Source organism: Equus przewalskii, chromosome 13 (genome assembly GCF_037783145.1).
Source record: "Equus przewalskii isolate Varuska chromosome 13, EquPr2, whole genome shotgun sequence".
Lineage (NCBI taxonomy): Eukaryota > Metazoa > Chordata > Mammalia > Perissodactyla > Equidae > Equus > Equus przewalskii.
The window spans coordinates 20,537,192-20,681,370 of record NC_091843.1 but is presented as its reverse complement, the minus strand read 5'-3'; the positions used below and the strand labels follow the sequence as shown (position 1 = coordinate 20,681,370).

At 38.3% G+C, this 144,179-nt stretch overlaps 3 protein-coding genes, 2 long non-coding RNA genes and 1 other non-coding gene across 12 annotated transcripts; 3 read left to right on the top strand and 3 right to left on the bottom strand.

Annotated features, from left to right (window-relative positions):
* The first annotated feature begins 31,528 nt into the window (after positions 1-31,528).
* Positions 31,529-38,526, top strand: THG1L (tRNA-histidine guanylyltransferase 1 like). Of its 6 annotated transcripts, none has more exons than XM_070570383.1 (6): positions 31,529-31,863; positions 32,644-32,820; positions 33,590-33,759; positions 34,528-34,616; positions 35,840-35,947; positions 36,989-38,526. In XM_070570383.1, exons 2-6 carry the CDS (start codon positions 32,699-32,701, stop codon positions 37,148-37,150), a joined length of 651 nt encoding a protein of 216 aa, XP_070426484.1. In that variant the 5' UTR covers positions 31,529-31,863; positions 32,644-32,698; the 3' UTR covers positions 37,151-38,526. The 6 variants fall into 6 exon arrangements, with proteins under 6 accessions (XP_070426484.1, XP_008513294.1, XP_070426485.1 ...); XM_008515072.2 differs by having other exon boundaries at positions 31,538-31,770; XM_070570384.1 differs by having other exon boundaries at positions 31,575-31,770; positions 33,594-33,759.
* LOC139075261 (uncharacterized) lies at positions 35,813-37,716 on the bottom strand. Its single transcript, XR_011525468.1, has 2 exons — positions 37,579-37,716; positions 35,813-36,176 (listed from the first exon to the last, which is right to left on the bottom strand). It is a non-coding gene; the product is annotated as an uncharacterized lncRNA (long non-coding RNA).
* Positions 38,527-38,616: 90 nt separating the features above from the next.
* On the bottom strand, positions 38,617-39,561 carry LOC139075262 (uncharacterized). Its single transcript, XR_011525469.1, has 3 exons — positions 39,417-39,561; positions 39,122-39,278; positions 38,617-38,776 (listed from the first exon to the last, which is right to left on the bottom strand). It is a non-coding gene; the product is annotated as an uncharacterized lncRNA (long non-coding RNA).
* A 688-nt stretch (positions 39,562-40,249) lies between these two features.
* LSM11 (LSM11, U7 small nuclear RNA associated) lies at positions 40,250-55,348 on the top strand. The gene is made up of 4 exons (XM_008515216.2): positions 40,250-40,730; positions 47,422-47,561; positions 49,455-49,538; positions 50,005-55,348. Exons 1-4 carry the CDS (start codon positions 40,271-40,273, stop codon positions 50,413-50,415), a joined length of 1,095 nt encoding a protein of 364 aa, XP_008513438.2. The 5' UTR covers positions 40,250-40,270; the 3' UTR covers positions 50,416-55,348.
* Positions 55,349-80,583: 25,235 nt separating this feature from the next.
* On the bottom strand, positions 80,584-143,067 carry CLINT1 (clathrin interactor 1). Of its 2 annotated transcripts, none has more exons than XM_008515084.2 (12): positions 142,779-143,067; positions 110,236-110,340; positions 109,589-109,685; positions 107,887-107,995; positions 106,766-106,930; positions 103,737-103,914; positions 99,464-99,710; positions 97,334-97,403; positions 89,981-90,055; positions 85,312-85,604; positions 83,287-83,491; positions 80,584-82,303 (listed from the first exon to the last, which is right to left on the bottom strand). In XM_008515084.2, exons 1-12 carry the CDS (start codon positions 142,817-142,819, stop codon positions 81,957-81,959), a joined length of 1,932 nt encoding a protein of 643 aa, XP_008513306.1. In that variant the 5' UTR covers positions 142,820-143,067; the 3' UTR covers positions 80,584-81,956. The 2 variants fall into 2 exon arrangements, with proteins under 2 accessions (XP_008513306.1, XP_008513317.1); XM_008515095.2 differs by having other exon boundaries at positions 83,287-83,437; positions 142,779-143,066.
* LOC139075438 (U6 spliceosomal RNA) lies at positions 103,227-103,328 on the top strand. Its single transcript, XR_011525800.1, has one exon. It is a non-coding gene; the product is annotated as a U6 spliceosomal RNA (small nuclear RNA).
* Positions 143,068-144,179: the final 1,112 nt, after the last annotated feature.

Below are 144,179 nucleotides of genomic sequence, written 5' to 3'. Positions count from 1 at the left end.
GGCAGTGGTTCTCAAACGTTTTTTTAACTCAGGAGCCGTTTATGCCCACAAAAATGATTGAAGAGTCTCAAGAGTTTTTATTGATGTGGTTTTATCTATTAATAAATTCCACATAAATAAAAACTGAGGACATCAAAAAATATTTAGCTATCCATTCATTGAAAATGTCAATAATAAATCCATTACATGTTAACATAAGACATTTTCATGATAAAACTATGTTTTTCCCAAAATTAGAAGTGTGGCATTGTGAATCTAATATCTAGCTTAGTAAAGAAATCAGTTAGATTCTCATGTCTGCTTCTGCGTCCAATCTGTTGTGATTCGCATGCCACATAGGCTCTGGAAAGCTTCGCTCATGAAAGAATGAAGTGGAAAAGGCAAATATTGCCTTAGAATTATTATGAAAATAGCTGTGAACCTAGCAGACTCTCTGAAAGGAGTCAGTCCCTGAGCCACACTTTGAGAACCACTGAACTAGAGTTTAAACAAAAGAGCCAAATATGTGCATGAACAAAGGCTGGTAAAAGAAGCAGACATATCAAGTTAGTATTGATTTGTTCAAGACTGGTTCATATTCCAATCTGAGTTAGTAATTCAATAAAAGTGATGTGACAGTCCTTTGTAATAGCAATGCAAATAGTATGCGGGAGTGTATTGTATGCAGAAAGCAACCTTTTTTTCTGTAAAAAACAGCTTTATTGAGGTTTGGTTTATATATCCTAAGTTTAAGTTAAATGTACAATTTGATTTGTTTTAATAAATTATAAAGTATTGTAAGCATAACTGCAATCCAGTTTCAGAACAATGCCATTAACCCTCCAAAATTGGGAAAGGGAACCCATTTGCAGTCAATCTCTGCCCCCACCTCCAACTCCAGACAGTCACTTGTATGCTTTCTGTCTCTATAATTTTGCCTTTTCTAGAAATTTCACATAAATACGATAATATAATATGGAGGCTTATATGTCGGGCTTCTTAGCATAAGGTTTTGAGGTTCATCCAGTTTGAATTTATCAGTACTTCATTCCTTTTTTATTGCAGAGTAGTATTCCATTGTGTGGAAATACCAAATTGTACATGGATATTTTATTGTGTCTCCCACTCATTTTGCTATCCATTCACTAGTTGGTGGACATTTGGGTTATGCCTAGGTTTTGGCTACTATGAATATGACATCCATTTGTATACAAATATTTTGGGGAACATAGTTTTGTATCTCTCTTGGGTAGACAACTAGGAGCAAAATTCTACGTTATATGGTTAAGTGTATGTATAACATTTTACAGAAGTGTCAAATTGCTTTGCAAAATGTCTGTACCATTTTGTGTTTCCACCTGCAACATGTGAGAGCTACAGTTTCTCTACCTCTTCTCCAACATTTAGTATCTTCAGTCTTTTAAATTTTAGCCATTCTGGTGGATGGATAGCAGTAAATAATCGTGGTTTAAAATTGTGCTTTCACAACGAATAGTGACGTTGAGTGTCTTTTTATGAGCTTTGTTGCTATTCATATATCTTCATTGCCTGGTGTCTATTGAAGTCTTTTTGCCCATTTTTTAGATTGGGTTGTTGGTTTTCTTATTGTTGATTTTTAAGAATTTTTAACATATTCTGGATAGAAGTCCTTTATTAGATATATGTTATCAAATATTTTCTTCCAGTCTATGTCTTGTCTTTTCATTCTTTTTATTTCATTCTTAATGGTATCTTTTGAAGAGCAAAAGTTTTTAACTTTGAGGAAGTCTAATTTATCAATATGCCTTGGATCATATCTAAGAAATCTTTGCCTAACCTAAGGTTACAAAGGTTTTGCTCTCACGTTTTTCTCTAGCAGTGCTAAAGATTTAGCTCTTAGATTTAGCACTATGATTCAATTCAAGTTAATTTTTATGCAAAGAACCTAGATCCTTACATCACACCATAATGTTGTTCCGATACCGTTTGTTGAAAAGACTATCCTTTGCCCGTTGAATTACCTTAGCACTTTTGTCCAAAATTATTTGACATTGTATGTGTGGGTTTACTTCTGAACTCTATTCTGTTTCTGTCTTATTCTTTGATCTATATGTCTATCTTTATGCCTGTACCACACTGTCTTGATTAGTATGGCTTTATGGTAAATTTTGGAATTAGGTCATATAAGTTCTCAAACTTAGTTCTTTTTCAAAAGCATATTAACTGTTCTTGGTCCTTTGGATTTCCATATAAATTTTAGCATCAGCTTATCAATTTTCACCAAAAAAAAGCCAGCTAGTATTTATATAAGAATTACGCTGAATCTGTGGATCAATTTTGGAAAAACTGACATTTTAACAATATTGAGTCTTCCAATTTGCAGACATGGAACATATCTCCATTTATTTCATTCTTTAATTCTCTTGACAATGTGTTGTAATTTTCAGTTTACAGTTCTGCACTTCTTTTGTTAAATTTATCCCTGAATACTTTTTTTTTGATGCTGTTGTGAATGTGATTGTTAATTTCATTTCTGGTTGATTGTATATTGATTTTATATTTATATTTTCTTGTCTTATTTGCACTGGCTAGAAGCTCCAGTCCAGTGTTGAATGGAAGTGGTGAGAGTGGACATCCTTGCTTTGTAACCAATGTCAGGAGGAAAGCATTACCTTTCATTTTCAAGTGTGATGTTAGTTGTAGGTTTTATGTAGCTGCCTTTTATCAAATTAAAGAAATTTCTTTCTATTCCTAGTTTGTTGAGAGCTTTATCATGAATGTTGAATTTTATCAAATGCTTTTTCTACACCTATTAAGATGATCATCTGACTTTCTCTTTATTCCGGGGATCAGTAACATTTTCCAGAAAGGACCATATAGTAAGTATTTTTTGTTTTGTGAGCTATATGATCTCTGTGGCAACCAATCAATTGTGCTATTGTAGCATGAAAGTAATTATAGACAACATGTAACTGAATAGACATGGTTGTGTTCCAATAAAACTTTATTTACAAAAACAAAAGGCATGGCAGATTTGGCCTAAGGGCTGTAATTTGCTGACCCCGTTTTACTCTGTTGATAGATGCATTACATTAATTGGTATTCAGATGTTAAGCTAACCTGCATTCCTGGATAAACCCACTCGGTCATAATGTATAATCCTTTTTATACATTACTGGATCCAACTGCTATTCTTTTAAGAATTTGAGCATTTATATTCATGAAGGATATTGGTCTACAATTTTCTTGTCTTTGTCTGCAGCCTTGGTATAAGGGTAAAATGAGCTGGAAAGTGTTCCCTTCTCTTCTATTTTTGAAAAGATTTGTGTTGGATTGGAATTATTAATTTAATAAATGTCAATAGAATTCATTGACTTCTATAGACTGGACTTTTCTTTGTAGGAAGTTTTTTAATAACTCAAATAATTTAATGTCTTTACTTGATATAGATCTATTCAGATTTTATATTTCTTCTTAAGTCAACTTTGATTATTTCTGTCTGCGTATTTGCCCATTTCAACTAAGTTGTCAAATTGTTGGCATAAGGTTGTTCATAATATTCCTTTATAATCCTTTTAATTTCTGTAGAGTTCAGAATGTTTCTTCTTTCATTCCTAATTTTGGTATTTTGTGTCTTTACTTTTTTCTTGGTCATTTTACCAAAATTTTATCAACTTCATAGGTCTTTTCAAAGAAACAACCATCAGTTTCACTGAGATTCTCTACTGTTTTGCTAGCTTTTTTAAAGAAATGTCTTCTGGTGTGGTCTTTATTATTTTTTTACTTATTCTACTTACTTTGGGTTTGATTTGCTCTTCTGTTTCTAATATCTTAAGGTGGGAAGCTAAGTTAATTGAATTTTATAGGTTATTGATTTTAAATCTTGTTTCCTTTCTAATATAAGCATTTAAAGCTATAAATTTCCCTTTATTCCCTGCTTTACCATTGTTCCATTAATTTTGATATGTCATGATTTTATGTTCATTCAGTAGAAAATATATTCTAATTTCCTTAGTGATTTCTTCTTTGACCCATAAGTTATTTAGAAGCACGTTGTTTAATTTCCAACTATATGGAAATTTTCCAGATTGCTTTCTGCTATTGATTTCTAATTTAATTCCACATGGTCAGAGAACATACTTTGTATTATTTCAGTCCTTGTAAATGTTTTGTGACTTGTTCTATTACCTTGCATATGGTCTATTCTTGAGAATCTTTTGTATATGCTTGAAAAGAATGTAGATTCTACTGTCATTGGGTGGAGTGTTCTAGTTGTTAAGTAGCATTGCTCAAGTATTCTATATTCTTTCTGATTTGCTGTCTAGTTGTAGTATCAATAATGAGCGAGAAATATTGAAATATGTAACTATAATTACTGAATAGTCTATTTCTCCTTTCAATTTTGTCAACTTTTGCTTCACTTATTTTGGGGCTCTCTTTTTAGGTGCAAGTATATTTGTAATTGCTGTATCTTTTTGGTAAATTGACCCTTTTATCATTATGAAATGTTTCTCTCTGTCCTAGTGATATTTCTTGGATTAAAGTCTATTTTAATATACCCTCTCCAGCTTTCTTATGGTTACTGCTTACTATGTATACCTTTTCCCATCCTATTACTGTCAATTCATTGTATTTTAAATATAAAGAGTTTCTCCTGTAGGTAGAATGTGCTTTTTAATCTCGACTGTTCTACCTATTGATTGGAGTTTTTAGTCCAGTAAAATTTAATGCAATTATTGATGTGCTTAGAATTGTGGCTGTCACTTTGGAATTTGTTTTCTATATGCTTTTTGTTCCTCTTGTTTCTCCCATACTGCTTTCCTTTGGTTGTACAAATATCTTTAGTATACCATTTTAATTCCTCTGTTGATTTTTTTAGATGAGTTTATGAATTGTAGTGTGTGTGAGTATGAGTGTGTGTGTGTGCATGCTTTTTGGTTTACAATATTCATCTTTAACTTATCACAGTCTTTTTCAGGTTAATACTGACTTAATTCTGGTAAAATATAACAACATTTCACCAGTAGAATTCCATTTCCTCTTCATTCCTTTATGCTATTATTGTCATATATTTTACACTTATGTATGTTACAAACCAAGTAATCTAGTAATATATTTATTGCCTTAAACAATATTGAGTTTTTAAAAGAAATTAAGAAAAGAAAGAAAAATTATAGTCTTTTATATTTCCCCACATATTTACTATTTTGCATGCTCTTTTTTCCTTCCTGTAGATCCAAGTTATTGTCTAATGTCATTTCCTTTAGTATTTCTTGGAAGGCAGGTCTGCTAGCAACATATTCTCTCAATTTTTGCTTATCTGCAAATATCTTTATTTCACCTTCATCTTTGAAGGCTAGTTTCACTGGATATAGAATTCATGGTTGACCTGCTTTTCTTTTTTCTTTCAGCACCTCAAATGTGTCATTCCACTACCCTCTTTTGTTTCTGAGGAGAAATCAGTCAGTAATTATACTTTTATTTCCCCTATGCATGATGAGACGTCTTTCTTTTGGCAGCTGTCAAAGTTTTCTCTTTCCTTTTTGACTTTCGAGAATTTGGCTATTGTTAGTCTAGGTGTGATTCTCTTTGTGTTTATCCTACTTGGGATTTGTTGAGATTCTTGTATCTGTAAGTTTTGTTTTAAGTCAAATTTGAGAAGGTTTAAGTCATTATTTCTTCAAGTGTTTTTTCTACCCATTCTCTTTCTCTTGTCCTTTAAGGACTTCCATCAACATGTGCTGGACTCCTTACCATTACCCTGCAAACCTCTGATGCTCAGTTCATTTTTCTTCAGTCCTTTTTATCTCTATTCTCTGGATTGGGTAGTTTGTATTGATCTATCTTCAAGCTTGCTGATTCTTTCTTCTACCATCTCGATTCTACTGTTGAGCTTATCTAGTGAAGTTTTCATTTCAATTGTACTTTTCAACTCTAGAATTTCAATTTTTAATAATTTTCTATTTGTTAAGTTTCCTATTTGTTATTTTCATACTTTTATTTAATTCTTTGAACATATTTATAATAGCTTCTTTGAAGTTTTTGTTTGTTAAACCTAACATCTGGACCCCACTCAGAGTAAGTTTCTTTTTACAGAAAGCTATCTTTTGATTTGCTAATGAGTCTGATAGATTTTTTGCTCTTATGTCTCATGTAAGGGCACCAATAATGATTGTCAAATAACATAAGATATCAATTTCAGTAGTTGCTTCCTTTATGATTTATGTAGGGCATAGCCGGTGTTACTTATTTATTTACTTAATGATGGAAATCTATCTGTAGTGACCTTTTCTTTCAGATTCCTTGTAATGGGTTGAATAGTGCCCCCCTCAAAATTCATATTCAGAACCTCAGAATGTGACCTTATTTGGAAATAGGGTCTTTGGAGATGTAATTACTTAACGATTGAGAGGAAATAATACTGGATTTGGGTGAACCTTAAATCCAATGACTGGTGTTCTTATAAGAGAAGAAGACAGATGCACAGAGAAGGTGACATAAAGATGGAGGCAGAGTTGGAGGGATGCATCTGCAAGCCAAGGAATGCCAAGGATTGCTGGAAGCCACCAGAAGCTAGGAAGAGGCATTAAACAGATTTTCCCTCAGAACCTCCAGGAGGGCTCAATCTGCCTACACCTTGATTTCAGAGTGCTGGTGTCCAGAACTGAGAGCCAACATGTTTCTGTTGTTTTAGGTCCCAAGTTTGTGGTACTTTGTTACAGTAGCCTTTGTAAACTAACACATTCCCTTTTCTTCTCTCTCTTTTCTTAACAGAGAATGTGCAGCAGAAAGTTCTGGGTTTAGTTCTTTTTTATGACTGCTACCATCCATTGACTAAGGTCTAGAGGAGAGTTTCCATTCACTGATTGATTTATTTATTCATTCAACAAATATTTACTGAACCCCTGGAATGTGCCAAGCTCTGTGCTAGACCCTAGGAATACAACAAGAAATAAGACAAGTGATTCTTCTTTCCTTACACAACTTATCTTTTTAAAAGGAAATGTTAAATTCATACCAGAACTGTCCAAGGTCAAAAAAATGTCCCCAAAGAAGGTTACTTAAAGTGAATCCACTAAAACAATGTTATGGACTAAATGTTTGTGACCCACAAAATTTGTATGCTGAAACCCTAACCCCCAGTGTCTGTATTTGGAGATGAGGCCTCTAAGGAAGTAATTAAGGTTAAATGAGGTCATAAGGGCGGGGCCCTGATCCAATACGATTAGTGTTTATGTGAGAAGAGACACCAGAGAGCTCTGTCCACTTCCACTTCCCTCAAGAACACACTGAGGAAAGGCCATGCATGTGAGGACATAGTGAGAAGGTGGCCATCTAAAAGCCAAGAAGAGAGTTCTCACCAGGAACTGACCCTGCTGGAGATCGATCTGGGACTTCCAGCCTCCAGAAGTGTGAGAAAATAAATTTCTGTTGTTTAAGCCATCCAGCCTGTGGTATTTTGTTATGCCAGCCCAAGCAGATTAATACAAACAGGAAAAATATCCATACTAGTAGTATGTAGTAGTATATAGTAGTAGGAAAAGGGTACTTTTTATCCTTAAAAGATTATGAAATGAGTTTAATTAAACTTATATTTTAGAAATTTTAGATTATAATTGCCAATACATGCTACTTCTTAGAACAAACATAGAATGAACCAAGTACTAATTTTTTTTTTTTTTGGGGGGAAGATTAGCGCTGAGCTAACATCTGCTGCCAATCCTCCTCCTTTTGCTGAGGAAGACTGGCCCTGACCTAACATCCATGCCCATCTTCCTCTACTTTATACATGGGACGCCTGCCAAAGCATGGCTTTTGCCAAGTGGTGCCATGTCCACACCCGGGATCCAAACTGTCGAGCCCGGGACCACCGAGAAGCAGAACGTGTGAACTTAACCACTGCGCCACCGGGCTGGCCCCCAAGTGCTAATTATTGATGGAGGAAGTTGGACATTTCTTTTTGGACCTTTAATGCAGAGAGCTGACTTAATTATTCTTCACAGTTCCAGCAGAGTATTATCTTTGGTCTGTGCAAGTACCCGTATTAGTTTCCTATTGCTATTGTAGCAAATCCCCACAAATTTACTGGCTTTAAACAACACAAATTTATTATCTTACAGTTCTGAAGGTAGAAGTCTTAAATGGGTCACGTGGGACTAAAACGAAGGTGTCAGTAAAGCTGCTTTCCTTCTGGCAGCTCAGGGGAAGAATCCATTCCTTAGCTTTTCCAGTTTCTAGAGGCTGCCCACATTTCTTGACTCATGGACCTTTTCCATCTTCAAACCAACAATTGCATCACTCTGACCCCAAGTTCCTCAAAGAAATTCTCTTTTATTTTCTTCCATGAGTTCTGTAATTTTACCTTTTATATTTAGGTCTTTAGCGTATATGGGATTTTCCTTCATATATGATGTATAATAGAGATCCACGTTCATTTCATATGGTAATCTAGTTATCCTAACAGCATCTAACGATCCATGTTTTTTCTCCTACTTTAGCCTGTCTCCATGTATCAAGTGGCCCTATATAAGCAGTCACATGGAGAGAACTGCAGCTTCCTGCCAACAGCCATGTAAGTGAATATCGTGTTGGCTGCAGATCCTCTATCCCCATTCAAGCCTTCGGATGATGACAGACACAGCTGACATCTTAATTATAACCTCATGAAAGACTCTGAGCCAAAACCACCCTGCTAGTCTACTCCTGAATTCTTGACTTAAAGAAACTACGTGAGACAATAAATGTTTATTGTTGTTTTAAACCATTAAATTTTGGGATAATTTGTTATACAACTGAGAATAATTAATACAATTTTTTAATTGAAGTATATTTGACATACAATATCATATTAGTTTCAGATGTACATCATAGTGATTCAATATTTATATACATTACAAAATGATCACCACAATAATGTAGTTACCATCTGTCATCATACAATGTTATTACAATATTGTTGATTCTATTCCCTCTGCTGTACATTACATTCGCATGAGACTTATTTTATAATGAAGTTTGTACCTCTTAATCTCATTCACCTATTTTGCCTGCTCCCCAACCCCTTCCTGCTCTTGTAATCATCAGTTTATTTCCTATATCTGTGAGTCTGTTTCTGTTTTGTTTTGTTTGTTCGTTTGTTTTGGTTTTTAGATTTCACATATAAGTGAAATCATACGGTATTTGTCTTTCTCTGTCTAACTTATTTCACTTAGCATAATACCTTCTAGGTCTATTCATGTTGTTGCAAATGGCAAGATTTCATTCTTTTTTATGGCTAAGTAATATTCCATTGTGTATATATATATATATATATACCACATGCTCCTTATCCATTCATCTGTTGATGGGTACTTAGGTTGCTTCCATATCTTGGCTATTGTAAATAATGCTGCAGTGAACATAAGGATTCATGTGCCTTTGTTTTCATCACATACATACCCAGAAGTGGAATTGCTGGATCAAATGGTAGTTCTATTTTTAATTCTTCGAAGAACATCCATTGCTGGCTTTTCCATAGTGGCTGCACTAACTTACATTCCCACTAACAGTGTATGAGGGTTCCCTTTTCTCCACATCTTTGCCAATTCTTGTTATTTTTTGTCTTTTTGATAATAGTCATTTTGACAGGTGTGAGATGATATCTCATTGCGGTTTTGATTTGCATTTCCCTCATGATTAGTGATGTTGAGTATCTTTTCTTATGCCCATTGACCATCTGTATGTCTTCTTTGGAAAAATGTCTATTCAAGTCATCTGCCCATTTGTGTGCGTGGGTGAGGAAGATTGGCCCTGAGCTAACATCTGTTGCCAATCTTCCTCTTTTTGCTTGAGGAAGATTGTTGCTGAGCTAACATCTGTGCCAATCTTCCCCTATTTTATATGGCATGCCACTGCAGCGTGGCTTGATGAGCAGTGCTAGGTCTATGCCTGGGATCTGAACCTGCGAACCCCAGGCCACCAAAACAGAGCACTCAAACTTAACCACTACGCCACTGGGCCAGCCCTTCTGCCTATTTTTCAATCAGCTTGTTTGGTTTTTTGATATCACCTTGTGTAAGTTCTTTATATTTATTTTGGATATTAACCCCTTATCAAATGTATGATTTTCAAATATCTTCTCCCATTCAGTAGGTTGCCTTTTCATTTTGTTGATGGTTTCCTTTCTGTGCAAAAGCTTTTTAGTTTAATGTAATCCCATTTGTTTATTTTCTCTCTTGTTTCCCTTGCCTGAGGAGACTGGTTCCAAAAAATATTGCTAAGACCGATGTCAAAGAGCTGACTGCTAATGTTTTCTTCTAGGAGTTTTATGTTTTCAGGTCTTACATTCAAGTCTTTAATACACTTTGAAATTATTTTTATATATAGTGTAAGATAGTAGTCCAGTTTCATTCTTTAGCATATGGCTGTCCAGTTTTCCCAACATCATTTATTGAAGAGACTGTTTTTTCCTCGTATATTCTTGCCTCCTTTGTCATAGATTAATTAACCATAAATGCATGTGTTTATTTCTGGGCTCTCTATTCTATTCCATTGACCTATGTGTCTGTTTTCATGCCAGTACCATACTGTTTTGATTATTATCACTTTTTAGTATAGTTTGGAATCAGGGAGTGTGATACCTCCAACTTTGTTCTTCTTTCTCGAGATTGCCTTGGGTATTCAGAGTCTTTTGTGACTCCATACAAATTTTAGGATTCTTTGCCCTAGTTTTGTGAAAAATACTATTGGTGTTTTGATGTGATTGCACTGAATCTGCAGACTGCTTTTGGTAGTGTGGCCATTTTAACAATATTATTTCTTCCAATCCACAAGCATGGTATATCTTTCCATTTATTTGTGTCATCTTCAAGGTCCTTCATCAAAGTCTTATAGTTTTCAGAGTACAGGTCTTTCACCTCCTTGGTTAAATTTATTCCTAGGTATTTTATTTGTTTTGATGCAATTGTAACTGGGATTGTTTTCTTAATTTGTCTTTCTGAAAGCTTGTTATTAGTGTATAGAAACACAACTGATTTTTGTATATTAATTTTGTATCCTGCAACTTTACTAAATTCATTTATTAGTTCTAATAGTTTTTCTTGGAGTCTTTAGGGTTTTCTATATATGGTGTCATGTCATCTGCAAATAGGACCGTTTCTTCTTTCTTTCCAATTTGGATGCCTTTTATTTCTTTTTCTTACCTAATTGCTGTGGCTTGGACTTTGAATACTATGTTGAATACAAGTGGCAAGAGTGGGCATCCCTGTCTTGTTCCTAATCTTAGAGGGGAAACTTTTAGCTTTTAACCACTGAGTATGATGAACTCAATGGTGGGGCTTGTCATATAGGGCCTTTATTATGTTGAGGTGCATTCCTTCTATACTAACTTTGTTGAGAGTTTTTATCACAAATGGATGTTGAATTTTGTCAATGCTTTTTCTCCACCTATTGAAATGGTCATATGATTTTTATCCTTTCTTTTGTTAGCATGGTGTATCATGTTGATTGACTTGTAGATATTTAACCATCCTTGTGTCCCTGGAATAAATCCCACTTGATCATGGTTTATGATCCCTTCAATGTATTGTTTAATTCTGTTTGCTAATATTGTGTTGAGGATTTTTGCAGCTATGTTCATCAGGGATATTGGCCTGTGATTTTCTTTTTTTGTGGTGTCTTGGGTTTTGGTATCAGGGTAATCTTGGCTTCATAAAGTGAGTTTTGAAACATTCCTTCCTCTTCAATTTTTTTGGACTAAATTGAGAAGGATAGGTATTAACTCTTCTTTAAACGTTTGGTAGAATTCATCTGTGAAGCCATCTGGCCTCGGACTTTTGTTTTTTTGGGAGGTTTTAAATTACTGATTCAATTCTACTACTTGTAATTGATCTATTTGGATTTTCTATTTATTCCTTATTCAGTCTTGGAAAATTTTGTGTCTCTAGATATTTATCCATTTGTTCTAGGTTTTCCAATATGTTGATGTATAATTGTTGGTAGTAGTCTCTTATGATCCTTTGTATTTCTGTGGTGTCAGTTGTAACTTCTCCTCTTTCAGTCTGACTTTATTTGGGCCCTCTACTTTTTTAAAATTTTGTTTTGTTTTATTTATTTATTTATATATTTATTTGGTGAGGAAGATTGTTGCTGAGCTAACATCTGTGCCAATCTTCCTCTATTTTGTGTGTTGGATGCCACTACAGCTTGGTTTGATGAGCAGTGTGTAGGTCCATGCCCAGGATGTGAACCCACGAACCCCAGGATGCTGAAACAGAGTGTGCAAACTTAAACACTGTGCAACTAGGCTGGCCCCTCCACTTTTTTTTAATGAGTCTATCTAAAGGTTTATCTATTTTGTTTACCTTTTCAAAGAACCAGCTTTTAGTTTCACTGATCTTTCTATTGTTTTTTAGGTTCTATTTCATTTATTTCTGCTCTGATCTTTATTATTTCCTTCCTTCTACTAACTTTGGGCTTTGGTATTCTTTTTCTAATTCTTTTAGATGTAAAGTTAGATGGTTTATTTGAGATTTTTCTGGTTTCTTAAAGTAGGCTTTTATTGCTATGAACTTCCCTCTTAGAACTATTTTTGCTGCATCCCATAGATTTTGGAACATTGTGTTTCCATTTTCACTTGGCTCAAGGCATTTTTTGATTTCCTCTTTGATTTGTTCATTCACTCATTGGTGGTTTAGTAGCGTGTTGTTTAGTCTCCACGTGTTTGTCTTGTTTCCAGGGGTTTTTTTTTTTTTTTTTTTTGTAATTGATTTCTAGTTTCAGACCATTATGATTGGAAAAGATGCTTGATATGATTTCAGTTTCCATAAATTTATTGAGACTTGGTTTGTGGCCTAATACATGATCTATCATGGAGAATGTTCCATGTGCACTTGAAAAGAATGTGTTTTCTTCCCTTTGTAAATGGAATGATCTGTATACATCTATTAAGTCCATCTGGCCTAATGTGTCATTTAAGGCCAATGTTTCCTTATTGATTTTCTGTCTAGATAACCTGTCCATTGATGTAAGTGAGGTGCTAAAGTCCCTTACTATTATTGTGTTTGTCACTTCATCTCTTATGTTTGTTAATATTTTATTTGTGTCTTTAGCTGCTTCTATGTTGGGTGCATAAATATTTATTAATGTCATATCCTCTTCTTAGATTGACCCCTTGATCATTTTGCAATGCCCTTCTTTATCTTTTGGCACAGTCTTTGTTTTAAAGTCTATTTTGTCTGATATGAATATTACTATAACAGTTTTCCTTGCATTTCTGTTTACATGGGATAACTTTTTTTTTTTTGCAGTTGATTTGAAGGTGATAGTCACTTAAGTTCTAATGCATTCTGAAAGCACTACATTTTTACTCTCCCCCATGTTTTATGCTTTTGATGTTATATTTTACATCTTTTATTTTGTGTATTTCTTAAATACTTATTGTAGTTATGGCTGATTTTACTACTTTTGTCTTTTAACCTTTATGCTAGCTTTTTTTTTTTTTTGAGGAAGATTAGCCCTGAGCTAACATCTGCTGCTAATCCTACCCTTTTTTGCTGAGGAAGACTGACTGTGAGCTAACATCTGTGCCCATCTTCCTCTACTTTATATCTGGGATGCCTACCACAGCATGGCTTGCCAAGTGGTGCCATGTCCGCACCTGGGATCCGAACCAGTGAACCCTGGGCCGCCAAAGTGGAATGTGAAAACTTAACCAGTATGCCACCAGGCTGGCCCCTATACTAGCTTTTTAAGTCACTGATCCACTGCCTTTACTAAATATTTGCCTCTACCAGTGACATTTTTTTCTTTCATATATATTCTTGTTTCTAGTTATAGCCTTTTCTTTTCTACTTAAATTGCAACTCTCTATCAGAGCAGGTTAGCAAATACATAATTATAACATTAAAGACAAAGGGAAGGAAAACATCAAAAATAATTATAATCATTCCTTTTAACCACAAATTCACAACACAAAACAGAATAAGTTGTGACAACAATAACTTAGATGTGGAAGGGAAAGGTATGGAACCTGCTTAGACAAAGGAAATAAAAAGTTATCAGAAAATGCTATCTCATCTACAAGATCTTTTATACAAACCTCATGGTAACCACTAAAACACTCAGAACAGAGATGTAAATGATAAAGAGAAAACTGAGAAAACCATCATAGAGAACCACCAAACTGAATTGGCAGACCAAAATACATGGGATGAGAAACAAGGGAAATGCAGAACAACTGGAAAACAAGTGATAAAATGGCAGCATTAAGCCCTCATATGTCAATACTGACTTCAAATGTAAATGGGTTGAATTCTCCAATAAAAAGACACAGAGTGGCTGGAAGGATTGAAAAACAAGACCCAACAATATGCTGCCTCCAGGAAACACATCTCAGCTCTAAAGACCAACACAGGCTCAGAGTGAAGGGATGGAAGATGATACTACAAGCTAATAAATGAAAGCAGATGTTGCTATACTTATATCAGACAAAGTAGACTTCAAGATAAAAGAGGCAATGAGAAACAAAGAGGGGCAGTATATTGATAAAAGGGACACTCCACCAAGAGGACATAACATTTATAAACATATATGCATCTAATACAGGATCACCAAAGTATAAAAAGCAACTATTAACAGACCTAGAAGGAGATATTAACAGCAACATGATAATACTACAGGACCTTAACCCCCCGTTTACATGAATGGATAGATAATCCAGACAGAAAGTCAACAAGGAAATAGTGAAATTAAGTGAAAAACTAGACCAGATGGACTTAATAGATATATATAGAACAATCCATACAAAAACAGCAGAATACACTTTCTTCTCAAGTGCACATGGGACATTCTCAAAGATAGACCATATGTTGGGAAACAAGGCAAGCCTCAATAAATTTGAGAAGATTTAAATCATATCAAGCGTCTTTTCTGACCACAATGCTATGAAACTATAAAACAACTACAAGAAAAAAGCTGAGAAAGTGACAAATATGTGGAGACTAAACAACATGCTACTAAACAACCAATGGATCGTTGAAGAAATTAAAGGAGAAATAAAAAAATCTGGACACAAATGAAAATGAAAATAGACCATACTGCCTCATACGGGATGCAGCCAAAGCAGTCCTAAGAGGGAAATTCATAGCAATACAGGTCGCCCTTAACAAACAAGAAAAATCTCAAATAAGCAATCTTAAACTACACCTAACAGAACTAGAAAAAGACGAACAAACAAAACCCAAAGTCAGAAGAAAGCGGGAAATAGTAAAAATTGGAGCAGAAATAAATGAAATTGAAACCACAAGAAACAGTAGAAAGGATCAATGAAACTAAGAGCTGCTTCTTCGAGAAGGTAAACAAAATTTACAAACCGTTAGCCAGACTCATCAAGAAAAAAAGAGAGAAGGCTCAAATAAAATGAGAAATGACAGAGAAGAAATTACAACAGATAACATAGAAATACAAAGGATTATAAGAGATTACTATGAAAAACTATTTGCCAACAAATTGGACAAACTAGATGAAATGGATAAATTCCTAGACTCATACAACATCCCAAAACTGAATTAAGAAGTATTAGAAAATCTGAATAGACAAATCACAAGTAAAGAGATTGAAACAGTAATCAAAAACCTCCCCCAAATAAAAGTCTGGGACCAGATGGCTTCTCTGGAGAATTCTCCCAAACATTCAAAGAAGACTTAATACCTATCTTTCTCAAACTATTCCAAAAAATTGAAGAAGATGGAACAATTCCTAACACATTTTACAAAGCCAACATCACCCTGATCCCAAAGCCAGACAAGAACAACACAAAGAAGGTTAATTACAGGCCAATATCTTTGATTAACATAGATGCAAAAATCCTCAACAAAATATTGGCAAACTGAATACAGCAATACATTAAAAGGATCAAATACCATGATCAAGTGGTATTTATACCAGGCATGAAGTGATGGTTCAACATCTGCAAATCAATCAATGTGATACATCACATTGAGAAAATGAAGAATAAAAACCACATGATCATCTAAATAGATGCGGAGAAAGCATTTGAAAGATCCACAATCCATTTATGACAAAAACTCTCAATAAAATGGGTATAGAAGGAAAATACCTCAACATAATAAAGGCCATATAAGGTAGACCCACAGCCAGCATCATATTCAACAGGGAATAACTGAAAGCCATCCCTCTGAGAACAGGAACAAGATAAGTGTGCCCACTCTCACCACTCTTATTCAACATAGTCCTGAAGGTTTTGGCCAGAGAAATTAGGCAAGAAAAATAAGTAAAAGGTATCCAAGTTGGCAGAGAAGAAGTGAAACTCTCACTGTTCACAGAAGACATGATTTTATATATACAAAACCCTAAAGAATCCATCAGAAAACTATTAGAAATAACCAACCACTACACCAAGGTTATAGCATACAAAATCAACTTATAAAAATTGGTTGCATTTCTATACTCTAATAACAAACTAACAGAAAGAGAACTCAAGAATGCAATCCCATTTACAATCACAACAAAAATAATGAAATATCTAGGAATAAATTTAACCAAGGAAGTGAAAGACGTATACAATGAAAACTATAAGACATTATTGAAAGAAATTGATGATGACATAAAGAAATGGAAAGATATTCCATGCACATGGATTGGAAGAATAAACATAGTTAAAATGTCCATACCACCTAAAGCAATCTACAGATTCAGTACAATCCCAATCAGAATCCCAGTGACATTCCTCACAGAAATAGAACAAAGAATCCTGAAATTCATGTGGGGCAACAAAAGACCCCAAATAGCTAGAGCAATCCTGTGAAAAAAGAACAAAGCTGGAGGCATCACAATCCCTGACTTCAAAATATACTACAAAGTTATAATAATCAAAACAGCATGGTACTGGTACAAAAATAGACACAGGGGTCAATGGAAAAGAATTGAAAGCCCAGAAATAAAATCACACACCTACAGACAGCTAATCTTTGACAAAGAAGCTAAGAACATACAATGGAGAAGGGACAGTCTCTTCAATAAATGGTGTTGGGAAAACTGGACAGTCACATGCAAAACGATGAAAGTAAATCATCTTTCACCATACACAAAAGTTAACTCAAAATGGATCAAAGACTTGAAGGTAACATGTGAAACCATAAAACTCCTAGAAGAAAATATAGGCGGTACACTCTTTGACATCAGTCTTGAAGGATTTTTTCGAATACCATGTCTACTTGGGCAAGGGAAACAAAAGAAAAAATAAACAAGTGGGATTTCATCTGACTAAAGAGCTTCTGCAAGGCAAATGAAACCGGGAACAAAACAAAAAGACAATCCACCAACTGGAAGGAAATATTTGCAAATCATATATCCAACAAGGAGCTAATCTCCAAAATATATAAAGAACTCACACAACTCAGCAAAAAAGAAACCAAACAACCTGATGAAAAAATGGGCAGAGGATATGACTAGACATTTTTCCAAGGAAGATACACAGATGGCCAATAGGCACATGAAAAGATGTTGAACATCACTAATCTTCAGGGAAATGCAAATCAAAACTACACTTAGATGTCATCTTACAACCATTAGAATGGCTATAACCACCAACACAAAAAATAAAAAATGTTGGAGAGGATGTGGAGAAAAGGGAACCCTCATACGCTACTGGTGGGAATGCAAATTGGTGCAGCTGCTATGGGAAACAGTATGGATATTTTGCAAAAATTAAAAATAGAAATACCATATGATCCAGCTATCCCGCTACTGGGTGTTTATCCAAAGAACTTGAAATCAACAATTCAAAGAGACTTATGCACTCCTATGTTTGTAGCATTATTCACAATAGCCAAGATATAGAAGCAACCCAAGTGCCCATCAACTGATGAGTGGATAAAAAAGATGTGATGTGTATATATATATATATGTGTGTGTGTGTGTGTGTGTGTGTGTGTATACAATGGAACACTGCTCAGCTATAAAAAACACAAAATTGTCCCATTTGCAGCAACATGGTGGACCTTGAGGGTATTATGTTAAGCGAAATAAGCCAGACCGAGAACGACAAACACCATATGATTTCACTCATATGTGGGAGATAAACAAACACATGGACAAAGAGAACAAAGCCCTGTGGCTGAGTGGTTAAGTTCATGCGCTCTGCTTTGGCGGCCCAGGGTCTCACTGGTTCAGATCCTGGGCGTGAACCTGGCATCACTCACAAAGCCATGCTGAGGTGGTGTCCCACATGCCACAACTAGAAGGACCCACAACTAAAAATATACAACTATGTGCCAGGGGGCTTTGTGGAGAAGAAGGACAAACAAAACCTTTGAAAAAAAAAAAAAGAGAACAGATTAGTGGTTACCAGAGGGGAAGGGGGTTGGGAATGGGCATAAAGGGTAAAGGGACACATGCATATGGTGACTGAAAAATAATAGTGTACAACTGAAATTTCACAATGTTATAAACTATTATGACCTCAATAAAAAAAATTCTCAGCACAAGAAACAAAATTTCTAACTACGTATAGTGACGGATGTTAACTAGACTTGTTGTGGTGATCATTTCATAATATATACAAATATCTAATCATTATGTTTTGCACTTGAAACTCATATAATGTTATATGTTAATTATACCTCAATAAAAAAAAGTATGAAAAAAAGATTCTCCCTTTGTCTTTAACTTTTGCCATGTTAATTATAATGTCTCTTGGTGTGGGCCCCTTTAGTTCATCTTGTTTGGGACTCTCTATGCTTTCTCAACCTGGATGTCTGTTTCTTTCTCCAGGTTAGGCGAGTTTTCAGCCATTATTTCTTCAAACAAGTTTTCTGCCCGTTTCTCTCTCTCTCTTCTCCTTCTGGGACCCCTATAATGTGAATGTTAGTATACTTGATGTTGTACCAGATGTCTCTTTAACTACCTTCATTTTTAAAAGTTCTTTTTTCTTTATGCTGTTCTGATTGGGTCATTTCCACTGTTTTGTCTTCCAGATTGCTGATCCATTCTTCTGTATCATCTAATATGCTGTTGATTCTCTATAGTTTTTCATTTCATTTCAGTTATTGTGTTCTTCAGCTCTGATTGGTTCTTTCTTATATTTTCTAACTCTTTGTTGAATTTCTCATTGTGTTCCTCCATTCTTTTCTGGAGTTCTGTGAGCATCTTTATGACCATTACTTTGAACTTTTTATCAGGTAAATTACTTATCTCCATTTCATTAGAGTTTTTTATGGGGTTTTATATTGTTCTTTTGTTGAAACATATTCCTTTATCTCCTCATGTTGTTTGACTTTCTGTGTTTGTTTCTATAAATTAGGTGAAACAGCTACCTCTCCCAGTCTTGAAGGAGTGGCCAAGTGTAAGATTATCCACTGTGTAGACTCTGTGTGCTGGACAGCTTTGGCAGGCTAGCTAGAGCTGGAGTAGGCACAGGCCTGGGAAGTCCTGAGGTGCACTGCATCCAGGCTGCCTTGTTAGGCCAGCTGGAGCTGAAGTGGGCATGGGCTGGGAGTCCCAGGGTGCACCACACCAGGCCACCCTGGCTAGATGGCTGGAGCTGATGTGGGCCAGGCACCCAGAGTACACTCGGGCTGCTTTAGCAGCCTTGCTAGAGTGTTTTGACCAGTGCTCCCACCCATGCTTTGAAAGTGGAAGGGGAATGCAAAAAATGGTGCCCACTGGTGCCTCCAACCCCAGAAAGAATTCCAGCAGTTCCCTGCTTGTATGGAAGATGCTCTAGGGTTAGTAAATGGATTTCCTTCTCATGTGGTCTAGGTTCCCTTTAAACTGCTGTATTTTTGCTGTGCCCCAGGTTGGGCAAGGCAGCCCATGGGTCCCTCAGTGATATCCCTGCCTGCTGCAGGTTGCGGGATTGGTGGTGGGGTTCCCATCAATACCGTGTCTTGGTCTCTCCTACTCATCTCTATCTGGTCACTCTATTGTTTTTGTGCAGAAGCTGTTCTTCTTCTTCAAGAGGATTGCTCTGTGTGTAGGTGTAGATTTGATATGTGGTGTGTCTGTGGGAGGAGGTGAGTTCATGGTCTTCCTGTGTTGCCATCTTGGACCACTAATAGAACTTTAATACTGAATCAAGAGCAAGTGGAACTCTTTGGTCTCCATCACACAGTGCTCTGCAGTTTCTATTTCATGGTTATCAGAACCAAAAGCATCCAAATTGATAGAAAGGGAAACGAAAATAACATTTGTTAAATACTTGTAATATGCTTGAATTTTTTGTTAACGTGTTTTTCTCCCTAAATTGGTAGGGTAGGGGTCTTGTCTTAATCAATCCCCAGCACCTTCTATAGTCTCTGATTTAGAATGGTTGCTTAAGAAATGTTTGTGCAATGAATAAATAAATTAATAAATAGTGAGTAAATCCATAAATCAACACGATGATGTTATTGGCAGGCAGTGTAGAAAAATTGGCTAAGAGCCTAAGTTCTGGCCTTGCTTTTGTGGCTTCCAGTCCTGGCTACACCATTTACTAGCTATGTGACCTTGGGTAAGTCACTTGATCTCTACAAGGCTGTTTCCTCAGCTACAAGATGGGGATGACAACAGTATATAGCCAAGAGACTGTTGTGAGGACATTAAATGTTCTGTGTAATGGTCTCAATACAGATTTTGGCACCTAATAAACACTAAACATGTTAGCCATTATTATTGGAAAAGGATAGAGGAGAGCCAACAGTGATCCCAAATTTCCAAGCCTGGTGAGTGGGAAAAGGAAAATAAATCTGGCCAAAATTCAGTGTGGAAATGGAAAAGCTGAGGTTCATCTTCAGACACGCGTGAAACAAAGCCTAGCTATAGTTCGAGAGTGAGAGTATTTTGGTTATATTTATATAGAGAGAGTTACTCTACTTAGATTCTGATTTATATTGCAGTTACTCATCCTGAAATTCTACAATTACAGAATTGTACTTTTAACTATAGTAATTTAAAGAGGAGGGTAACTTTAAGATTGCATCTATCAGGAATGAAATCCAGGTGGATGGTAGTTTCTGAGATTCTGCATAAGAATGTGTTCCCAAGTAGTGATCATTAAAAAGAAAATATCACAGAGAGAACAGATCTCCTTAAATGGTGTAAATATGTGCAGTGTCAGTGATGTGCTGTGACTCGGTCTCTGAAATCCTTTGAATTCTCTTTGCAATTTGATGTTTCTTCAGAGAAACAGAGGAAAACTATGCCGGAAATATTTACAGGCAAAAATCTATGTATTAGTGTTTCCCAGCTAGCCAGAACAAGTAATAAAAATCAAGCATGGGTATTTGTTAGCATGAGCATGTAGTATTTGTTATGCAGGTTTGTTTTTTTTTTTAGTTTTTAAAATGAAAAAGAAGATCTCACTAAACTCAGATTAAGAAATAATTCTTCCCAAGCAAATTACTTAAAAATTACGTACTGGATTTTCTTTTACCCTTAATTTCCATTGCTTAGGAATGAGTAACAGTATAAGCCAAGTAGAACGTCAGTTCACATTCTAGATTCCACTTTTAGATGGGCATGCAGATTTCAATTTCTTTTATCCAGTAAACCAGCCCAGCCTCTGGAAAAAAAATTAAATTTAAATATATCTTTCTGTATCAATGTCACTACCAACTGATGGCCCATTTAGGGCCAATATTATGGGCCACTCAATATGCAGCCCTATAAATAACTCCTAGTTATGTGGTGGAATTTATGCTTCATTGAACATGACTCTGCCTCTCTATCAGTAATAATATCTATATTATTTCAAGATGTCTTAATACCTTGCCTTTTCTAAAAAGAATTAAAGCTCTTTGTAATTTAGGATCTCAAAACATTGTATGGACACCAAATTCTTTGTTTTTCTTTTTCCATCCATCTCTTCCATTTAATCAGCACTATTTCAAATATTGAAATAGATTCTCATTAGCCTAGCTGCCTCTGGGTTTTCTTCACTCTCATTACCCTTCATACAATAGCCAGATTAATTTTCCTAAAACACTATTAGATAGATCAAGGCCAGAGTCCTTAGCTTGTACTTAATAGTCTCAAGTCTGATTTTGTCTCTCATAGCTTTTCTCCCACTCCCTACTTTCCATCTCTTGGTGGGTCTCCACATGTCGCTCAATCTACCCTGCATATATTACTCACACTCCTGAATTTATCCAGAATGTTATCCTATTCTCTTTCAATCTATATAAATTGCTTTTGATCCAACTCAAACCCGGTAAACAGAATGTTAAGTGGAATTTTTCCTCTTGTTCTGAAATTATACCAAAGGCCCAAAGCTGAGAACATAAGATGTGAATTAGCCCGCCTCTAAGTTCAAAGAACCCCTCCTAAGCCACTAGTAGTTTGGGACCAGCTATCACCCTGAAGGGATTGCTGAAAGAAGCCAGCACCAGATCTGCTATATCGACCACCTCCCCACCCTCCATTGATAGAGGAATAAGACTGAGCAGGAGAGGGGCTGGCTCCGTGGCTGAGTGGTTAAGTTCGCGTGCTCTGCTGTGGCGGCCCAGGGTTCGGATCCTGGGCGCGGAGATGGCACCGCTCGTCAGGCCAAGTTGAGGCGGCATTCCACATCCCACAACTGGAAGGACATGCAACTAGGATATACAACTGTGTACAGGGAGGGTTTGGGGAGATAAAGCAGAAAAAAGAAAAAGAAAGAAAGATTGGCAACAGTTGTTAGCCCAGGTACCAATCTTTAAAAAAAAAAAAAAAGAAGACTGAGCGGGAGAAAGTTACCTGCGTTGAGGGAGCACAGAGCTCTTGACCAATCTTGAATACCAACACTAACACATTTTACTAACTGGGAAGTTATGGGATCTGGTCACAATTCTCTAAGGGAATTGCTAACCAGCAAGAAAGGAGAACATGAGAAAGCAGTCATTGGGAGAAAAATGAAGTTAGTATTTATTTATACCCCAATGAATTGAGACTTTTAAAAACTCAATTTCATATACAAAAAAGGAACTTACAGCTTAATCTGTCAACAAATATATATTGATTTCTTCCCATGTACCAGGCATTCTTCCAGGCATGGGGGATAGAGCTTTGAAAAATATTAAGCAAGGTCCCTACCCTCTTGGAACTTGTAAGAGTCTAGGAGTTGTGCTGGCTCCAGGCATGATGTTCCAACAATGTCATCAGAAATTTTTTCTCTATCTCTCTGATTTTTTTTTCCCTTTGTATAGGCCTAATTCATGGGCAAGCTCTTCCTTCTTGAAGGCAACATGGCCACCAGTGTAGCAATTCTAATGGGAAGAGAGTCTATTTTTCCCAGTCCTTCTGGCAGACTGCCAGACTGTCTCATTGACATGGCTTGGGTTAGGTGCACATCTCTGAATCTGAATGGCCAGGTCGTGGTCATTGGTAGTGCCACCAGGAATATTTGTGCTAGTTGTTCACTGCAAAGAGGACAAACAGTGGCTGAAATCCAGGGTGGGACATACTTACCATACCTTTGCCTGGTGCATGACTATGTCTGCCCAGAGAGGGGTGTCTTTTTATAATTCACACTGAGACACTACAGGGGTCTTGGTCGCGTGTTCACCCTGGAGCAAAGGTGAGATGGGATTATCCTCACCTGAACCACACGATCTGAGGATGGAGAAAGGACAGTTAGGGTGCCGTTGCCAGAAGACAACGAATACATACAAATGAATGTTGGAGAGGCAAAAACAACAGCTGTCCATTTCATTCCTTAAAGGCATGGAAAGGCAAGGTGATAGAGTGGAGAGGACTCTGGACTTGGCATCAAAAGGACTGGGTTCTAATTCTAGTTCTGGAAGGTGTGGAACATTGGGAAAATCACTTGGTTAGGTTTGGCTCCCACAAAGTTTGTTTTCTTTCTTATAAAATGGAGAAAATTATTGTTCTACCTCCCCACAGTCTCATTGAAAGGAAAAAAATAATGTGTGATAATAAGGTACGAAAATATGGTTTGGAAACTCTGTTTCTTTCACCTGGAAGATATTATTATTATTGTTGTTATTATTATTATTATAATTTATATTCTCCCAGTCAGTACCTTGCCCAGTACTCTAACATATTGAAGGTACTCAATAGATGTTTATTAGTTGGCTGATCCATGATGGAAACTCACATTACCCTGGGTACTTTTTTCCAAAATCGTATACAAGCAAAATACTTTGGCAAAACGTTCATTCAGCATTAAAATTCAACAATTCCAGGGATATATGAATAAAGCTGTGTTTTGGTCTCATCATTCAGGTCTCAATTTAAATATTACTTCCTCAGGGAAAACTTCATGGACCATCCCCAGCCCCGCAATCAGGGCAGGGCCTCCAACTTGTTTCACACTACTTAACACAATTCTAGTCCAAGACTTACTTGTGAAACTCTTTGTTTAATGTCTGTCTTCCCCAACCGACCATGAACTCTACTGTGCAGGCACCATGGCTGTCTTGTTTGCTGTTGCATCCTATTATGCATGGCATGTAGTGGTAAATTAATAAATATTTGTTCAATGAATGAGTAAATTCATGGGATTAAGTGGAACAAGGTCAAGTGGGCTAGGAAACATACATCTAATTTTCCCTTTGTGTTCTCCTAACATCTTTTTCCAAGCCCTCCAGTGACAACATCCTCACAACTTCTGGAACCTCTGCTAAGTAAAGAAAGAATGGGTGGTTGACTAAACATGTCCCTTTAATAACAATCAATGACTATTTAGAAATAAAATCCGTTCACTGACCTATGCAAACTACATCTCAAAAATGCAGGACAAATATAGCAATTTCAAGGCCCTGTAGTCATTAATTTATTCTGGAATAATAGTTCTAAATTTTATACCCGTGTATATCCTGGTATGTCCTAATGCTCCTTTCTGCCTCAAAACCATGGCAGAACTAGGCAGTCCCTTCCCGGAAGCATTTACGTTACTCCCAGCCAGAAATTTGATTAGAGTGATTCAGAGGAGGAAGGAGTCTTTAGAGACAAATTATTCCTTCTTCTTACCCTGCTCCACCCTCAATTTCATTTACATAATGCAGCTCTTAGTGCAAATGAAATGAGTCAGCACTGGGGAAGACAAACTGAAATATGACTTTCATACCAGAGACAATTACTTTTCTTTCTGTCAGCCTCAGTGAGTAAGTGATCTTCTAAGTAATAGAAATTTTTAAAAAATAAAAGTCAGTGTCCATTTAGGTCATAAATATCTGTTATGCAGAATGTTTTTATCTTTAACTATGATAAAATACACATAACATAAAATTTACCATCTCAACCATTTTTAAGTGTACAATTTAGTAGTATTAAGTACATTCACATTGTCATACAACTAATCTCCAGAACTCTTTTCATCTTGCAAAAGTGAAATTCTATACCCATTACACAAAAACTCTCCTTTCCCCTCTCCCCTTATTCCCCAGCAACCATCATTCTACTTTCTGTCTATGAGTTTGACTACTGTAAGCACCTCATTGAGTTTCTGGAATCATACAGTATTTGTCTTTTTGTGACAAATGCTCCCTGCTTCCCGTCCCCAGCATGGGCCAGACCTATTAGTGAAGGGGCTTGGAACGGGAGGCCCTGGGACTGCTCTATCTCTCTGCTCCTACTCCAAACACCTGGAGTGGAAGTGGGAGGCATGGTCTGATTCTGAGATCCTCTGCACCACTCCCCTCTTTTCAAGGCTTAATTCCCATTGCGGCCTGGTCTGGGGTATAGGCAAAGCAGAGGCCTCCTTATGCAATTGGCCTTTGACCTGGTGGTGGGAAGTCTTCTCTCTTCCTGCTTTGGCATGGTGCATGATTGTCCTGGGGCCATTTTTAGTACCAGCCTGATCCTCCAAGGATCCCTTGGAGAGGAGCAGCCATCGCTCTGCTTGGCCCTTTCAGGTCTCTCCAGGAGGGGTGACTTTACTTGCCCAGTGACCTCAGAGGCAACTTCCAGCTCCTGCCTCCACCTCTAACCTCCAAGCTCCTTCTTATGGGACCAATGATAGATGATGAGCTTTTCCAGCCTCCAAAGGCTGAGGAGGACTGCAGGGAGGTATCCCATACTTTCCTCAGGCACATCAAATGGTTGTTCCTTCTTAGCTACTGGCCCAGACGGCTCCAGAAACCTCTAAGGATGATGCAGTCACTGGTCTCTACATTCACGTACACACCCAGACTTGGGGGGAGCATGAGAGATGACACCTATCAGGATCTCCCACTGACTCTCCTAGTGCCCTCCTACAGTAGCAGCACCAGGAAAACTCTGCAGGGCCCCAGCCATGAAGTGAGGAAGCAGTCTTCCCTTCTTACCTGTCCTTGGAGCCTCCTCTACCTGCCATTATTGTCCTTGCCCCTGAGGGAGGGGGAGGGCAGGTGGTGGAGGATGGAAGTATGGGGAGGGAAGGAAGTAACATCTCACCTGGAATTCCCACCTAATCCTCCTGTCCCTTCTTTTCTTTCTCTGACTTCTGCTTTTATAGACTAACTGAGAGGGTGATGAGGGGGAGGAAAGAGAGCAGCCTAGAGGAGTTGGGGTGATGGTTCAGGGTAAGAGGGCCTGTTAGACTGCCCCTTTATAATCCCTGTTGGCTTCTGTGGCAGAAACTTCCAGCTGTCCATGCAATATCTTTCTCCCTTCTTCCTTTCTAAAAAATTCTATGTTGTTGGAGACAGCCAACTGTCCAGCTAAAAGGACTACATTTCCCAGGCTCCCTTGCAGATAAAGAAGTCCCAAAACACATTAGCAGAAGCTGTGTAGCTTTAGTAAAAGCACTATAACGAGAAATGATTCAACTGGGAGATGTGACCTTTTGCTCTCGTCCCCTTTCTCCTTCTTCCCTCCTGGAACACAGATACAATGGCTGGAGCTCCAGCTATCAAGGATAGAAGCCACATACCAAAATTGGAGGACCCAACCACAATGGGCAGTTGTGCCAAATAAATGAGATAGCCTATGTAATGTGACTAGTATAGGGCCTGGCACAGAGTAGATGCTTAACGAATGGTCCCTGGTATTAACTGCTAAACCTAAGGCAGATCTCAGGAGAGTTCTGTTTTGGCTTTTGACCTGCCCTTTCTCATCCACATTTTCATAAGTCGTAGAAGGGAAAGGGAATTCTGAGCTGGATCTAGTTCTGCTGCTGACTTCTTGCATGACTTTGAGCATGTCTGGTAATGTTCAGTGCTTGTTTTCCTTGTTGGCAAAATGACAAAGAAAACCAAAAAATATCCTATCACAAAGCATGAGCATTATATATTGGAATCGCATTTATCTTAATAGTCACCCTCTATTTTTGGCATGTGATACAGATTTTCCATTAATGATAATGACATCATTTCCCTTTCAAATGAATTCACTGAAATATTAAACAGTGAGTTTTTTAAAAAGGGGCAAGTGATTTGAACACATACTTCACAGTAAAGGATATCCAAGTGGCCAATAAGTATAAGAAAAGATGTTCAATATTGTTAATCATCATGGAAATGTATACCACAAAAGGTCTACTACATATAAGCCAAAATGATGCAGCATAATTTTTTTAAAAATTAACAATATCAAGTGTTGGTAAGGACGTGGAGCAATGCACACACTGTTGTTAGTAATGTAAATTGGTACAAACATTTTGGGAAAAGTACGACATTATCTACTTAAAGTGAACAACTGCATTCTCCATAACACAGAAATTCCAGTCTTACGTATATACCCAACATAAACTCAGGTGCATGTACACTAAGAGACATGTACAAAAATGTTCATAGTGTTACCACACAAAACTGGGGTTCTCCGCCTGATGTGTGTTAAGCAAGCCAATTAATTATGGCATCAGCCTTCATTGGGGAGAAATCAAATTTTATTCTGTGAGATCAATCTTCAGGGAAGACAGGGGCCGTGTGCCCTCAGATCTGTATCCTGATTCAGGATTTGGGGCAAAATTTAAGAGGTTAGGGAGAACAGGCTGGCATGCGGAAACACTGGTGGGACAGGTTTTGATTGGTGGGGTTTCAGCATTAAGGTTTTAAACATTTATGTCAGGGTTCTAAACATTTTTGATGAGGTGGGGAAGGAATTTTAACACTGGATCTTCGTGAATGAGGGACCCCTCACTTCTGATAAGAGTCTGACTTTCAAGTTCCAGTCATGTCCTGGTCCTTGGGTTCCTTGAGGAGGAAGATCTTTGGTTCCAAGGTCATTTCAGGTCACAATTTCTTCTTTTGCGCATGCCCTGTCTATGTGACTTTGCAGTTCTTCTGAAAATAATAGGGTCAGTTGAACTGGTCCTGAAGGGCCTGTGTTGCAAATAGTAGCATTTTTCATAGTACCCCCAAACTGGAAACAACCCAAATGTCTATTCAACAATACAATGGATAAACTGGTCCAGTCATACAGTGGGATACTATAGAAGAATGAAGACTAATGAACTACAGTTACACTGTGCAACTTGGTTGAATCTCTCAAACATATTAGTCTAAAGAAACCAGATGTCAAAGAATACATACTGGAAGATTCCACTTATATAAAGTGCAGAAATGAGCATAAGTTACTGATGCGAATGAAGGTCATTACTTTTGGAAAGAAGGGGTGGTAATAATTTTGAAGGACTCCTGGGGACTGGCAATGTTCTCTTTCTTGACTGAGTGCTGGTTATATCATGTTTTGTGTACTTTTCTACAAGTACGTTCATTTTTGAGAAAAAAGATTTTAAAAGAAGAGAGTTGACAAAGAAAAATATTAATAAAATAAGGTAGTACATGGATATGACAAAATTCAGAGTGACTATATTTGAATAAATTATGTTTGAGGATTAAGGGATTGGACGACCCATGTACCTCTATAATTTAAGGATTCATTGAGGTGCTAAGTGATTGGCACAGGCAAAAACTACTGTACAGCTTGTGAATGAAAGCAGAGAGAGAAAAAGGGAGATGGTACTGAGAAGTGGCTAAGAGCTTGAGCTCTGTGGTTAAAATAACTAAATTGGAATCTTTCACCTGCCACCTGCTGACTCTGTAATGTTAGGCAAGTTACTTAACCTCTCTCCACTCAATTCCTACATCCATAAAAATAGGAATAATAATAGCAGCTATTTCCATTCCTCTCTCCTAGCTTCTGGTGACAGCTGGCAATCTTTGGCCTTCCTTGGCTTGTAGAGGCGTCACTCTACTCTCTGCCTCCTTCTCCACATGGCACTCTCCTTCTGTGGCTCTGTTTTCTCTTATAAGCCATATTGGATTAAGGGCCCATATTGGATTAATGACATCTGCAAAGACCCTATTTCCAAAGAGTTACATTCACAGGTACCTCAGGTTAGGCCTATAACATATCTTGTGGGAGGACACAATCAACCCAAAACATGGAAAAGTTGAAAAAAATAGTATAATAAATACCCATGTAACCACGACTAGATTCAATAATTGTTAACATTTTGCCACTTTTTCTTCACGTATCTCCTAAGGTTAAAGTTATCCTTCTATAAGACCACATTCTCATCATTATCATGCTGGCAAAATTAACAATAATTCCCTAATATCAACTAATAAATAGTTGCAGTAGATTGCATTATTGTTCAAAATTATTCATTTCTCCCTTCCTTGTAGGAGGGTTACACATCCCTGCCCTATCATCTTTGCACTTGACTATATTGTTACATTGCTTTAGCAGACATAATACGAACAGCAAGATGTATTCTATGGTGCAGAAGCTTTTTGAACCATTGCCTGGGTTTTGGAATGAGAAGACACATGGATCAGAGCAGCTGCCTGAAGGATTGCCACAGCCAACTAGGAGCCTGCAAGCGACCTGAGCAAGAAATCAATCTTTGTTTTGTAAGCCACTAAAACTTAGGGCTGTTTATAATTGCCAGTTTCCCCAGTAAATTTAGAGCTACAGGCATACCTCATTTTATTGTGCCTTGCAGATACTATGTTTTTTACAAGACCCTCCACCAGCAAAAAATATTATGACTCACTGAAGACTCAGATGATGGTTAGTATTTTTTAGCAATAAAGTATTTCTTAATTAAGATATGTACATTGTTTTTTTAGACATAATGCTAACGCACACAATATACTACAGTATAGTGTAAACATAACTTTTCTATGCACTGGGAAACCAAAAAATTCATGTGACTTGCTTTATTGCAATAGTCACTTTATTGCCGTGGTCTGGAACCAAACCTGCAGAATCTCTGAGGTATGCCTGTATTTTTAATATTTTTCATGCCAGTATGCAGTCCAGATTTTCACATTGCACTTGGTTCTTATGTCTCTTAAATCTCTTTGATTCTGGAGCAGTCCCCCACATTTTCCTCCTTTCTTTATTTCCTTCCCTCCTTTTTTTTTTTTTCCTTTTCCTTTTTCTTCTTCACGAAATTTACTTTTTGAAGTTGTCAATAATTTTATATAATATCCCCAATTGTGAATTTGTCCCATTATTTTCTCTTGTGTGTTTTAACTTTTTACTCTAAGTACTTGATTTTGGTTGCACATTGACATCACCTTTGGATATTATACCAGTATCTTTGTATGTCCCCATCACATTACTACAAATGCTATCCATCTTCTCCCTTGATGCTCACAATAGCTGACAGGGAAGCAAGGGAGAATTAGTGTCTCCACTTGACAAAGGGGAAATCTAAGCCTCAAAGACAAAAAGCAACTTATGTAAGGTCACATAACCAAAAAGTAGCAGAGTCAGGACATAAATCTATGACATCCCCATCCTTCCTGTTGCTTTGAAGTATATATATATATATATATATAGGCGCATTACTTCAGCTCTTCACCCAATTGCCAGCAATTTTGTTAGATATCTTTGAGAGTAATATATATATATATATATATTCTATCTCTCCTTGCATGGATGTACAAGAAACTGGTAACAGTAATTGCATGAAGTAGGGAGTTAGGAGCCAGTGACTTACTTGTCACTGTACATCCCTTTATATCATTTGAATAATTTTGTTGAGGATAAAAAACTAATGTAAGCACGTAATGAATTCAAAAGAGCTTTATAAATCATAAAACATCATATAAATATTAGAGTTTTATTGTTGCTATTATCTACCAGCAAGAGGAAATCAAACACTGGGTCTTTGTTCAGCGGTGAAAAAGTTGCATAGGTTAATTTAGTACATCTATACGTTAGAATGAGTTCATTTTTCTTTTTAAAATGATGCTTTGGAATATTTAATGACATTGGAAAATAAGCTGAGTGGGAAAAATATAAAAATTGTATTGGTGTCTGATTCCAATTTTGTGTGTTCTGTGTGAAAACAGACGTATATAAAAAGAAAAGACACAGGAAGGAACCATCCACAATGCTTGCACCGGGACAAGGGAGATAATGAGGTGTTAATTTTGTCAATTATATTTTTCAGTATATTCCACATTTTATGCAACAAATTAATAAATGCTATTTAGAAAGAAAAAGATCACAACTAAACCTTCGAACTTGGTCAGAAAGGAATTTTTAAAAGCTTCCTCAGAGTGATCTATTCCAAGACCAGAGGAGAAAGGCGAGGAAGCCGAGGAAGCCAGAAAGGTAACCTCCTCCCTGGTCCGGGCGTTGGGTTAAGGACTACAAGGAGAGGCGAGAGAGCTGGGGACCTCCACTGCGGCTAGAGCGGCCACGAAGGGAAAGAGGAACTTCCGGGGCGGGGCTTCCGGCTGCTTTCCCTTCCGCGGGGTGGGGGATGTGGGCTACTTGCAACGTGAAGGTTCGCGATTGCTTAGCCGCCGCTTCCGTCACTCTGAGACGGTGCCTGAAACTGGGGGTGGCCATGGCAAAGAGCAAGTTCGAGTACGTGCGGGACTTCGAGGCTGACGACACGTGCCTGGCCCACTGCTGGGTGGTGGTGCGGCTGGACGGCAGGAATTTTCATCGGTGAGCAGGTTCAGCTTGTGGCCGAGTAGTGTGCGCCAGCGCTTCCGGGGAATCCAACGTCTCCTGTCGCAGTTGCAGCTCGTGGTTACCGGGGTAACGCAGCAGCCAATGAGCGCGCGGTGTTGAGCATCTCCCTACGGGCTGGCCGCGACGTGCTTGAACGCGAGCTGGTCAGGGTAGTTAAATGGGGCAGGATGCTGCCCTGTTGAGAAAGTGGCCTCGGATGACCGTGCTAAGTGAGCAGAGACCTGCTAGCAAGGAACTGGTGGAAAAAGTCACTCTTGAGCGCATTACTTCAGCTCTTCAGCCAATTGCCCAGCTATTTTGTTAGATATCTTTGAGGGCAGACTATTCAGAGGCCTGTTTAGGCCTTGCTGTGGGCAACACTTTAAAGTATGGTCTTGTTTCATTGTCAGTAACAGGCCACATGGATTGGATTCAGGAGTAAATATGGGTCAGAAAAAAGGGAGAAAGAAGTGTAAAAGAAAGATGGGAATTTATTTTTTTTAAAGTGCTACTTTAACAATAATGATTATTGTAACTAACATTTATTTATTGAACACTTCAAAGAAGCCAAGGAAAATTATATTTATCTCCTTCGAATCTTCAGGACAATCCTAGGAAGTAAAAACACGTTTTCTCCATTTCACAGAAAAGGGAATCTAGGCTTAGCCGTTTGCTCCTTTTTCTTATTTGATCAGGACAAGAAAAAACTAGAGTTCTTAAGGAAATAGATTCAGTTGTGGCTAGTGCAATGTTTGGACTCAACACTATTACAGTATCTTCCTCTTTGAATATCTTCTTTGATCTGTATTGTTAATGACAAGCTCTCTTCCATCCCGGCCCTTTTCCCCTCTTCTTTCCCCTATGAAGGTTTGCTGAGAAGCACAACTTTGCAAAACCTAATGACAGCCGTGCTCTCCACCTAATGACCAAATGTGCCCAGACTGTAATGCAAGAACTGGAGGATATTGTGATTGCATATGGACAGAGTGACGAGTATAGCTTTGTGTTCAAGCGAAAAACCAATTGGTTTAAAAGAAGAGCCAGGTAATTCCATGGCCTAGCTCCTAAATATTTCCTACTAGCATGTGGTTTCTGCTTATCTTAATCTCAGACTTGCAGACTATAGATGGTGTTTTCAGTATTTACAACTGCAGAATGTATGTATATTTCCTGTTTAGAGTATTGTACTTCCATCTGATATCTGAACATTCCATATGCCTCTTTATCTGATGCTTTCCCCTCCTTTCCCCATCAGCTTAGCCTCTAGACTGATCAGGCATTAAACATTGAGACGAGAACTAGAGACCATAGAGTATAATATCAATGATTCATAGGTTGGCTTCAGTCATTGACAGTCTATACATGCATTGCGGTATTGCTTAAACTTTTAATTAAGGAGCATCTCAGTGCAAAATAGACAAACCCGAGATTTGATTTGGCAGTATTTTGAAACTCTCACAGGAAACAAATCATATAATAAATTGGTAATGTTTTTACAACAATGGTTCCCCTCCCTCCAAGACTTAAAAAAAAACAAACTCTTGAGCCATAAATTCATGTCATGTCCTACAGAGAAAAATTTGGTATTAGTAAATTACTTATAGGACCGGAGGGAGAGGCAAACTGCATTTCAAATATATAGCTGAAATATTAAAATAGTTTTTCTTGGCCCAACGCATTTTATCTCTGGGCTACAGGGCAGTTTGTGTTATCTGTTGCACCCACAGATGCGTGTGGTTCCGCTGTCATGGTGTGGCGTTAATATCATGTCTTTTTTCTCTTCTTGCTCCACCCAATGTGCCTTACTTGCAAGTAAGTTCATGACTCACGTGGCCTCCCAGTTCGCCTCCAGCTATGTGTTTTATTGGCGGGATTACTTTGAGGAGCAGCCCCTTCTCTATCCCCCAGGCTTTGATGGAAGAGTAGTGGTGTATCCTAGCAACCAGACCTTAAAGGACTACCTCAGCTGGCGGCAAGCAGATTGTAAGTGAAACCAAATAAACAGATGTAAATACCAATTCCATACATTGGAGGTGGTGATCTGGTACAGATGTGGCTCGTGTGTATTTTGTTTGAAATGAAATATTTCAAATTTTTTAAATTAGTTGAAAATAATTTAAAAATTTGGAAATTTTATATTAATATTTGCTGTTTCTAGCTTTTTTGAAAAATCAGATCTGGCATTACGGGGTCTACATTCCCACTTAGTGTTGGACAGAAGCTGTGCAGTGACTGCTGCATTTATACACACACGCCCCCACACAGGAGCCAGTGTGCCGTAGGCTCTACCTTTCCCTGTTGTTCCCCTGGGGTCACCTACTCTGCTTTACATGTTTATGTTCGTGCTGGCCTCAGTGGGTATTTGAGTTGTGACCTCTGCCTTATATGACTATGATGAAATGTTCACAAGACTTTTACTCATTTGGTGTATCTTGACTTTGCCAGAACTGGAAAAGAGGTGGGAATAATGTAAATCAAATAACTTTGAAAGTATTCCTAAGCTTAATGGACAGGTTAACAGATTTGTGTGTAAAGCATAACTGAAATGACAGAATAAAACTGTTAGGAAATGAGGTTTTTTTCTGTTTTACCACCTCCCCTCATGTTCCTGTGTATGGCTTTGGGCAAGTCACTAAACGTTTCTGAGATCTCTTTATAGAGGAGAGAGGCGGGGCTCTAGGATTCTTGGACACTTGAATATTGAATAAAGATTCTGTATGTATAAACAGTGCCACTTTGTTCTCTTCACAGGTCACATCAATAATCTTTATAATACAGTTTTCTGGGCACTTGTACAACAGTCTGGACTAACACCAGCGCAAGCCCAAGAGAGATTACAGGTAGAAAGATCTTCCCGTATTAATACTTGGCTGGGACAGTTTTCTGTACACTCTCCCATAACAGTTTGCATTCTTTTGTAGCTCTCTTTATAGCTTTGTTTTGAAAGGATATAAAAATCATATTAGTGGCAGCTCGCTTGCTTGCTCTGTGACCCTAGCAGAGTTACTACTCCTCCCTGATCCACGTGTCCTCAGCTGGAAAATGGAATCAGTGCCACTGGCTCTGCGTTCCCACATGGTGACAGTTGGCTGGAGCTGCGGATTGGCTGCCCTCTGTAGACAGGGCATGTGCTCTTCTTTTTGATGTCAGTCCCATCTGGCCTCTTCCCTTGTTGCCATTCCCTGCTAGGCACCTAGAGTTTCTTGGGTTTATGACCCCTGTGTATTGTTAAGAGTCTAGGCTCTGGGGACCAAGTAATCATACTCAGATCATGCTTCTGTTTAATTTTATCCTCTCTGCCTTCATTCTTTATAGGTAAAATGTGGAAAATAATAGTTCTTACCTCATAGGTATATGGTGAGAATTAAATGGCATGATGCCTGTAAAACACATAGGATAGTACAAAGCATACTGTGAGTACTTAATAAATCCTGGCTTTTGTTATTAGATGACAGTGCTACTTATAGGATGACTAACTCTAAAATGAGGTGCTCTGTTGTAACAGCTCCTAGTACAATGCCTGGTACATTATAATTACTCAGTAAATGGTTGTCATTATTAACAATAGTGATGAAGATTTATATATGGCAATAATAGGAAGGCTGGTAGATCTGTATACAGAGTTTGGAAGAGCCAAGTTTAGACTTTGATTCTTCTTATAAGAATAAGAGCAACCTTCAGCCTAGGGAATTTATGTAATCTTTCTAAGCTTGAGTTCTCATCTCTGAAATGGAGATGGTCATGAGGGTCAAATAGGAAGATAAACATAGTGTATCTTTTACAGAATAGGTACACAGTTACTGTTCATTCCTCTCACCCCATCACGGTCATTTCTTGTGAAGCCAGTTGTTTGCTACAGAAGAGAATCTTAGGAATTTAAACACTGAAATGAGATTGAACTACTGTTAAAATGAAAATTCATTAGTATCTATAAGACGTTTGATAAAACCCTTCCACTTCTTGATTTCTTTGTGGAAGTTTAGACAGAGGGTGGAAAGGATAGGTGGCGTTAGGGGAGAGAGAAGACTTATAAAGCTTTTTATATCTGTTTTTATTTCCCCAGGGAACTCTTGCAGCAGACAAAAATGAAATTTTGTTTTCTGAATTCAACATCAACTACAACGATGAGCCACTGATGTACAGGAAAGGGACTGTGTTGATATGGCAGAAGGTAATGCAGTTATGTCCAAAGAAAAATGGAGGTCAGGGAAGAAGAGAGCCTGTGCCCAGCCCATCTTGCCTGCCACCTGTATGCTGATGTGACTCCAGTCACTAGCATGAATTAGATCCTCTCCAAAACAAAATGTCACCGATGATTATTTTGGATGCTTATTTTGTCAGTCAGTGCTCATTTTGTCAGTTTCTTTGTCATTGAACTTCGTGATCAGGAATCTTCCCTCCTATAAGTAGAATCACAGAATTTTAGAACCAGTACACTTATTTTTCTGTCATAAGCTCTCCCCAAATCAAATAAATCCCCTTTAAAAGGGTACAGTGCAGATATGAGGATTTTTGCATTCATAGAACATTTAAAAAGTACTTTCTGCCACACTAGATAATACCATTGAATGGTCTGTCCATCCCAGGACACCTGTGATATGAGGCACTAAAAGATGTTGGATATGAGCAATCTCTCACTTGCAGAATGTTCATGAGAGTCCCCAGGCATTCATACTTACCTTAATATTCTGTAATAAGTCTGTATATTTACCTAAATCCTTAATTCTACCAATGTTTTCTCTCTGTACCAGCTCCTGGGCATAATGATTTCTCTAAATTTATTTCCTTCCGTGTAAAGTAGTTTTTTCTGAAATGAATGTTTTCAAGTATTAATGGGTACCTTGAGAGCTAGTCATTCCACTGGTAACTTCGTTGCCTTTATTAGTATTTTTAAAATACATTTGTTACTTGGCACAGACTTACATAATGCAAGTGGGAGAGCAGAAATACTCTTAATTTCTATAGTTATTGCTAACAAGGATCCTTGAATCCTTCCTTTGTTCCTAAGATCTCCTTTCAGAATATAGCAACATAACTTTGAAAAGTATTTTTAATTGTAAATAAGTTCATGTTGAGATATGTGTGTGCATCTACCTGATAAATATGTATTAATCAGAAGTATATGAAGTAAAAATGTGAACTTCCCGCACATCTCCTTCTCTCCCAAACCGACTCTAGTTAACAGTGTCAATATTTTAACTTTTTCTCGTAGGTGGGTGAAGTCACAACAAAAGAAGTTAAGCTGCCAGCAGAAATGGAAGGAAAAAAGATGGCAGTGATCCGGACCAGGACTAAGCCAGTGCCCTTATATTGTGATATCATCGGGGATGCTTTCTGGAAGGAACATCCAGAGATCCTACATGAAGACAGCTGACCCTTTGCTTTTCAGTCCTGGCGTGCTTAACCCTGCACGGCCCCCCAAGTCTCCTGGCCTTAGGTGGCCCTGGCATCTCTACCACCCAGAAGAGTGTGCCGGGAGTGACTTGACTCTGGTTGGGAGGGGAACGGGAGAGGAAAAGATGGACGGGGGGAGTGTATCTTGTTCTGCTTTAAGTGGAACACCTCTTTTGCAGTGTTGGAACATGTTTCCTTTGGTAGAAGTGCAGTTTTTTTAAAATCATGATACTATTTTTATAAAGCAAGAACTATTTTATGCCTTCCAGAATGAATCATTTTTAGATTGTGACATCAGTCTTATAAAAACCTGTCAAGCTCTTTCCACCTGTGATAGAAGACGAGCCCAAACTTTACTCTCACTCACCTATTCTTAACTACAGAATCCAGTGACCTGGAAAATCTCACCTTTCCCACACATCTACTTGCATTCATCTTTGGCAGACCTGGCATCAGTATGGGTTGATGGCTTCACGATGCTTCTGAATTCAGGAATTCCTGGGAAAACTCAGGCTTTGTGCCAGTCTCCAATTTGGCAACTTTGGCTGAAGAAATGAGTAGTAGTTTGCATGTCCTTGTGTAAACATTCCATAGATTGATTTTGTGGAGTTGTCAGCATGATCATCATCATTTTCTTGCCAGGACCATTGTTTCCAAGGCCACTTAACCTCTTTCTAAGAAGAAAGAATTATGTGTATATATGAGAGAAAGAAAACGTGAGTGAGGATGAATGAACAAGGAGGGAGAAACATTTACTCCATGTCCTCTAGATACTGCAGTTTTAAAAGTCACCTTCCTGTTGGACTTCCTGGAAAGGATTCTCAGGTAGCCTCCGTATAATCAAAACAATGACATTTGCATTGCAGAGCTGAGGGGTCAGCATGCCCCTTGGGGGTCAGAGGTGCAGGTGTTAAGGGAGTCTTCAGAGACCCACCTGCCGAAGGGCCAGCGGAGGTGAGTGAGGAGCAGCAGACAGCAGCTGCAGTCTGCGTATGGCCAAGCTGCTGGCCTCTGAAGGGGGCAGGTGGTGGGGGTAGGTGGTGAGACAACTCACAGTACCTCTTGTCCTCATTTCATATTTTAGAGGAAAAAGATGATTTGGCTCTATTAAGAATTAATTAAGAGATAGCCCACGTCCCAGTGCCTGGTCTTGCATTGCAGAATTTACAGCCAAGAAGAAGATGTATTTTTGAAAGTGTGACAGCTGGGCTCATCCCTCATTAGTTGACACCGCATCTGTCAATGCCATTTTTCCCCTCCTGTTCTCACTCCCCGGGAATAAGAGAGAGGGCTCATGTTTGGTAATTGATAAAATTTCTTTGAAGAAAAATAAAGGTTGCAACTCCCTTGGCCTAATTTTTCATTTCATTTTTTCATACAAATGCAGTATATGAATTCAACTTCTGTGTCTGTGTGTGTGTTTTACATAAGCCAGGATACACATACCTTCATCAGAGGAGTGGTTCACAGACTTCTGGATACAAAAATTACTTGGGACGCTTGTTTTAAATGCTGACTCCAGGCTCCCTCTCCCATGAAGATTTGGGGTTCAGATTTTCAACCCCAAAGGCTTCTGATGCCTATCTTTGGGTGTCCATCTACTGCACTTTGGACAACAAGATACACTGTGGTAGGCCAAGTGAAGCAGTAAGATAATGTAGCTCTTGACTGGCAAATGTAACTTAGTGGTAAGTCAATTTATAGCATTTTATATCAAAATAAATATAGATACACATAGGCATTAGAGTACAAACTTCCGAGACAAAGCCATTTAAAGAAATAGGCTTTCTGTGGATGCTATATGATACTACAAAAGCTATCACAATTTGTCATAAGATATGGGAACAAGCCCTTATTCATTGAATTGTCAGCAGTTTGCAACTTTGAGTTTCTTGGGCAGGGAGTTTGAGCAAAGGAATATCCTGGGCTTAATACTCATGCCATAACTTACCCTGTAGTGCCATTACTTAGAAGCTCGACGCTCAGTGGTTTTCACATTATCCTTGTTGCAGTATGTATATATTGCACATTTGTATATTAATTTTCATCTTGTTCTCTTAAGGTAAAGAATAGTATTCTCTCAGGCTTCCTTTCCAAATCTAAGGAAACTTTAAAATACACACAAAAGCAGCTAGTATAGAATTAATACTAGTTAATAGTTTGGGGGAGTGGTGGTAGTTAAAATTATTTGTGTGGCGTATAGGTGACTGGAAACATCTTAGGTCTGTTAGATGCGGGGGTAATACCTGGGCCTTTGCTGTCGATACTTTAATATCCAAAAACAAATGGCTTCCTGAACGGTGTCTATAAAGTGCAACCAGGTCTGGTAAGTCCTCCATCATCCTGTCTTCCAAGAGCTGGATCCTCACTTCCTCCAGTTGCTTAACAATGCTGAGAAAATCAGTGATAGAATGAATTTTCTTGAATACCAAGGTCTCTGGTGTTAGTGCCAATTACTTTTTCCATAGGGTGTAGGAAATGGAGCAATGGGATCCACCCATCCTTCATAGTTTCACTGTCCTTTTAACCAAAAATTACCTAACGTTCACAGAGCATTTATTATGCACTCTACATCCACACTCTCTTCATTCTTAGGACAATTCTATGAGGTAGGTACTATTTCTATCATATTTCAGATGAGATTGTAAAGACGCAGAGAAGCTAAGTAATTTGAGTCCAGATGGGCTACCCCCAGTGGAACTCAGCAGGAAAGCAAACGGGGACCTTGGTTGCCCTCTTCCCGCCAGCTCCAGCTGCGGGTAGCCTGCACTTCCAGAGAGCAAAGGCTTGGGGAGCTTGTTAAAACGCCGGTCTCGGCTTCATCCCCAGGGAATCTGGACTGTTAACAAACACCCAAGTGATAATATAGATGGAGAAATACTGCTTTAAAGCAGATTAACCTGTCACCGGGCGCTGAGCCGCTGGGGGCCCGGCGGGTCGCAGTGTCCCGCCACGCCCCCGGCGGGGCAGAGCGCGGACAGATGCTGCCCCCCGGCGGCCGCTCGGGCGCAGTGAGGCCCCGCGCCGCGGCTGCGCAGTGCCGCCCTCTGGCGGCTCCGCTCCTTCTTCCCATCGGCCTCGGCTTGCGGGCCTTTCAAACATGGAGGAGCGGGAGCGGGGGGCGAGGCCGGCTGGCGCCGGGAGCCCCGCGCGCCCGCCCAGCCCGCGCCTGGACGTCAGCTCTGACAGCTTCGACCCGCTGCTGGCCCTGTACGCGCCGCGCCTGCCTCCCATCCCCTACCCCAACGCGCCCTGCTTCAACAACCTGGCCGAGTATGAGAGCTTCCTCCGGACCGGCAGCCGGGGCGGCGGGCGCGGGCGGGCGCGGGGCGCGGCCGCGGGCTCGGGGGGCCCCGCCGCCGCCGGGCCCTCGGGCAGGACCCGCCGCCGCCCGGACGCCCCCGCCCCGGACTCCGACCGCATCCAGCGCCTCCGCCGCCTCATGGTGGCCAAGGAGGAAGGGGATGGGGCCGCCGGGGCCGCCGGGGCCGCCGGGGCGCGCCGCCGGGGTCCGGCTCGGAGCAGGAAGGCGCCGCGCAACGTGCTCACGCGGATGCCCTGTGAGTTCGGCCCGCGGTCCGGAAGCGGGCGGCCGAGGGGGCTCTGCGGGCTGCACGGGGCTGGGCGCAGGGCTGCACGTCCGAGGGGCAGGGTCTGGGTGAAGGTTTGCAGAGATAATCGGGGACCGTGGGGAGGTTCTGCTTGAGTCCTGTGGGTAACGGGGGCGTGGGGAGTGTCGTCTTGGCTGCAGAAGGGTCTGCAAGAGCGGTGGGGGAAGAGTGGAGGCTGTAGAGGGCATAAGGAGCCCTGGGGAGGGGCCGCCTGGGTAACAGGTGGAGGAGGTCTGCAGAGATGATGGGGTCCGTGGTCGTGGTTACAGGGGTGATGTGGAGGCTGTGGAGAGGAGCTGCAGCAGTGATGGGGTGTGGAGAGGGCGGGGGGCCTGGAAACAGGACGTCATAGGGAGGCTCTGCAGAGGTGGTGGGAGGTCTTGGAGACCACAGACGGAGGAGGTGGTGACAGCCTGTATCGGGGGAAGGAGAGTGTTTGGTCAGTGGGGTTTGAGGATGATGGGATGGAGTGTGGAGAGATCTGTTCAGATAGCAAAGGGGACAAAATGTGATAACCCCTGCACGTTGACAGCTCATTCTCGGTTTCTGTAAACGGGAGAAGGGCCCCAGGGTCTTGATACACTTGTGTTCACGTTACCAAATCACGAATGTTGGAATGCAGCGACCACAAAGTGCCCCTAAGACAGAGAGTGTTTTACAGCCGCTCTGCCAGGCTGGGTGCAGGACTGTGTCTGTCAGGCTCCTATTACCACCATATGCGCGGGTTATTTTCAGTTCTGAAGGTGTAAATGGCACACGGGGATTTCTTGGAGCCTCCTAAGAGTTCCTTGGAGTAAAGCTGTAAATAGCAGAGGTTGCTAATGTGTGAGTTAGGTCTTGTATAAATGGAATAAAAACAACCCAGAGTTATATCTTTTGTCATCTGGCAAGCAGTTCTGACATCTGCCGGGTGAACACCATGACCTACTTAGCCATTCAGAGCATCTGTATCCTGATAGCTAAATTGTGACATTATTAAATCACTGCCTTTGGAATGGAAGGTTGTGCTAAGCAAGGGGATATTTTGTTTCATTCCTAGAAATGTGTTTATTGAGAAAGAAACATCCTGAAAAGCTGTGTGCTGTGGAGGGTGCCTTTGTCAGGTGATTTCTTGTGCCTGAGCATCCCCACCCAAGCCAGAGTTTACCCCAGCTCGCTTGCCCAGCAGTAACACAGATAGAGTATGCATGTTCTTAAAGTGGGAGCAGCCTGGGGGGCCTTATTCTGCCTATGCTTTGTGCAGCTGTACATGGTTGAAATGCACTTCAAGTCTCAGATGGTAACATTTCTTTCCATTTGGCCAGTTATTGCTTTGCTACCGAGATTACCAAGGAAAAGAAATATTTCTATGTAGTCTGCTATGACAGAGCTTCGTAAAGGCCAGCTTTGTCGACTTCCCACGACTAAATATATGTCTGAAATCAAGGTCTCAGAGAATGTGTCCAACACACTGAAAATTTTAGTCACGCCTCTGGAAACAGTTGGCCGTACATGATAGAGATGAGTAGCCATCACAGAGTCGATGACCTTCAGAAAGAAAAAGAAAGGACAAAAGCATAGGTGAGGATTAGATTTATTTAAGAAAGTTCCTTTAAGAGGTCAGCTTTAGGTCTTGAAGTTAAGGAAGGCCATAGTTGAGGATGACAGTAATTATTTGAAAATCAGGCTATTGAGGTGTAATTTATATGTAGAAAATTCACCTCTTTTTTTTTATGGTTAGCAATTTTTTTATTGAAGGTGGTAGTTTATAACATTGTGAAATTTCAGTTGTACTTTATTATTATTTGTCAGTCACCGTATAAATGTGCCCCTTCACCCCTCGTGCCCACCCCCAGTCCCCTTACCCTCTGGTAACCACTAAACTGTTCTCCTTGTCCGTGTGTTCGTTTATCTTCCACATGTGAGTGAAATCATATGGTGTTTATCTCTCTCTGTCTGGCTTATTTCCTTTAACATCACACCATCAAGGTCCGTCCATGCTGTTGCAAATGGGAGGATTTTGTCTTTATGCCTGAGTAGTATTCCATTATATATATGTATATACACACCACATCTTCTTTATCCACTCATCAGTCGATGGGCATTTGGGTTGCTTCCACATCTTGGCTATTGTGAATAATACTGCAATGAACATAGGGGTGCATAAACCTCTGAATTGTTGATTTCAAGTCCTTTGGATAAATACCCAGTAGTGGGATAGGTGGGTCATATGGTATTTCTATTTTTAATATTTTGAGAAATCGCCTTACTGTTTTCCAGAGTGGCTGTACCAGTTTGCATTCCCACCAGCAGTGTATGAGGGTTCCCTTTTTTCTACAACCTTTCCAACATTTGTTATTTTTTTGTCTTGGTGGTTACAGCCGTTCTATTGGAAATAAGGCGATATCTTAGTGTAGTTTTGACTTGCATTTCCCTGAAGATTAGTGGTGTTGAACATCTTTTCATGTGCCTATTAGCCATCTGTATATCTCCTTTGGAAAAATGTCTGTTCATATCCTCTGCCCATTTTTTGATCGGGTTATTTGTTTTTTTGTTGTTCAGTTGTGTGAGTTCTTTATATGTTTTGGAGATTAACCCCTTGTTGGATATATGATTTGCAAGTATTTTCTCCTACTTGGTGGGTGGTCCTTTCACTTTGATCCTGGTTTCCTTTGCCTTGCAGAAGCTCTTTAGTCTGATGAAGTTCCGCTTGTTTATTTTTCTTTTGTTTCCCTTGTCTGAGTAGACCTGGTATTCGAAGAGATCTTTCTGAGACCAATGTCAAAGAGTGTACTGCCTATATTTTCTTATAGTTTTATGGTTTCAGGTCTTACTTTCAAGATTTTGATCCATTTTGAGTTACTTTTTGTGTACGGCAAAAAGGTAATGATCTCCTTTCATTCTTTTGCATGTGGCTGTCCAGTTTTCCCAACACCATTTATTGAAGAGACTTTCCTTTCTCCGTTGTTTGTTCTATGTCTGTGAAGAGTGTCATTGGGATTCTTATTGGGATTGCATTGAGTCTGTAGACTGCTTTAGTTAGTATGAACATTTTAACTATGTTTATTCTTCCAGTCCATGTGCATGGAATATCCTTCCATTTCTTTATGTCATCATCAATTTCTTTCAATAACGCCTTATAGTTTTCATTATATAAGTCTTTCACCTCCTTGGTTAAATTTATTCCTAGATAGAAAATTCACCTTTTTTAAAGTGAGTTTTGGCAAATTTTGGTATAGTCGTGAAACTGACCACCACGATCAAGACAGAACATGTCTATCACCTCAGAAAGTTTCCCCCTGCCCCTTTGTAAGTCAGGTGATCATTTTATTGTTGCTAATAATAGCTACTGTTATTGAGCACATCTGTGCTTTACACTTTGCTAAGCCCTTTAGATACATTATATCTCATTTTTCCCCTGGATACTACTTTATCGATGAGGAAACTGAGGCTCCTTGAGCTTAACTACTTGCCTAGGGTCACATAGCTAGTGAGTTTGCAGGTGATACTTAAACCTGAGTCTGTCCAACTCCGGGGCCCATGTGCTTAACCAGTATGTTCATCTCAGGAGAGCGAAGAGAGTACATTCTCGTATTTCCTTGCTTGTTTTGGTGAGTGGAGGATGCTGCATATGTGATGCGAGGGTTCCTGTCCAGAGCAATGAGAACTGAATTTGGGTCCAGAGAGGGATTTGTTGCTAGAATGCTTTGAAGACCCAAACCAAAGAGTTTCTGTTTGAGTTTGTTATGCTAGAGAGTGGGAACCATGCTGTATATTCTTAAGCAAAAGCACTTTTGGGCCGATGTTTCTAGGAGCTGAGTTTCCAGTAGTAAAATGTTTTGGTGGGTAGAGCACAGCTCAGGCTCAGGGGTTTGACTGCCTGCGTCTGAACACTGGCCTCTCCACTTTCCAGCTGTTTTCCTTTAGACAAGTTATTTAAACTCTTTGGGGCCTCAGTTTCCTCATCTATAAAATGAGTTGTGAGGTTTAGGTTACTTAACACATTTAAAGCATTTACAGTAGTGATGTTCCCTACCACGTAGGGAAGTTCTCAATGAATGTTAAATGTCACTGTTATTGTTGTAGGTTGTTGTTGTGGTTATTATTATTTTTAGACTGTCATGATTAAAAGCCCCCGGTCAGGATGCATATAACCTGCCTCTATTCAGTGTTGGCTGAGCTGTTTGCTAGGTCAGTAACCTTGAGCCAATTATTTAAACCTTTCTGGGCCTCAGTTTGCTCATCTATAAAATGGGGTGGAATAACAGTACCCATGTGTTAGAGTTGTGAGGATTAAATAAGATAATGTATGTAAAGTTAAACTTCCCTCAGGGCCTGGCTCGTACCAAGGGCTCAGTAATTGATGATCATGATGGTGACAGTGATGACAATGATGTTGTTGATGTGATTGATGGGAGCTAGGAGGCTGTTGCAGTAAACCAGTCATCTGCTGAGGCTCTGGACTGTATTTTTGGTTGTGGAAAGAGAAAGGAAAGGGCAGGTCTGACTTATTGAGAATCTATTGACCTGTATTTGGAAGGGTGTAGCCCAAAGTAGTGGCAGTGGAGAAGGGGATTTGGAAGAATAACTTTCTTAAAAATAAAGGGTGTGTGTGTGTGTGTGTTTGTCTTAAGTTTTAGAAGCCTGTGTGTATTTATTTATTTATTTATTTATTGTCATATTAAGTTTCAGAAGCCTGACTTGAGCTCCATATGGAGTCTGTCACAGAGCCTCCTGGAGGAGATTCAGAGGGTGCATTCTCATTCAGAATGTGGAGCTCGTTTTCGCCTTGGCAGTTTGCTCTGATAGGTGGTGCTAGTATATTTTTGATGACACAAGGACAGAAGTGCTCCCTGAAATTACACCTTATTAAATCTTTGGAAGAAAAAGAAAATCAAGAGAAAGGTAGAGATGTGAGAGTTGAAAGACTTGAGTTTGCCATTTGTTTAGTTAGAATAAGAAATTGTTGTTAAGATATATGCTTGTCCTTTCTCTCTGTCTTGGGGGTTTGGGGGGGAAGTTGTGCCCCTGTTTTTCTCCAAGTTAGAAGAGGAATAGTCTTTCCACTCTTCATGGAAACACCTGTGTGTGTAGTGGTGGTGGTTGGTGGGGTGGAGAGGGGCGCGTGCAGTGAATGTGTGTAAGTAATGGGAGTAATCCAGGCATTGTAATCAGTTTCTAAGGAATTGAATTATAGAGACTTATTCCTAAAATGAATCTGGAAGTTAACTATTCTAACCTCAACTTATGAATGAGGAAATTCAGACTGGTAGAGAAAGTTACTCACCAAGGTCACACAACTAGTTAAAATGAAAAGTTGTTTACAATGCTTGACGTAACACAGTCTGTAACACATACAGATATGTGTACATGCACACACACGCACACACACATACCCATATAAATCAAAAGTTCAAAGAATTTTAAAATCTTGCCTCTACAGAGGAAGGGTAGATGATGAAGGTCAGACCAAGGTTCTCATGTTCCTTTCCAAGGCCGCTGTTTCTGCCACTCTGCCTCCAACTGTGCCTTCTTGCTGAATCTTCAATCTGGCATAAGCTCCTACCTCTCACCTGCTATGTCACTTTCTTCCAAGAGTATTTTCTTTTGTAATTTCATCCCTGCCATCATTTATAAGCCAGTCCATGAGTGGGGGATAAGGAGAGCATGAGTAATCAACCTAGTTATCCACACTAAGTGCAGGACTCTTCTTCCCCTTTTGCCACTGAGAACAAAACAAAGGGAGCTTTTTTGTTTGTTTACTATTAATGGCAATAATTGCCAAAGAATTTTCCTTGCAAGCTTGGGAGGGAAAAATTGAGACTGTGTATGTGTGAGTGTAAGAATGTGTGTCTGTATGTGTGTGGTTTTCTTTTGGGAGGTTTTATATAGTATAGCCAGCATACTGTGAAGGCTAAGTTAACATGAAGTAATAAAAATAAAATTCATTCCTGCTCCCAAGCTCTGAAAAAAAGAATCCATCATAGTAAAAGCTGCAATTGATAGTCCCAATATTTTTGCCATAAATTGTTATACTGCTCTTTTTGCATGATGCTTATCAGCAGTCTCATAGGAGCCAGATGCTCAGTAGGTGTCTTTATACCATCAAGGCTTGGAATACAACCAGTCTTCCTCCTAATGTGAAGATGATGTGCATTGAAACATTAGTGACCCCAGAGAGCTTGTGCATGGAGTAGTTCAGACTAGGGGGGCCAAAAGGCCATTCTCTTAGAGGATTACATTCATGAGATTCATGAGAACTGTCCTGGAAAAAAAAAATTGCCTAACAAGGCACAGAATTGAGAACAATCTAGCTGTTCATGTGTATATTTAATGTGGTCTTTCTGTTTTGTCCAAAAAAGCTTTTAAATGATGGTCCAACTTAGAATTAGTGACATCAGAGAAATAAGCTATATAGGTAGTGGAACATTTGGATGACAGCCATGCGTGTGGTTTACCCACATTCTGGTGGAGTCTTGCCTCGTTTCAGTGTATGTTGCCTGTACTAGCAGTGTTGTCCATTGGGCCTTCCAGCTCCCGCGGTGAGATTGCCTCTGCACCATGTTGCCTTGTGCTGCCAGAGATGGTTGGGGGGTCTTGGTAGTTAATCTGGGGAATGAGAGCAGATCTTCATGCCATGCTGACCGTTCTCTTGTTCCAGTGCACGAAGGCAGCCCTCTGGGTGAACTGCATCGCTGTATCCGGGAGGGGGTGAAGGTGAATGTTCACGTCCGCACGTTCAAGGGACTGCGGGGCGTCTGTACGGGCTTCCTCGTCGCATTTGACAAGTTCTGGAATATGGTAATTAAGCCTTTCTCACGGGGCTGGAGGACCTCCTAGGGATTAAATCTGTTGTAGACCTGAGTAACCTAATTCACCAAAACCTACAGAATAACTTCCCAGAGGAACTGGAATCTTTGCATTCTCTTGGCCAGCACAACAAAGTTCTTTTTATTGCTTCATGTTCCTTCAGACAGAGGCTTTCAACTGGGGCAGTTTTGCCCTTCTCTCCCTCCTGGGGACATTTGGCACTGTCTGGGGACATGTTTTTGAAGATCACAACTATGGGATGGAGTGCTACTGGCATCTAGTGCGTAGAGGCCAGGGATGCTGCCGGACGTCCTGTAATTCAAAGACAGCGCCCCAACAACAAAGAATGATCTGGTCCAAAATGTCATCAGTGTCAAGGTTGAGAAACCTAGCCTTAAGGAGTAGTTACTTATTTCATCTGTTTGGTAATTTTATATGGATTTCCCAGCAACCATTCTTTGATTCATTTAAAAATATACATTGACTTCCCATGGGCTGGGCACAGTGCTAGGTACAGAAATTTCAGAAAGGAACTTTCACTCTACAGTTTTGGGAACAATAGATAAGGATAGATGGGAGGCAGACATATTAATAAACAAGCCACTTTGCATGATGTTTCCTTATGAAGAAGTGTACCACGTGCCCCCAGCCATCTGAGGGTGTTCACTGGACGTTTGTAGGAGAGAAGGGATGTATTACAGCACAACCATAATACGACGCAGTTAAAATAGGAGCCACCAGGGCTTTCCAGTGCTGCTTTTCCATATGGTCTTCCATCTCCAACTTTTCTTTTCCCTGTGCTTTATCTGCATCCCTGCATTCTCCTGGATAATAATAGTTGCTAATATTTATTAAGCCCTGACTGTGTGCCAGATACTATACTAAAGACTTTATATAGATTATCTCAGTTATTGAGTTGAAGGTGTATTACTATTCCATTTCACAGATGAAGAAATTGAGGCTAGAGCTAGTGGAAGATTAGCCCAAGATCACACTGTTAGTAAGTGGAAGTACCAGGACTTGATCCCAGGTCTTTCTGACTCTTAAAACCATGTTTTCAACTGCTATGGAATCAGAAAACCCGGACTTTAAGCCTAGTTTTACCCCTTGGTAGCTGTGTGACTCTAGGCAAGATAATTTCTCTCAGCCTCAGTTTTTTCATCTCTAAAATGTAGGAAGAAATATTCTATTAGAATTTTACCTTTGGGGGGAAGATTTGAGAGGGTATACTTGATGACTGGATGGTAACGATTATACTGCCAGCTTCCGTTTGTAAGGTGATGTACACTTTTCATAGTAATTTCTCATACACAGTCTCATTTGAGTCTAACACCTGTGCGGTGAGGTTGATCTCTCAGTGGCAAGAATTCACTAGCAATTCTGTGGGCAGCCATGGTTCATCTCTGTTGACTGCTGTGATAAGATGTAGAAGCTGAAGAGGGAAGGAAGCAGTTGAGTAGTGTTTCTCAGAGTGTGCTCTAAGGCCGTCCTGCCTCAGCATTATGAGGTTTCTGGTCAAAACAGAAAGTTTCTGGGCTTCGTTCCAGACCTCCTGAGTCAGAATCTCTAGAAGAGTAGCCTTGGATTTATAATTAATAAGCTTCCTAGATGGTTCTGCTCCCCGGATTTAAGAACCTGTGCCGTGCAGTTGTAAAGGCCGCTCACCATAGAAGAAGCGTGTCTTTTGTGCTGGTAGCAGCTTGGAAATCCTACTCGGAATCTGCCCGGTATTACCATTTTTTCCTGCCCCAGAGCTGAGTCACCTGTTAAGTTTAGTTCTGCTACAATTAGATGTTATTCTGCCTTTTTAAAGTTTTCCTGAAAGCTGTAAAAATAATGTCTTTAATTCTGCCTCGTTTTTTCCCCTTTGGGCTGTTTCTCTAGGCACTTACTGACGTGGATGAGACCTACCGGAAACCTGTGCTAGGCAAAGCATATGAACGGGACTCTTCACTGACTCTCACGAGGGTAGGCGGCTCCCCACTTCCTGAGCCCCCAGCATACTTTCAGGGTTAAGAATCAAGGTCACTGAGCCCGGTGACTGGGGTTTCCTAGCGGGAAAGCCGTGTTGCTGTCAACCAGCCATGCCTGGACCAAAGTCTTCCTTAGTCTCTCTTCTGTGCATCCAGCTAATCTCACATGAGTCTGTGCTTCTGACCTGCATGTTGTTTGAGCAACAAGTTCCTTCTTATAAGGCTTAAAAGTCTTTTAGTTTTATACTATAGAAATAAGCAAGTGCCTTTTCTCTTGACATACTTAATGACTTATCTGAGCTATGGCTGGAAGTAGAAAATTCATTACTAACTTTTTAAGAATTGCCAAGCAAGAAGTCCACAGAGCTTAATTAAGGAATCTGGTCTTTTTTCTGTGTATTAAAAGAGGGATGTTGAAGGCTAGAAGAGAAGGCTGATATTTGTCATTGCTTTCCTTATAGCTGTTTGATCGACTAAGACTTCAAGATTCCTCCAAGAAGGAAGCAGATTCTAAGTCTGCAGTTGAAGACTCCACTCTGTCCAGATACTCCCAGACATCCACTTGGAAGGTGGCTTCAGTGTGGGGAAGAGGAGACACTGACCGGGGCTCACGCAAGCGTTCCCGCTCCGTCCCTTCTTCCCTGCAGGCGTCTACAAGGGAGGAATCCCGGTCAGAGCTATCAGGGAGGACTACACGGACAGAAGGGTCAAGCGCAGGGGGTACCTTTTCCAGGGCTACCACCCTTTCCAGGGGCCAGCCCCGTAAGAAAAAGCGAAAGCCCAAAGTGGATTACCAGCAGGTATTCACTCGACACATAAATCAGATTTTCATTCGAGGTGAGAATGTCCTCCTGGTTCATCTTGCACAGTGACCAGCTCGGCCTCACTTGAGCTTTGGTTTTAGAAGTAAAATGCATGAATTGCTGCTGTGCTGTATCCTAGTATCCCAGTGAAACTCTGAGTTGGAATGATCCTCTCTGGTCCTGCATGTGCGGAGCATAGAGCCAGGCTCAAGCCCTCTGGGAGATGAGCTCCCTGAAGGGGAGATAGGCCTTGGAAGGGCGGGTGGGTGTTTGCACTAATATCAAGGCAAAGTCTGTACAGAGGTACATGCATCTGCTTTGGTATCATGGTCTACTTCAGACACTCAAACTAAATATAGGGTCTTCATTTGAATTAAGGGTCATGGTATGAATTGAATTCATTCTACAGACACTACAGCATGGGGGAGATAAAACCAGCTCGAAAAAGAGTGATCTCATTTCTAAAAGCTAGTGCTCTGAGTACTCAGGAATTTCATTCTAAGAGTAGCAGTATAGGCTGCCCTGGAGCCCTGCACCCATGTGTTGTAACTGACCTTTGAATTTTGCTCTACACCATTCTCTCTTGATTAGGAAATGTAATGTATTATCTTTGAATATCTGTAAGATCTCAGAAAGCTACGAACTTATGTAAGAGTGAAGTTTGCATAGGTTGTATGCTCAAAGGAGCCAGCAATGAAAGCTCTGTTTTATCCTCCTCCTTATTATCTGTCTTCCCCTTAACCAGAGGTAGCTTCTGCGAATGGCATACCAGATGGGACTGTAAGATGCTCGTGTGGTAGCTTCTTGTCCTTCTCTCTCACTTCTGTGGCATGGTGCTAGTGCATGTACCGTGTGTATTGCCCCTCTGTACGGAGTGTAACCTGTCCTTGGAGCTTTATGGCAGGGGACTGTGACCTTCATGTCTGGCTTTAAAGAGTTCTGCGTGAACTCAATGATGCCGATACATCACGCGGCTGAGAGTCCCCTTTCCAGGCAGGGCTGGCCCTGTGTGGAATATCTTCTAGAATGGTTTTCCATCAAACAGGGGTGGTAGTTTTATTCCCTTGTGTCAGGCCAAAGAGGTTCTCACAAGTACAATGGGTGGTGTCTGTAAGGGACACTTTACTCACAGCCTGGCTTGAGTAACAGGAACCCCACAGCACCCCCTAATGCTTCTACTTGAATCTTATTATATGCTTTCTCAATCACCAGTGCAGAATAGGCTGTTTCTTGACACAGACTGTTAGGCAATATTGATTTTTTGTTTTGTTAGTTTATATTTGGTTTTATTTTAGATAACCTATGTTCAAAGTAAGAATAAGAAATAGCTAACTAGTTAAAATGTTTGAAAAGAGAAATTTCCCCTGCTGTATTTGTTGTGTAACTTAGAGAAGCCTTCTGAGCAGCAGGGTGCATAAAGTCTATGGAGCTGGGACACCTGGTCCTTCTGCCTCCTGGGCCGCTGGCTTGTCATCCAATGCAAGGAGAGCAGACGCACCCCTCTGTGCTCAGCTTTTCCCCATCAGACACCTACCTCACAGGAGCCCTGAGACAAAGATTTTCAGGAAGACATTTTAAAGTCTCCAAACATGTTTACGTGCCATGAATAGTTTTTAGTAACTCTGTTTCATTGCTTGGTAAGAATTCTATGTCTTATGAGCAAGGCAGGTGCTACATGAGAGGGTAGTCTCTGTAGGTGTCATATTGATGACGTTGTTGTGACCAGAAGGCAGTGGCATCTTCGGGAACTATTTCCCGTAGTCCACTCCTTTCTCCTGAGGGACAGTGGCAGTTCTCAAAATATCTTCAGTAAGAGAAAAGTAACATTTCTTTGCTGCTTCCCTCACTTCCCAGGCCCACCCTGTTCTGATCATTATCAGAGAGAATTCCCCTGAGCTTTTCAAGGGGTTCATATGATAGTTCCAAAGGGAGAGTGTGCATCTAAAAATGACACGTCCCCAAAGGGGAGTTTTTGGAATTTTTTGGTTTTCTTGTTTATTTGTTTTTATTTTTATTTATTTTTTTATTTTTACTTCTCCCCAAAGCCCCCCAGTACAGTTGTATAATTTTTAGTTGTGGGTCCTTGTAGTTGTGGCATGTGGGATGCCGCCTCAACGTGGCCTGATGAGCAGTGCCAGGTCCGTGCCCAGGATCCAAACTGGCGAAACCCTGGGCCGCCGAAGCAGAGCGTGTGAACTTAACCACTCGGCCACAGGACCAGCCCCTGTTTTTGTTTTTAAATGCGTTTTAAATATACCCTTTAGAGCCAGATCAGATGCACTAAACATTTAGAGAGGTTCCAGGTTACAAGCTTAAGTGAATAGTTATCTTTGGAATCTGCCAATCTAAATTCTCTTCTAAATATTGTGTCTAAAATCTCAGTTCCCCAATTAATGTCATCAGGCGCCCCTCCCTCTTGCTCTTTACCAATCTCCTCCGTTTGGCTGGTCCCCATCTCTCTGTCCTCTTGTCACTCAGCTAGAAGCTATAATAGACACTAGATTTTCCCAATAAAGTGGAAATTTGGAATCAAAAGGAGTCTAATCAGTTTCCATTTTTCTAGTGCCTGATTAAATCTAACCCGATTTATTTTAAACACTTGCTGCTTTTCATATTTGCATATAATTTTCATATATCCATGTAAGGATTGATTTACTTTTCTGCCCAACTTAACAATTCTGGCTCTGAAAATTATTTTGAAACGTGTGTGATCTGTCATATGTGCCCATATGCCCCCGTTTATTTATTCCATTTGGACAGTGATTTGATTCTGGAATGAATACTATCTAGTAATGTGCTATTTTGTACAAAGCATTATAATTATTTTTTTTAGAGAAGTCAGTTATTTTTAATTATTGTCTTTTCCTTATTATTGGAGAAGTTTTTCAAAAAGAAGAAAAAATAAGTCCTAATAATGTATATGTTATTCAAAAAATGTGATCACCTAGGACATTATAATCAGTTGCTATGGAAATAATTGAAACTGATTTCTAGTATTCCAGGGATGTGGGCTTGGGACACTTGGTAGGAATAGTACTTATTTTTGAAAATCCAACATTGGTTCTTCAAAGTAATGTCTAGATGTGGGAATGTGTTTTCAAGACAATTCACAGGGCATTGCTGTGCACCTGAGGTCTTCCCAGGAGCATCCGGCTTTGCTAGATAGTAACCAGGGATTGAGAAATGGAAGGTGTGCTTTCATGCTCAGAACCATTTCACATGCCGTCCTTTGTACACAGTGGTGATCCTACTGGTCTACCACCAGGAGAGCTTGCACTGTAAATGGTTTGTTCTAGTATTTGGGAAGCATTTAGGCTTCTTTTCAGAGACCATCTTGTGACAGAGGTGTGCCATTTGTGAGGTGGTAGCCAGAGTTAGCAGTGTCGAAGGCAGGTGACTTTAGACTGGTTGGTACCTTGCTCTCTGTGCATGGTGCATGTCAAGTCAGAAAGCCCGGACACCATTAACATTAGTCTAGGTGCCTGGAAGTCCTTGCTATGTGTTGTTAGTGGGTCAGGAGGGGTTTCATCTATCCTGGTGGGGAAATAGTCCAGGCGCACCTTTAGAGATAGTCAGATCATGAGCTATGAGCTGCCCTTAATCCTCAGAAGCCTTGCAGAAATCTAGGTATACCACTTCCACCCCTTGAGAAAAAATGGAAATCTAACTTGATGCAGAGTGGATATTTGTATTTCTCTTTGCACTATTCCCACAGCAGCTGACATGGGCAAAATCATGAAATAGAATTGGTTCTGTAAATTACTTCTTTAAATTTTCTCTAAATTTTGCCTTTAGAAAAATTAAAATCATTCAAAGACAGCTAGCTGTCACTGGTGCTGCCCCAAAGCTTTCCAATCTTTGTATTTTTTATGAATGAAATGGTTGCTGTGGGAAGGTCAAGGTTCATGTAAGAACATCATAGTATAAATATAATGGTTTTGCAACTGTTTAATTTTTCTCTTCCTGTGCCAGATATAGAATGCAGTTGACCCCTTTTCAGTAGCTTCTGTTCATCAGCCTGTGTTTTCCTGGGCAGACAGCTTTTCTTAGTGATTGTAAAGCAAGAAAATCCTATATAGGCCACTGTTGCAAATGTGGGTGGTCAGTCATTACTTTAGAGGAAATTGAGTGATGAATTTAGGATAAGCCTTTGGGGTTCCCGTCACAGTTTCCTGGCCTCTGAGGAAGGGTTGGGCCACCTTTGTTCTCAGTGTTTTGAGTATTTTTCAAATGTTTGTATGTTCTCCTGCACTCCTCCAATAAAAATGAAAGCTCTCTGTTGAGAAATGGCTTTGGATGGTTCGGAGATCTAGAGGAAAAGAAGTGAGCGCACCTGAGACCTTCAGTTGGTCTTTTATTTATTTAGAATAAAAAGTAAGTTTGATAAGCTACCAGAGTTAGTGCTTCTTTAAAAAGACTCTGAAAATATGGGAACTGTCCTTCAGGAAAGCTAGAAAAGCTATTCCCAATACATTGCAATTGCTTTTGATTTTTAGTCCTTTGGAGCCAATATCTGATGTTATGTTTTTAGAGCTGTAGGGGGAAAAAGGTGTAAAAAATTTTAAGGGGTGTTATTTAAGCAATTATTTGTGAGCTAGGTTCTAGGGCAGCTGTCCAGTTCTTTTTATGTTGTCCTGACAGTAAAGCAGATAATAAGCAATGTCTTGAAAAGTGATTTGCTTATTTCATACTGACATCTAAAGGCAGTAGCCTTCTGTTTGGCAACCTGGGGGTTACCCTCTGCACCATGACTTATTAATGTCCTTTAGACAAAGCTAACCCTGGAAGACTCTATGTATTTATAGTTTCCTGTTCATGTACCAGCTGCTAAAAGAAAAAGCATAGCTTGTAATCTTGTCTTGAAATTACTCCTAATTGTTAAGTTCACCGGAACCCTTCCTGTTTAGGGAGGATTGCTGCTAGTAATGTCAGTTTGCAATGTTCTGCTTTGGGGATGTGTCGTATGGAGGTCTGGAAACTGTAATAAATGATTGTATTCATGTGCCGGCTGCCTATCTCTGCTGATTTGGGGAGTGGTGGAGGGGAAGAGGTGAGGGAGCCTGCTACGGAGTGAAGACACAGACCTAGAAAGTTAAAACATCTCAAGCCTTCTGCAGTCTCCTTGTTGTGACCTTGTGCTTTTTCTTTACCAAAGCACACACATCCAGATCACTCTCCTTGAGGTAGCTTTGTTCTTCCGAGTTTATTTGAAGTTCATGCTTAGAAAAGGAGGTTGGCTCACATTGCGAATTATCTCTTCTAAGCCCCAAGCAATGGTAATTGCCCTGTGAATTTATTCTACTTACTAGCTCACTGGCATTAATCCACTATCTTCACAATCTGCTGAGATCACGTTGACTCTGCTCCCCTTTGAGGGTTTTACCATGTTTGACTAATTGATCCTCACATGGTTCCAGAATTATCTGAATTTACCACCAGCTTTCCTCTGCGCATGTACAGGAAATCAAGCTGCTCAAAAATTTGCCACGTCGATTACTTGGTCTCCTCTGTGTGCCTCCAGAAATGTCACCCGGGCAAGGTGGGCAAACAAAAATCACATTGGTTCCTAGAGAGGGAAACCTCAAGTTAACTGTCCAGACCCAGTTCCCCACTTGCAGAGAGTACATTAAGTTGGGCTTGGCTGACATTCAGGAAATTCTAACCACCACAGTGGAGGAGAGGGAGGCAAGACCCACAGGCTCCAGTTCTGGCTCTTGCTTGTTTTGTATCTCAAAGACTCCTGATTAAATGAGAATATCCTCATTCATCAAAATAAAGGCAAAAGAGTTGGTTGGCTTGACGTTTAAAATACACAGTGACAGTTAAATATTGGCAGGGGAGTGGAGGCCGGTGGAATGAGATGTATCTATCACTCTTCCCTGTGCTTCCTGGATAGGAGTTCCTCACCCAAGCTCCTTCTCTCCTGGATTCTAAGTGACGTTTTCTGGTCTGCTCCGTTACCACTAGGTGGCAGTGGGCTAAAGAGAACTGCTCACCTAGAGGCCCCAGAAGAGCCTGAGTCTCCAGATCTCCAGTCACTGCCGCAATCCGTTGTTAAATGCTCACCAGAGTTGTCTGCGATAATGAAGGAAAAACAAGCTATAATCAACCCCAGTGGCAACTTAAATGTTTCTTGCCAATGTTGGATTTACCTAATTTGAAGCTTAGGAAGCCTGACTGTTGGCGATCAGCCAGTGAGTGTGCTTGGGGAAGAGTCCTGGAGAAGAGATTGCCCAGTGGCCAGTGTTTCAGGGAGGCTGTTGCTATTCTCACATCAGGGGTTCCTCATTCCGTCTCAGGATACCGTCGACTCCGCCCAGCCTCTTCCCACCTGCTGGGAAAACTGTCTTGATGCCCCTATTTCTCAGCAGCTGTCTCACTTTCGGAAACAATTCAGTTCCCCACAGTGGATGCCTGAGAGCCCATTGGCGAGAAAGGTTGCAGAGTGGAGCCTCCGCTCCCAGACTGAGCAGACGTGCTCCCAAGTCAGAGGGAGATTTACGCAGACACAGAGAAGTCCGTTGTTGGAGGGTGGGCACCAGGGGCAGAAGGGGTGGGTGGGCAGTGCTGGTAAGACACCTAGCACTTATGTCAAGGCCTTCAAAAGACCTCTCAGCCTCAAGAAATGATTCCCAGCAGCTGTGGGGAAGAGAAATACACTATGAAATAATAAATGGATACTGGTCTTCAAACGAATAGCTGGAAATAAGATTTTAGCAAAGAGCTTTATCACATGCCTTTTTGGACCTTGGCAGCTTGCATCATGTTCCTCTCAGCCACGCTACGTGAAGGGGCAGAGGACAGATCAGGCAATAGGAAATACTGCCGTTTTTGAGCATTTCAGCCCTGTGCCAAGCACTGTACATTCCTTACCTTGTTCAGATACAACCACCTTGGGAGGAAGATTTTATTCCTATTATATATGTGATGGAACAAAAACAGAAAGGTTAAGTAACTTTCCAACATCTCTGCTAATAAATGGCAAATTTGAGATTCCACCTACATCTGTCCAACTCTTCAAGTTGATTGTTAGCCAACTGCACCTTAAAAATACAAAATCTCTCAGGCACTAACCATGAACCTTAGAGGGCAAGCTGAGAGTCATCCCCTTAGACTGATCAGAAACCAGAGGGCTGAGTTAAAATATGGCTTGGTGGTTTGCTTCCAGCGTCTCTATCCTGTCTGATTCACACTGTTCTTTGACTGAAAGTGGACATGCACACGGGGCCTCATGGCTTGCAGAGAGGACCATGGCGGTGGGCACCTCCAGGGCAGTGGGCCAGCTGTGGCCCTGGGAAGAGCGGCTGCCAAGTGAGCACCAGGGGGTATTTCACCCACCAGTTAGGTTGGCCCTGGAAGGAGGATGGATCCAATAGTCTTGTTATAAAGAAGATGGAGTGACTAGTGGTCTACCCCAGCTCTTCAGTATGCATTTAGAAAGTCTGCCATCCCTTTCTGTCCGACGTTCTCCAACACTTGGGAAGAATGCTTTCTCTCGGCCTTGACTATAAATTCATCTTGTTAAAAAAAACTTTTCTTAAGCCTAAACTATGGATATGCTAAAGTTACAGAAGAAATGAACACGTGAAGACCTGTAGTATTTCTTCTGAGTCCCAAAAGGGGACCCAAGCAGAAAGGTTTGACCCGCTGTCTGCCTATCTTGGAAAACTTCCCTACAACTTGGTGAGGTGTTAATTTCAGAATGTGGCAATCCTGGGAGGAGCCCACTATCCTATGCTCTTTCACTAGTTCCTTCTGAGCCTCAGTTTGATCTCTAAAATAGGGATAATAGCACCTGCCTCATAGGGTTGGTGATGGCAACTGCTCGGCCCAAACAGCAAGGACTTAATGTCATTTATACTGTGATAACCTGGCGGTGTGATGCTCAGCAGCATTCTTTACCCCCTTGTGGTTGCATTCCATGTCCCAAGATCAGGCCTGGCAAACAAATGGACACAGCAGAATGTTGTTCTCCTCCTTTCTAGCACACAGGTGCTTGAAAGATTGTTCCCAGGCTTCCTGAGCTCTCCGTGCTTCCTCACTTGGCTCTCCCTGGGTTAGAACTTCAGACTCTCATCAACTTCACTGCCAGGAGAGCTGTGTACTCCCCCCAGAATGACATTAGGCTCCATGGGACATTCATTAGTTGGGGTTAAGAGAGGACCACAGGGCACTGGAATGGTAATTTCCTACATGGGACCCCAGTGACCCAGAGCAAGCTAGCTCAGCTGGTCTGAGCCTGTGGCTAATGAGGGAAGGGTCATGGTTTCACTCCTGTGTGGGCCAATTAGTGTCACGTGGAAAAGTACGCTCCTGGGGCATCAGGCAGCAGCCCTATATGTGTGTGGCACTGGTCACCAGGATCGTTCAGTGTGGTCATCGTCACTATCAGAAATCCAACCCAAAGCCTCCATCTTTCTGATTATTACAGAGCCCATTGTTTCCAAAACTTGGGTCATTTGCAAGAGCACCTTCATGATTTTTGCATTATCCTAAGCAGACCACTGCATTTTTTATTTATTCAATATTTTTCTCTAAATTGACTCACTTTTTGGCTTACATTTAAAAGGAAGCTGGGCATCACTACCATCAGTGGAAAATTGTGAAATTTACCCTAAATTGAAAGTACACATTAAAATAAATATACAACTATTGAAATTAAAATGTCCGTCTTCATACTATCTGTAAACACCTCCTGAGCCACAAGTAATCATCGTACTGTGCGTTAATAAATGTTGCATGTGTATAAGCTGCATGATAATACGTTGTTCTGTACTAAAGTGGTCACATCAGCAGAAACAATAATATAAAGCAATTGCTTTAGTGGGAAGAGTCGGGATCAGTGACTGGGGAGTTTCACACTTGAAGCTATGAAATTGTTCTTGCAGGGATTTCAACAGCAAAGGTCTTTCTAATAACCAGAACTGTGTAGCTATAAAACCTAAACTCTGAACAAATGTAGGGTTTAATTTACATCAAGCTTTTACTCAAAAGTCATGGCTTTTGTTCGCACTCTCCACTGGCACTGTCATTAACGCTGGTCTTCTTACACATCCTTATTATTACCACCCGTTTTATGATAAACAAAGCACAAACATGCAAAGCAGGTGTGTTGGCTATGCAGCATCTTTGTTCCGCTCCAGTCATGAGCCACTTCACGCTAATCTCCCCGGTTGGCCAGTTCCTTATGGAGATCAAGATGTAACCAATAGTGCTGTTGGTAATAAAAATGTATGCCCTAATTAATTGAGCATGTTACAGCCAATCTAGTTATGAAAATGTACACTGGAGGACAGATACACATAAAAAGACACACACGCACACACACATATGCGCGCGCACACGCTCTTGGGCCTCTTCAGGGTTCAGAGAAACCCTGGTCACTTCCGTTATTTGAGGTTTCCAATACGTTAAAAAATGAAATGTCAAAGCAGAGTTGTAAAAGTTAGGGTATATTTTACAAATTCAAGGCAGCCTTCAATGCTCTCTGTACCTGTGGGAGGGTACGCAGCCTCATTAGGAGGTAAAGCCACAAGTCTGTACATGAGGTCTTTGTGAGTGTGATGTCCAAAGGGCCCTGCCTCTCCACCCCAGGTCCGGAGATGAGCCCCACCAGGAGCATTGACTTACATGGGGATCTGGGTTCAAATCGTCCATAAAGCAGAGCGTAACATTTTAGCAATGTGGAAACACAGAGTGGTCTGTGGTGGGGAAGGGCGGGAAGGTAAGCAGCTTCCCTTTCCTTCTTGTGTCCCCCTTACCTTGTGGATTCTTGCTGTGCCCACTCCTGTCATGTCAGTGCTGCTTGCCTTATCCCACTTATTGCTTTCTCATCGTCCTTGGAAAGCCATTAATTGGTAGCAAGAGGAACAGACCATTTTATAAGTGCCAGAAGACGTACATAGACCAGAAAATCAAAATATTAAGAAGCGGGATCGCAGTTATAGCTTTCTTTCATTGCACGTGGACCTGATGATTGCTTTAACCACAGGAATTACTTTAATGACTGTGCGCACGTGTCACACACACACACACAGAGTAAAGAGCAGGAAAGGACTCCATGCTGTTAACATCTACAAAGCTCTCATTGCACAATACTTGCTGGAACAGTAAGATTGTGTAATTGGAGAGTGTTTTGTATGTATTTACATAAAACAGTGTAAAAGTAGTATTTACTCAAGAATAACCTATTAGGATTCTGTTTGTATGGCCTTGTTCTAAGACCGATGCTTGCTTGTGATCTTTGCCCCTGAGGGCAGAAGGCGATTAGTTCAATTGGTACTCTGGGTGAGGAGTCTGAGGCCCGTGTGTGGCCTCCTCCCTACCCTTGCTGGGTCCAATTATGCCTCAGGAGTCCTCTCATCCTGCCTCCTCCCTGCCCCCAAGTTCATCTGAGCACATCTGCTTCTCCATGAGAAATGTTTTGGCGGAAGCTAGCCTCACCTGTACTGAGAGTCATCTGTCCTGACTGGCTTATAGTCACTTTATTTAAATAAATAAATCATATATATATAGTCACATTTATATACCTTTTACATATTAATATGTACATCATTTTAATAGAGAGACCAACATTATGACATCAAACCAAGAGCCATATAGAGATTCTGACTCCAAAATGGTTGGGAGAAACTATTTTAAACTCAGATGCCAGAAGCTGGAAGGATTCTGACTGTTTCCTTCCAGCTCTACCTTCTACTTCAGTCCTTCCCAGATATAACCTTCAGCGAGCATATCTTGAATCTAGGCTCTCTCGCACAGAGTGGGTATTCAAAATTTAATACTAACCCTTCATTTTGAAAAATGTTATCAGGGACCTAGTAGGTCTATTTCAAGTCACAGAGATCTTACCAGAAAGTAACATACCTGGGGACTCATCCTGCAAACGTTGACCCAAATGGTAAGCCATGGCATTTTGACTTATATAATTGATGCCTCGGTTCTTGGGGCAGCTGGAACCTCTGTGCCAGTCATCTCCAGCCATGGGCATCAGCGGCTTCATCAGGGTCCCTCAGGGATGGCTGAATGGAACAAGATGCTAAGGGGTGGGCTGTGGTTATGTGAACATTGAGCCTGACGAGCCTGATGACATCCAGATTGTTATGCTCCATGTCCAGGAGTTGAATGCAGCAGCTAAGAAGTTGCTTTCCATGTCAAAAGCCAGTGGTAACAAATGCCACTGCCCATCACGGGAAAAGGCGCAGGGTAGCTACTGAAGGAGTTTGTGTTCCAGGTGCCAACCGGCTACGTAATTTGCAGGGCCCAGTGAAACATGAAAATATGGGGCCACTTGATCAAAAATCGTTTCAAGATGGAGATAACAGATCATTAAACCAAGCACAGGGTTCTTCTAAGCATGGGGCCCTGTGTGATTGCATAGGTTGCACACCTCTGCAAGGAGCACAGGACCAGGACAAAGTGGAGCCGGTCAGAAGTTCAACAGGGGCGGGGAGAGGGGCAAGGTGCCCTTGGCAGGCACAGCGCTGAATTTGTCTCCACACATATTGGGTTCTTTCTTCTGTTTGTGTCTGATGTGCCTGTTCAGTGGTGTCCGTGCTGGGTGTGCTTAGTAACTTCTCTAGCTATGCGTGAGTGGTCTACAAATTAAAGCAGTGTCATTTTGAAACACTTTGCTTGAGAAAATTCCCAAAGATTTGAAGTCCACTCACATAATCTCAAGGAATTTCAACAGTGCAACTGTCAATGCAAGAAAAGGAAGAACTGTTAGATTCTGTAAATATGATTCAATTACAAAATTTGGGATGGTTTCAAAAAATGTCTTTCTTTTTGAATATCACTTACTTGTGTTAACAAAGTTTATCATTAGTGATGACTAGCAAGAATTTGAAGAGACCATGATTAAGAAGTCTTGATTGGATTGAAAAAGTCTTCATCAGGAATTGCTATTTCAAGCATAAAATCTGATATTAAAAAGCCATATTCATAAAAAGCAAATGCAAACTTCTCATTAAAAATTAAAGAGATTATTTTGTTGGAAATTTTATACAAATTCAGTATTAATATCTTCCCTAAATTTTGAATTTTATTTTCTTTTAATTATATAATATAAAGAAAGAGTAGTGACGGCTTTTGCCTAACCCCCTATAGATACCCCAAGTCTCCTCCAGTTTACCCCCGTGTAACCTTTAAAATATTATCATTTTCTATGTGTGCTATAAAGTGAAAAATGTTGGGAGCAGCAATCTAGCCAGCAGCTCTCTCCAGGAATCTGAAGCAACTCATCTGCTTTCGCCCACGGGGGTGGCAGAAGCTACTGGGATCTGATTTGGGAAATCAAGACATGACTGAAAACTGGGTTCCACCATGAGACACCGCACGTCAAGTGCTCAGAACAATGCCTAGAACACAGGAAATACTCAATGAATGGTAGTTACTCTTACCTGGCACCTTGGATCACTAATAAATTGACAAATTCTGTTGATTCTATGTCCACAATGCCTCAACTCTGTTCCCAACTCTACTTTCTATTCCTCCTGCTCCACCCCACCGTAATTTAGCATTTTATCACTGCTTATCTGACGTTTATATTAGCCTCTTGTCCTTCAGCTTCGAGGGTCTTCATTTTTGAGCCATTTGGTTCAAGTAAGATACTTTAGGTGGCAAGTAACAGAATATCAAACTTAAACTTATTCTTTCATACCTTAAAACATGCAAAGTTTCCAGAGTTGGTTCAGCAATTCAACAATATCAGGGCTCAGGTTTAGGGAATGTGTGCGTGTGGTGTTTTGTTTGTTTGTTTTGCCTTACCCCTCATGGTCTCAAGATGGCTGCTGTAGCTCCAAGTATCACCTCCACTCATGACAACATCAAATGCATGGAGGAAAGGTGTGTTCTCATTGTGTGTCTCCTTTTATCAGAGTTGAAAATTCTTTCAGAAAGCCTCTTAGAGTCCTTCAGAACACATCTACCTTAAACAAATCATAGGCAAAGGGCCATGGAATTACAATAATTGGTTTAGACATCTCACCATTTATCCTTGGTCCTGGGCCTACGTTCTCTAAGCATAGTACTAGTCCTGTACCCAAATACCATTGGGGTTCAAAGCCAGGAAAGAGTGATGGCTGTTGAGTAAACCACCACCAATTTCAGCCAGTCCTTCTTACACACCACTGCCAGATTCATCAAGCATTTCCTGCTTGAACGAGAGTTCACAGTCTGCTGGGTCCCTTCACCTGGAATTAAGTGTTTGGTCACCAATCTAGAAGACAAAGTCAGATTTCACCACAACATCCTCTTGGAGCATCTTATACTTTTCCTTCATAGTTGCTTTTCACCCCTTGTAATTATACATGAATTGAGGGAAGTGCATGGCTGGTATCTCAACCCAACCAACTCCAGAATATAAACTCCGTAAGGACTGTGTCTGTTTTGCTCAGCATTATACTCAACACCTAACACAGTTCTTGGACACAGCAGACACTCATAAATATTTGTTGAGTGAATGAATGTCTATACCTGTCAAACGGAGCGAGCAGCACTTCCAACAGTTAGATATTTATTCTGGCAAAAGCAGGTTTCTATGTAGCTATCAAAAGAGGTTGAAAGAATTTGGTACCTCAACATCACCAACATTTTGTTAAAGGACTAATTGCCAAGCCCTGTGTGCACGTGGGACCATTAGTAATTCTGTAGCTATGCAAATTAAAACAGTGATGTATGATTTATAGCTTTAATAACATTCTGAAGGCTCTTAAATTTTAATCACTTGCAACATCCTTTTTAATATTCAATTACTTTATTAACTAATTAGGTCACTTGCTGAAAAAGCACATAAGGCTGGTGCTATTTTAATATCAGCTGAGCCTCACAAAATACCTTTGAAATGGTGCAAACGGTTTATTTATTTTAAACAGATCATTAAGGTGCTATAATTAATAAACCAATTACGATAAAAAGGCCCGATAGTGATGGATGCACAAGTACAATAACAGTGTCCGATGGATTAGTCATTTTTATACACATACATCAAGGGGCAAAACTTAAATGAAAACCCACTGTAAAAAGTGCTTTCCTAAATAATTAATTTATGCAATGAGCGATAACCTGTCGCGGCAAAACTAACTCGAGGCTTGTTCATTACACAAACCTGTAACATGTACCTTCGTCTCATCTAACGACATTCAGGAGGGGAAAGTCCACAGCACGCGAAACTTGGTGTTCCTTGATTACTTACAAGGGCCTTAATTTGCAGACTGAGCCGGGCACTTCACGACTTATCAGCGTGTTGGAGTGAGCCGAGCCTCCCAGAGGAGAATCAGAAGGAGACACATCCAGGGTCAGCAGCATCCCTGCTTATTGATTTCTTAGCACCGTGTTAAGGTCTTCAAAGCAAACAATGTGAACAAAGGAAGCTGAGGCCAGGCCCGCGGGGATTTTTCACCCAGTGTTCTCAAAAGGAGACTGTGGCTGTGAGCGCCAAGCCTGCACTGCTAATCCAGAGAGATGCTGGGACTGCGGCTGAGGTGCGGAGGGGCAGCTCTTAGATTCGGAGCAGAATTCTGTTTCTAAGATCAGGGTGAGGGGAGAGGAACCAAACCATTTCACTGGGCTGGGAAAGAACATCATCAAATCCTAGAGGCCAGGTAATTTTTCTGGGTAACAACAATATAATAATAAAAACGTAATAACCACCGCTTATTATTTACTATCTACTTACTAGATACTGTGTTGACTGCCTGCCTTATCTTCTTGGATATCTCAGGGTATTTGTTTAGGCAATATTTATTTACTGAGCACCCACGGGACCAGGCACTATACTAGGCACTGGAGATACCGGGATGAATGGGATAGACAAGCTCCCTGCTCTCGTGGTGTTTACAGTCTACTGGGGAAAAGAGACAAAAATTATACATTGCAAGGAAACAGAGCATAAACAGCAGCTTCAGGCAACGCAAGGTGCCATGAGGAAAATCAAAGCAGAGAATGGGAGAGTGGGATGGAAGGTGACTGGCGCAGCTCTTTTTGACTGAATAACAGGGAAGCCTTCTCAGAAGAAAGTAACGCTGACAAACAGTCAGGAGGGTCTTGAACAACTTAGAATTCGTTCTTCTCCCAGTGTCACCAGTTGTTTTCTGCTTTGTGTCCTTGTCAAGTTCATGGAGAAGAACGGGGAAGGCAACTAGGGAAAGAGATGGAGAGGTGGGGTGGGGGTGAGAGGTAAGAGAGAGGCTGAAGGAGAATGGGGCATGGCATCATGATGTTGCCATTATTATTGTTTTGGAAGTGCAGACACTCTTCTGTAATCAGACTCCAAGATGAAAGTGCGTGTGTTATGTTGTTAGTATGTGGGCTGGTAGGTAAAAAACTGCGAGCAGAGTTGTTTCTCATCCCTTACTTCTTCCTGCCACGGGCATGCTCTGCAAGTGGTTCCATCTATGTTTTGTGTACAGTGTTTCCCTCTGTTTTAGCACCTTCATGAGGTATTGATGAAACTTTAAAATATTCGTACATTTCCACGTTGTCCCATGGATACTAAGTTCTTTGGAAAAAGCAACCTAGCCAAAACAATAAATCTGTTGTGGTGCTGCTCAAATACGTGGAAAAAATTATCATTCTGCCTCGTTCCCTAAGGGAAAACATCAGAAAGCACCCCCCCCCCCCCCCCCGCATAATCTCCATCAATTGTGAATTAAACAGCATTCCAGTAAAGTGGGCCACTCAGTTCCTGGGCCGCTCACCTGGTGACCACTGGAATTTTTTTACACCCATGGGGACCAATATATACCCAACTCCCAACACAGGCTGAATTATCTCTGAGAAATGTGTGAAGAACATTCTTTTCAAACGAGACAAGTAAAGGGTAAACACAGGCAGAGCCCTGTATTAATGAGTAACTACTTTGGTGGCTGAAGTTCCATCAGTGTCAAAAGAACAAAAAGTCTTTCTCTCTTCACCGACCCAGAATGGATCCCAACCGTGAAAGGAAGTGAAAGGAGTGACTAGTATACTCTAGCATGAAGGAAGACAAGAGCTGTGAGTTTTGCAGTGAATTTAGGCAAGAAAAAGCTAGTTCTTGCATCTTTCATGTCCCCGAAGGAGACTAGAAACCCTTTTCAAAGTCTTCACACAAGTCTCTCTTTCTCATTCTCGTGACTTTCTCCACCACACGGTTCAAAATAAACTATTCTCACTCAATTTTTGTTCCATTTAATCACTAGAACTGTAACAGCATTATAATCTATAAATTGTTGCAAATGTCTGTGTCTGCCACGATGAGTATGAAATAGATCTTTGCTAAGGAAAGGAATTACTGTAAACTGTTTTCATAGAAAAATTGATTCTGAGTTGTAAATGAATACTAAGAAAATTTGGGAACTTGGTTCATTTGTGGCTCGGGTCTTTTTTCCTTTTTTAAGTTTGGAACAGGAGCAAAATAGTCGGTTCTGAGCTCTCCAAAGGACTGAAAAACAGGCTCCACTCCTTCACACGTGAGGGTGCGCTCTTGGACTTGTATCTTTCACATAAGAGTGGATTCCTCAGCGTCCTCTGCACTCTCTGACTTCCCCTCCCTCAGGGATAGATAGGGTGAGAGAGAGGACGTGTGCCCAGAGCAAATCGTCTGCAAACACACGGATAGTGCACGTCCTGGGGTTTATCAACGCCTTTCCCACACCTGGGAGTGACCAAACGTTTTTGGTTGAATGTCCTATCTGTAAAATGGTATTTCCTGTCCCACTCCCAAATATGTATATTTGCAACAAAGATATCAGTTCCACTGTCAGTCTGTATATTAATCATTAGTAAAATTGACTTTTCTATATTTTAGATAAAAGAAATACAAGTAGATATTCCATCCTTCTCGTGCCACAGCCAGTCCTCTTGCATTCTCCCAGGGCTTGTGATCACCACTCTGAACAATGGAAGTAACCTGAGGTAAACATGCTTTCTTGTAGACAAGTGCCCCACATTGATGGGGAACAGATCTACTGCTAAGAGCACCATAAGAGCATTTTGGGCATTTTTTTGCATAAGAATCTGGCTGTAAAATGCATTAAACAGAAAATCTGGCCTTGACCTTCCCAGGAACTTCTCTTGGTATCACTGGTCAAAGCTTTCAGAGATGTTCAGTCATTTCTTATGCGAGGGTTTCCCCAAGTTCTGCTCCTCTCATAATTACTATCACAATTTTTGCCTTGTCAGAGTACCATGATATTGTTATTTTAGGAATACTTTTCTTTAAATTTTCTGATTTTCACTTAAATTAGTATATTTGAAAAGATCCCTTATATCACTACCATAAATAGAATGCCAACCTCACTTTCTGTAAATAGAAAGAAATAAAAACGTTAAGTGTGTAATTATTAAATTTTTAAAAACCACAACTAGATATCACCTCACAACTGATAGAATGACTGTCATCAAAAAGTCAAGAGATAATAAGTGTGGGCGAAGATGTGGAGAAAAGGGGACCCTTGCGCACTGTGGGAGGGAATGTAAATTGGTGCAGCCAATATGGGAAACAGTATGGAGTTTCCTCAAAAAAATTAAAAATAGAAATATAATATGATGCAGCAATCCCACTTCTGGTGTGTATGCAAAGGAAATGAAAACAAGATATTGAAGAGATTATCTACCTGCCCATGTTCATTGCAGCATTATTCACAGTAGCCAAGATATGGAAACAACCTAAGCGTCCATCAGTGGATGAATGGATAACGAAGACGTAGTGTATATACACACCATGGAATATTTTTTAGCCATGCCGTATGTGACAATATGGATAGACCTTGAAGGCATTATGCTAAGTGAAATGAGCCAGAGAGAGAAAGGCAAATTCTGTGGAATCTAAATATATGTAGAGTCTAAAAAAAGAAAAGAAGTCAAGCTCATAGAAACAGAGTAGAAAAGTGGCTGCCAGAGGCTGGGGGTGGGAGAAATAGGGAGAAGTTGGTAAAAGAGAACAGACTTCCAGCTATTAGGTGAATAAGGTCTAAGGATCTAACGTATAACATGGTGACTATGGTTGATGACACTGTATGGTATAATTGAAAGTTGCAAAGAGAGTAGAACTTAAATGGTCTCATCAAAAAAAATAAATAAATAAAGGGGCTGGCCCTGTGGTGCAGCAGTTGAGTTTGCACATTCTGCTTCAGCGGCCCCGGGTTCACCGGTTCAGATCCCGGGTGCAGACCTACACACCACTTGTCAAGCCATGGTGCGGCAGGCGTCCCACATAAAATAGAGGAAGATGGGCATGCATGTTAGCTCAGGGCCAGTCTTCCTCAGCAAAAAGAGGAGGATTTGCAGCAGATGTCAGCTCAGGGCTAATCTTCCTCAAAAATAAAATAAAATAAAATAAAGATGCGAGGTGATGGATGTGCTCATGAACAAGATGGGGTAATCCTTTCATAACATAAATGCCTATCAAATCACCACACTGTACACTTTAAATATCTCACAATTTTATTTGTCAATTATATCTCAACAAAGATGAAAAAAAACCTTTAAAAATGGCCAAAAAGAAAAATTTTTTCCATGTGCTATCAAAAATCACCCAACCAACCCAAACAAACAGAAACCCCAAAGAGCCACACTTTGGGAAATATTGCCTTAAGCTATTTAAACACTAACACCGTGTTTACCAGATCTTCCTTTCGTGGGTTTTGCTGGCTGTCTTGACCCTGGAATCAAGCAGCAGATTATATCCTCAGCTCCAACACATGCTTTCCCTTCCCATTTGGAGGCCATAAAATTTGCAGAGCACGTCCTTCTCTGCCCAGCCTCTGGCCTCGCTCGGCCGTCAAGTGATGTGCTGGATGATGCAGTGTCTTGGCTCCCTCACCCATCCATTGAGAAGTCGACATTATTCTCAGCTCTGTCAAATGTCAGTGGTTTCCTTCCCATAACAGATTTGTGTTTTGTGATTTTTATTAAAAAAAATGATCTTGTTGGGGGTTAGTGATGCTAAATATTTGAGAATTTACTTTTATATTTTCTGGAAATATTGAGCCCCAGTTTTCCTCCTAGCTCTATAAACAAAGTTATAGCACCACAGTTTCTCCCTCTAGAAAAGGAGGCTAACACACTTGCTATTTAGCCTAGTGTAACTGAAGCATACCGGGCAGAAGAGAGTCCTTTTTTTTTGAGGAGAAAAAAGGATGCTACATGATGAAAGAAGAACCTGTCTCTGTAACACCCAGACAGGTGTGAATCCTGGCAACCCAGTCATCACCTTCACCCAACAGAAATGTCCTGAGTACTGTGGTGGCCGAGTCAACAGGGCCTACATGCTCCACAAGTTTATTGTCATTGAAGAAAGATGGGTGGGTCGGCCACAGCTCAAGGCAGCGGGTGGTAAGTACCCCTCAAGCGCAGCGACAAGGGCCACATTCCTCACCTTCAGCAGGTTGGTGAACAGCGTGGGCTTTTCGTAAAGTGAACTTCAAGTGTGACCTAGTGTTTGAAGACTCAGTGCCCTACAATTATATTCCACTTAGATGTATTTTGTTCTGTGCTGTACACAACTCTACATGTTTATACGTATATATTGTTGTGTAGGTGCATGTACATAAAACCATGTATAATTTAAGGGATTTTCAAGGGCAATTCTAATTCTACCCAATCTCTGCCGTATTCCTGCTTCTATAGTCAAAGTCCCATAGAAGCTGTAACCTCACTGTAATACCAGCTGGCAGGTCATCGTGAGAATTCAAAGGGAGAATGTATGTAAGCTCCTTAGCATAGTGCCTGGCATAGCGCTCATAGTAAAGGGTAAGATAACCATAATAACAATGGTATTATTCTTGTTTTCCATCCAGGGAGGGAACCATCAGTTACAAGTACTCTATGGTTATTACTAATAAAATTATCCAAGGAAGGACAGAGAGATCACCTTCCCTGGGGCTACTCAGTCTTCGCAAAGAAGAATGGGTATTTCAACAGGCAGACCCTGAACCCAGGTGAAGGTCTCCCAGTGCCAGATGCCAGGACTGGCCTGGAGCAGTGTTAAGGGAAGAGAAACAGATGCAAAGGGTTCCAGGAGTGAGGAGCCATTTCCTTTGGTTGGCACATGTGAGAGGAGCCAGGGGATAAAATCTGGTAAGGTAGCCCATGGTTAGATGGCCTTGAATACCTGGACTTGATTCAGAGGGGAATAGGGAGCCATTGATAGTTCATGCACTGGAGAGAGATGCACAAGACATTTGAAGTGAAGGAGAAGCTAGAAGTGTGGAAAGCAGTTAGGAAGCTGTTACAGGACTTTTCTGAGAAGTCATTCTGAGCTCAAACGAGAATGGTGGTAGAGGGAATAGAAAAGATATTGGTTGGTTCAGAGCAATGATAATCCTGTATATTTTCTGAGCAGATCTTGGCTATTTTATTGCTCTTTTTTGCTGCAAAGAATTATATATTCCCATCTTTTCAAAAGTTTTGATGTGTTTCTTACCATTCAAAAATGAATTTTTTAAAAAGCCTTTCCAGGTAAAAAATATGGATTTATGAAGCTGCAACTAACAGGAATTTAAATAATGACAACATTACTGAAGACTTTTACAACCCACAGCACTACAGGCTGAATCCTGAGAATGCAACTGTTATGGGAAGCCCATGAAAAATCCCCAATGTGGGGCCCACACTAGTCCTACAACAATAAGAATACAACACAGGGGCTGGCCCCGTGGCCGAGTGGTTGAGTTCGCGCCCTCCACTGCAGGCGGCCCAGTGTTTCGTTGGTTTGAATCCTGGGTGCGGACATGGCACTGCTCATCAAACCATGCTGAGGCAGCGTCCCACATGCCACAACTAGAAGGACCCACAACGAAGAATATACAACTATGTACCGGGGGGCTTTGGGGAGAAAAAGGAAAAAATAAAATCTTAAAAAAAAAAAATAGAATACAACACATAACCTTGACAGACAAAAACGCTGTCATAGATTGCACTCCCAATTGAAACCAACTGAACCTGTCGTCTGCCCCAAGGAGTTTTGGAACGTGATGAGGTAAAGGGAAAAAGAAGAGCTGAATAATAAAAGGGAGTTGTCTTGCAAATATGTTACCAGGGGTGAATGAATATTATTATTGACATCTCCTGAGTTTGCCATTTATTTGCTAGTGTCCAAGATATGCAGGTGTACATAGAAGATGCATCACAATTTTTTAAGGATTTTTTTCTCAAAAAATGAAAATTTATTTTTTCATCGTACTTGCATTGAAAATGACACAAGTATGATGGCATCCGCCTGATAGTGTCTGCCTCAGTATGACGTTGGAATTCCTTCAAATAAATGTCTCCCCTCTTGTTAAGAGTTAGAGAATATTGTTGCATATCCAAATATATGATTTCTTGCTAGATTGTGGTATAGAATATTGGCATATTTGCATGGACAATACAACCTGTTCTTCTCTACAAAACCGTTTCCCTCTGTCACTGAGCCAATCCATCAGTTGAAGTTTTTGGTATTTGTCTTTCCATCTGAAATGCGAGCATGTTAGATGAGGCGGTAGTTGGGGTGGTAATTTTCATATAGTTTTAGGGGGAAATGGAACTTAACATTCCTACAAATAAGGTAATAATCTCTGTATAGGAATTCAAGGTGATGTTTTATTTAACAAAGAGTCACACAACTAAGAGATTACAGGCGTATATATATGTATTTGATGCTGGGGGTTCTTTCAAAGACAGCTGTAATTCTCAGCTTGCGATAGAACACCACATTACTAATAAATTGCTTTCCTGTTGTGGACAGTGGGTGAGCCTCAATTCCCATTTTTTTACTTATTCCCATAGTGTGCATTTTAATTTATTTTCCAGCCATGAAATGAGAAAAAAAAAACAATATAAAAAGAATAAAGTCAAAGGTTATATTGAACTTTCTCCTTGAAAAGTCCAAGGGGAAAAATGGAATCTGATCCAGCGCCTTGTGTCAAAGGAAGGAGAACAGAAATCTAAAACCAGCCAAATGACACTTCCTCAAAATCTAAGCACAGCATTGCCACATGATAGAGCAAGTCCACTTTGGGATATGTACTCAGAAGAATTGAAAGCAGGGGCTCAGGCAGGTATTTGTGCACCCATGTTCATGGCGGCATTGTTCACAATAACTCAAGGGTGGGAACAGTGTAAGTGTCCAACAGATAAATGGATAAACCAAATGTGGTACGTACATACAATGGAATATTTTTGAGCCTTAAAAGGAATGGAATTCTGACATGTTCTACAAGATGGATGAACCTTGAGACATGCGAACTGAAATAAGCCAGAAAAAGGACAAATATTGTAAGATTCCACTTATGTGAGATAGCTAGAGAAATCAAATTCATAGACAGAGTAGAATGGTTGTTGCTGGGAGCTGAGGGGAGAGGGGAATGTGGAGTTATCAGTTAATGGGTACAGAGTTTTAGTTTGGGGAGATGAAAAAGTTCTAGAGATGGATGGTGGTGATGGTTGCACAACAATGTGAATGTATCTAATACCACTGAACTATACACTTAAAAATGGTAAATTTCATGTTATTTTACATTTAAACACATAAATGTACCACACTATACACAAAAATATAATATGTGTATATTACCACAATTTAAAAAGATAAGCCAAATGAAATAGGGAAGGTGGTTGAATTTATAAGAATTGAATTTCCAGTCTTCCTCCTTGCCCTTAATATTCCCCCAAAACAGAATTGTGAGCACTTTGATGGGAATAGAGTGACGGGGATGCGTTTGGTTGTGAAAGCGCAGGCTCCTTTAGGTCTAATCTCCCCTCACCTATAGTCTCAAACAAAGCTTCTATGAATATGTCCCTCACAAAGTCTCAACCAATAACCTGGAGAAGTGTGATCCTAATTGCCCAACCGTCAGGTGGGTGTACCACTTACTGAGGGCCTCATTTAGACCAGCGAATCGCTGGCTGCATAGGGAGTGAGGCGTTCTCTCAGAAGGACCCAACAGTTCCCAAGTTACCTGCAGACACAGACGTTTCCTTCTAAACATTTTTCAATTCACTGGAAGTCCTTCTTGCACCAAGTTGATCCTGCTATCTCCTGCCTTTCCCATCCGGAGATGACTCTTGTGTTTTAAAGAGTCTTGGCAAACATTTGGTTTAGTGGAACAAGATGGAGGACGTTTCTGAAACACAGACATTGTAAGCCTCAAATCAGGAGATCAGGAGAAAGAAGTTGTACATCAGAAACGTGGCCACCAGTTTGGAAAGAGTGTTAGCACAAGTGTAGAGCTACAAAGACACGAGTAGCTAACAGTTGGTTGTTAACCTCCCAAACTCAATTCAATGTGACAGTGACACTTCACAGCACATTGCATCCAATCTCATTTGAAGCTGACAAAGATGGTTTCTGCTTTACATCTATTGGTTTATTAATGGTCTACAGCCTCTTAAGCAGATGCATATTCATTAGGTAGCCAGCTGTTAAGAGGTTCCCAGATGTCGAATGCAACTCTGTCTTGGAACATATTTTTTTTTTCCTTATCATGAAACAAAGTAATTGAGGCCTTATTAAAGAACCAGTTAATTACTAAAGTGGTACCTTATGGCACCCTTTTTATCATTCAAATATGAGTACTCTTGGGACAACTAAAAAACTTGGTGAAGAGACAGTGTTTAAGAGTCAACCTTTATTATATATTTATATATAGATGCTGGATGTGTGGAGACACACACGCATATGCTTCCATGTTGGAGGATTTAAAAGTACATGAAAAGTTCTTAACAATTGAAAGATTTTCAGCTACAATATCCTTTCCTTGGTTCATTATAGGAATTAGGTCCAAAGGACAACACTGATAAACCTAGTAAATTAATTAAAATTAAAGGTACTTTAATATTTCTTTTATCTAATCTTAGTACTTTCCTGTAAAAGATGACTTGAAAAATGGTTGTGTAACTTATGCCTCAAACTTCATTTTATATTTTCCATTAAAGTCAGTTATTTTGGGGGGCTGGCCCAGTGGCACAGCTGTTGAGTGTGCAAGTTCCACTTCTCGGCAGCCCAGGGTTCACTGGTTCAGATCCCGGATGCAGACCTGGCACTGCTTGGCGGGCCATACTGTGGTAGGCATGCCATGTATGCGGTGGAGGAGGATGGGCAGGGATGTTGGCTTGGGGCCAGTCTTCCTCAGCAAGAGGAGGAGGATTGGCAGTAGTTGGCTCGGGGCTAATCTTCCTCAAAAAAAAAAAAAGTTAGTTATTTTTTCACTATCAAAAATAAGATAGCTCAGGGGCTGGCCCTGTGGCCAAGTGGTTAGGTTCATATGCTCCACTTTGGCGGCCCAGGGTTTCACTGGTTCAGATCTTGGGTGTGGACACGGCACCGCTCATCAGGCCATGCTGAGGCAGCATCCCACACAGCAAAACCACAAGGACCTACAACTAGAATATACAAGTATGTACTGGAGGGCTTTGGGAAGAAAGCAAAAAAAAAAAAGATTGGCTACAGATGTTAGCACAGGTGCCAATCTTAAATGAAATAAAATATATATAATAATAAAAAAGAATAAGATAGCTCAACTATTGGCAATCAGGCTACGGTTTTCAAATTGCCAGGTATTTCTAAATGCCCTTTTAAAGCTTTATTCTAAAGATGTCAATTCAAGTATTCCCTTAACACCTTAAATCTAGAAATTCCATTTCTACTTTTTGTGTGTGTGTATGTGAGGAATATTGGTCCTGAGCTAACATCCGTGCCAATCTTCCTCTCCTTTGTATGTGGGACGTCACCACAGAATGGTTTGATGAGCAGTGTGTAGGCCCATGCTGGGATCTGGACCCGGGAACCCTGGGCCACTGAAGCAGAGAGCTGAACTTAACCACTACTCCACCGGGCCGGCCTCCTTCCATTTCTACTTTTATCTGATGGCTGGGCAACTCTATTCTATTTCTCAAATGCAATAAGCACAGGAGCAAATGAAAAATTGCCAAGGGGACACAGTCTTTTTAAAAAACATTGCAGTGCGCTTTTTGAAATGGATTCCTTAAACAAGCCACCCAAGGCCATCCGCCTTTACTGCGGCGTGCTCTCAACACATCTTCTGATCCCTTGAGGAGTCTTCGTGTTACGCTACTCCAAACCTGCTGGAATTCTCTGCTTTTGAGATTTGGCTAATGTCTTAGCCTAAATTATATCACCATTTTTACAAAACAAACAAAAGGTTTCACTCTTCAGAAAAGATCAGTTTTTATTTGCTCTGTGGCTCATCTCCTGCTGGTGACCTTTAGAAAATGTAAATAGATTTCATAAACATTCAGAGCTTACTTAAAAAAACATATTATTTAACAACCACTTACTAGCTGCCTACCATGTGTGGAGGATTACATGGCATCTGGGACAATGTGGTCAGAGATCAGGGGTGTGCAAGAAAAAGCTGGCAATTAATCTGGATGGCATGCACAATCTTCAAATTACAAGGTCTGAAATATTAAGTGAGGAGTATTAGGGGATAGTGGAATGCAGCTGGATTTGGTTTCCAAAGACCTGTCCCAGGAGACCTGGCTTCAGGAGCCACTTTGATCTCTTGGAGCCCGTTTCCTAGTATAGGACAAGGGGATCGTAACTGTCTTACCTTCTTAGCTTAGAGCTATTGCGATGATCAGGGAGGAAAGGAGTGTGAACCCACTCTGCATAATATGCAAATCTACATCATCACTGTATGAAATACTCAATTTGTATTTATAAATGGCCCTTTAGATATAAAAATTCATACCTTTCACATATAAATGAACTGCTAATCTATTTCAGGTTCAACAGTAAATAGCAAATGATTGCCATACAATTTTGCACTCAACTTTTTTAAAGTCCAAGCCAAGTTTTTCAAAGTGAGCTCTGTTGACGACCATGGCAATGAAAATGAATGGGGCCTTCAGAATACACCATCTCCGGTGGTCATAGTCCCCTCAGAGGAACTTTTGAGGAGAGTGAAGCAATTAGTTTTCTCAGCACCCTAAACATCAGTTACTACCATGTCTCCCTGATTCCACTCCTTTTACATTGAGCTCCAGCCACACCCAATGAACTTCTGGTGGTTCTTTCTCCACGTAGAGTCTTCCCGTTTGTAGTTCATATGGCTGGCTCCTTCTCACCATTCCTCAGATCTCTATGTAAAACTCCCTTCTCAGAGAGGCCATTCTGAGTTACCCTGTCTAAATTAGGCCTCTCCTTCTAGTCTTGTATAACAGCAACTTGATTATCTCCTTCAGAGCACTTACGCATGCACACACATCCACATAGAAATCTTATGGGTAGGTTTCTGTTGGAGTCACCGTAGCGCATAACTCAAGGTAGTGCAGGCAGTAGGCACCTAAGTAGGAATAAACACACGGAAGAAAATTTGGGTAGTGGTCCTCTGGTTTAGTGCTCCATTATCATGTTGCAGTCTCATTTCTTAGATGGGAGGGTTTGGACTTTCTGCATTTTGATCATGACTGTTTTGTTATTGTTTTCCTTGATTTAATTTTTCGTGATTGAGAAGTGAAATATCATGAAAAAAATTTAGGAATAATATTTTAGCTGAATTTTAGGAAATACAGTTTAACAAAAGTGGTTTGTAAATTACCAGGCACAAAAGATCACATCTTCAGTGCTTCATTCATTAACAAAAGTTGATTCCGTGCCTACTAGAAACACTAGTTTCCAAAACGAAGCTCTTCTGAGATGAAAGAGAATTCTGCCTAGGATTTCATTCTTCTTTCCGTGATATAAAAATTCTGCCAAACGTACTTACTGAAGGCTCACCTTGGTGACCAGTTAGTGAAAATCTGGGGATCAAATCTATCTACCATCCGTAAGGAACTTGATGAACGTGGATGAGCTATTTCTATAGCCACGCCCGTCTGTGGAGCGTTTGCCAGAGAACACAGGACACAAAGTTGCCAGGACCCCTTGCAAACAGGTCAGAGACCCTCGGTTCTGACACATTTTACTCTCTCTTCTCACAGGACGGAAAATGAGGTTCAAAAGGGGTCAATTCACCAAGCACTCAACACCTAGTCTCGCAGTCTAAGCTTTTCTAAAATACCCAATGTGGGTAAGAAACCTACTTCTTCATAATTATAAAAGTTAGTAAATATGTACCATATATCAGAAGAAATAATCTTGAAAACTGAGAAAAGCTATGGAGTCACCAATTTTTAATATTTAGTATCCAGAGTGCAAATTGATGTGACAGGCATTTTGCTTGCGACTAAAGTGAAAGGCAAAACGAAATTCTTTGTACTCAAGCAGATCACCTTATAAGCAGAATAAATCAAGCGAATGGATACATGGTTACTAGGAAGTAATCTTATCCGTTAATTCTCAATAGATAGCGGCAGTTCCCCAGATGTGGCCTGAGGACCACTGGGGAGCCCCGGGATTCATTCAGGGGAACTGCAAGGTTCCACCCTTTCCAACCACACATCCCCGAGGTCCAAGTTTTTTTCATGTACTTCCATCAAAACAATATAGCACAGTAGACTGAATGCAGAAGCGAGTAAGGGAATCCAGCTGTATTCTATTAAGCCAGGTAACAGAGATTTTCAAAAATACAGAACAATGCCACTCATCACAAATTTCTATTTTGGAAAATACAGTTTTCTACAAAATTGTAATTTCACAGGTAATAGGTTTGTTATTATAACACCAATTACTATTTTTAAAGTTTCTCAGTTTTTATTCTGAATACTTTAAGTATTGATAGATATGATCCACATAAACAAAAGCTCTTTGGGGTCCTCAGTAATTGTTAAGGGCATAAAGGGGGTTCTGAGACCAAAGTGCTCCATGTATTGACTCTCTCTTATCTCGTTACAAAATGGGAAAGAGTGTGCTTGGAGCATGTAAAGAACACAGCTGCAAGACATACGGGTAAGACATACGGTTAAGAAAAATCAAAAGGAAAAGAAATGTAGGGTTTCCTAGTCCAGAACTCAGTTATTTAAAGTAATGACACCTATTTTAAAGAGTAACAAATGAAACCCATGTTTGCCAATCAGGACTTTGAAATCCCACCAAAATCCGTGGGCAGCCAAGCGTCTGAATTGGCTGCGTGCTGACTGCCCACCCATTGGGGTAAAGCATAAGTACAGCGTGAAGCCTTGCCAGGAGCTACTTACTGTGTCTGTGAAGAACAACACATTAGCAAGGTTGCCATTATTAAAGAAGGAAGACACACAAGAATTAAGGTCATAATGAGTTAAAAGTAAACAAAAAACCCACTTCCATGGATGGTTCTTTTTTGTAGTCTTGCTATCTGATTGCATACCTGGGTAGTAGAACAGCAAGATGCTAGTCAACAAAACTGCAAGAAGTCAAAAGAAAATTGAGATCTCTGCTGCTTCTAAACGCTGAGAACATTCTGAGGGTTATTTGTGTGACAAGAGCTCACTTCCATAGTTCTCTCCATCACATCTGCACTAATGTGCTAAGTAGAAGTGAGTCAGTACATTAAAAAAACAGTTCATTTACAATTTCCTTGTCTGTTAAAAAAAGAAAGTGGAATTAAATTCAGGCAGACAGGAAAATCTTCCATTAGAAATCCACTCATTAGAGTCTCTCAGGCTTTCTTAACTACATACTGCTTTTAGGAATAAAATAGGAATATGAACTTTCAGGTTTGCTGTGTAGACTAAACAACAGGCATGTGAAGTGTCTCACAGTGACTGGCACATAGGAAGTTCTTGATAGGCAAGTACTTTACATAAATAGTAATAAAAATGGGAGGCAGAGAAACATTTACAACATATGTATGTCAGGGCTGGTGGATCTCACTGACTACTTCATTTAATTATCCAACACTTCCAGATTTTGAGTTCATTTTAGAAAAAGGTGTACCAGGCCCAGAGAAGTCAGGTGAATTGATCAAGGTGCCACAGAGATAGTGAGTGGTTGAACTGGGATTACATCTGTCAGGTTCCAAGTCCACGCTCTTTCCACAATGCAACACTGTCTCCCAGGAGAGGGGAAATACAAAGCCAATTTATTTCAGAAATCTATTTACCATAAGGTATGCTCTGCGCTTAGGACAGTTAGCTTTATTTTACTAATGTATTTCATAAGTACTTGAGAAGAAAAAGTATTAACCCTTCCCTCCAAATATAAGTAACTATCGGCCTCAACTTATTAGTTACCATCCCCAAACCAACAGCATTATAGCTATCATTTGCGCAATTTATCTTAAACAAAAAAGGAAACATCCGAAGTACTATACAAGACCACTGTACATTTATGGCTCCTAACGATCAGAAGTAAAAAAAATTCCAAGAGGAAAAACAATGAATCTGGAGCGCCAGTGGAGACTCACTCATTATATATAAATTGCTAGAATGGTAACTATTTCCCACTCCCCCACCCAAAATATTAGGCAGAATGAAAGACAACAGAAGCTGTTGAAAAGGGAAAGGGTTTTAGAAGAGGTAGAAGGGAGCCCAACAGATTATTAAACTATTTTCTTGACAACTCCAAATGATTTTGGGGTATTCGAACCTTTCTTTGAAGTATCACTTAGTAACCCTTTCAGAGACAAATCATTAAATTGGATGGACCCCCAATGAGGCACTTATTTTTCCTCCCTCGTGGGCTCTGAAATAAAAAATTCTGGTAAGATAGCAAACTGTACGCTGAGGTGCAATAACAACTGAGATGGGGACTACCTTCCGTTCTCAGAGACAGACCACAGGAAGAAGGCATAGTGCAGAAAACGCTTTAAGAAATGAATCTTAATATTAGAAAAAAATTTAAACACAAAAGCTTAGAAACAAAATATTTATTTCCTCTGAGAACCATGTATATTTGAAAGGTGACGCTATAGTTCTCAATTTAAAGGAAAAATTCATTTAAGATTAGGAGTTTTAAATATCATGGAAGATTCTCTCCATGCTGCCACCAGAACCTGGCTTGATTGCTGTGAAGTAACAACACTTGAAAGCTCCTATTCTTTGAAACTCATTTAAACACACTGAATTGTTGAAAGATTAAAAACCGCAGTCAGCTAATTACGCTCACTCTCATCTCTTATTCAGCAAATGAATCACTTTTCACTACCACTTAGCTGAAGTACATGAATTTCTGCCTAATTAGAAATGTTGTAGATGGAACATTAGCAAGAATGGAGCGGGTCAGGATATCTTTGCTGCTTCATTTTTAATTCCTAACAGTAGAGTCTGATAGGAAGAATAGCGAAGTCATTAAATAATTTTCAATTATTTATAAAAATTACTTTGCCCAAATTATAATTATTTTTTCCCCAAATGGTCTCAAATATCTAACAGAATGAAAGAAAAAGAAGATCAACATTGATTTTAACGAACATTTTAATGTTATGTATAACAGAACATTATGAATACACTGGAAACAAAGTTTTATCAATTTAATAAAAAAAATTTCAACACAAAGTGGGGAGGTAATAATTTGATACCTATATTATAGTATTTACTTTAAAAAATATTCCCAGCTTGAGGGTGAAACAATTAATTTTGCATTCCAAACTCTAGAATCATGATTTTCATGTGAGCTTAATGCAGAATTACAGCAGGAAAACAAAAACATTTTAATTAATTTCCTTTATTTGCCATTAAATCAATAAAATCTTTGACTGCTACAGGTCTCCTTTAATAATATATTTTTAACTCCTCTCTATTGGAACCATATCGCTAATGCCATACTATATACACTCAAAACCAAAACAGTATGTATAAAATCTAAACGCCAACATCGTTGAGTTCTAACATTTATATTTAACGTAAGGTTTTAATGGATTTTTACCTTTTCAAATTTTTGAAAAGACATCAAAAAATAAAAATAAATATTTTTCTCGACTGTTCCTGTGAAATGGTGGCTACAGGGATAAACACGGAAGGAAGCCTTGCCAAGTTAATCACTGCAAAGTAAATAATGACTGCCAAAAACAAACAAAAATACTGGAGGGTTTTTTTTTTCTTTTAAAGGAAACCATACAGCAGTCCTGAAAAAAATATTTTTCCTAGTTCTGCACAGGACAATTATAGCAGAAGATATGGAAAAAGTCCCATAGTTATCACCAATTGCTTAAAGAGGTTTTGTTACAATAAAAATTTGGATAGTATAATAGCAGTGTTGCTGGAATATTAGCAAAAGTATATACAGCCCAGTTACCTTTGATTTAGCCATAATCACATATGTATGCCTTTTTTGGACAAAAATATATTTTTTTATAAAAAACTGATCATCCAACTTTAATGATTTCATATATGGACTCAAAGTGGTAGTAAAAGGAACAGACCCAATTATGACAAGGAGATTCAGGGACAGAAAAATCAAGTTCCTCAGGAAAAGAAAAGTATAAAATTAGAGATTCAAACACATTTATTCAGCCCTATTCCAGTCTTCCCACAAATTATGATGTTAAAATGGGCTCTTCAATTTATAAAGGCTTTCGAAGGTCTCACTATCCCATCTGTGGTCTACTGTCACTGGGAAAAATGATTTTGACTGCCTCCTCTGAAGCGCCCATGCCTGGCCGTCTGAAATACTACATATTTCACTTTTATAAAACAGCCTTTTTGGTTCTTTATGTAGGTTTATTGTAATTAATTGATAAAAGAAAGGGGAGTTGATTAGCATTTCCATCCCAACATCACCTATCTGTACCACTAAAAATCCTTCATTCAATCTGCTCCTTTACAATCTCTTATTTGCTAAAGTTGGCGAAATTTGCAAAGGCATCTTGCTTGGGTTGCACAGTTCCAGAAGTCATGGCTAAATTGGGCATGCCCATTCCCATTGTGCCCGTCAGGCCCATCCCAGCAGGTGACATCCCTATGTTCATGTTCATGCCCATCATGCTCTGGTTCATCATTGGAGTATTTCCAAGAGGGGCCATCCCCATGGTGCCAGTCATCACATTGGGCATGCTCATAGGCATGGGTCCTCCCATCATAGGGTTAGTTTGGGGCCGGACAGGAAGCATGTTTGATGGAGAACTGAGGTTCACGGCTCCAAAACTTTGGGTCATCACATTCATAGGTTGTTGCATATCTACCAGAAGAAAAGAGACAAAGAACTTTACCACAATGAATTTTTAAATTCATAGAGCAGAAAAATAACACAATCTTCCTGACCATCAATACTTACAAGCCCCAATAAAATTCTTTTATAGTGATTTTACAAGAGAAGTCAATTAACTCACACTGTTTACTCTTGAGAAATATTCAGTGCCTGTTAGCTCTGGTTTTTCAAAGATGTAGAAAGAGTGAAGAGTGGGCTGGGGGAAAAGATGAGCACTTTAAAATCACTCTTACAAAATCTATTGTTGAATCTGACCTAACAAGTTGTCAAGAGCTATTGTGTATCAAAAGCCTTAAAAAAGTTTACATCCTTTGACTTGCTCTATTTTTAGAACATTATATTAAGGAAAAAAATCACAAGTACAAAGATTTACAAAAATCATGGAGTTATTTCTAATAGCAAAAAGCTGGAAACAATTTTTAACAACTGACAATAGAGGAACTGTACACTGATATGATGGATAACAACAAAGATCTAAATATTTTTTCTTAAGAATATTCAACACAGGAAAAATGATAATGTTGAATGAGAACTTCAAGAAACAAAACAATACAGAAAGAATTATCTTAACATTAAAAATATAGTTAGAAAAGATGGAAAGAAATATGAACTAAGAGTGATTATCCCTGGATTATGGAGTTCAGATGATTTCTGTTTCCTTGTCATATATATTTACCAGTATTTAAAAAAATTTTCTACAACACATTTTCATTTTAGTGATCAAGCCCCCAAAACTCAACACAATAAAATAAATGTTATCATGCCAAGAATACAAAGAAATTCAATGTGCCAGGAGGGATATCAAGTGTTCCATGAAAAACTCTCAAGTGAACACACAGTTGGCCTGCACACAGTGGTGTTATGTATTTTACCTTCATGGTTTGAAGTAGTCCTGGTATCAGGGCAAAACGTTCTAAGTACACAAAGGAAAGGGATGTCTTGTGGTAACTTACTCTGTTGTTGAATCATTGTATTGAGCGATGGTTGCTGGGGTTTGGAAGGCTGCATACCAGGTAGTAAGTTGTCTAGGCTGATGTTTACACTGGGGTCAGACCAAGTAGAGGGCAGGGTTTTGCTGGCTGACTTCTGGACCATATCTGTATTCTGATTATAGAGAGGATTAGGCTTCTGCAGCACTGTGCTAACATTTTGCAAAGGCTGGAAAATAGAAAAATGCTCTAAAAATTAAGCATCTGCTCTATAAAGATTATCAAATGGCAATTTCATCACAATAACTCCAAATATATACTAGACTTTGTTATAACTCCTGAAACCAAAAAGAACCAGAAATATGCTATGCTAAGGTTGTCAATATCCTGAATCACTAGCTTTCCAAAAATGTTCCTCTGAAGTCCAAATAATGCTTGGTGTGGGAAAAACCAACATATTTACACTAACAATTATCCTCCCGTCACCCAAAGTCTAGAAGCCACTATCCCAGAACAACTACCAACTAAAGGTTAGCACAGCTTCAAGGAAATACACAAGTGGAAATTTATTCTTCCAAAATGGAATTCAGGATATAATTTCTCATGCTATAAAAAGCAAAACTGGAGCCGGCTCAGTGGTGCAGTGGTTAAGTGCGCACGTTCTGCTTTGGGGGCCTGGGGTTCGCTGGTTCGGATCCCGGGTGCGGACCTGGCACCATTCAGCAAGCCATGCTGTGGCAGGCGTCCCACATATAAAGTAGAGGAAGATGTGCACGGATGTTAGCTCAGGGCCAGTCTTCCTCAGCAAAAAAGAGGAGGACGGCAGCAGATGTTAGCTCAGGGCTTATCTTTCTCAAACAAACAAAAAGCAAAACCATCAAAACATAAAATTATATTTCATCTATCCTGACTGACATTTCCCTGCTCTGTGTACATTTCTACTGCCTAAAGCACGCAACACTAGTGGAACTCAATATATGTGGACCAATTCAGGAGAAATGAGAAATTCAGGAGAAAGAAGCAGAGGTGTCTGGTAGTTACTAAGGGTAACTGTGAAAGGACAGAAAAAGGGAAAAGACTAGGAATAGAAAGAAGAAATTAAAATGTACCAATGCAAAGAATCACAACACAGTTGTAATTAAGGTTGCAAATAAGTAGATTAGCTTTATGTTTAGGAAACTCAAACTGGCTTGGGATTGTTCAGTGGTGAACAGTTCAATTTAATGGTATTAGTGTAGTTTCCATGCCCATTTTCTTAATGTTAGGTCTAATTTCTGTTATATAGAGCCGTCACCTTTCTGCTTCTTTCTTCTCTTCCTTCATCCTAACACCTCAAAGAGCAGAAGCTACACATTAAAATAAGCAATTAGCATCATAAAGAAATATTCTGAACAGCTTGAATCAAAAATAGTAAGTTCCTGATACAACTCAGACATATATTCTAACCCTGCACTTTTTCTGTTCCAATTCTAAGCTAATATTAGGTGACATAGATTTAACTATAAAAAAGCGAATTAAAAAGCTCTCATTTAGTTGTTTTTATTTATGAAAATGAGAGTGAAGAGCCTATATAAACTATGTAATAGAGCAGGCCCAGAATAGGGAAGAATATTCATCATTTTAGAGAATGACTTCCTATATTAGCAATGATTGTTTGCAACCAATTAAGTGACACATTTTAAAGGATATGACCAGAGATTTTACTGAGTGAATGCTGACCATGGGTGAAGCAATATCTCTATTCTTTCTTTCTAAAAAATTTTTTTTAACTATTAAATACAAATTTATTAAGTCAACAAATTTTCAGCAATTGCCTCTGTGCAAGCCACTATGCTTGCCTTTGCATGGACTATAAGATGGGTGAGAAGGCCGTGTCCTGCAGAACCCAAATGACTATGCCAGGGGCAAGAGGGTAAGGTAAACACAACGAGCAAAAGCAATCTGTGTATCACTTGCTTATTTTTCTGTTTTATGGTAATCTACTATTAGATCAGTTAGAGCACCTCCAAGGTTAGGAACCACAATTTCCAAGGGAGGCAGACAACTTACCTGTGATCTTGACATGGGCAAACCCAGCCCTACTGTATTAGAGCTCATCATAGAGAAATTCATACTCTGGGAAGATGTCATGGTTGCCTGGGACGAGCCCATAAGATCAAATAGGTCTGAAGAATTTGAGGCAGCTGGAGGTGGGCCTAAAGCTGGTTGCGAGCCACTGACAAGTTCTACAGCTGGCTGTGAGGCAGTGCCGAAGAGTTCACCACTGGCGGCAACAGGGCCCGACTGGGCTTGGTTAAAGGCACTCCAGTCACCAAAGTCTCCATTCCCACTTGTTGCTGTTACTGAGAAAGAAAGCACGATAAGGGTAAGAAACTTTCTGAAACGCACAGAACAACTATAACAATCTATGAACTGAAACAAATTAGAGCTGATCTATGTCCATCCAGATTAACATCTGAAGATACCATCTCCATCTGGACATTATTCTTTCTCATGAATATTCCATGAGTGTTAACGAGTAGGCAAAGGAAAACATAAAACTCCCACATATAAAGTAAAATCCATCTCTTGCCAGGTCTTAGGTGACACAGAGAAATTACAATCAAAATTTCCCTTCAATCTAAGTTTGCATATCAAATACGCTTCCAGCTAAACCAATATGAACTAGCCAGAGACCCCAAAAAGCAAGAAGAAAATTCTAAACTGGTTGAACTTTGTGCTGGGAGATTCAGAATCTTCATGCGAGGAGACAGTAAAATCAGAGCATTCAACTAATTTCGTTCATTCATTATTTGGAAAGGTTCAAAGAGAAATCAAACTATGATTTATACCACTTCATGTAAATAACCCCCCAAATTCATGAGATTAAATTTATAAAAAAACAAAACAGAAAAGCATGGAGAAAAAATTCAATAAAATTAAGAGCAGGATTAGTAAATTTCTGTAAGAAGTTCTCACCCATTTGGCCATGCTTCCGCTAACACAAGGGCTACAGATAGCCACAATATAACCTTAGTACACTGCTGCTTCAAATGGGACTGTTCAATTTATTTACTTAAATAAAAAGTGGGGTATAGTCTTAAGAGGGGAACTCATGCTAATATAAAAATAAATAAATAAATAAAACTCTATCACTACCCTTTGAAGTATAATTATAACAAGTTTAATGGATTCAATGATAAAAAAATTGACAATAGGTTAATTAATAGACTATAATATTTAAAAGCATAACTTTTGTACCTTACTAGCTGTGTGACAAGCTACTTAACCCTCTCTGTGCTGCACTTTTTTTGTGCGTGTGTGTGTGAGGAAGATTGCTGCTGAGCTAACATCTGTGCCAATCTTCCTCCATTTTTGTATGTGGGACACCACCACAACATGGCTTGATGAGCAGTGTGTAGGTCCGCACCCAGGATCCGAACCAGAGAACCCTGGGCCACTGAAGCAGAGCATGCGAACTTACCCAGTATGCCACTGGGCTGGCCCCAAGTGCTGCACCTTTAAAAAAAACCTAAATTGTGAAGATTAACTAATACATAGTAAGTAGCACTTACTGTTTGCTATTGTTACTCTGGATTAACTGTGAAAAGACAGGGGAGAGAGACGGCACCGCACTCTCTCTCTTCTAGGTATGCCAAGTAATAGTGTAAGTCAAGCTTCTGTCAATTCTGCATACATAATATTAACTATTTGGAACACAATAAATATAAAGGCAAGTGGTATCTAAAAAGTTTTTTTAACTAGGCTAGATATAATTCTAAACCTTTCTTTAAGAAAGGGACAAATAGGTAAACATGAATTAATGAAAGTTGAAAAAGCAAAGGTGAAGAAAGAACTACATATAAACTGTCACCTGAAAGTGAGTAGCATGTATTTCCAAGTTAATTAACACCATCTCTTTGCACTCCATGTTCACTTACAAGTTGGAAAGACATTTTGTCTAGCCTAAAAGGTAACCAACCACTGCAATACTGTCTCATTATGCTAAACATCAAAAGAACAATAACATTAAGTCTTTAAAATTATATTCTTCTATTACCATACTAAAATGTAAGCACCCTCTAAAGAGAAAATAATTTGCTTAGAAAACCCAAGCTCTACTAGCAATTTAATACAAGAACTGGGCTGATATTCATTACCTCAGGGTTTTACTAAAACTTGTCTTTGATCTTCTTTACAAGAGAGACTGAATTAAGAATTTCACAATTAGTTCTATATATTAAACAATTTAAACTAATTTAAGCAAGACTGATGGATAAAGGTAAACTTTATACTGATTTTCTATTTGCTTGATCTATATACAACAGAATAAGAATGGAAACTGGGGCAAAAACGTGTTGCCCCATCTGAAAACTTTATCTGAGATGATTAATCATGGGAGGAAGAGATTTCTAGTGGGGCATATATTGTTCAGAAATGATTAATCATTGCTGCAACAGTTTCAGTCCCTTGTGTAATGGTGATCAGGTTATATTAATCACATGCATACAGATAAAGAGATGTATCACTTAGCAATATTAACATATTCAAATTATTTGCATAGTAGGCAACTTTATATACATAAAAACTTTGAGAATTATATGGGCAGTCTGTAAAATTAGGGCAATGTTTATCTTCCACTTTGCTTTGCCTTAAGTAAGGTATTAACCCTTACAAGGCATAACCACACTTCTAAAATGAAGCAGTTAATTACTCCACAATTCTGGTTTCTGGAAAATACTTGGAATTTACAAAAGTAGGCTGTCAAAATAACCCTAAATCACACTAAAAACTATGCATCTTTCTTCCTAAATCCTAAACCAGACATTACTAAATATAAACTTTAATCCAATTAATGTAACAGCAATAGATAACTCTATTTGAAATAAATATTAAGACTAATTCAGTTAAATCACCTCTTTCCTTCCTGCCTCACCTCATGTTGAAGTTTTGGTTTTTTCCTTTTGGTGAGGAAGATTGGCTCTGAGCTAACATCTGTTGCCAATCTTTCTCTTTTTGGTTGAAGAAGATTGTCGCTGAGCTAACACCTGGTCCAATCTTCCTCTATTTTTTTGTATGTGAGACACCCCCACAGCATGGCTTGATGAGCAGTGTGTAGGTCCATGCCCAGGATCTGAACCCGCGAACCCGGGACCACTGAAGCACAGTATGCAAACTCAACCACTATGCCACTGGGCTGGTCCCAACATTTTGTTTTTGTTTTTTGTTGAGGAAGATTCACCCTGAGCTAACATCTGTTGCCAATCTTCCTCTTTTTGGTTGAAGAAGATTGTCGCTGAGCTAACACCTGGTCCAATCTTCCTCTATTTTTTTGTATGTGAGACACCCCCACAGCATGGCTTGATGAGCAGTGTGTAGGTCCATGCCCAGGATCTGAACCCGCGAACCCGGGACCACTGAAGCACAGTATGCAAACTCAACCACTATGCCACTGGGCTGGCTCCAACATTTTGTTTTTGTTTTTTGTTGAGGAGATTCACCCTGAGCTAACATCTGTTGCCAATCTTCTTTTTTTCTTTTGCTTGAAGACTAGCCCTGAGCTAACATCTGTGCCAGTCTTTCTCTGTTTTGTACATGGGACACCGCCACAGCATGCCTGATGAGTGGAGTAGGTCCATGCCTGGGATCCCAAGGCCCTAACCTGGGCTGCCAAAGTGGAGTATGCGGAACTTGTAACCACTCAGCCACAGGGCCAGCCCCTGGCTCCAAGATTTTTGTAGTTAAACTTTTAGTATTATCTCTCAAGCTTCAGACTGATGAGATTTTACAGAAAAAATACTACAGCCAGACACTTTACAACCTTAAAAAAAAAAAAAAGACAAAATAACTAACTTACTAACTTAGGCCCTTTTCTACACGCTTCTATGGACATTATCTTTATAAAGAACCATGCCAAGTAGCATGACTCCCTATTTTAGAAAGTTGGAGGCTCAGAGGCTTTCCCAAAGTTAAACAGCTACTACAGTATATGGCAGAGGTAATAAGATAAAAATATTAAAAAACAGAGAGAGAAAAAAGACAAGTCTTTCTTCTCAATCCTTGATATTTAAGCCTATATTCTGCTTGGGGGTAGGCTTTTTTTTGGTCCTTTTTTTAGTTGAGGTATAATTGACATACAATGTTATATTAGTTTCAGTTGTACAACATAATGATTTGATATTTGTACATACTGCAAAATGATCACTACAATGAGTCTAGGGCATTTTCAAATTTCTAGTCTAACATGGATGAGGAAGTTTTGCCTGAGGTTCAACTGCTCACTGTTTAGGATGTGTCAAAATGAAGTTCAGTTATTTTTCATGGAAATGCTCTTGAGATACCTAAATTACAAAGAAATAAATTTTAGTAAGATACTCTGCCCAATCTGAATGTTCTTGAATTTCATTCATAAAAATCATGTAAGCTAAACATAAATCATAATAATCTTACTGCTAAAATAAGATTATTTATATTTATTCACATTGTCCCCCCCAACAAAAAAAAGGCTGAGAGTCACTTATGAATAAGGGCAATTTTATTTAGGTCTACCTGAGTAGTTTGCAACCAAATTTATTCATTTGGCACACTTAAGGCACTGGCTCAATAAAACACCTTAGGAATTATAAATACTACAAGGAGAAAAACACCAAAAAGAAGTAATCTGGGGGGAGAGGGGGTTGCTTGTGCTGACAATCTTTTCACTGCCCCTAGAGTTCTGGCCCACCAGACTGTATCATACCTTGGGAAGGGAAACTGCTTGATGCAGCAGCTGAACTGAAGTCAGCAAATCCTCCAAATAAATCAGCTGATCCTCCTAGAAATTAAGTACGAGGAAAAAGTTAAACTGTCAGAACCACAGAATAATTGATAGCAATTTCAGGAAGTCATTTTAACACCACATTTAACCCCAATAATAGCAGCCCCAGACCCACCATAAAGGCCAGTTTGTTGACCTAGGTTTTCATGTCACCATGTCCCCTTGAAGCTACCACAGACTCTCTTACATTCCTCAGTTCTATATCTAGTAAGATACTGACACTACAACTGTGGTTAAAGGTATCCCTCATAAGCACTTCACGAACATAAGATAGGCATGCAGTTTATCCAGCCAACTATGCTCTTTATCAGAATCTTTAATGGATGCTAAAACCTGGGTAAAATGTTGCTGGGGAATAAGACAGTCACATATTCTTAAAACATCACCCCACAGATGACTTATTAAATACAAGGGGATGAAACTACTTTTACAATGGAGAAATCGGATGGATACCACCTTAAACACCTGATCAAACTTAATGCCACTAATAATTGGACAAAATAGTATTCATGGACCTTCTAATGTCAAAGACTGAAGAAGAGATCATCACCCATGTAGAAATTCCTTCCAAAAACATTTAAGCTGAATCTAATCACGAGGAATGAATCAGACAAAAACAAATACAAATCAGAGGGACATTCAGCAAAACAATTCTCAAGACTCTCCAGAAAACTGTCAACATCTTTTTAAGAGACAAAAGACTGGGACTGCTGTAGATTAAAGGAGCCTAAAGAAATGACACAAGTAAATGAAATGCATGATGCTTGATTGGACTCCAGATTTTCTGTAAAGTGCTATCCTGAAATAGCATAATTGAGACACATTCCAATTCGGAAATTTGAATATGGTCTGTATTTTAGACAACAATACTGTTTTAACGTTAAATTTCCCAAGTATGATAATTTTATTGTTGTAAAGGAGAGATAACCTTGTTGTAAGCAGATATATGCTGAAGTACTTTAGGAGCAAAATGTCATGATGTTTGCAATTTTCTCTCAAATGGTGTACAATAAACAAACAATGTCAAAAAAGAACTAGAGAGAGAAATAAAAAAAAATGTGGCAAATTTTCTGTAGGTTTGAAATTTTTTTAAAGTAAAAAGTTAGGAGGGTCTGGTCCCACGGCTGAGTGGTTAAGTTTGTGCGCTCTGCTTTGGTGGCCCAGGATTTCGCTGGTTCGGATCCTGGGCGCGGACATGGCACCAGTGGTCAGGCCATGCTGAAGCGGTGTCCCACATGCCACAACTAGAAGGACCCACAACTAAAAAAAAATATACAACTATGTACTGGGGGGATTTGGGGAGAAAAAGCAGGAAAAAAAAAAGAAGCTACCAGTTGTTAGCTCAGGTGCCAATCTTTAAAAAATAAAAACAGGGAAAGGGGCCAGCCCCGTGGCTGAGTGATTAAGGTTCTGCATGCTCTGCTTTGGCGGCCTGGGTTCACAGGTTCAGATCCCAGGTATGTACCCACTCCACTCATCAGCCATGCTGTGGGGGCATCCCACATATAAAGGAGAGGAAGACTGGTGCAGATGTTAGCTCAGAGCTAATTCTTCCTCAATGAAAAAAAAGAGGATTGGCAATGGATGTTAGCTTAGGGCAAATATTCCTCACAAACCGCCCCCCCCCACCAAAAAAAAATTGGGGAAAAGCTTCAAGTTGATTTGTACAAAATCAGCTTTAATAGTTATAGGAATAAAAATGAATGCAATGATTTTGATGGATTAATTTTTCTATTCTATACTCCATGAACAAGCAAATACTGGTATTTTTAATACCCGAAAAAAATAATAGTTTTGCTGCTTCTAGACTGGTGTTTTTAAAGGGGGTGAGATCCAAATCGTAAGGCTTCAAATCAATCTGCATAACAGCACATCTCTATATGGGTAAGAATATTTACTTTTGTCTACAATTTGAACACTAATATATTAAATTTCAATATTCTATTTCTCTCCAATTCAGCTATCAATGAAACTGCCAACAGCCAAAAGATCTAAAACCTTAAATAGTTGTCCTTATTTTTGTTTGTCTTTAAAGATTTCACCTAAGAGTCACAACCTTAGAAGTTTAGAGCAGCAGTTCAATTATGGTGCTTTTAGCATTATGCGAACATTATATAGGTTACATCACAGCTGCTTAGCCTGCAGTGCTTAGAAACTAGCCAGGTGGGACTGGAACATCTGGGCTGCACTCAAACACCACCAGGGACAGCTTCCAACATCTGGTGCCATTTCTGAATTGTCTTATCGCTGCAAGACATTCTGCCCCATCTGCTACACTCAACTGGGTTAATTAAACTAGAACCATCTCCCCTTCTTAATAAATGGCCAGCAGTAATAAAAGGAACAAATCAGTTTCTGATACATGTGTACCTGGTATTTCGTTTTAATGCACATTACTGTAGTCAACTATCAGCAGATATAACTAATTCCTCATTCCTTCACCTCATTACAGATGCACATATTCCCATATATCCTCATTTATCATTAACTAACTCCCACCAAGGCCAAGGTTCTCCACTCCTGCCAACACTACAGCTCCCATGTCCACTTCTGCTTTATCCAAAGGATAGTATCAGGCATTCGTTTTTCTCTTCTTTAAAGATAGACACATGATAAAATGTGACGAGGTGCACAAAAGATCAATGAGCTACATTTTTAAACTTTATAAACAAGTACATATATTAATAAAAACTAGCAGAGACATGAATGTTGCAAACAGTTGCTGCTTAATATTCATAAATTTGTCTTCTGTAATGTTCCTTCATGTTAAAAATATTGATCAAAGTATACTGTTAGGTAACAGAATGATAGTTAATCATTTACTATAACATTAAGGGATTTGAAAATTGAAGATTATTTTAATTTGCTTTACCCAAGCAGTGAATAAACATCAATATGTAATTTATTATGCCAAACAAGTCAGGGATTTTCAAATCTTATTCAGTCTGGGCTACAAAGAAAATTCAGGCTGCAGATAAAAGCACTGAATACGGTAGATTTCAACTTCAAACTGGGTAAGATATTTTATTTTTGTCATATCCTGAATTTAATATTTCAGATAATTACCTACTTTGGTTATTCCACTGCTCTATCTTCTAACAACTAAACTGAAATTAAACTATGTTTGTAACTTATCGATAGCAAATATTATTCCTCTCCATCTATACTATAGGGAGTCTGATTACAATGTGACTAATTGAAGAACACTGGGAGAAAAGAATGGAAACATACATAGGTATTTTACAAATAGAAGCCACCTTTCCTTGAAAATGATTTAACTTTAATCTTTTGAATTGCCACAGATTATGCTTCTACTTGTGTTTTACACAATGCGACCTTCAACTTTAAAAACTATCTTAAAAATTAAAAATCTCTTTACTTCACTTAGGAAAAGTTTCTCCCTTCTAGGAGGAACTATCCATACCTATATGCATGATGTTATTCATACCAAGGCCTTAAATTCAACAGAAATTTTCTATACTTAAGCATTTTCCCAGTTAACTTCTATCTAAGGGAATTTTAAATAAAAGTCTACCCAAAATTGCTGCATGTGGAAGACTGCTAAATTGCAGAGCTATCCTTCAAGATTCCCACATGAGAGCTGTCATTATAAATGAACCATTTCCATCTGCCTTTCCAGGGCAGCAAGAAGGTTATTTACAATCACCAGCTGGGAACGTGTATTTTCTAAAGCAATACTGTGAACAGGAAAAATACAGTTAAACTTGACAATGCTTAAACTACAAACGGAAATTTTCTTCAACAGAGAAGTTAATCTAGATTACGTTACAAAAAAACAAACGTTTGCATGAAGAATTCTAATATATATAAAATTAAAAGAAATGATAAAATGCAAAAAAATTGTAAATATATGACAAAAATTTATACATATAAGAAGATTTTTAAAAATAAGGATGAACTCCTCCAGTTACAAAAATGGACATAGGACATGAATAGACAAGTTACAATTGGCCTATAAAAACATGGAAAGTATTCAAACTCAGTTATCAAACAAACGCAAAATAAAATGAAATACTATTTTCTCCTTAACCAAAGTGGAAGATTTTGAAAGATGTTATTTTACTACTTAATAACAAAAAAAATTCGGAAAAAACCCCACAAAACCTAATGTCCAAAAAAATAAGAGATTGATTGGTTAAATAAATTATAGCATATCCATAAAATGTTAAAATTATAAAGCAACTAAAAGGTCTGTAAAAGACGACCAACTATCATAAGGAAATGGTCATGAAATCTTGGGTGAAAAGTAGTTTACAAAAAAAAAATCCTTGTCTGGAAGCCTGAAAAAGATCTGTTCCATAATAAATGCTTAAATAATAATACTGAGTATACAGAAAACATATTTTTAAAAAAGAGTATTCACCAAAATAATTAATAATTAAACTACGTATCTAAGTCATGGTGAATCACTTGTTTCCCATCAAATTTCTAAAATGAGCATGCATTACTTTTAATTAGTGAAAAGGAGAGTATGTTAAAAAATTTTACTTTTTGGAAACTTGGTTCAAACAAGACATGTTCCAGGGAAATTGTAATACATGAGTTGCTGTACTGAGGATGTAAAATGGTGGGTTCATATTCATGTAAATATCCTCAACTAATTTTAGTGATTACTGGGTACAAGGCAACAGGTTCAAATGTAAACATAATGAAAATTTTGGATGTGATATACCTTAATCTTTTAACTTTTTTTAACTTAAAAAGGAAAGAGAATTCAGAACATTGCAAATCATGTAACATCTTTCTATTTGTACTGACTGTGGTATAGGTATATTTTTCTCTTCAATCTCACTTACTATACTAGAAAAATAACTTAGGTAACAGTACGTTAATCGAGACCTAACTTCCTCAATTACAAAGGGACAAGGAAGACAACGTGGGCTTTTATAGAGGTAAGGTATATTAAAAAATAAAATGGAATGGTTTTTGGCATTCTATTTCTAATTGGCTTTATTACTCATTTTTTTAAATGTTTACTTAGAAATATACTATATGCAAAAGCCACCATTTGAGGACAGATTTTAAAAGAACATCACCACAGTGGGACATTTATCAAGACAGTCTCAAGTAAATCTTCATGAATAGGTTTCACATGTGTATTTTTAAACTTGGTAGATATTCTACAATGATCTGAAGATGCTTTCACAGATGCTAACAAGAAGGAGGTAATAACACATATAAAAAAGAAAATCTGAGCATTTTCTCAGAGGAGATATTTATCTGATGAGTGTTACAGATGCCATATCTGCTTAGGTTTACAGTTCACGTCCATATTACCTGCATGGCAGTACTATAAATATAGGCACATCTGGTAAATGACACCCAAATGGCATACCAAATAGCAATGCTAATATGCTACATTCTTAGACTTTCTCACGTGTAGGTGCTAAAGATTTAATATCTAATTTTTTTCCCACTGCCGAATTCAATTGAAAATATATTACTAAAACATTTAGAGATTTGGCGTAATGAAATTTATGTACTGATTGGAGGGGCTATGCACAAACTGTTTAAACATACTGCTTCAAATAGGAGATAACTTTAAAAAATAATTCTGATGCCAATCCACATTCAGTTGTTTTTTAGAGAATATTAATATAAAATAAACTTTAAGGCAAGAAACCTTCTAGATCTCATTCAGACTTTGTCTCAATTACTGTATTAGTATTAACTGCTAGTTCTATTTAATTAGTCAATCTACTGTTCGCACTGGAGAAGAAAAACCACTCAAAGGTTTCTTGCCAAGCAAAGGAAGCATGTTGGTATTTAATAATTCTTTCTGTTCAAAGCAATCTTGATATCACTGAGGAAAAAAGTTACACCCACTCATCTGACCTTCCTAGTTAATTCTTCCCTGATTGCTCCATTAAAACTTGCCACAGATGCATGAAAGGGGCTCTTTAACATTTCATGCCAGGAAGTCCAAAATAGGTGTTATTCTGTGTCACAATGTGTGTATTATATGACTACATGCTAACTACCAGTTAAAATCACAGTTAAAATCTTAAACATATAAAAAGACAGCACACAAATTGTTAAACAACTAATGCAGTTGTTTGTAACCTTGGGCATGACAGTTCAATAAAGTTTAAAGAATAATTTTAGGGATCATTATAGTTACAGAAAAGGGGGAAAGTGAATCGAAGAATCTCAGAAACTAGGCTGAACTATATGCCCTATGAAGTTCACTCCCAGTTCAAGAATTTTATGAGAGAAGGCAAGGAGAAGAAACTAACAAGAGACTAGATTAATTACATACACTAAACTATCAATGAAAAGTCATTTCCAACATCCACTTCCACTTCAACACTGATGTAAATTTTAAAACAATTTGGTTTTAAAATACTAGGAACAACAGATTTATTTTGCACATCACTTATATGCCAATCTTGCCATCTACATTTTAATGTGAAATGAACTTTAAAGAGGTTGGGAAAGACTGTCTTTAAATAGAAGTTGTATTTCTTAAGCTGTTGTGATTTGCAGCACAGGAGTTTATTAAAACTCCATCATCAAACACAACCTAAAATATCAATTTTCTTGAAAACAGTTTATAGGGAGTTACTCAAATAAAATCTAGCACATACTGGAAATCAAATTGAAAAAATCATTAATCCTATCTTTGAGGAAATCTTGGTAAATGGATATTTTTATACTGCAGCCCTCTTAGTCAGGTAGGTAGTTACACACTTTCACAGAATGACCCTTTCCTCCAAAGCACTCTGCATGTTTGTAAGTAGGTAACTATTTGTGGCTCTTTGATTAATGCTTACTTCCTCCACTTGACCTTCCCCTGAGGGCAAGAACTCTGTTGTATTAAGCATTATACCTCAAGAACCAGACCAGTGTCTGGTTCAACAAATGTCTGTTGAACAAATGAATGAAAAGTTTAAATGAACTCTAGGTATGGCTGATGTTGAGAGACAGAATTAAGATTTAGGGAAAGAAAGTAAAATGGGCAGAGCAGTACATTCTGCTTGTAAAGAAAGCAAAGGAGCCCAAACACTTAGGGCTGAAGAAATTAAGGAGAGAGAGATTACTGAATTATCAGTCAAATATTTAAGCACTCTTTTTCTTTACTTTAAGCAATTAAACAATTCCCCCTAAATATTGCTCAAGGCTCATTATTTCATACTAAAAATAAATCCAATGCAAAAAAAAAAAATCATTTTTCATTCCATCTTTTATTTGGCATTTAAATAAAATTACTCTGAAATGAAGGTTACTAAAAAGAAAAAGCCTGTGGAAGCTTACCTGTTGACTGGCTAGTACCATCAAACAGATCAACAAGGTCACCAGATGACTTGCTGCTAGGCACTGAAGTCTGAAAACACACACAGAACTAATAGGCTTAGAAAACAAATTTCCACTATTTTTTCTAAATCTGCTCTACTCATCTCTAATCCCCAACTTATGCACAAATACCTGTGATTATCTTAAGTAAGGGTAGTTGTCATCTTCTAAAAAAAAAAAGAAATGACCTTGATTGAATCCTTATGGAGAGGTAAAGTATTTTTAAGTACTTCTATTCCCAGCACTGTAACAGTCCCTAACATCCATACTCTTTTCCCTAACTTCTTTTCTTACTGCATTTCACTCTGGAAAACACACCTTTCAGATCCCACTTAAATCTTAATACTATGTATCAAAATCATCTGAGAAGCATTAAAAAATACATATGCCCCAGCCTTATTACATCATACTGAGTCTTCACTGCCCAGGGTGGGATCTTGGCTGCTACCGTCTTACAAAGTTCCTTCGATAATTTCAACGCATAACAAAATCTGAGAACCACTGGATTAGAGGCCAAGATCTATCCAGCTCTGACGTTCTATGATTCTGTGAACTTTAGCAACATTCACTGTTTGTATACCACACAAGTCAGTATAGTTCTGTTTCTGATCTATCTTGACATCTAATTGTTTCATATTTAGTTCCTAAACTGAAGTGTGACGCTGGCGTTCTAATATAATTTTTCTCTTCTCCATAGTCGTAAGCACCCTGATGCATATATCCTGTATGTTCAATTTATACATGCTAAATTGGAACAGAATTGCTAGGCAAACAGGGAAACACTGTAAGTTCCTAGGCATGTTAATTTGAACTTTGAAGATTAAACTACTATATCGTGGTTCAAAAAAGGCCTTGAGATTGAAAGAGATCCAAAGCAACTGAGTAACTTTTCAAGACTTCAGCCATCCAGACTTTTTTTTGTAGTGAAAAACAAAATCAAAAAGCTTACACTACAAATAGAAAATATTCATGGCAGAGTGACATATGTTCAGGCTGTACTATAAACTGATACTTAAAATCTTTTAAGATACAAAAGTCTCAATTTATCGTTAAAATTACACACTTTGAATATTTTCCTCATGCAACCGTAAATGAGTTCTCCATATAACAGCCATTATGTATTTGGGTTTTATAATTATGACCAGATCCTGTATAGCCATCAGTAAGCCAACTGTATCTACAGTAGAGGAAAACTCAGACCACAGAGAAATAACAGAGGCATTTCTCCTCTTTAACTACGACTAAAGTTGAGTTACAATTTTGAGGTTTTCATCAAAACTAAAAAGATCACAATATGGGTGAAATTACACACCAGTACAAAAGTTATTTGGCAAAAGCTGACAGAGTACTTGTTCTTGCCACCTAGTAGGACTAACTTTATTTTTAGTCACCTACAATTTGAAGGATACAATAGAATAATATTTTCCCTAGCTTTTAGCTACTTCCAATGCAAAGATACGAGTTGGTTAAACACTAGTGAGGAGGGAGTGACAAAAACAATTTAGTCTTTTGGGGCAAATATCCCTCTTTGGCAGATTTCTGTCCAAAGATTAGCTTGCGGCCAGGTATCTAGTAGGTGGATTTCATTTCTGTGGTGAATAAAAAACAAATGAAGAAGGTCTAAGAGGCAGTGCTGCTACTGATCAGTAGTGACCACATAAGTCTCCCTTTACAGGCACCATCTCTATATTAAATGAGACCACTTCCCCTGTACGTCTACTTGGTCCTCTTTTGTCATTTCTTAGAATTTTCAAATACTCCCATGTTTTCCTTACTGAATCTTGTGCTTGGTAACCAGCGGTGGTATCTAGAAGGAAACAGGTGCACTACACTCTGATTCACAACCTTTCCCAAATGAACCAAGAGTGTCATCTTTACTTTTACAGAAAGTGCACAGATAATCATTCAGCAATTGGACAGGTTTCTTCCCCCAAAGAGATTTCTTATTATTAATGACTCTGAGAAATACATGCCAGATGATCTATAATTAATACGATTGCCTAGAAACACCCAAGCCTACTAACGCACTAATTCTAAAGTAATTTATAAGAGTAAAGCCATGTATAATGTGTAAACTTCTGCCATTCCCACCTTAACTGAAGCCTGAGGTGTATGAGTTGAAGCATTCTGATCTGGACTTGCTTTCTCCCCTGTGTAATGTGCTGCTGCTCCAAGATCAATGGTTTTGGAAGGATTTGCTGTGCGTTTGTGTCTGGTTGTGGTGGTCTCTGTGGCCTGTGTGATATGGATATGCTTTGTCGTCACAGTCTCCTCCTCATCTTTGAATTCACCTTTGGGAGATCTGCCTCTTCTCGCTTTCTTTTCTTCATCACTGTCGCTAAAAGATATTAAAAATGAAGCAAAATAATAAGACCAGGGATTATTTTAAAATGGAGCCCTCAGTGATTTGAGCTAAAGAATTTCAAATGCGGTAACTCCAAAGTTCCATACTTTGACTATTTGACAGGGATCAACAGAATGTTACTTAAGCTATCTGAATAATGATATCTGTGTGCTGGGGAGGGGAACTGGGAACTCACCAAATTCCCTAGGTAAGTCTAAAACACTACTATAAAAAAATATTTACATAAATGTGGACAAATAAAAAATGTCTGAAATAATTCAAATGCTTATTATAGATTTAAAACTTAATTAAAAAATAAAATAGCAAGATTATCATCACATCATAATCAACTGATGAGACCCTGGAAACTCAAATATCTACATTTGATGACCATTTTATTGAAACGGATTGTGTGCAAACAACTCGAGTTCCATTTATATAACATAATTCTGCCACTGACTCTCATATACTAATGCAAATACATAATAAAAAAAATTATAATTTCAATGAACACCTTTTAAATATTATCCTATCTGAATTCAAATGATTAAACGCTCATCAGTAACTACAAAAAAATATGAGGTAATACACTTTATGATTGTGCTCTGTCTTACCATAGTAGCAGAAGATCAAACTTTTATATAATTATGAAAACTGCTTTACATAAAACAAATATATTTAAATTGTGAAAGAACACCTTTTCAGGCACATTCAAAAAATGTTTTTTTTCTTTTTCTTTTCTAATAGTGGAAAAGAAAAAAATACGTAATGAGTAAAAAGCTGGGGTTTTTATACACCACGAATTAAAAATTGCAAGCACAGTCAGCATTCGGTTTTTTTCTGGTGCAAGTAGGACAGAGAGAAAAATTACCTGAAATATGTTCCATTACCTATATTACTTAATTTTAGAGTAGGTGGTTTAATTTATAAATATTCTGAAAATAAGACACTTAACATTCTTCTGAAAACTATGACTATTATTACTGATGCAATTTAACTGAGACTAATCTAAAGCAATTTCTACTTAAATATAAAACAATCTGGAACAAGTAAAATCCAAGGATCAAGAAGAACGACTTCTCACACAGAACAAAGGGGTTAAATGTATTTTTATAGATAAGCATTTTAGGAAATCTACAAGTTCTGATTAAGTATTCAAAAACCCTTGTCACTCAGTAATTTCTCAGCAACAAATGACCTAAAGATTCCCACCATCAGTCCTATCAGTAAAACTGAAATTTCTTACCTTTCTGATGTCTACTTTGATTTCAGTGCAAGGTAATTTCTTTACAAGTTAAGAATATAAAACTGACTAGCACACAATGAAGTGGAAGCTTCATATTTGATTAATGCTCAAAAATTCCTGAATCTAACAATGAACTACTAAGTCTGAAATTCTGGTAACATGCCTGAGAGGTGACATGCAACTTGGTCTAAAAATCTACTCTTCTCTCACAAATATTCCAAGATATAAAGTCCCTGGTGTCCCCTTTAGTTACAATAAATAAGACACACTATATTTTCACTCTTTAAACCTAAATGCTCTATATAAATACTGTATATCAAAGATTAGGAACTCTAGCAGATCCCGTCTTGGAGGCAACATACAAAAAAAAATCAAAGGAGAAAGAGGAAAAAAAAAAGAAAAGAATAGGAAGGCAAAGCAAGGGGGAAAAAATTGAGGGTGGACGGGTAAAGGAGAGGAAGTAACAACACAAGAATGTACATAGTTAGATCTCTAACCAGCCTACCTACCTGATTCCTACACTTCTTTAGGAAATAGCAACAGAATATAAATCAAATAAAAAACAAACACACAGGCCATAAGAACATTAATAAGGGAAAAATAGCACAGAATATTTGAAGTAGGTATTGTTTCCCAAAGTTTAGTACTTATTATTACCATATAAATACTCTTTCAGTATAAAACTGCTAGAAATGTAGTTGTAAAATAGATGTATTCAAAGTCCTAAAAATAAATTCTGGCTCTTCAAAGATCATATTCCAGAAATAGTCTTTAAAAAGACAGGAGTTTCAGGGACTTAATAAACAGGGAAACAGACTGAAAAGATACTAAACAAATATTTCAGAGCCTGAATAGTTTCAAAATTGTATTTTTACTTCTTTGTAATGACCCTTAAATTTGACTTAAGATTTTTTTAGGAAAAAAGATGGTATTTAGTCACAAGAACTCACTTGAAGGTTTTTGTTCTATCACTAACTGTGTTGCTTTAGGCAAGTTCCACACAGCCCGACTGGGCCTCAGGTTTTACATCTAAAAAATAAGAGTAAAATCCTCGCTCTAGCCTATGTAATAGAGATACTGTGAGGCGCAAATGACAAAGCCCTTGTAAAACTCGCTTTGCAAATTCAGTGCTATCTACACTGCCCTTTTAACTGGCAGAAAAACTAGTTTATAGCTATATTGGTAGGTAAGAACAAAAGTGAATGCTGAAAAGTTCCAAGTATGTAAAACTAAATACAAATGCCCTACCATCATAAAATGTAGTTTATGAAAATATAGGGCTATACTCAAAAACATTTTAGTCCAAAAATCCATTTGGATTTTTTTCTGCTATACACTGGCACAGAATTATTATGAAATGTCACCGTAAGAATTAAATTTCAAACCCTTTAACTTGCATTTAAACTTAATATATAAACTTCATCACCCCTCAGCAAATGGTGGTCTAGTAGTTAAGGTTTGGTGCTCTCACTGCCATGACCCGGGTTTGTCTCTGGTCAGGGAACCAGAGCACCCATTTGTCGGCTGTCATACTGCAGCGGCTACATGTTGCTGTGATGCTGAGAGCTGTGCCGCCAGTATTTCAGAAAGGAGCACAGGGTCACCCATGGTGGACACGTTTCAGTAGAGCTTCCAGACTAAGACAGACTAGGAAGAAGGACCTGGCCACCTACTTTCGAAAAAATTCGTCACGAAAACCCTATGGACAGTAGTGGAGCACTGTCTGATAGAGCGCCGGAAGGTGAGAGGATGGCGCAAAAAGACCAGCAGGGTTCTGCTCTGCTGTACACAGGGGTCACTGTTAGAATCAGCTCGACAGCACTAACAAAAACTACCTCAGCAAAACCTTAAATCCCTGGATCACCTGATGCCAAAATGGAAAATAAGCTGTGAAAGATGTTATTGGGGGAAAAAATTCCAGTAAATAGTCCAAATAAAAACATACAGGAAATGTATCAACTTCAGAAATAAATGAACATAGATAACACGGAAACTGTCAATACTAATAGCAAATAATGTTTGACCAAGCATCTTAAAAACAGCTGCATAGTGCTCACATGGGCAGCAAATACAGTCATGTGCCACACCATGATGTTTTGGTCAACGATGGGCCACAGATAGAACAGTGGTGCCATAAGATCAGCACCATACAGTCTAGATGTGTAGTAGGCTATATTATTTAGGTATGTGTAAGTACACTCTGATGTATGCACAATGACGAAATCACCTAATGACACATTTCTCAGAACACACCCCCATCGTTAGGTGACATGTGACTGTATCCGAAAACTGGAACAATATAGAGAAAATTAGCATGCCCCTTGTGCAAGGATGACATGCAAATTCATGAATCGTTCCATATTTTTGCACAGGGCATTTTTAGGGCGATGACACTATTCTGCGTGGTTATGTAATGGTAGATATTATGCATTTGTCAACTGTACAACACTGTGAACCCTAATGCAAACACGATTTAATAAATAATAATATTTCAAGATTGTTTATCAATTGTTAATAAATGTACCAGACTAATGCAAGATGATAATAAAAGGAGAAATCGTGTGTGTGTGGGTGCACATGCACACGCAAGCGGATATGGCAACTCTTCATATTTTATACACAATTTTTCTGTGAACCTAAATCTGTTCTAAAAAATAAAACCTATTAAAAAAAAAAAAAGCTGAACTTCAGATAATGCTGATACCCAAAACAAAAACCCAGCTGCATAAATTTAGCACCCTTTCCAAAAGACAGAGGAGACAAAATGTTAATACCTGCATCTTTCTGGAGAGTCTTCTCTATCTTTCCTCCGGAACTTGCTGATGGTGTCATCAATTGTGCTTCCAATTTTATCACTCAGTTCACCTAATTTATCACTGAATGGAAAAGCACTCTTGTTTTTATCCCACTCCTCATCCCATTTTGATTTGGGCTCAGGATCGTATCTTTCACCTATATAAAGCATTAAAAAAAAAGCAACTCTAAGGATATTAAATTCAAAAGATATCTATAGTCTTTATTTCTGAAGCTTTTCTTCATAATAAAATAGTTTTCAAAGGAAAACAGAAAGCTCCCACAGTGCTGAATCAACACAATTACAGCAAGGCACAGCATGTAGTGCCAGTCATTAAGTGGCAAGAATGCAGATTCAAAAGCTTTTGTTTATGAAAACTTACAGAACCTTAATGCACAGCACAGCATATCAGGAAGTTCTTAAAGGCTGTTGAAAGGAGTAGAGGAAAACAGAAAAACCAACACAGGCTATACTAGCAAAAGAGAAATGGAAATCTTTTTGTTTTTACAAAAATCACAATGCATTATATTTCATTCCTGTCTCTTAATGGTTTTCAATTATTAGAAAAGTGTTAGACAGCAAAAGTCTCTTAAAAAACACAAACTATAGGCAACACTACTCTGAATGCTACACATCCCAATATGCTATAATGACTCATAACTATCATTCTTTAGTATCAAACTAAATAACTCAATGGATTTCATGCATGAGAAAGCATCTTTTAATTACCATAAAAAGAAAAGAATATTCTAACTACCAAAAACTACACAGACTAGAATCATGAAACATGCTGAAGCAGTTCAGAATGATGATCTACTCAAACACCAAGTCCAAACATATGCTAGGACTGGCAAAACCTACGGATCCTCTGTGTGAATTTGAGAATGAAGAGAGCAGATCATGGCAGTGTATGAAAACCCCAAAATGTCAAGATTTGTCTTAGTCCTTGACCTTGGGGGCCTAAAGGAGAGACAGGAATTATAGGCACTAAATGGAACCTTTCCATTTCCATTTCCATGACCAAACTCAACTTAGGAGGCAAGAGTAGAAAGTACAGAGAAATCATGTGAGGTTAAAAAGAACAAAACACTGAAAATTAAGGAAAGTCAGAAAAGGGAAAGGAAAATGAGAACAAAATAATCAAAGATGGCTAAACAAGCTTTTGTTCTGAATTTGGCTAACAGGTTCTAATGGCATACGTGCCCTTTGGAGACCAAACAAAACAATTTTGCCGAACTGCCTGCTAAAATCACAAAGCTAAAATTTTCTCTTAAGAGTGTGAGGATTTTAAAATATGTCTACTAAATCTGAAAGTGACCATCAACTTAAAGAGAACAAACATGACAAATGAAATTTTCCAGACAAAATTTAAAACAGGATGGTTTTATAAAAATGAGTGGTTTTCCAATAACGTGTACGTACATTTCAATGATAACTAGAAGAACTAGACTTTGAAAAGAAACAAATCTACAGGAAAAATGAAAGTAGATGAAAACTAAATGGATTAGCATAGTGGACATCATACCAAATGAGTACCAAAGACACTGGATATTGGTAAGACATTATCTAATAAACTGAAAAACATATAAAACAGTTAAAGTTGATTAGTTAAGTCTCTGGATCATATATATAGCATTAAAAATAATTTATAAAAGAATGTGATGTAAATGCACAGGACATTCAACTCTAGCTCTAATGCAGATACTGTGATTAGTTCACTGTGACTGAGTCTGAAAACTTACTCAATTTTCCAAATTTATCTGATATAATTACATATTGTGCTGGTAAAAAAGATTTACAAGAAAGCAGAATGAGGAAATGAGTTGCAAATAGCAATTTATACTCAGAAACATTAAACTGCCATGGCTATTTTGAAAAAGCTGAAGAATAAAATAACTGCTTGGGCAAATAATCCCAAGACCTCTTACTTTCCTAAACAAATAAAAACTCAAAACATATTTATATGATTTAAGAAAAATATCTTGCCTACTTTGAGAATTGACTTTTATATGATGCTTAGACGTAAAAGAAAGGAATTTTTCTACTGTTAGAAACATCCTTTAACAGCTAATTAAATGCAGTATTTTTTTTCTTTGAGGGCAAGAAAGGAGAGGTGCAAAGGAGTGAAGATACTTTTTTATAAGTAACTACAAGAAAAGAAGTAGAAGATTTTAAAATGGTTCCAAAGAAGGAGTTTCAAGACCTCATATAATCCAAATATAACAAAACTCAGATATGAGTGGAGGGAGCTACAGAGCCCCAATAAGCCTCTCTGTGTATACACAAAAATGACCAGGTGACTGCCAGAGCTCACAGAAGACAGAATGAGTCCAAAGGGACATGTGCTGTGAAAGAGAGTTCTTATTTTCTGTATCTGTTTCAAGCACTTAATGATCTATTTAGGGAAACTATATCATTACATTAAACATAAACAGGAGAGATGAATGTTCTAGCAGCTCTTAAATGTGTTAGGAACAATAAAGTGATAGGCCTAGATCAAAAACTGGTGGTACTGTCAGTCACTTTTTTCCATGTCAAATGAACACACTGCTTAATTAAGGGAAGAGATTGAGGCTGAACTAACTTCTAAGAAGTTTATTTTTGGACAAAAATAGTGCTAAATTGGTTCTGAATTAGGAAGATGAATCTCTTGATCAAACTTCGTATTTTTATGCTCTAAACAGTGAGTTAGAGAAATCTTTTTTCCTTTAGAATGGTAACCCCAAGAGGGAAGGGGATACATTTGTTTTATTGTCTGTATGTCAACTCAAAATTTGCAGTCATTTAATTAACAATTAATGGTTAAAATCAGCTTCTTGAAACCACAAAAGTAAAAAATAGGAAGATTCCCAAAATTCATGGGAGCCAAAATAAACATTACATATATTTTAGTATCCTATATATTCCTGGAAAAAAATAGCATTTTGGTCTTTCATATTCCAACGATTCTTAAAATATACCCAAGAAGCTAAACTGATGCTTAAGCGCCAATCTTTCTTTGATACTCACTGTATCTGAATCCTCCAACACTGTCAGAGGAAACCCCAACATATTTGTCTTTGTTCTTCTTTGCTTTCTTTCGCTCTTCACGAAGCCTGTCGTCATCCTGGGCAAATTCAACCAATTCTTTCACCTTCTGGCGAATATTTATACCTTGATCCTTGCCATGCTCATCTGTGAGGATGGTAAGGGAAAAACAAAACCTTAAGAATTCAGTTAATATATATCAAACCCTTTAACACAAAAAACAGACATGAAAATTTCAACATAAGAAACGAACTTCAATATTTTAAAATTAATAAAAAGAGGCAAATTGTGCTACTAAATTTTGTCATTTCCTTATTAGCACATTCTAAGTCTTGAGATACAATTTTGGCTTATAAGAACATGTAAAGACGAACTAAAAAGGACGACACATAATGGTGCTATGCAAGATCAATTAAAGATCCACTAAAAAGGATTACTAATAATGACCATATGAAATGGACTTATATCCATAAATGTCTTCTTTTTCTATCGTATTTTAACAAAACAAAATAAAACTCACTTTAACATTTTAATGACTTAAAGGCATCCAAATGCCTTGGTTTCCCTGTACACAAGTTTGGAAACACTAACTATCAGGATTTAGTGTAGCTGAAAAACTGAATTTTTAAAGTGCTTTTAACTGGGGTATGCTACAAAATGAAATGTGATTCATTCTGTATCCTGTTTCACATTCAAAACACACTCTGGCCTTGCTGCCTTTGCACAGTAAATATTATTTGGTGGGAGGAAAAAAAACCCCAGCTTCAAACAGATGTGTGTGTTTTGGAGCTCTAACCTTTTCTTCCCATATGATTAAAGCTATTCCTTTATGGACACCACAGGGGACCAGTCTCCAGTGCATATTTTAATATAAACCCGAACACTCATGTTGTGTTGGTTCTGTTGTTATTAGCCAGTCTTTTCTGCAAGTTCTTGTCTTCACTAATTAATACTCTAGGGCCCCACGTCTTGGATTCTGCACTCGTCACACAACCAGCAACAGTCACATTCTAATTAGAGCGGAGAAGCTTCTAAGCTGGTTCAGGTGACTGACAACTCCAACTACTGTTTTAATTTGCTTATAAGGTTTTTCTATTGCTCACCTACAAAGTGGTAATTTTCCAGGGATCGCAAATCATAAATGTGTTCTCTGGCACTTGTAACAACACGCTCTGATCCATTCCTTATGAGGTAAGCTAGGAGCAGCAATGACTGTAAAAATACAAAGCAGCAAATGATTTATCAAAATAAATTCTGGAAGAGCTTTGGTAAATAGTTAAAAAAAGTAATTCCAACATTAGCAAATAATCTTCATCCATGTGTTTATGTGTGGGGGATTTCTTTACCTTATGTTAGACTTTAAATACATAGTCTAAAACTTATATTATCAATTTGAAGTTCCTCTTATATCAAGCATAGTAAATAATTATAAACTATCCACTGGATAACATATGTCAAAAGATTGGAAAAAAAAATTCTGATGTTAAAAAATATCTGAATGTATGCTATAAATGAACACTAAGCTTTTAGAAAGCTGGCTCAGATTTTACTTTTCATCTGGCATTACACAAGTGTGAATTGTTAGAACAAGTATTCGGTAATTATATGATCCCATAGCATTTTCCCCAGATAAAATTTAATTCAGGGAGTTAATGATGTGGCTTTTGTTTCAAAAACTTGCTGCCAACAAATAAGAGAAAAAAACAATGTTCATGGGGTTTATTTGGGGGGTGATGAAAATGTTCTGGTATAGATAGTGGTGACTGCTGCACAACTTTGTGGAACACTAAAAACCACTGAGCTACGCATTTTGAACTTAACTTTGCTTGGAACAAACCTCACATAAATAAGATTAGATTTATGAAAATCTAGTTAGATTGGCAAAACTGAGGGGCAAAAAAATCTCATCCTTCTAGGAATTTATTCTTCAAAAAAGTAATTTATCCAAGAATTATTTCTTTTAAAAAAGCTCTAAATAAAAAAAGTTACAGAAATCTCAACTATTTCATCACAACTACTGTACAAGCCGAGGGAATGACAATGAATGTTTTCAGAAACAATTAACATCAAAAACACGCAACTAAATAAAGCACTGATTTTCAATCCTGAAAGCCAGAAAAGTTGCTTTCAAAGTTTCAAATATGAATATTATGTGCCATTTTGGAAAGCACAGAAAAACTTACTACTAGGAGCAAGAAAACATGGTGGGGATGGAAGAACAGATGACTTATCTTCTTGTAGAATTCTACACTACATTATGATGAGATCAGAACTAAATGAAAGAAGTCTGATAAACAGTACATATTCGCAAATTTAAAATGTTAGAATTTTAACATGTTTTAGAATCTGTAATTATATTTTAAATTAATATATATTTTTTGGTACAGAATACTGTGATATCACTGTTATAAGACAGGCAAATTTTTATGTACAGACCACAAATCATACTAGACTGATTTTCATCGTAACTGTTCATATATTAAACATGCATACTACTACAGATTCATTACTTTTGATACCCACAAATGTATTTTTAGTAAGAATAATTATAACAAATACAATAAAAATATTCAACATTTGGAAGTATTATTAATTTTAAACATTTCACATTAAGAATAGTTGTTTACAGTCCTAGAAAACAGAACACAAATAGCAAATCTACTTCTTTTACCTGTTTGAGAATATTCTGTTCTAGGATTTAATATCTTTCATAATCACTTCATAATCACTTATGTATGTACACCTTAAAATTTCAAGCACTTACTGTCAACATGTCAAATAATAAAAACACACTAATGCTCATACCTTATAAACTCTTCTCCAATTTTTTTTGTTGTCTTTTAACATTCGTGACCAAAGCATGTTCATAAGTTCTGGAAATTGTTCATACATGAATGTAGCCCTGAAAAAAAAAATTTTTTCCTCAAGAGTTTGCAATATGCTAATTTTGACAATAGATGGCAGGCTTGTTCCAAGTTACTGGGTTTTCCCAAAGAGCTTTAAAAAAATTAATTCAAAAAATTTAGATGATCTGCTTCCTTAAAAATGTTTTTCCTACATTTTATAAAATATCTAGCACATTCGTAAGTCCCACTAATTAATATCATATTTTACAAGCCCTTCATTCACGGCCATAGTGATCCAGATGTTCATCAGGAAAAAATTTTCATAACCTTTATTTCAAGTTATTTTATACACATTTGTCAAAAGCTTACATGGTAAGATACAGTTAAGTCTCTAAACTTCATTAAAAAAAGTGAATTTTGTTTTACTTTTTTGAGCTAATTTTTAAGGGGAACAGACCCTGTGTAAAACTTCCTCCATTAATATCTGAACGATTATGCAAAATTTCTATCTGGTAGCTAAAAAGTTTAAAACTGAAAGCAAATCTCACATTTCTGTGTAAAGACAGTTAGATTCTTTCTGCACTGCTGAGTCAAATTATCACTTACTTGGCAATCTCTCCCATGAGCTGCCCAGAAGGTCCCCAAGGATCATCATTCGTTGCTTCTCGAACTTTAGACTCGATCTCTGAATAATTCATAACCACATTGGTGCTGCAGAGAAAAAAAAATGCACGCACATACGCACAAAGATTAGCATCAAAACTGAGAAACACATGAAAACTTAATAATGACACTACTGGGTGTCCTAATGAGATAGTTCTACGGGGTGGGAAAGAAAACATCTTTTGTGCACAAGCTACCCCGAGGACACTATATAACACATTTAAGTTATCTTTAAGAAGATTTTACTATTCCATTAGCCTTCAAGAATACAGATGAGAGATAACATTAGAGCTGGCACAAGTCCAGTAAAAAATGGCTTTGGGTCAAATTAAAAAGGAAATTGAACATGCTAGAGCCTATTTTAAAACTAAGTTGTCAGTTTCCTGACCAGACCTGGTTTATATGCAGTCTTATATTTCCTGCTTACAGAAATTCTGTAAATTAATCAGCAAAATTATATAACAGCTGAACATTATGTATATTGTATAAAACAGCAACGACAAATCAAAGATAACATTCTAAAGATGTTTTGAACCACTATGAACATTTAACTGCAATCCTTTAGTCTTTTTTCATTTATTATATCATATACATTTTCCATGCCACTGTAGTCACTGTAACCCTCACTTTTAATGGCTACATAATACTCTATCAGTATGATAATGTATTTAACTTTCACTTAAGACTTCAGCCGTGATTAAGAACATGGGTTGTAGGATTCAGAAAGATCTGACTCCAATCTCTTACTTTGTCACCTTTGGAAAAATTACTTTAATTGTCTTAATCTCAGTTTCCTCAAATATAAAATGAGAATTAAGAAAGAATACCACCTCAAAGGGTAATATATCAAACGGTTCTTACAAGCACAGTGTCTGACATACAGAAAGTGCTCAATAAATGTTAGCCATTATTATTATTATTATTAGACATAATAATCATCTATTAGGAGAATTGTAAAATATTAAGTAATACTTTTATAAGAATTAACTTTGAAAAGAGTATCTTAAAATTAAGACATGAGCTGGCAAAATGGTCGTTAAAACAGAATTTCTCATGTTATATAGACTTAAGAATTCAAAGACATTCTGAGGAATAAGGAAATACTGTAGGGGGCTGGCCCCATGGTGTGGTGGTTGAGTTCTGTGTGCTCCACTTTGGTGGCCTAGGTTTGTGGGTTCAGATCCTGGGCTCGGACCTACACCACTTGTCAGTCATGCTGAGGTGGCGACCTACATACAAAATAGAGGAAAACTGGCACAGATGTTAGCTCAGGGCAAATCGAAAGGGAGGGAAGGAGGGAGGGAGGGAAGGAGGGAAGGATGGAAGGAAGGAAAGCGAGGAAGGAATGAAGGCAGGAAGAAAGACAAAGACAGAAAGACTGACAGACGAAATAATGTGAAAACGTCACATACCATAGTAGTATCCATTTGACATCTGAAGTTCCAATTATTACTGAATAATTGTTATAACAGATGCCTCTGAATATGGTAAATCAAATCTTTCACTCAAAATTGAGTCTTAGAAATAGTGAAAAATCAGAATTCGGTAACTATTACTTACACACACCCCAATTTTGCTGTATGGTTTTTCAGTCAGCAAAAATTCCATTTTTCAAGTAAGGAAGGTTTGGTTATAATTTGCACTTGAATCTCTTTCTCAAATATAGACAGAAATTTCAAATTTATTGCAAACACTTCAATTTCTTTACTTTTAAGGAAGAGACTAATAAACAATTTTGGGTCAAATTTTAAAGGAACCATTATGCATATAAATCTGGCTTCTAGATTTACAATCAGACTACTGTTCAACTAAGGGAGAAAAGGGAAATCCTATTATTTTCTTTTAATCTTTGAGAATGCTGTCTCTTAAAATATCAACTAGTTTGATAAAATAAATACAAATTATTCCCGAGACTAAAATAAATCCATAATCTCCACTGCCTCCTTCAAATTTAAGACAATTAATGAACGAATTTTTATAAAAATCCAGCAATGATTCTATTGACAATAATTTTACGTATAAATATAAAGGAATAACATTTATTTCTCACTTTGTCAACAACAGAACCAAAATAAAATCAAGGGAGCCAATGACATATTTGCCATTTAAGATGGCAGAAAATGATAGATTTCAGAATGCCTTTGTTTATCCTAGTGGCTGAAGCATGCATGGCTTAGGCAGTTAAAAGTGTCAAAATGCAGCTGTGGGAATGAACAATAGCAATTAGGATTATATTTCACCCAAGCATTTCATTACCAAGAATGCACTTGAAATCTGTTTGCATTGTTTAATTTGTTGGAGAACAAGATGAAAGGAGTTAATCTCTAGTCCATGTACATGAAATATTTTTACTAGAGCTTTCATAAATGCTGTAGCTTTCAGAACACTACTTTCCTTGTTCAAGCTACAAAAGCCCATGGGTCAAATGAGAAAGGTCCTGTTTCTCTAACCCTTCACAAGACTCTTAGCTGAAGGCCTGTGTGTTTGAGTGCTGTGTATTTAGAGGAAGAGGTGGCAGAGCGCCAACAATTTAAGAATCTCCTCATTTCCTTGGTTGAAAAACAATGGAAACTATGTAAAGGGACAACTTGCCATTAGAACACACTCACGATATAGTCATAAAGTATATCCACAGAAAGATACGGGAACAATAATACAAAAATATCAAAGTTAGAACACTTCCATGAAGAGAATCAGGTCCTATTTTTTAAAGCCATTTTCCAATGAAATCGTTGCTTTCAGAAACTGGAAAGAACTCTCTCTTAAGATGAAATCTCACGGCATAAAGAATTCCAAAACAAAGTATTTTTAAGCTGTACTTAATTCAGAAACAAATATAAACTAAAACAAAACAAAATAACATTGTATAGTTTGGCCTTATTCCAGGTCATTCAAAAATAACTATTTCTAAAAAGGTAGAAATAGCATTTTGATCCTTCCTTTCCCATGTTTTCTATTGCCCTCAATCCACGCCCTACCCATAATTCCGGTGACCTTTTAAAAAAGGAAAACAATCCCCACCCTCCCCCCCCAAAAAGAGAAGTAAAAAAAATTGTGTCCAGATGTGAAAAGAAAAAACAGCTAGTTTAATTCCTAAAATTTCCTGACTGACACAAATGTTTTAAGAATGGATATTTCAGACACTAGAGGGGGCTCTCTCATCAGTTTTTCAAAACACATGCAAAATTCAGACAAAGGTCAAGGATCCATTCTGCAAACAAAATTATAGGCAATTACCAGGGAATGACCAAAGAGTGAAGAATACAAGAAGCTGCTCATGTTCTGAAGTTTTTACTGTAAAGCAATATTGAACCAATGCTTTTTACAAGGATGAAATCCACATTAAAATCATTATTGTTTGTATTTGTAAACATAGCAACTGTTCGTTGCTTCCACAGTGCTTTTACACACTTGCACATTTACTCTTCACAACACCCCAGTAATAGACAGGACAGGACTAAGAGAGTCTCCAGTGAGAGTACTTGCTCTGGACAACACAGCACCACTCACTCACTGGATCTTCAATGCCAACTGCTAAGTTATCATCCTCAAGTTCTGCACGCTTGTTTCTACGGATGTGTGAACATAGCTAATGTTCAATTAGTCAAGGATTGATTATTCAATCTGTAAATTATTAGTGTTCATTTTGGCCCTCCTCTTTATTCCCCATTTTCCGCTTATTTCACCACTCACTACTGATAAAATATCAAGTTATTTTACTTGATAACAGTTTGGGTTCCGGTTTTAGAGGCAAGATTGGTTGTAAGTAAAAGCTAAAATGGGGCTTTTACTTACTGATGGTCAATGCATCCTCTAATCTGATTAAGAATAATCAGTAAAATGACTGACAAAAACAATTTGAATAGTCTTTATTCATATACTTCCTGTCAAACATTCAAGAATATGCTTTGCTAAAACAAAATTATACACCCAGAGGAAAGGTAAAGTATAGGTAGAATCCAGTCCTAACTGCTACCAGAGGAATAAGAAAATTGAAACGGACTGATGTAGTAAGAAGTATTTTTCCCAGCTTGCCTTTTTAATTTTACTTCCTTAAAAAATAAAAATGGAGTCAAATGGGTCTGTATTTTTAACATGGTTTCTTCTTTTTGTTTTTAACTAATTATAAAGACTTCATTGACTCTGAGATCAGAAAAATATTTAGCAGTATTTTTTTAGACCTTTGAACTTCTGTTTTGTCATATGCATACATATGTACATCCACACTTACTGACACAGAGAAAAGGAAAGACAGGGGCAGCAAGAGACAAGGTAGTGGTTTTAAATAATAGTATTTTTTTCTTTATACTTTCCCACATTTTCCAAATTTTCCCCATGAACATCATAGTGTAACCTAGGGAAAACTATTAAATGCCATTAAAAATATAAGTCGAGTGCTATATCATCACTAACTACACTTTATTTACGGGCAAATAAGCTTCATGGTAGACCACATGAGTATTATTTCTACTTCCAAAGTCTTATTTTCTCTGAGTAAAAAGTGTAGCAAACTAGTAACTAAAATATATCTACACATAAGAAAATACGTATACCAGGTGCTATGTGTGTAAAACAGGGAACAATTTAAGTATCTAATATTGAAATTAACATGATTTTTAAAAACTGTATCAGGGAGAAATGATTTCCAACATAAAAAGCTATATTAAAAAGTGACCTCTTAACTTCAATGACACAAAGATTTCAGAAGATACTTTTATGATGCAGATAAAACTATTATGATCCTTACAAAGTATCGATCTTTTAGACTTTTTTAAATTAATAAAACATCCATAAAATGAACAGTGAAAAAGAAGGCTGTCTCAGGTAAAATGTCACTTAAGCCAGGAAATTTTTTCTTTTTAATGTTTTTAGCCAAAACATTAGGGAAGCAGTTTTAAGAATACTTGCTCTAGGGCTGGCCCCATGGCCGAGTGGTTAAGCTTGTGCACTCTGCTTTGGCGGCCCAGGGTTTTGCCAATTTGGATCCTGGTCGAGGACCTAGCACTGCTTATCAAGCCATACTGAGGCGGTGTTCCACATAGCAGAATGAGAAGGACCTACAACTAGAATATACAAGTACGTACTGGGGAGTTTTGGGGAGAAGAAGAAAAACAAAAAAAAGATTGGCAACAGATGTTAGCTCAGGGCCAATCTTTAAAAAAAAAAAAAAAAAGAATATTTGCTCTAAAAGATTGATAATGAACCATGTGGTACTCATTTTTCATCCCAAGATGGCCTTCACCACATTACCCTTATTTTCAATCTGAACATTTTACAGGTTCAAAACTAATATTTTAAAATCAAGTTACATGTTATTACAGTCCCGTGAACAACATCAAATTTATGCTCAACAACCAAGAAGTCTAGTGCTCCTAAATTCAACAAATGCATAACTTTTGTTGTTAGCAGAAATCTGAGGTCGTATAGAAATGGTGTGAGGAGGTGGGAAAACTAATTTGTCCACTTGGCTGGATATTTGCTACCCAACAAAACAAGTCTTGTCTTGACCTGAAAATGAAACACAAAGCATTGAAAAATGTCTCAACAGGAGCAGTGGTTCCATAGAAGAATTAATGTTGCTAAAGCAAATGTTACCATATTTGATTATAAAGTATTTTAGTTATAAAACAGCTACGGTGCTAGCACAGGGAATAAACGACAGTACTCCCTCCATACCATAAGAAGAAAACCAATAAATATGGGAAAGTACAGAAGTAGTAAACATAACAAACTTAATGCTGGCTAACTTCTACCTAGTGTTGCCATCACCAGCAGCTCTCCCCTACCAAAAAACAAAAAAATTGAGTGAGCAGAGAGAAAACATATTTAATAGCAATTCCTTAGCAGAGAAGTTAAACTCACAACTAGGAAACGGCAACAGATCTTTAAACTTTGTTAGGTTTTTCTAATTCCAAAGCCCATTTTCTATTATGCCACAATGCCCTAAAATCAGAAAATTCGTAATATTACCTCACCTAAATGAAAAAGTCTACTAGTTAATATATAAGATGACATCACAAACTGCACTAAAGGAACTAAATGCTGAATTAATGTTTAAAAAAATACCTTCTCAGTCATGAAAATTATATATTCTCTGGTTTTAGTAAATACTAAATACAAACTATCCAACTGAAAATGAGGAAACCAATGTACCCCCTTCAAAAACACACATTTCTTTAAAAAAAAAATTTTATTGATGTCATATTGGTTTATAACATTGAGTAAATTTCAGGTGTACATCACTATATTTCAGTTTCGGTATAGACTGCATCATGTTTACCACCAATAGTCTAGTTTTTATCCACCACCATACATATGTGCCCCTTTACCCCTTTTGCCCTCCCCTCACCCCTTTCCCCTCTGGTAACCGCTAATCTCTTCTCCTTATCCATGTGTTTATCTTCCACCTATGAGTGAAATCATACAGAAATACACACACTCTTAAAAGCAAGGTAAAGAAATATCAGTTTGAATAGGGAAAAACTAAACTGAAGACATCTAAAATCTGAGGCTCTCTTATCCATTCTTCTGCAGTAATGAAGCTTCAGAAAAGAGTAGCCTTATTAATTAAAAAAACATATACTCTATTTCAATCCAATTATATTGTAAGTATGTGGGATGTGCATGCATATTATTTATGACTTCACCTATTTACACAGAGCACTATGCTGGATTATACACCTTCTGTTTTCCTCTTTACTTTTCAAGAGGGAACATTAAAATGCTAAATGCTGAAACATGAAACTGTCTGCTTTTTAAAATAACCATCAAGAACTTGCACTGAAATATTATACCTCATCCTTTAGCTATCATAGTGAAAAAAAAACTTAAAACCAAATAAATATTAAAGAGCAGTTTACTGCCAGGTTTTATTGAGGGAGGAGGGGAGTACCACAATCCTTTTTAATTCTGGATACTCAAAGATCAAGTTAGATACCATAACTGGATATCTAAAACATTCTAAAAACATGGTACAGACAGAAAAACTGTCTAAGTCCAAACTCAAGCTGCCTGCATGACACTAAAATCACTGAAACTGTATTAAATGTTCAAAAATACCACTTCATTTGTTCCCTCCTCTCATGATGTAAGACAACAGAAAAGCATCCTTAACTGATACAACTATTTTTGAAATTCTAATTATTTTAAGTTGTAAGAAAATTAAGGACTGTATACTCTTATCTAAACCAAAAGCTATTCTCACATCAATTCTACTAACGAATTCTTTGATCTATTCTGACCGATGCTGGCCTTCAATTTCAGTAACAGTTCAGTCCAGTATTATCAAGGGGGTGGAGAACTGAAACATACAATTTTAATCACTCTTGACGTTTCCTATCACTGAATATTGTTGACCGACATGGCTCAATATTTTTAGACTCCATTTGTAGATAAACACCATGAAACTGTTTTCTAGAAAAGTATTTTTCAGTTGTTTATTGGCGGAATGGGGAGCAAATTAAACACTGTGAACACTACTTTGCAGGTAGTAAAAACTTAAGAACAAACCCCTAATATTCTTGAAAGACTAGCTGAAGACCTTTGTGTATCTTCAAAATTATGAAAATGAAAATGTTTATACAGACTCTTGACAATCTCCCAGATTCAATCAAGAGTTAAGGTATTCTGTGTATATTACAATTGCTCAAAAAGGTAACAACGTTTAGATTCACCAAGTTTTCTCAGGTAAGCAACTTTTGCATGGCAGAACACTTTTCATAAATTTTTTTACTGATTCTGTATAGATCTGATTGTGTCATCAATCCAAGGTACCACCAAACCCGATTTGCTCCTCTCTAAATATATGTAAAGCTTCTATTTTCGGTCCGTGAATCATTATTTTCTTAGGCTCTGCCACATTCACTCACTACCAGTACTGGAGGTTGGCTTTCTTTGAGCTGTTTTTCACAAAGAACTTAAGTTGTTACTACAGCCCCAGAGCTGGAGCACAACAAAGCTGAGACGTGGAGGCAAGTGACGGGCTTAGCTAGATGACTTGGTTCCACACATGCAAGTCAGATTTGGATCCTAACAAAATTATACATTATTTCCTGATAACAAATCTCCTAGATCTGTTTTAAAAAGTCAAAACTTTGAACAGAAAAATCTATCAAAAATCTACTACATTTTAGAAAGGAAAATGGTTACACAGTAGGAAATGTAAGCAAAAAAAAATTAATCTAAGAACTTTTATCAGTAACTGACATTAACCAATTTATAACATATTTTCTCTTCTAATCTCTAAAAATATCCATGACGGATTATCAGTATTCCAAATGATATATTTATCTAAAGATTTCAAGCTTAAAAACCAGCATTTCAAATCCATACAGTTTCAAATTGTTCATTAAAGAAAATACTTGGTCCCCTGCTTATGGAAGAGTTTACCTAACATTCCAGGATAATTTCCAGTATTGATTTAATATCAGTTTGCAGGGGACAAAACTAACTAGAGTCACATCTAAAATTTCTGAGATTTCTAATGACTGATATGTTAAGTACAAAACTGTCCTAAAATGTAAATGTAACTAGCAGAAGTAATAATTCTTAGGAATTTCCGCAAAAAACACAGAAAATCATTATTTTATGGTTTGCGTAAAATTCAAGGTCAGGAAAGATTACATAAAACGAGTAACTGTGAAATGGCTATAATCACCAAGACAAAAAATAACAAATGTTGGAGAGGTTGTGGAGAAAGGGAAACTCTCACACACTGCTGGTGGGAATGCAAACTGGTGCAGCCACTATGGAAAGCAGTATGAAGATTATTCAAAAAATTAAAAATAGAAATACCATATGACCCAGGTATACCACTACTGGGTATTTATCCAAAGAACCTGAAATCAACAATACAAAGAGGCTTATGCACCCCTGTGCTCACTGCAGCATTATCCACAACAACCAGACGTAGAAGCAACCCAAGTGCCCATCAACTGTTGAGTGGATAAAGATGTGGTATATATATACAATGGAATACTACTCAGCCATAAAAAAAGACAAAATCATCCCATTTGCAACCACATGGATGGACCTTCAGGGTATTATGTTAAGTGAAATAAGCCAGACAGAGAAAGACAAACACCATATGATTTTACTTATTTGTGGAATATAAACAAACTTACGGACAAAGAACAGTTTAGTGGTTACCAGGGGGAAGGGAGCTGGAGGGTGGACACAAGGGGTGAAGGGGCACACTTCTACAGTGTCTAACAAATAACGTACAAATGAAATTTCACAATGTTACAAAATAAATCTTAAAAAAATGAATAATTGTTAAAGAAGTCAACATTCCAAATTTAGTTTCAAATGGCAAACCGTGCCAGACTAGAATGTATACATAAATTGATCATTGAGAAGATAAAAACTTTCACAAGCAGTGACTAAAATACCTCATTTTATATAAAGAATTATTAAATATTTATAGCCCAACATAAAGTCCTGTGGGAAACACTAGAAACCACATATAATTATTTCAATGCCTCAAAAAATAAAGGAATTGATCCAAAACAAAAAAATACTTAAACCAGGATGGTAGTTGGATTTCTGCCCCTCAAAGTCTGTCATTTAATTCTTTTTTTCCAAAAGGCACCGACCTCTTGATCACTATTAAGTGTGACTTAAACTGGCAACTTTTCAAGGAAATAGTTTAGTAATTTATGTAACAGATGTGCAAGAAAAACTACGTGAATGAGATAAGCCAAGAAAAACATCCTGATGTCCATAACTAAATTATAACCTGTGGGAGGAAGAAACTATAAAAATATTTCCCTTTCCTTACAACTTCAGTGGTTAGCAGTACCAAATAAAATAATCCATTTGATAGCAGCCCATTTTCAGATATTAAAATGGGCCTTGACTCCAGGAACTGTTCCAAAGCACAAGGCCACACTAAAGGAAAATACTGCACATTAATATATTCTCATAATCTGCATCTTTTATGGCTATTTTGTGTAAAAGCAAAGTAATATGTATATTAACTAAGCAATGATTTATCAGAAATTAATAGGGCCCAAATCTTGTCTCTGATGCCTGGACGAATTAACCACTCCGTGTCTGTTTCCTTATCTGAAAGGTAGCTCCTATATATTATTAGAGATTAAATGAAATGATATGTGAAAAGCATTTAGCACCCACAGTTCAACAATTTTTCTGCCAGTATTTATTATTTTTAGTTTGAAGATATTCTTTATATGGCTCCTTGGAGTTGACTGGCATAATACTTATTACGTACCCACATCTCACTCACTGGTGCAGAACTTTACAATCACAGTAACTAACAATCTATCTGACCCACAGTGTAGACACTAAAATGAAGGTTTTGAAGACACAACTACACAGCAAGGAAGAAATTATTCTACTATTAAAAAATCGCCAAAGAGCTGGAAATGAGTATCACTAAAAGACAGGACAAGTATCTATTAATACAAGCCCCAGCACAGAACAATTGCTACTTTATTAATAGAGTTCATATTTTGAAGTACACTCTCCTTAATACTCTTGGTATACCAACTGTGAGGCAGGGTTTTATTATACACTAAGTAGCAACTTCTCCCTTAGTGGTAATCTTACATTCTCTGATAAAATAAATAAAAAATCTCTAACTTTTTTTTTGATTCACTAAACTCATTTATACCAACTACTGGAGTCACACATTCCAAAGCAAATTATGCCAAAAACAAAGACTTTTTAAGCTACTATAATAAGAAGGGAAATTATCTAGCGTGAAGTTTATACAGTCATGCATCGCTTAACGATGGGGATAAATTCTCAGAAATGTGTCTTTAGGCGATTTAGTCACTTTGCAAACATCACAGAGGGTACTTACACAAACCTACCTGGTATAGCCTACTACACGCCTAGGCTATATGGTCAGTAATCTTACGGGACCACCATTGCATATGCAGTCCATCACTGACCAAAACATTGCTATATGGACCATGACTGTATTTACAATTTAGGAATATCAAACTAGCAGAAGTCTAAGGTTTCAAAACGGAAAAATAAGGTCCACATAACTCACTCCATGAGGTGTCTGGCTGAAAAAGGGTTTTAGAAGGGCCCCAATACCCAGGTTCTGTACACTGTTTCCTCTGTAAGAGCACAAATCATCATATTAGGAAATGTCTGGACATTCATGGGTCTTGATGGTTTATATGGAGTCCTTCTACTCTCTAGCACGGGCACTGCTGCTATCATGACTTGGGCAGCAGACAGGCTGACAGAAAAGGTGTAAGACTATTTACACACACTATTCCCATGGTGTCAAGGAGTTATTATTTTCCAGAGAGGCATTCTGGCAGCAATAAGATTTGGGGAGGGGGTATTCTATGGACAGCAAAAGGGAAGAATGCGTTGTGTGTTTCAGGGAAGCAGGATGAAAAGTTGCTTCCAAAATGTGGCAGCAATGGTGCTTGGAATAACACAGCAACACAACAGGCAGATCAGCCACCACTAGAACATTCTTTTCTTTTCATGGTTATAGGAAAAGAGCTCTCACAACACAAAATTGTATGAACACTAACCACTACCAACTATATAAAAACACATGTGCCAGTGGACAAAGTCTAGGGAAAAAACCATGAAAACAAGAATGGTGGGGGGAATATTTATTTAAAATTTTATTTTTACAATGAAAAAACTGATCTTTTTTTTTAAAGAAAAGAAAAATAGCACTTGTACATGAAACTTCTCTTCACTTGCTTGGGAAGCGTCCCATAGCTGGGCTGATTTAATTCTGCTGAGGATCAGTTTCCACTCCCCTGGCTCAGCAGCCTGTGTGCAATGTCAGTGCCCTGTCAGCACAGATAAAAGCTTTCTGAAAAGACAGCTTTGAGTGGAGGACCAGAAGGCAAGAGTGTCAAGTTGCTCTCTGCCCCTTGGCTAGCTGCAGAACAGTGCTGCTGCCTCCACAGACTATTCCCTACCAATGCCAGACTCAGCCCAAAACTATTTTCTAATTTTAGCCGATGTTTTTCTTTTTTATCACATATCTCTGTAACTTTTCATTTTTATTTTCTTCTAAAACAGTACTCTAGCGTTTTGTGAAAAATCCTCTAGGAGATATTATTAGGTGTTATGTGAGAAAAGGGTTCCATGGTGAGGTTTGGCAAATGTTATGTAAAACAAAGGCAACTTTACTACTGCAACACTTCTCAGAGACTTTACTACTCTTATGTGCACTGTGAGTCTCCAAGAGGGGACAATATTAAACATTTCTAAAACTTTGGGGACAACAGGTCTTTTCCCTGGAGCATTTTCCAAGTGTCCCACGAAATCCACTTTGGTATACACTATTTTTTTTAATTGCCCCTTTTTTCGAACTTCTAAAAATATTGTCAGTTTACCTTTCATCTTACCATTCTTGTTTTTCGTATGTTATTTCTTACTTTTTATCTAATAGATAGCTTTTCCTTTAACCTTTTCTTTTTATGTTTTTAAACTCATCTATTGGCTGGCTTTCAGCCTTTAATCTTGCTTTACATCTCATTTATTTTTACTGTATTTTTTAGAAAAACTCTTGATTGGGGCCACCCTGGTGGCACAGTGGTTAAGTTTGCACATTCTGCTTTGGCAGCCCAGGGTTCGCCAGTTCAGATCCCAGGTGCAGACATGGCACCGCTTGGCAAGCCGTGCTGTGGCAGGCGTCCCACATATAAAGTGGAGGAAGATGGGCGCGGATGTTAGTTCAGGGCCAGTCTTCCTTAGCAAAAAGAGGAGGATTGGCAGCAAATGTTAGCTCAGGGCTAATCTTCCTCAAAAAAAAAAACACTCTTGATTGATCTTTAGCGTTGACCTTAGTTTTGTATCTTGTTTAAGTCTCATGTGTTGTACTCTTTTTTCCATTGGTTATTCCAACTCTTTCAAAGTTCTCACTTTACTTATTTTTTTAGTTTTAAGTTTTAATTTCTTAATCCTCATTTAACAAACCTACATTAAACATCTGTCTTTTTTCCTATATATTTTATAATGCATAGCTGAACAAACAGAAAAGGGCAAAGAGCTCAGGAAAAGAGATGAACGGCCTCTCCCCACAGCCCCTTACCCTCTCACAGCAGTAGCTGCTTTTCTGGGCCCCCTCATGCAGAGGCAACATTTTTCACAAGGATCAATTAAATATGAATACAAGATACTAAGAAAAGAAAAAAATCAGCTTTATCGAGTCCCAAGGGTTAAAAAAATGATTATTCTGACAAATTAGAGCTGCTTTTTAACAATAAAATGTTAGTTGCTATGCAGGTGCCCCTTGGGAGTCCGCAGGACGCCCCCCGCTCAGATATCAAAATCCCTTATATAAAATGGTGCAATATTTGCACATAAGCTACGCACATCCTCCCATTTAAATCATCTCTAGATTACTTATAATACATGAAACAATACAAGTGCTATGTAAAGAGTTGCTATACTATATATAATACCTAAAACAATATATGTGCTATATAAATAGTTGCTATACTATACTGTTTAGCGAATAATGCTAAGAAAAAAAAGTCTGCATATGTTTAGTACAGATGCAAACACCATAGCTTTTGATCCACAGTTGGTTAAATCCACAGACACAGAACCCACAGATATGAAAGGCCAGCTGTATTTGAGAAGTAGCAACATAAAGGTAGCTTTACTATTTTGTATCCTGAAAAATGATCTTAGGGCACATCCTAAAGCCAGGCAGGCTGCGTGCAGTAGTTAGGATGTTTGGAGTCATCTTTGGGAGGCTTTTCCCTCAGCGCCTACTTCCCATTAATTTCCAAGACCTGTTCATTTTGCATTAAAAATACAGGCACTCACCTCTAGCCTTGACTCCGACAAAAGCCATTTAACCATTTCTCTATTTTCAGTGTATTCTCCTTTTATTCATCCTCCAAACCATGACCAGATTCATCTTCCTAATATTTAGCGTTGGCCATGTCAGTCCACATGAATTCATCACCATGTTCCCCCAAACATTTTCCTCCTCCTTTATCAGGGGACAGTACCATCCAGGGTTATGGCTTGAATATCACTACTGATTACTTCTCTCCCCTCATTCTGTCCAGCATCCAATCCATTCCCATGCGTTTTCAAATCTGTTTCCTAAGTAGCTCTCAAATACGTCCGTCCACTTCTCCCTACCCACACTGCCACTACCCTACCTTAATCCAGGGTCACCACCATTTCTCACCAGCATTATCGCCAACAACCTTGTAACTCCTCTATCTCCCGCCAGGCTAGAGCCAAAGTGAACTCTTGCTGAAATACAAAGCCTATCTAATTAAGCCCCCATTTTAAATCCAGCAAAGGCTTTATTACCTTCAAGATGAAGTCCAAACTCCTTAACATAACAAAAAAGGTCCTTCATGTGAGATACCAATTAATTTCTTCACTCCCATCACTGTCATTCTCACATCTATGCCTTTGCACAGGCTGTTCCCTGTTTTTAAGTCCTCTGTCCACCCATCCCTGTCTCCCAGCTAACTCTACCTCATCATCAGGTTTTAGCTTAAATGCCACTTCCTCCAAGAAATCTTCCTTTGACCCTGGGGATCTGCCTATATGCTCCTCAGAGCACCCTGTGCTTTCTATTATCTTACACTAAAACTAAAACCAGGTATGCTTGTCTTCCTGTTGACAGGAGACTTGCCTATCTGCCCATCTGGACTGAAAACACTCAGAGGACACAAAATGTCTTACTCACTTAAAGATCCCCAGTGCCTAGAACAGGCTTGGTGACAGCAGATGTTCAATAAATATTTAGTGAGCAATTGAACAAAAAGACTAAAATTCTTAAACAGTTTAGTTTCTTTCCTCTGACTAAAAAAGTCCTAACTGAACTGGTGATCTGTACCTGCATGATCTGGTTTCAACCCACCTGTCTAGCCTTTTCTCCCACTACTTCTGTTTCATTTCCTTCATGTGACAATTATACGGCATTACTAGCTGAGATTTAAACATGCCCTTTTCTTTCTTATTTCAGTAACGGTTCACTCCTGCGACTGCCACCTCTCCTTTCAGTTAAAATCAAACCTAGTTTTTAACAAAGAAACAAAAACGATGCCTTCCTGATTCTTTCCAACCCATAATCTCTCCTTCCTAAGATGAAATAAACATTACATTTATAACTTTTATGAATTATATTCTACCCTGCACAACGGTTGTTATGAATTTATTTGATTCTCTTAATATATTCTAAGTTTTCAAAAAGCAAGTCGAGTTGATCTTCATTATTTGTGGACTTTGTATTTGCGAGTTTGCTCACTAAAATGTATCTGCAACACCAAAATCAACATTCACAGGGCTTTCATGATCATTTGTGAACACGTGCAAAGCAGTGAAAAATTTGAATCATCTGTCGCACACATTCCCAGTTGAGGTCAAAAGGGATGCTCTGCCTTCTTGTTTCAGTTCTCATACTGTAAACAAGCATCTTTTCTCTGATCCATTCAGTGCCATGTTTTTTCACATCTTTGTGCTTGTTGTTGGTGATTCCACTGTTTAATATGGCCCCCAAGTCTAGTGATGAAGTGCTGTCTTAGTGTTCCTAAGCATAAGAAGGCTGTGATGCGTCTTAGAGAAAAAATACCTCTGTTCGATAAGCTTTGTTCAGGCACGAGGTATGCTCGCCCTGAGTTCAATGCTAATGAATCAACTATATGTGTGTGTGTATATATATATATATATATATATATATATATATATAAAATAAGGTGTTTTTAAACAAACACACATAAAACGAGGTTATGTACTGATTGATGAAAATGTTATGACCAGAAGCCCACAAGAACCTAACCCTGTATTTCCCCTAGGAGTAATGGCTCAGTATTTGCTAATTCAGTGTTTGTGGTGGCTATAGAACATTAATGCCTCAAATAAGAAGAAACGGCTGTACTATATATTATGCATTTCTGTTTCCCTCTCAGTGCCTAACAATGAATGCCACAGATAAAAGGGTTATTTAGTAACTAACTAATGAATACATAAATGAAACCCATGATCTCTTGGTAACAGAGAGGGGGATGGAAGAGAAGGAAGCTGAAGCTAAGACTAAGATATGAACAGATTAAGAAATGAATAGATGGGACTAAAATTAACATCCCCCACCAACAAACACCCAAGGAGAATGACATGAGAAATGCCACCCTCACAAAAATTTTTTTTAAAAAAGCTATCACGGAATAACGTTTTAATCTGAGGTCTTTTGAGGGTACAGCCAGAAAGACCTGTTAATTTGCTATCTCCCCTAAAATTAACTGACCCCTAACAAATACTTAAAAAGTTAAGATACCTTAGCATAAGATTTCTATGTCCCACAGAAACATGTGAAGAGCTAAAATATGAAATCTAGGCTAAAAAAAATACTTCAAAAACTTTAAATCTCCTCCTACTCACGCTCAGGGTCAACTATGGATCTGAGAGCTATCAAGGATTTCACTCCTATAGATGCTGTAATTCTTATATACAAGCAGCCCTCGCTTTGCACAGCACCTTGTTAACTGAAACTTGTACATACTGGAACCATGTCCTAGCTTTGTACAATCTGTTACCACAGAAGAGCTGTGCAAAGCAAAGACTAAAAGAATAGCATTAATTTCCTGTGTGTTCCTTTCAAAGTAATGCAAACGGCAGAGGCAAGTGAGCACATTTTATTGCTTGCTTCACATTCTATTCTGTAAGATGGCCAAATTTATTTGTTTATTGGTTTTTAAAGACTTATGTAACTCTATGGGCCAGGCAATTTCCTAAGCCCTTTACAAATAATTCATCTAATCCTCCTAAGAATTCAGCAAGGCAGATACTATTATTATCCTAATTTTACAGATGAGAAAACTGAGGCAAAAAGAGGCTAAGTATCTCATTCAATGCCACACAACCATCAAGAGGCGATCTCAGGATTTGAACCTAGGCAGTCTAACTCCAGAAATACAGGTCAAGAGCTTATGCTCCTAACTGCTATGTTATAGTCATGATTTTAACCAGTGCCCTCTTCTACTCTTGTCCCCTCTCTGATCCATTATCCAACTCAGCACTAAGGGTAAGCTACATAAGTGGGATCATTTCACTCCCTTGCTTATCAAAATTCCTCACTGGCTTCTTATTACACTCACAATAAATTCAAACTCCATGCAATGGCCTACAATACCGCTCTTCTTCCATGCTCTTGCCACACTGTTCTCTGACTCTCTTACCAGCTCTTTCCCCACTTAGGGCCTTTGCTCATTCTGTAATATCCTCTGCCTAGAACACTCTTTGCTCTACTCTCTGCACTCTACTTTAAATTCTTTAAGTCTTAACAGAGATGCCATATCCTCAGAAAGGCCTCCTTTGACCACCCTATTTAAAATGGCCCCATTTATCATTCTCTACTTCAGCCCCTTTTCTTTCTTTTTTTTTTTTTTTGAGGAAGATTAGCCCTGAGCTAACTGCTGCCAATCCTCCTCTTTTTTCTGAGGAAGGCTGGCCCTGAGCTAACATCCATGCCCATCTTCCTCTACTTTACATATGGGACACCTACCACAGCATGGCTTGCCAAGCGGTGCCATGTCCGCACCCGGGATCCGAACTGGCAAACCCCAGGCTGCTGAAGTGGAATGTGCACACTTAACTGCTGTGCCACCGGGCCAGTCCCCAGCCCCTTTTCTTCATAACACTTAAAAAATATATAATAATTTTGTTCACATGTTCTTTTTACCTATCTCTCTCAACACAAACTTGTTTACGACTGTACTTCAAGTATCTGAAAGAGCTCCAGATGATCAATAAATATTCATTAAATGAATAAGCCAGGTTATCCTGTGGCTTCCTGCAATTCTTACTACAATTCCTCATTCTCTTTGTCATATGGGTATCTGACCTGAGAAGCATACCTATAATATGAGTCTTAGAGATTATACAAACATGAAGAATATACTCTAAATCAATCACTAAAAGATGATCATCACATATTCTAAAAAACTCATATCTGAAAAATGTTAATCAGTCTAAAAGGAATGTCAATTATGTGTTATTATTTTCTAATTACTCCTTATAAATCCCAACATGACCAAAGGAATATTACTTGTGCTAAATTCAAACACTGTTTTTGTATCTCCAGCAAATTTCTCAAGCTTTTCTACTCTTAATGTTCACATTACTTGTATTTAATTACTTAAAATTGTGTGATTTTGCTGCGTCCTAATGTATACACATATATAATTTTTCTATTTGTTGGAAAAATGCCACTCTCAGCATATAACCAGTTTTTTCCAATTTAAGTGAAAAGAATTTCATATTCCAAATGAATTATGTATTTGATTCGGGGGTAAAGTAGGCATAAGTCTACACTTACGATATACATCCTAAGATTATCTGCAGAAAATTAATCCTTAAAACTTATTTCTACAAATGTCACAAACATAGATATTTTACACTTGTTTGCTAAATAAAGTGTCAACATCCAGCATTCTAATTAGAAAGTGCTGCCATAATTGAGATTTAAATTACTCAGTAATCAGCTGAACAGTATAAACAATTCAAAAGCCAAACAGGAGTTATAATACGACAGAAGTATGTGAATTGCAGGTAGACAGTTCTAAGAGGAAATATCATTAGGAAGAACACATTCTATGGAAGCATTTTATTGACATAACCAGAGTATCTTCAATATATACACTTGCATAGCATACGCTATGATTTTTGTCTTTTCATACTTGATTTATGGAAAGCAAATTACATTGCTGGAGGTGGGAAAAGCAGGGAGAGAACAGCAACGTAATATCCTTCACAAATCTTATTCTCTCAAGGTTTAAAAATATGAAAACAAAATCTTAAACTTTAATTATCCAAAAGAAAAATACCACCACCACACTTCCAAAGAGTTCTCTGCCCCACGTGCCAACTCTTTGTACTGTAGATGTTCCTACAAACTCAGAAGTTCTAGCAACATCTTAATTATGACAAAAATCTCTCTATATAATCTACCATATAATCCCTACTTTAGAAATCTGCCTCATCACCAAAAGGAACCAAACCCAGGGGTCCTTGGAGAAATGGGTGACCCCAGGGCAGAAGCAGTGAAAGTATAGGATAAGCTTGAAACATCTTGTGCCAGAGAGAAGTGCTCAAAAAAAAAGGCATGTCAAAGGACCAGGGAGCTTTACAGGGCTCCCATTGCCCAAATGAGTGACAACTTGGGTATTGAAACAAATAAGGGCAGTAACGGATTACAACTCATCGAATAACATGAAAATTCATAAGGGAGGGAAGGAAGGAAGAAAAAAAATGAGAGTTCTTGCTTACAGTAAACTGATAAATAAAGAGAGATGGGTGGAGCTGGGGGGCGTGGGGGAACCACCATTTGTAACCATTATAGTAAAGACTGGCACAAGCAAGAAGCATCAGTAGATGCTAAAACTAGGGGGTGGGTGATCGACGAGGAGAGGTCTCAGAGTATCTCTGCACTGACTGCTTACTAGTTGCAATGAGAAAATAGTACTATACGGTAGAGGAACCAGACAATACCTTGACTGAGTGATCAAAATTAACATCACTAATGAGGAAAAGACATTATTTTCTTCCTGAAAAGGGCATATCACTTAATGTAACATTTCAGCTGAGAATATATAACCTGAGGAAACATCAGCTAAACTTTTTTTTTTTTAAATATTGGCACCTGAGCTAATATCTGTTGTTAATCTTTTTTTTTTCCTCCTTCTTCTCCCCAAAGCTCCCCAGTACATAATTGTATATTCTGGTTGTAGGTCCTTCTGGTTGTGCTATGTGGGACGCTGCCTCAGCATGGCCTGATGAGCAGTGCCACGTCCACGCCCAGGATCCAAACCGGCGAAACCCTGGGACACTGAAGCAGAGTGTGGGAACTTAACCACTCGGCCACAGGGCCTCCCCCTCAGCTAAACTTAAATTGAGGGATATTCTATAAAATAACAGGCCTGTAATCTTCAAAAATGCAATGCCATGAAAGACAAAGAAAGGTTAAGAAACTCTTCATTAAAGGAGACTAAAGAGTCATGACAATTAAATACAATACTTGATCCTGGACAGAATCCTGTACTGGAGTGGGACAACTGACAAAACTGGAATATGGACTACAGAGAGATAAAGTTGTTGTTTCAATGGTACTTTTTCTGAACCTAATAATTATACTGTGCTTATGTAAGAGAATAATCCTTGTTCTTAGGAAATGCACTCTGAAGTCTTGAGGCAAAGGGGGCATGTAACCTACTTTCAAATGGATCAGAAAAGTGTGTGAGAGTGTGTGTGTATAGACATAGAGTGGAAGTGAAGGAAAAGAGAGAATGACAAGCAAATATGGAAAATCATAAAAATTGGTGAACCTGGATAAAGAGTACATATGTGCTCTTTACTATTCTTAAAATTAATTTCAAAATAAAAAGTTATTTAAAAATCTGCCTCATTGCACAACACTGTGAATGTACTAAATGCCACTGAATTCAACACTTTAGAATGATTAATTTTATATTATGTGAATTTTACCTCACTAAAAATAAACTTTTTTAAAAATCTGCTTCTACATAACACATACAACTTGGAACAAAGTCAATCTTCATGAAAAGAATGGGTTGGTATATTTCCTTTCCATTTTGAGCTGTTATGTTCTTGACTCTACAATTTGGAGAACATTTTTTTCAGTGTCAAACTAGGCAATAACTAGCTTTCTCAAGTGCAATCACTCCTACCTTAAAGCATCAGAATGTAGATAGAGAGTAAACATTATGCTTTTAGATAAAGAATGCATAAGTTTTAATGTAAAGGAAGTTTATCAGAGTTAAAACACATTAAGAAATTTAGGATTACTTGATTTTTTTTTTCTGGTGAGGAAGACTGGCCCTGAGCTAACATCTGTTGCCAATCTTCCTCTTTTTGCTTGAAGAAGATTGTTCCTGAGCTAACACCTGTGCTTCCTCTACTTTTTGCATGTGGGATGCTGCCACAGCATGGCTTGATGAGCGGTGTGTTGGCCCGTGCACCCAGGATCTGAACCTGCAAATTGCAGGCCAGTGAAGTGCACTGTGAGAACTTAACCACTATGCCACTGGGCCAGCCCCTAGGCTTACCTGATTTTTATAATTAATAGTCATTTTATTTTATATTTAAGTTATAGTGAAAGGAACAACTAGTTATATTAAGTTATACAAATCTTACTCTTTTGGGACACCAACCACCACACTTCCTCCCCAAACCATGTCAGCATGTCAAGAAGTCTTAAGTATTTGCATCAGTAAAAATGCCTAAAGGTCAAACATTTTATTCAACTAATAAATAGGCCAAAAACACCCTCAATAAAACTCTTAGGATTGTTCTAGTTACAAAGTTTTCCTGTAACATAGTAACCTATTACCATATTTAATGACAAAAGTTAATAAAAGCTGGCAAGACATATTTAGATACAATAGTAATAGACTATTTATGACTCTAAATAACTAGGACACCCATTCCCACTTGCTAGAAAAACTTTTAGCCAAATATACAGCATAAAATATTTATTTGGAAGTTGTTTTGCAAATATCAGTCATTACAAATTCAACTGTTTATCTTATAGTACACATTATCAATTCAAGCACAAGTTCCTCAACTGCAATTTTTTTTTTTTTAAGGAAGATTAGCCCTGAGCTAACTGCTGCTAATCCTCCTCTTTTTGCTGAGGAAGACTGGCCCTGAGCTAACATCCGTGCCCATCTTCCTCTGCTTCATATGTGGGATGCCTACCACAGCATGGCTTGCCAAGTGGTGCCATGTCCGCACCTGGGATCCGAACCGGCGAACCCCAGGCCGCCGAAGCAGAACCTGTGGAGTTAACCACTGTGCCACTGGGCCAGCCTCCTGCAGTTTTTAAATTCTAAAAGCCTGAGCTCCCAAGGCCTTCTTTTTTTTTTTAAAGTATGGGAATATTATTCCTATTCGACAACCAAAAACATTCCTACTCTGTACTTAAAGCAGCTGCACTGTTTTGTGTCTGTTTAATTGTGAAACAATCTTTCCTATTGATGGCAGTTGCTTAAGGCCATTTGCACAGGTTGTTTTTTTTTGTAAATCGATTTTTTTTAAAAGAAAGGACAGTGTGATGTTTTTCTTGTCAAGAAGTATTATACGTTAAAATAGTTTCACAAGCAGATCAAATATCCAAGGTATTAAAAAAAGGAGTATAGCTAAGAATTTTATTTGCATTATAGATCCCAATTTCACTTTTTACAGGTATGATAAAATAGCCATTAAAATAATTTTAATAGTAAAAATATACCTTTAAAGGGGTTTAAAAGTTTATTTAAAAAGTTCACCAACTTTTAAACTCCGATTAATTACAACTAATCTAGGGAATAAGTCTTTGTTCATTTATACCTTTTAATTTGGGGTTACAGCTTTTTAAAATTGTCTTTGAATTGACTTCATGTCCACTGGATAAATACTTAGTAGTGGGATAGCTGGATCATAAGGTATTTCTATTTTTAACTTTTTGAGAAATCTCCACACTGCTTTCCAGAGTGGCTGTACCAGTCTGCATTCCCATCAGCAGTGTATGAGGGTTCCCTTGCATCCTTATGTTCACTGCAGCATTATTGACAGTAGCCAAAATGTGGAGGCAACCCACGTGCCCATCAATGGATGAATGGATAAAGAAGATGTGGTGTGTGTACATATACATATACATATATATGTATATGTATACATATATATACTATACGGAATACTACTCAGCCACAAAAAAGACAAAATTGCGCCATTTGCGACAATATGGACAGACCCTGAGGGTATTATGCCACGGGAAATAAATCAAAGACAGACAAACCCGGTATGATTTCACTCATATATGGAAGATAAACACATGGATAAGGAGAACAGATTAGTGGTTAATGGAGGGGAAGGGAGTGGGGGGAGGGCAAAAGGGGTAAAGTGGTACGTATGTACGATGATGGATAAAAACAAGACTATTGGTGGTGAACATGATGCAGTCTATACAGAAACTGAAACATAGTGATGTACACCTGAAATTTACACAATATAAGCCAATAAAGTTGTCTGATGACAAAACTAAATAAACAAAATCAAAGAAGAATTTTCTTGAGAACACAACGGTAATCATTTTTGCAATATACTAACTGATTTAATTCTCTTAAATGTCTTGGAAGGTAGACCTTATCCCCATTTTATACAGCAGAAGTGGTACCCCTCCCCCACCCTTCATTTAAAAACAAAATTGAAACCCAAAGAAATCTGTTCAGCTTGGACACATTCATTACCAATTATCTTTTTAAAATACGTGGTACTCTGTTTAAAATACCCTACTAGTGCAGTTTCATTAAACGCGTTATTTGACTCCAGGAAAAAATCGAAAAGAAAATATTGAAATTAGTTAATCTTAAAAAAGAAAATGCATAAAACCCTTCTAAGAGAATGATAAAATGATGAGTTATTCTGCACTGGGACAATATGTGAAAATTACATCTTTATAGATATAAAACTTTATTTTGTACAATCTGATTACATCACTTACTGATTTTTTTCACATCTATATCCTTAGGTTTAGGTGCAGTGCCAAATAGCAAACACTAACTGAAGGTACATAACCATCCTATCAACAAAAAACCCTATCAACAAAATGATAAAAGGAGAAATCTTGAACCTCAACAGTGGTAAGCTTGTAAAACTATCTCCACGTGAACTCAAATACTTGGCATTTTGTTTAAATTAAGTGAGTAAGTTTTTTCATTTTCCATCCGTGATTGATTTAAACTTAGATTTACCCAAATGCATTTCCAAATCCCAAAAACTAGACTCAACTTTTCTTACATGAAGGGAATTGTTTCCAGAACCTCACTACTAAAATTTTAAAAACTTTATAATTTATCTCCCCTCAAGCTTTCAAAAAAACCAACCATCTACACTTTAAATTATTTAATTTGGACTATTTGATTGTTGTAGAAGGGGGACCTCCTTTTTTCAACAGAACAGCTTCTCACAGCGTTCAATGATGTCACCCTATGCTTGGAACCATTTCAGAGTAGGTTCTTACCAGTGAGCCTACATCATTTGACCTGTGTTTCAGATTTTTGACTCCATGTCTGATACTTCATTTGGCCTCACTTTCCTTTCAGCAAATACACATTTTTAAAATACCAGGATCTATCTCCTTCATGAACCTTTTGCTCAGTCTTAATTGTTCTTTCCATTCTCTGAATTTCTACAGTATTTATACCCTGTACCCCAAATTCAGATATCACACCTTCTTGTATCATTCTCTATTTCTTTTCCATGTGCTTTTCATGTGCATCCTCTTGACAGAATCATAAGCTGCCACTGGAACCATAAGGTCTATCTCTTGTCTTACGGTACTCTACAGGGATCATGGTAGGTATTTAATAAGCATCACTGAAGAACCCTTATAAGGTATGGCCAAGATTAGTAAGGATATCAGCAACATATTTTCAATTATTGTATAACTTTTAAATATTTATAACTTAGGTCAAAATAAACTACTTGGATAGGTACATAATGAACTAAGAAAAACTATTCCTAAATGATCCAATTTGAACATAAGAAAAATTGGGAAAAGTTGTGCATAAATCACAAATTAATATGACATAGGACTATGGGCACAACAAACTGACCACAACATAAAGATCACAGGATTAAGTGAAACTTATTAAAGTTCTGGAAGCTGGTTACAGAGGACTACTAATTCTGAAGCACAAAATACAGTTCATGACTATCACAACATTTTTTAGGATTAATTACAGTGAGTACCTTTGTTACAATAGTGAAGATTTTCTTTTTCACCTACAGAAACATCTGTCTCCTTCCCTTTCGTTGAGAGGAATCCAACTTACAGATGTTATTCAGAGTAGCCCAAGAGGCTAGAACAATTTTCCTTTATGACAGGTACAAACAGGGAAAAAATAATGAACGCTCTCAAAATTTGGTTCACAAATGTTAAGTACTATAAATTTTTTTCCCAGTAATTTTTAACTTGTATAAGGTATATATTAGTAATTCACCTTTATTATAGTGAAATATAACAATTTTTTGTTTAATGTTTTGCAAAAGTCAGCAAAAACTTTGAAATATATGTTCTGAAAGCAGATCATCTAGATTTAAATCTAGACTCTATTTTCTAAATATGTTATTTTGGGCAAGTTCCTGGACTTCTGTGTGGCCAGCTTCCTCATCAACAAATTGAGAATAATAATGATGTTGTCACCATTGTTCTTGGCACATGGCAAACGCTCAATAACTATTAGCTTTTATTAGAAACATCTAGACTTAAAAGGTCTCCTTGGTAATAAAAATCAACTTATCAAATTTAACATACTCATTCAAAAATATTTCTTGAGCGCTTACTATACGTCGTACACTGTTCTAGGAGTTAGTAATACAGCAGTAACAAAACAAAGTCCCTGTCCTCAAGGAGCTTACATTCCAGACGCAGCCGACAATACATGTAAACAAAAGAAGCAGAGGGGAAAAAAAGAGTGATGTGTGTGAATGCACGCTATTTTATACAGGAAGAGAACTAAGAGAAAGGTGGTAGATGAAGTCAGAGGGGGCAGCAGAGAGCCAGATCACGTAGAGGCTGGTAAGCAGTGAGAGAAGGGACTGGGAGACTTCTGGCAGATACGACTTAATATTTTTAAAGAAATCACTCTTGTTGCTGTGTGGAGAGCAGATAACAGGGTCAAAATTTTTATGTGGCTTCATGAGAAATGAGTCACACTTCAAAAGCCCATTCAGTACCAAACTTAAAACTATAAGCCAAACACATCAAACTAAGGATATCATTTAACCATGGTGGTTTAAACTGCAAATAGAAACACAGCTTTAATCATACAACCTTAAGTCACTTTAAAAAATGACAACTAAAGAATGAAGATGAGAATTAATAGAAAAAAGCTCAGTATGTTTATTTGCATTGTTCTTTTCATGCTAAAAATGCATAAAAACAAATGGCAAGAGAAACAAGAAACTGAATTTTCAATGCATGTCTTTTTTTCTATAATAAAAATATAAGGCTACCTGGATGAGAATTTTTGAGTAAAGCATTTCAAAAGCATGCATACACATTTACTACATAATGGTATTTGTGTGGAAGTTATAAAAAAAACTTATACTAGAATTATGTAGAACTTAAATGCACTCCTAAGAATTCAGAAATTAAAATTCGTATGTCAAAAGAGGACATTTTAAAATAATTGGCTAACTAGACTTTTCTTAAGTGAAGTACAAAATATGCCTGTTTGTTGCATATTAACGAAATCACTCATATTTAATAATTCATTAGCTAAATCTATCTACAAGTCATAAATACCTATAAATTGGTTCCAACATGGGACTATGTTATGTTCTTTTACCTGTATTTAATTTCCAGGCTAAAAGGCTCTGGTAAGCCAAAAGACTTTCTTGCCAATTTGGGAGAATGGGTTGAGTAATTGGAAAGCCCTTTCTGCAACGTGCTTTCCTTGTGAATAGCACATCTATTGTCAGAGATCATGAATTTGATACCATATTTTAGAGGGTTCTTTTTCTTGATATTGTTCAGTCTCTTTAAGGATAAAATGTCAACTTCAATTTGCCTTCATAAAATAAATCTTTTTACAGTTTAGAAGAAATGTTTTACATTAGCAGTATCTTTAAAATCTTGAGAAAATTCAAAACAAACAACAAAAATTAGCAGATGGAAATTACAGTATGTCTTTCCAAAGACTTTATTCCTCAACATGTCTTTCAAAAGAGTTACTTCTGTAATATGTTTTATAATATTAAAGTAAGAGCATTTATGATTAGGTCAACACAACACAAGGCACACACAATAGTGACATTTCCATGAGTTTCCCTATATGTAGGTTAAGATGTCTATTCAAGTGAAGAGTTTTAGGAGACAGGGCCCTCTGAAAATAATGATTCACAGAGTAAGACACAGTTCTTATATATTTGTGAGTAATCAAGTACTAGACAACAATATTTTCTTTATTCTTTCAAACATTATTATTTCTTTGACTTTTCTGGATGTTATAAATTATTTTGGGCAATAATAATAGGTGTTTCAAGAGTTTTATGTTAAGCACCATGCTAAGTGTTTCACATGCATTTAATCCTCATAAGAACCCTTTTACAGATACGGAAATTTATAGATAGGGAAATTTAGAGATACTGTTTCAATGCCCAATATTACCGCTTCTTCGTAGTGGACTTAGGATTTCAATCCAGCTCTGTTCTCAGAATCACAAACTGTTTCCTAGATCCATTAAATAACACCTAGAGGTGCCTAGGTATACCAGGAGAGTGTGTATGGCTAGGAAATTACTATAAAAATACATTTACAGACACACACACATAATTAGGCCAAACAAGGAAAGTTCATATGAAGTGATACCTTAAAAAAACAGTTAAATACATTGTCCAAGAATGTTAAGTAATGTCAGCTGAGACTAAAAGGAGTTACCTCTTAGTACATAAGACCCATTACAAGTACTAAAAATGTACTTTGAATCTATGAAGTAGTCTTGCTGCTCAAAAATTGGAACGTGAATTTGATCAAGTGACTCGATACAATTACCAATTTACAGGAAATACAGAGGTTAGAGAAACATTTAAATAATCCATGGAGATCCAATTAGCAAAATCCAGACTGCAGGAAATACAAATAATCCAGTTTCTTCAACAAGTAAACAGCAAGGGGAAAAAAAGACGATGGAGGTTGAACCTATAGATTAAGAGAATCAAGAGATATACCCACCAGTCAGAAAAAGCAAAAAGGAATTACAAGGCAATTAAGAAATGAATACTGACTGGACATTTGATATTAAGTAATCATTTTTTTTAAAGGTGTGATAATGGCATCATGGGTATGACAGAAAAAAAAAGACTCCTTACCTCTTAGAGATTGATATATTTATAGATGAAATAATATGGTGTCTGGGATTTGCTTCAACATAATACGGAGCAGGGGTGTTAGGTAGAAGTACAGATGAAGCAAGAGTGGCCAAATTGTTGAAGGTAGGTGTGTACATAGTTCATTACAAAAGTCCATTCGTTTTTGGATATATTTGAAATTTTCCATAATAAAAGCTAAAAAATAAATTCCAGCTAGATATAAAATCTAGATATAACTGTCAAAGATAAAACAATAAAATTTCTTCAAGATTAAAAAAGGTTACTTAAGCTGTCTATACTCTTTTTTCTTAAAGGAAATATTACATAAACACCAGAAACAAGTAAGAAAGTAATACAAGAGCATGGAAAAATGTTCAACTGTGGAGCCATACTATAAAAACTTGGAGTACTAATAAGTGGTACTTAAAATAAAAAAGGCCAAGTACTTTTAATGGATGTCTTGGTAAACAGATGAAAAACTACTTGTAAACTAACTTTAAAGGCCACAGGAAAACATAAGAGTTAAAAAGCTAAGTGATTTTTTAAAAGCACCTTAACAGTAGTCCCACATGGACTAATTTAAACTACAGAAAATCATCCCTAAGAAGTGCTGGCAGAAGATAAATTTAACTCATCTTTCTTGGAATTAAATCCTTAATATCTACTTGTGTCCAGTTACTAGAAGAGAGGAAAGATAATTAATTTACTGTTTCAAAGAAAAGCTGATACGGGAAGACTAGATAGCTGACAATCATCTTTGCTTTCAAGTTCTAAGAAGCAAACTGAACAGAGATTTACTGGTAAGATAAGGAAAACAAGGAGGAAAACATCTGAGGACTGAAAGAAAAGCAAACGAATGATAAATAAGTCCAAGTTGTGGCATATTTATAGTGGCAAGGTTCTTGAAGGCAGGTACAGTATTGTACTTTCAACTGAGTTCAGAAAATACAGAACTAATCCTATAAATAATAAATATATTATTTGGTGAAATAATTGAACAAACTATTTTCTATAAAACCAAAAGATTCTCCCTTGGGGTCAGCTAGAGTAGAACAGTAGTTTCTACAGCTCTACTACATTACCAAAACATTTAGGAATTAAAAACATGCAAATAACATCAACAAAAATCAACTTATGGGGGGGAAATGCAAGCTGTGCTTAAAAGAATAACTTAAAATGGACTGCCTATAGCAGTTGCCTTAAGACCTTGGCCAGCACTGTTTGAATCACTATCACAGAATAAGGGCCACTGATGAAATAGATTTACCATTAATATTACTCCCTGCGATGAAAAAGAAGGATTAGCAGGGCTTGAACAACAAGTAACAGTTTTTATCTACCACTACCATATTGCCTTCACTACATTTTCAAAATCTGGAGGAAAAACAGAACTGTAGCAACTTTCAATTTATACCATGTCTGGGATGACAACACATAGAAGTATCTCATTTTTTTAGAGCCTCAAATAAAGGGAGGCAGGTCACAGGATAACAATGATCAAGCTAGTCTTAGTTGGTGGGAGTGGTGTCACTTATCCCTTCCTGCCACAGTTGCTTTTTATGCAACTTGAGTACAAACGGGAGGAAACTGGAACTCCAAGCCCTGGCTGGCCTATGGTTTTATCTGCTTTCCTCAGTTCCACAATGCTCTGCAAAACAGAGCCATTTAATACCACCAGGAGGTGCAATAATTGTGGAAAATCTCTCCCCACCCTCCATAAAAGACTTCAAGGTCTCAAAAGCCAGTATTTGAAATATATCATTATATTTAAGAGCTGCCACCATACTGGATCTAACAGTAGCTCCAGGGAACACATTTTGAAGAATCCATTTTTCGTTCTGAAGTAAACCTCATCGGGCAGGGATATATGCTAAACAAAAGTCCTAGTTTTCCTCAGTTGTGGGTCTGCCCTTATTTACTACATGAAGCATTTAAATGTAACATTTATTGATTACTACTTTTTTTTTTTTAACAAACTTCTTTTTTCAGCCAAAACTATCTCCACAGGATAATGACTTCCCAAAATTTATCTGCTACTATGAAATACTAGTTCCAGGGTTTTTTTCCCTGATGGAAATTCACATCTCCAAACAGCCAGAGAAGTTGGAAAAAGTCTTACTCTAGCCCAATCCTCTCATTTTATAGATAAGGAATCCATGGTCTGGAGCTTCATGTGATTCTGCCTCAAATCACACATGTCTAGTTTAACAGGAAGTGTCAGAATCTAAACCCAGGTCTCCAAAACCCTAACCTGTGCCCTTTCTATGATATAAAGCCTCATTCTATTAATCCAAGCTCTCAGAGCAATCCTTAATCACTTCATTGTTTCCTCATCTGCAAGTTCCCTCATCACCTTATCCTATTGATAATCAGAGCAGTCATTCTATGGATCTGCTTCACCTCCATTATGGCATTTTAAGATGAACAGTCTCAAGTGGGCACAGTGCCATAGGTACTGGTTCTATAAGATGCTTACATTTTGGGGGAAGAATTTCTTCTCTCCTGCCAGTGAAAGATGAAAATTAAATCCCGAGTATTCATCAGTAAAAAAACCTCACGTTCTAATCTTAATATCATGTGTCAGACACCCACAAAACCTTTGAAAAGTCCTTGGTGGCAACATTCTTACATGTCCTGAATAACTTGGTTTGAGTCTCCATTCTAAATTGGGTGGTAAAAAGGAAGACAAGTTATTTTTCAACAATGGCTCTTCCATTAGATGACTTCATAGCTATTTACATGGCAAATTTAACCTGAAGCACTTGAAGATGAGTGACATAGGTGATAAAGACAAACAATATGAAACGAACAACAGCAGAGGAATACTGCCTTGATGTCTGTCTAGTGAAAAATGTACAGCCTCTTCAAATTTTTGAGTACCACAAATTTAGTCCTCTAAGATAACAAGATATTTCTTAGTGGTTTTCTTCTGATGTTCTCTGGCTTAGAAATAAAGAGATAGTTCTGTAGAGACTTCTGGACTTTTAAAGACTATTTGAGCTGGTACCTTAGTCTTTATACCATACATTAAAAAGCAACCAATGAATCAGGATCTGGAAAAGAACTGTGATTTTATCTTATCTTTGGAAAGCAAAAGCAAAGGGTATATAAATAGCAAAATAACTGTCTGAGGGCTTAATGGTCAAATGAATAGCTGATGACGGAGAATTATTAATGTCAATCACTTTTCAAACATGGAGCTTCTCTCTTAATGAAGTTTATCCCACTCTCAATGAAGAACATCTGCTATAGTTATCAAAAGTATACTGATCTGCACATATTGTGTGAAGACCTTTATATACTATCTAGGCCCTTAGCCTTTAATCCCCACAACGACATTCTAAGGTAGGTATCTGTCATTATTTTCATATTGCACCTGAGAAAACTGGGGCACTTTAAGTTAAGTAACTTACCAAGGTTACAGAGCTTGAACCCCACCCCCCGCAGGTTCTGAAAGGTGTGTTCCTTAGGCCTTTTACTGTCTCCTTAGAAAGGCACAGAAAATGTAAAAATATGGTCAAACTCTAAATTCTATCCGATGCATAATCCAAACCATTGTGAATTATTTTCTTCTGGTGCCAAGAAAGCCTCAATAGTATGCCACCTACATTTCCTGATTTTAGGTTGGGTGGATGGCACAAATGACCTGGTTTTGTCATCATGCTTATTGCATAATCACCAAAACCCAAAAGGAAGGGGACTGCTTAAATTCTTAAACTTTATTTCCTGCTGGCCTAGAAGACCTTACTTAACCACTATTACATCTGATACACTCAATTTAAGTGTTAATGTTTTCCTACCATAATAAGACACTAAAGTTATCATTTAAGTCTTAAAGGAAATCAACTATGTGTTAGTGATTTTACCTGTCAGAGAAGTTAAAAGCAGATCAACAGGATATAAAGGTAGGTTGCTTTCTTCTTTAGGGGAAATTTCTTAATGACTTGTTAATTAAACTGAATGGAACAAGTGGCTCTCCAAAAACGCAGTGTAACGGAAAAGGAAACGGAGGAAAAGAATCACAAGAAGTTATCTACTTTCACTAGTGTCAGTAAAGCAAAGGATGAGTCTCCTTTTGAGTAACTTCAGCCTGATCGTAATGACCACTTGTTACACCTACCACCCACTCTAACACCTTAGGTTCATTAGGAATGAAACCTTGCAAAGTAAAGGACTTATCCCGACCAGGCCTGAGGTATCCGCACCAAACCCTGAGGGGCAACGAGGGCCAGTGCACTGCGTCCCCCACACCCAAGCCTACGCTGCTGTCCAGGAGGCAAAACCCACAGCCTGGGGCCAAGACAGTCCTCGGGCCAGCGCGGTGACCCAGCTCTAGACTACCCTACCCCCTCCCCTACCAAAGGGTCTGTGCCTAGAGGAGTGGGGGTAGGGGAGGTGAGAAAGGCCTGGCTAGGACTGCAGGGAACTCAGCGGATGTTTCGAACGAGGACGGGTCCCTTCCCAGCCTTGCCGGTGGCGCGGCTCGGGCCCGGGAGAGAGCCGGCCGCCGCCATGATGGGGCTGGCCGGGCCGGGGGGCGTGACGCGGACGCCCCGCGCGCAGGGTCAGCTCCCCGTTCCCCTCACTTCCCTCCCCTGCGTGGGCCTCGGCCACAACTGCCCCCCGATACTCACGCTTTGTCCACCAGCTCCCGCACCTTCCACATGTTCAACATGGTGCCCCGCGCGGGCCGGGCCGCCGCCTCCCTCTCCTGCTCCCCACGGACACCGGAACACTTCCGCGCCGGGACAGATCCAGGCCGGGGTCGCCGCTGCCACCGCCCGCCGCCTCGAACTCTCCCAGTCAGCTCCTTCTCTTCCCACAGCCGCGGCGCCGCCGGTGACACGTCGAGACGCGGGGACAGAAGCGCTGCGTGGAGCGGAAGTGCCCGGCCTTCCGCCCGCTGCGCGCGGAGCACGCCGGGACTTGGAGTTCTCTGCGCGTCAAGCCGGGCTGGTTAAGCTGAGAGTTGGTGTGGTAAGGTTTGCAGGATTTCTGTTAAAGTCTTCCCGTCCTTCTCACCCCTCCCCATCCCCGTGACCTACAGAACCAGAAACTCTGAGGGTGGGGCCCAGCAATCTGTGCTTTAACAAATCCTCCGGTCTCAAGTTTCAGAACCACTGGTATAGGATCTAACCATACTCAAACATGCTTTTCAAATATAAAGTATTGCCATGTTATTAATAATGATTATGCGAAAGTGTGGTTGGCATATGTATTCCTCATTGACAGAAACATCCCTGTATTTGGTTCCAAGCGTCCAAATCTACTTCCTTTCCTGGGCATTAGTTTCCATCCCTGTAAATTGAAGAGGTTGTATTCTAAAACCTATTCCACTCTAATACTATGATACAGTGGTTTTATTTTTAGACAGATACCTATTATGTTTGTCAGATACTTTATTATAAAGCTCAAAAACTCAGTTCACACTCCATGGGAAACTGTACAAACACAGCCCTACAACACTATGACATGCTCAAGAAGTTGGCAGGTTTATATTCTTTTTTTTGAGGAACATTAGCTCTGAGCTAACATCTGCCGCCAATCCTCCTCTTTTTCCTGAGGAAGACTGGTCCTGAGCTGACATCTGTGCCCATCTTCCTCTACTTTATATGTGAGACGCCTGCCACAGCATGGCTTGCTGACTGTGCCAAGTCTGCACACTGGATCTGAACCGGCGCACCCGGGCTGCCAAAGTGGAACGTGCTCACTTAACCGCGGCGCCACTGGGCCAGCCCGGCAGGTTTATATTCTTAATGCATAAATATATACACACACTGCATTCAGTGTTTTATTGCAATAATTGTTGTCACTTCATTTTTAACTTACTCATTTTTGACAGTGTTCATGTTAAAGGTGCAAACAACTCAAAGTTCATTTGGTCCAGCTGCTTAAGTTTTCCAGTTCTTTTCATTCTACACGTATTTATTGAGCATCTTCTATGTGCCAAGAGTGGAGAATACAGCTAGGAACAAGACAGACAAGCCTTAGCTCTCTTTGGATTTTAAAGGTCTTTGGAGGAAATGTAATAATCA

Excerpts from the sequence above, each read along its gene's own strand:
- THG1L (XM_008515072.2), top strand. The coding sequence starts at position 31,580 with ATGTGGGCTACTTGCAACGTGAAGGTTCGCGATTGCTTAGCCGCCGCT. Across the intron at positions 31,771-32,643 it reads GACGGCAGGAATTTTCATCG|GTTTGCTGAGAAGCACAACT; the intron begins GTGAGCAGGTTC and ends TCCCCTATGAAG. Across the intron at positions 34,617-35,839 it reads AAGCCCAAGAGAGATTACAG|GGAACTCTTGCAGCAGACAA; the intron begins GTAGAAAGATCT and ends TTATTTCCCCAG.
- LSM11 (XM_008515216.2), top strand. The coding sequence starts at position 40,271 with ATGGAGGAGCGGGAGCGGGGGGCGAGGCCGGCTGGCGCCGGGAGCCCC. Across the intron at positions 47,562-49,454 it reads TTGACAAGTTCTGGAATATG|GCACTTACTGACGTGGATGA; the intron begins GTAATTAAGCCT and ends CTGTTTCTCTAG. Across the intron at positions 49,539-50,004 it reads CTTCACTGACTCTCACGAGG|CTGTTTGATCGACTAAGACT; the intron begins GTAGGCGGCTCC and ends CTTTCCTTATAG.
- CLINT1 (XM_008515084.2), bottom strand. The coding sequence starts at position 142,819 with ATGTTGAACATGTGGAAGGTGCGGGAGCTGGTGGACAAAGC. Across the intron at positions 110,341-142,778 it reads CGGGAGCTGGTGGACAAAGC|CACCAATGTGGTTATGAATT; the intron begins GTGAGTATCGGG and ends TTTTCTCTGCAG. Across the intron at positions 97,404-99,463 it reads CACCTCAGGCTTCAGTTAAG|ACTTCAGTGCCTAGCAGCAA; the intron begins GTGGGAATGGCA and ends GTGTGTTTTCAG.